Below are 121,896 nucleotides of genomic sequence, written 5' to 3'. Positions count from 1 at the left end.
TCTGTAGATTGACACTTTCAAATTCGTTATATCTTTTGAATGGTATATGAATAAAAAGTATTTTGCTGGTATTGAAACAGTCTGTAATAAAACATCATTTAATGGGATAAGGATTAATATATGTGTATGGATAACATGGTTTGATTACTGTCGGCACTTCTATTTACTTTGAAAACGTAAAAAAGTTGTTGTAGTAACATAACTACTGAAGATGGACATATGGTATCGCGGACTTTCTTGTAGATATTGATCCATTCTATAATACTGTAGAACATTTTTTTGTTCTATCTTCAATAGATTCCGCAGCGCACGCGATGACAGAAGTTTTATTGAGGATTTTTTTACACCTTGGGTTACATTATTGCATTTTTGGTAAGGATCTCTAATTTTTTTGAAAATGCAATATAGCCTATGTTGCTCAGTAAAGATGCAGCTTTCTAATGGTGAAAGAATTTTTGAAATCGGTCCAGTAGTTTTTGCGTGAAAACCATACATACATACATACTTACATACATACTTACAAACTTTTCCTCTTTATAATATTAGTATAGATATACATGTTAAAAAGTGTTAATTAGGTTGTCTTGTGCCTGGTACAATATCAACAATTCACTGCATCCGAAGGAAGTTCTTAAATTTGAACACCCAGTCTCATATTAATTATTTATAGAACTTCCAAGATCGATTCTGAGTTTTTGCTGTCAGCAACTCAGAATCGATTTAATATTGTTATGATCATATACATGATTTTAAATTGTCTATTTTAAAGCTCTATCTTTGTTAAGATTAATCATATAATATTGGCGTCATGTTATTGTGCGTCATTAAGTAATTATTGCATTTCTCGAACGCACTGTAATTTAGTTTAGAATTTTTATACGCATACTTACTTTTTTTATCTTCTCCTCTACTCAAGTTTATCTTCTCCAGATTACGTTTGTATAGCTTTACAAAAAGATAACAATAAAAAATCAGAAATAAAAGTTAAAATTACTTTAACGAAATAACAAAACAGTATTATACTTCAATGTACTAATAGCTAAGTATTATAAAAAACGAAACCAAAAAGTTCTTGTTTATTGCAAATTGCTTATCCAATAATCATACGAAAATTATACAGTGCCGTGTAAAGTTCTATAATTCCGAAAAAGAAATCAATAAACCATTGACAAATTGCAGGTCTCGGAATACGCTTGCGGTCCGTATAAAGCATGTATAATATTGATAGTTATTGCTGTACAAAAGTAAAACTGTTCATCTTCCTTATGTCCAGCCTTATTGCAAGTGGCAGTATAAATCAGTAAACGTGACAATTTCAGCATGCTTTATAGTTTTTTACGATCGTTAAAAGATATCGATAAGATGACCTTTAAAAATGATTTCATCGATGGATTAATGACGAACGATTAATGAGAGTGGTTGAAGAAGATTTTTTCCTATTCCGAGTAATTGTTCAATAAGTTAGATAATTGTACTTTTTAATTAACGACCTCTATTTGCGACAGTACTTTTAAGTATCGCGAAATAAGAGTGCAACGGTGATGTAGAACTATTTTTAGATTGGCCTATTACTCGCAGCTCAGTCTTAAACTTTTTATGTGTTTTCAGTGACTAATTTTCAGTAATTTACCTCAAATTGAGACTAGTCTAGAGTAATGCATAAACATTGGGTTTTTTATATGTGGCGCCGTTATGCATAACATGTAAACATTTCAATCCACGTCAGTCAGCCGATAAAGCATGTGAAATGCTATCAATCCATTAATTCGCCTTGCGCACCGGACAATCGCCTTTGCAACACTATTTTTACACTAATCTTGGACGCATGCCATAACCGTGCCCTCGTACCAGTACACTCGAATTAACTTCAGCCGGGAATCGTAACATTTAAAACAAAATAACTTTCAAAAAGCAGTTAAATCTTTATCCAAGAAGTACTTTTTGGTATTATCAATGAAGCATCCGCGCTTGTACGTTGAAAATTATTGGAGATGAAAATAGACGTCGCGGTGCGAACGCGTAATATACTTCAGTTTTACGTATGATGGCGCCGTGAGCGTCTCACGCTCCGGCCATGGTGAGCCACAGATGGACGTTTGCTCTTATTTCAATCGGAATTCTTACTCTAGTGTCAGTTAGCGCGTTCCGGGTGCGACTCGCCCATGAAAGCAAACCAGATTCCAAAAAACAGTGTGATTCATGTGATGTGAATGATGTTAACCTTGGTCAAAAGCAAAGTAAACTCAGTAGTAAGCGCATGTTTGAAGATTTAAAAAAACTAGTTAAAGAAAAACTTAAACCAGAATTAGATAGCAAATTAAGAGATGGCAAAGAAAGTGATGAGGATGACGATGATTTGAGTACTTTAAAGAAAAATATACTTAGTGATAGTAAAAGTAAGTTGAGTACAAAAATCAAAACGCGAATTATCGACGACGACGAGGAAAATGATGGGGAAGATGATAGAAAATCCGATGAATTTAGTTCTGATAATATCAAGAAAAAAACAATACAGGCTGATAGTTTGAAAGTAGGTCCTAAGCAGATTAAAAATCTCGTAAGCGAGAAACGTTCCAATGATAAAGACGATGACGACGATGATGACGACAAAGACGATAGTGATGATGATGTAAGTGTTATGGATGAAAGCGATGATGAAATTGAAGATGATAAAGAAATCGATGTAGTTAATGAAAAAGATTCAAAACAAGAAACGAAAATCATAAAACCTGTGTCAAAACTAAAAGCTACTCCAATCATGAAGCCTGTAGAAAATGAACCAGTAGTAGTAAAACAACCAAAAATTCAAATAGCTGAGAAAGTTGTAGAAAATTCAAAGCTGGAAAAGAAGAAAGATATGAAAGAAGAAAAAGAAAGTTCGAAAAAAACAGCATCTAAGGAAGTAGTTAAAGAACCAAAGACAATAATAATAAACAAAGAGAAATCACCCAAAACAGAATCGGATAAGAAAGGTTCGGATGTAAAATCAGAGGATGGTCTAGAAAAAATAAAAGTAAAATCACACATAGAAGCTGGAAAACTCCAAAGTCATATAATTTCTAAAGAACCTCTTCCACAATCAAAAATAGTTGACGATGTTAAAGTTGAAAAAGTTCTTAAAAAAGAGTCTAAAACCGGCTCGAGACAAATCCTTAAAGAAGATGTTGCAAAGGAAAAAAATGAAAAAAAGGATAGTCAAATAAAGCCGTTTACTGATGCATTGCAGAGAAAAATTTTACTTCAAAGCGAATTCGAGGATTTTTATGCATTTTTTCCAACGTTTGCACCAAATTTTTCACGCGTACATAATCCGGAGTGTCGGCGACATGGACAAATATTGCTGAGGCAGTTACGTGGGACTAAACTTTGGGCATTAAATAGTAAGTACCATGCCAATATTCGCTAAAAATTATTTGTTTACATAACGAAGTTTACATGTAACATATAACCTTGATAACAACACTTTTTGGTCAGAAATCCTAATATAACAATATTTGAATAACGAATAAAAATACATAAATATTCAGTTTCGATCAATACATAACGATGTAATCACGATTCCTTCCCTCTGAACAGTTTAAGTCTGGCACTGGTTCAGAGATTTCAGCTACACACGAGTAAAAAATAAATATGTAATTCTAAAAGTGATCAATGTTTATCATGAAGGAAGTCGTACCATTATTTAACAAATGAATCACTATGAAATTCAACAAAAATAGACACATTATTCTTTTATTTAAACTAGATAAATTAAATAATATAAATGTATCATAAATGATGCATTTCTAGAAAAAAATAATAATAACAAATACAATTATCACTTACAAAGCTATACAAATATACTTTCTTTAAAGTTCAGATTCATTTTTACTGTGATATTATTTGTGTTATCACGATCGTCCGTCACGACAATCCGTCTGGATAAAAATAGTTTCTAATAAAAATGCGCCTACAACTATGCATCAAAAAGTAAACAAACGAAGTGCTATACCTTGTTATTAAATGTAGATGCACCACAATATCTAGGGTAATCTAACATTAAAATATTTCTATTGCATCAATGTTAGTTTCAGTTCTATATTCATCGTCACATTCATTGTAACATGCATACATCCATACTAATATTATAAATGCGAAAGTAACTCTGTCTGTCTGTCTGTTACTCAATCACGCCTAAACTACTGAAGCCGCGGGCGGAAAGCTAGTGTTTAATAATTGACATATCTGCAATTCTTGGTATCTAGTCATGCTCTACAAGTATATTATTATAGCTATAAAGTTATAAATAAATAATAATGGTATTATTAGTGATCGCAAGAACTTCCGAAACACTGAGTGATAATGACCATAAAACTGCGTCCTTGGCGTGTTGTTCGCTTACAATAGTTCCTCAAGGGGCTCGTGTTGAATTTTTTACAGTGCTCGATGCAACAGCGAAAATCCCCTCGGGGATACTCCAAGGTAATGGAATCCAGCTTGGCGACTTTGACCAGTGTTTGGAAAGCCGGGCTCGAGTGCAGTTGGAAACTGGGAGCGTCGTCAAAGTCCAGGGAAAATATTGCTTGGCAGTAATGGATGTTAAGGCTGAGCATCCAACTTTAGAGGTCCCTGTGGACCTTTTGCAAGGCAGGAATCTTATTAAGAGCAGGGTCGATGATGTGAGTTTATGTTTCTTTAGGTGCTTGAAGGGATTTTAAGTAAATTGATACACTTCAAATGAATTGTTTACAGTAGATATAAAAAGTATAAATCACATTGAAGGTAGTTTAATTTATTACAGCTACAATAATTCATTGTAATGGTAGGCTTTAACTAATCTATACATATAATAAATCTGTAGAAGGGTCAATTCTGTACATTGAAAATATTGAAAAAATAAATAGCAGGGCGTGTTACTGGATCGATACCAAACCAAATATGTGATTAAAAAAATTTTTGTCTGTCTGTCTGTCTGTCTGTCTGTATGTGAAGACATCACGTGAAAACTAACGGTTCGATTTCGATGAAACTTGGTATAATTATACCTTATTATCCTGGGCGTAAAATAGGATACTTTTTATCCTGAAAAAATACGAAGAAAAAAAATAATCTTAATTTTTCAGTTTTATCCATAGACGTTGTTCTGTAGAACAGCGAACACACGTTGGGTATTATTATAGGCCTAGCCGTATTTGAGTCCAATAGATATTTATAAGATGTTATTGTCAGAGTTACTCAAAATGGAGAAATGAACCATCCACGCGAAGACCGACATCCGCGCGGACGGAATCGCGGGCGGAAGCTAGTATTTAATATACTAGTATTCAATATAATTGACTTACGAAAGAAACTTAAATAAAGAAAATACAACTGTCCCTTAAATAGCCTCATCATTATGAAGAAATTGTAAATAAAAGCATAGTGATAATGCCGCTCAATATATTGTTCAGCCAGGTCACTTCGTTCCAAGATTCTCAACGTTGAGCTGGGGCTTGTGTGTTCCATCACCGTGTAATGCTGATGATGTAGAAATCATCTTAAAGGACGCTATTAAGCATTACAATAAATTGGGGATTTCTATACGCGTTCAAGTTGATGATAATGACTGTCATGTTCAGAAGAAAGGGGATTGGTGGGAGGAATGGCTGGAAATCCCTACGCTATTGACATTGTGAGTATGTTTCTGTTTCTTAATCGGTCTGGAGTATGCACCTATTATCGTTTTAAGGTTATGTAGATAATGATATTATAAAATACTAAAATAGGAAAAGCTGCTATGCCTAATTAAGCCTACCAAAGAATCAATTAGTAAACAGTTATTTTTTTATAAAAGTATATATTATACGGTAGATAATATTCCTATTTATTATCTCCATGTAAACGTTCTTAATAAATTCTCAAATTTATTGTACATCATTTGTATTCTTAAGTCGAAATAATTGTCGCACAAATATAGAAATATTTATCTTTAAAATATTCAGTATCTTTAACCGAAGGGCATATCTCAAATAAACACCAACGATAAATTTGAACATTTGCCAAACGATTGACTCCATAAAAATATCTTTAAATCGGGTACTGATATAAAATTTTATGGTATAAGGATGTTATTTAACTTGAAGATTCTACTTTCAATAAACTTCTGCAATACATTACTCTATTTTTATATGCTCTTTACGTGTAATTAATTACGTACAATTGGACTTGGTAAATACATAAAACTGCAATTTTATGTAAGACGTTTGGATCTATTTTTAAGCTTGTTGCTTTTATATATGCAAAAGTTTGAATGTATGAATGTTTGTTATTCCCGAAACACTGACACAAAATTTCGGGTCATTTGTAATAGGATGGCGGTTCTACAGGGGTCTTAGTACGCAATGACAAAAAGAAAAATGATGATCAGAACGCGAACGCTGATACCGGATACCTTAAGATACTGTAATATTTTATATCAGAGAATCTTAACATAAAATATTATAGTATTTTCATCGTGTGTGATGCGCTGATGCGCTTTATGCAATGATTGATCGATCTTCGATGATTTGACACGTAGATAAATAATAGTTTGGCTTTGTTAGTCATTAGGTTACTACTACTGTATTATAACTACCTATACACAAAATTTCAGGAGAATCAGTAGAGCGGTTTCGGAGGAGTATAGTTACAAACATTGTGACAAAAATTTATAATTATTATTATGACGAAAATTTATTATTAAGCGAGTAAACCGCGGATTTAAACCAGCACTATATTGCAATAGAAAATGTTGAAGAAAAATATTTTTTTGATAACTGGATTTAGTAGTATCTGTCTGTTCAACAAATAGATTTGTGATAACAAATGCAAAGAGGGAGTGATGGTTTTATGAATCTAGATTTCAGTGTCGTAAATTAAAAAATAAATATTATTAAAATAAAACAAATCTATTTTCAGAGCTTTTTATGCTGTGATTCTACTGATCGTTTTGTATGCAACGATTCAAGATCTATTAGGTGATAGAAATGGAAAAGACGAAAGCAGTGGTGAAGATGATGATAAAGTGCAAGATACCGAAGTTACTAATAAATCAGGTAAATACCTTTTTGACTAGCAATTTTAGGTTTTAGTTTAATGTAGAGCACATTCTATCTCTTATATCTCTCTTATAGTAGTAAATGCATTATAATAAAAATATATTAAATATCCGTAGGTATCCGGAATTGAATTGCTTTATTGAAATTTACGATTACAAAATATTTTTATTAGCAATACAAGTAAAATATGAATGTTGGGTTAACTCAAATACTTCTTCTACTTAGGTTAGACTTGCACGCTAAACATGTAAATCGATTTGTTCGTCAGAATTTTAAAGCTTCACGCGTCCTACGTACATTATTTGCTCGTAACTAAATCAGTATGTTATAGTAGGACGCGTGAGAGATAACCATACAATACCAAAATGATAAAATTATCCTATTTAACACTAGCTGTGCCCCGCGGTTTTACACATTAATTTAAAATTAGTATAGATTAAAAAAACTTGCTGTTAAAGAATTAAGATTTTAATAGACTTGAGCGACCTTAACCCACTTGCGTTCACATCGATTGTGATTCAAATATACGAATGTAGATGCTCCGGTAATTAGCATGAATTACGCATACATGTGTTGTAAGTAACCTCAGGTCATTTTGTATTGTCTTTGGCTGAATTTTACAATGATCGTGGTGATCGGAGATTTCAATGATTTTTTTGGAAATATTTAATCTCTTATGTCGTAAGCTGTTATTGCTGTGAACATTTATTTTAACCCTTGAGCGGTCGATTTTTTATTTAAGTTTTTCGAGAAAATTTGTTTTTTTTTATTCCGTCGAAAAATAGATCTGATAACAATTAAAACATTACCCGCATTGTATTTATTATGCTCTTGTTGGTATTAAGTTTTGATAAAAATAAAAATTAAACATAAAATAACCCGACAAAAGAATGCGAAATCTAAAAAGAAAATATATTTTCAATTGTATTATTGTAGAGAAACATTGCTTTGGTTTTCTAAATAAAAGGCTGAAAAATCTATTATAATTTATAATGAATAGGTACTCTGTTTAATTTTTATGATCAAGACTCTACGGCTCATATTAAAAAATAACAATCTCTCAATTGAGAATTTTTTTAGCATCTTATTCCAACAAAACGATGAAGTGTATTTTAGAATAATAAAATGTAACGTAAATTATTTTCATATGTATAACATTCACTGCAATGATTAACATTTTCGTTGTAATTATCCCGTACAAAATGTCATTATCGCTGTATTTATTGCTCGGTAAAGTGCAGCCGTAGCAGTAATGTGTTTTATTGATTAAAATTTAATTTTTCATATAATTTTCAATAGCCTTAATGCACTGACTGTAGTGGGGCGATTTAATTACTTATCTTTCCCAAGTGAATATGGATAGTGTAATAAATAACCCTTTTAAATTATAATTGAGGTATCAGCTTAGCATTGACTTTGCTGTTGAGTTATATAATAAATTTATGCTCTTTTATACACCATTTTCTCTTATTTACAGTGTGATAATAAATCATTATTAATCTTATAAAATAACTCGTAGGTATGAATTATGAACGGGGATTACAAATTCTTTAATTTTTGTTTGTAAACACTTGTTCCGGGTCCACCCTGGACCCTGGTTGACCAATAAAAACAAAAATGAAATATAGTCTATGTGACTCGAGAAAATTTTTGCTTTTACTGATGAAATAATATTTAAATCGATGTAGTCTCTAGTAGTACAGTATTATAATACTACTCGATCTAAACTAATATTTATATAAGATAGCATTTTTTGTATATCTTTTGTTTATTTGTCTCAGAATGTATACGACGGATTTTACGTGGATTTTCACCAATACCTATACTATTTTAAATCGGGTGATCCCGAGCGAAGCAACTAGTATAACACATTTGCAAAAATACCAAAAAATAAATCATATAAACCATACATTTCTTGCACTAGATGGATTCATAAACGCGTTCTCACTAACGCGCACAATGAAGAAACTGGTGGCACCCGCGGGCTCCGACGAGATCCCAAGCATACATGGTCTGAGAGCCATTTCTACTATCGCCCTTATAGCGGCACATAAGTTCCTGCCAGTTGCTCATATGCCGTATACGAATCGAGTTAAAATGACTGAGGTAGGTATTCAAAAACTTTCTTTACATTATATATGTAGATGGTTTAATTTTAATTTCTTGAATTAGTTCTTAATTAGGATTCATCTGTTTTATCTTTGTAATTATTACTTTACTTGCAATAGTTGCCTTTCTGTTGCATATTATGTTGTTATGAGATGCGGTAAAATTGTTCATTATATCGTTCGATACATTATGGCATGAAATGAAATGAATTTATTGAAATGGCGAAAAAAATAACGCCTGCGTATACATAGCAGCATAAACGTACTTGGAACAATTTGCCCGCTATTTTTTATTGAATGATAACAAAACTTCCCCAATCAACAAAATCCAACGTTCTCAATCACGCAGAGTGACGGATGAGTTCTGGACATATGTTCATTATACTTGGCGACTCTCCAAGTGAGCCAGTTGAGTGATTTGGCATATCTAGACGGCTGTGACGTGGAGACAATCCGAACTTGTATGTGCACGTTGGTTAAATGTTGGTTTATAATTTGGTTAATTGGTCAGTAAAAATACGCACACATACAGGTTTATAAATGGGTTAAGTTAACAGAAAAACATACACATGTACCAAAAGTTTAGGGTTCCGTATCTACAGGAAAAACGGGACCCTGTTATTTAGATACTTATGATTAAGATACAGCTAAACTATCAACGCCTTCTGAATTTAATAGACATTCTATTGTTTAAACAATCAGTCATAATAAATCAAGCATTTGCTAATTTTTATAGAGTGCACTTAAGATGTGCTATATTTTTGACGAATAGTGTTAGTAAATATGTAATTTTTCTAATTAACCTCAATTGCTTCAATTAAGGTTTTGTATTGCCAAATTTAATAATTATTGTGGCCTTCTTGAATCTTCTTCTCATTTAAAATATTTTTTCGCCATTTTTCTTCCATCCAATTGAACTAAAATAAATTTTACCTGAAAAAGTCTGAATTCTTTCTTATTACAAAGACACATTCCAGAAACTTAATTACGTTTTCTTTATATTGTTTCGACTCCGACATTTATGTAGGCGAATGTAAACTAAGCAATGTAAATGGTCTTTTAACAAAGTAAATAAACGTGCGCCTACCAGAATTAAATTGGCAAAAGGGAAGATCAAAGACGCTATCTATAACTTTAGTAGGCGCTTCATATTCAATATTGAGATTATTGAGTATCTCTTAGCAATTGTAATAATTTAAGTTCAAACTACATAATTTGTTTGGTAACTGTGTTAATGAAAATTAGTTATGATAGGAAGTTGTCTTGTTTCTATGCCCTTTAATATTGCTTGAAAAAGTAATGTATTTTTTTTTCAACATTCAAACTCTTCTTTTAATTCGTCGGATTTTTTTATCCATTTCTTTATACTTAATAATAAAATTACTTGGCTAAATTTCACTAAAAACATACATACATAATATCCTATCAATGCATATATTTTTTTTATTTTAAAACATTCCAGTGTTATATAAAATATAATACTTCCATTACTTTTTGCCCTTACTACTATTTGTATAAAGGTTCATATGTAATTCAGTAAATTGACCTTTTTAAGCTATTGCATAGCTTCTATCGCGGGTCTTGAACGCGGGGACCGAATCGAGAAATTCCGTAACGAAAAAACCTCACGCTCCCTACTCCGACGGGCTCGGAGGTGTGGCTTGAAGGCATGCTATGCAATAGCTTTACCGCGGCAGTCCCCGAGTGCCACACGTCTTTTTTATGTTATTTTTGTACATATAGATGGTATCTTCCCCACTCTGGTCTTGGTACCGAGTGGGCTGGGTGTTCACGGACTGCTTTCTCCTCTTGAGCGGGACTCTTACTGCGTATCGAACTTCTACCAAAACTAGCGCTTTTAATAAATTGGCGTCGAGGTATTTGAGGTAAGATTATATTATAGTGTAGTATAATCTGTTTCCCTTTTATAAAATAATAGCTTTCTGCCTGCGGTTTTGCTCGTCTATTTCTATCATATCAAGGTTTGGCTTCTTAAAAATTTCCTTGTCTTTTTCAATTATTTATTCTGTCTTGAAATATTATATTCCAAATTTCTTTTGTTTTCTAGATACGAAAGAGTAACTAGTCTATTTTCAAATTTCATCAAAATCGGTTCAGTAGTTTAGAATTAGGTGAACAGGCGTACAGACTAGACAGTGTGATTTCCGCATTTATAATACACATTAGTGGGAATGTGAATGTAAATCTTAAATCTTAATCTTAATGTGGGAATGTAAATCTACTAGTCAATATATTGAACATCTGACTATTGATTCAATTGATTTAAAAGTTGTAAATCTTCTGAAGCTGATGTTAATTAGAAACATAACTTTGTATGGCAATATAATAATTTATTTTTATATAGTGAGAATTAACTGCACACAATAACCATTTGTTATTACACACGTGTTAAATGTTGGTATAAGAGTATTTTTGTAACATATCATGATATATGTCTTTTGTCAATTGGTTTTAGGATGAAAATGATATGAAGGTTTTTCGCCTAACATTGTCTGTATATTTAATATTATTAGTCGTATTATATATTTTCGCCAATTAAGTACATATAACTAAATAAGTTGCTAATTAATAAAGTAATACTGAATTGTTCTATTTCGAAATATGCGTTACAATATAAGTTAGTTAATTGGGAAAATAAACATTTTATCCCAATTAAATCATTGGTATTTTAAGAAAGAAGGTTTTCCATTGCTATTTTTGGACTCAGTTTTGTTTCAGTTTTACAGAGACTTTAATTACTAAGGCTTTTAACATTACAATAAAAACATGTCTAGTCGCAAATATATAAATAGTTTTAATTGTATTTACGTGAAAGAGTAAACTGCATTATGTTTAGTTTTCAATTTCAAAATAGAGTAGGTACTATACTAACATACGTATAATAATTGTTATAAAAAATGTGCGTACACTATAAAAAAAAGAATCCGAAAGATTTAAAAATAATAGATGCATTATTGCTCCAATTCCTATAATTTTGAAATAAACATTCTTTAGAAGTGTAAAGATTAAAATTTTAAGGTCGCGTCATGGCAATACCGTCACGTCATGGAGTAAGGCGACAATTTTGTTGTTTTTGAATCTTGCCAAAGAAGTTTCACTTCTGATACGTGTGCACGTGTTTTTATTTGTTAAATATTTATGTATTGTATTAGATGCTATTAAAATCAATAAATATTTTAGGTTAACTCCAGCGCTTCTTGCTATATTATGGTTTTACGCATACATCTGGGATCACATCTCAATCGGCCCGCGTTGGGGAAGCCTTGTGACGAAGAACGCACAAATATGCCAAGATGGCTGGTGGTGGAATATGTTCTATCTGCAGAATTATTTCGGCTTGGAGAATATGGTGAGTTTGAATTTTTTAATTAAATTATATGTATAGTTTATATGAAATTGATATATTTAAATTTCCTTAGAGAAATTGGTGGTCTAAATAAAAGATACATAATGTGATTTTATTCCAGTGTGATGTTTTAGTTCGCTATGGTCAATTTAACTATTTTTTATGCAAAAAAGTGATAAAACTAAAAATGTATCTAATCTAGAATATATTTGCATATAATTTAGATATACAATTTATTAACTAGTTTTCTTCCATCCTAAAATGAAAGCCATAAATCACACAAATTGGCAAAATTTCCTCTCCTTTCATCCAGAAATTTAATATAAATTAATTACGTTATTAATTTAAAGTTTGTATTAGTTTAAAGGTGATACACCCAAAAGCTTGAAACTTTATTGAAACAATTAAAATACCGCCTACGATTAAAGACATCCCTTTGTGACTGAAATTAAAGATATTGAACTTACAAACTTACCTTAAATTAGCCTACCTAATTACCTATCTAAGTTTACCTAAAATTCATAAGACTATCTACCTTTTAATTATTGCAACTATAGATACAATTAAACTCTTCACTTTTGCAATACTAATTGCCAGTTTCACGTCTTGCCGATAAAGTAATTGAAATTCTATCTATTATAATGTGGGTATGGGCAATACAGGCAGATGTAACAGGAGCGAGACTGGCCATGCCTTGCATACATTTGTGTATCGCTTTCTCGAGATATCTGAAGGCACTAATAGCTCATATCGTATTATTCAAACAAACCATATTCTAATATAAATGTTACCGGTGTTGACTGACCGGTTGGCTTGGTTTGTAGTGCCCCTTCCTTCCAAGTCAGAGGTCGTGGGTTCGATTCCCACCCAGGGCAAATATTTGTGTAATGAACATCGATGTTTGCTCTGTGTCTGGGTATTAATTATCTATGTAAGTATTTATTTAAAATTATATATGTATGTATGTTTATCAGCCATTTGGTTTCCATAACACACACGAAAGCTCAGGGATCAGATAGTGCCGTTTTTGAAAAATGTCATGAAATATTTATTTATTATTTATTTATCTATATTGCACTCATCAGTGCGCCCCACAAACACATCAACTAGCACTGGACATGCAGCTGTCGTTCCTCGGCAGTGTGCTAGTATGGGCGATACAGGCAGATGTGACAGGCGCGAGATTGGCCATGCCTTGCATACATTTGTGTATCGCTTACTCGAGATATCCAAACCCACTGATAGCCTATACCTTAATATTAATATATACGATATTCTCATATTAATGTGATCTATATTGCACTCATTAGTGCGCCCCACAAACACATCAACTAGCGCTGGACATGCAGCTGTCGTTCCTCGGCAGTGTGCTAGTATGGGCGATACAGGCAGATGTGACAGGCGCGAGATTGGCCATGCCTTGCATACATTTGTGTATCGCTTACTCGAGATATCCAAACCCACTGATAGCCTATACCTTAATATTAATATATACGATATTCTCATATTAATGTGATCTATATTGCACTCATTAGTGCGCCCCACAAACACATCAACTAGCGCTGGACATGCAGCTGTCGTTCCTCGGCAGTGTGCTAGTATGGGCGATACAGGCAGATGTGACAGGCGCGAGATTGGCCATGCCTTGCATACATTTGTGTATCGCTTACTCGAGATATCCAAACCCACTGATAGCCTATACCTTAATATTAATATATACGATATTCTCATATTAATGTGATCTATATTGCACTCATCAGTGCGCCCCACAAACACATCAACTAGCGCTGGACATGCAGCTGTCGTTCCTCGGCAGTGTGCTAGTATGGGCGATACAGGCAGATGTGACAGGCGCGAGATTGGCCATGCCTTGCATACATTTGTACGCCGCTTACTCGAGATACACCATGTTCAGGGACCACCGACTGACAATGATCGCTTATCATGGAGTAAGGTAAGTTGAAATAATTTTTATAACCCTTGTTTTCTTTAACCATTCATTTCAATTTTTTTGTTTTCCAAATAAAAACACCTTAACAAAAGAAGATTTTCGTTTCGAAATATTCAACGCAATTCAATTTGGTTTTAAATAAGACGATATTGTATCGGTAGCGAGGTTGCTGCCAGACTGAAGTTGCGGCGGTTATTTTAAAATTGTGGAGAGCTTTTTTGAAACTACCTTCATTTATTTTGCAAATTATTATTGTTTCTAATGATTAATGTAAACAGTCTACATAAAATATAGTTAAAATATGGTTACAGGTAAATTAGCTTGGAGAAATTTTTGCGTTTGTAGTAGTGTATGGTCAGCAAATAAAATAAAACAACATTTTATTTTTAGTTTTTATTTTATACAGGGTTACTTGTAAAACACCAGCAACCTCGCAGGACAAGATAGCTAACATCATAAGTAACAACATTTGTTCTACGACTTTTGGCATAACGCAATAAATTATTTTTAAATGATTTTTTAAACTTTTATTGTACTCTCCTTACATTTGTAAGTCTATGTTCTATTAATTATCGGATGGACGACGCGACGCCCCCTTCCCCCTCTCGTTCGCTTTTTGTTTACGTAATTTTTGGGAGGCGTAGAGTTTATAATATTCAGACGGAAAATTAAATGAATATTTATTTTTGTATGAAAATAAAATCTAACAAATTATCAAAAGTCGAAATGTTGTTACTTATGATGTTAGCTATCTTGTCCTGCGAGGTTGCCGGTGTTTTACAAGTAACCCTGTATATATGTATAAGGGATTTTAAATTAAACTATATGTGTTTCTCCTCTGAAAAAGATGAGACTTTATTTTAATATTTGCACATTTAACATACATATATTTTTTACATTAACAATGTTACTAAAATGAAAAATTTACTAACCTGAAAAAGAAACGACATTTAAAGTTTAATTCTTTAGTTTGAGAAGTCAAAGGCTTGCCTCGACCATGTTTTAACACTGGAGCCATATTGAATTAACAATATAAAGTTACAACACTTACACACAAATTAAACACTAGTTATGGCCCTGCCTTCATACAAAACTGCTGAATACGCCGTTCGCACGGGAATAGAATGTGGATGCGATTTCCCTTAGTTAGCATCCAAGCTTACGTCTTTATAATTATTAAACTGTATAAATTCATTCTTTAACTCCGGTCTGCATCGTGCAGACATGGGTGTAAAAGTCTCATTTTAGCTATTAAATGTAGTTTTTAAGTACATCTGAGTTTTCATTTGGGGCCTCCGGCTGCGGGACATGTAATTCACTTCAACAAATATTATAACAATAATAACAACAATCAACAAATACAAAATTTATCAATTAAACTACGTAACTACATAATAATTATAATTTTTGAATGAAATGTGCTTTATGTTCTAACGGTACCAAACGACTGCACGTGGCACCTGCGGACAGCGTAAACTGGTTTATTCTGGTTTTGTGCGTGTTTCCACTTTCCACTATCAAGTGACGATTTATTTATTTGTTTTGTTTCGTAATTATTATGGTCAAATATTAATTATGAAACAAATTATTATGGACACGATATTTTATTGTTTCACGGTAGTCGCCTTGTCGTTTGCTCAAGGACGTAAAATTGAATGATATATTTTTTTTTATAAAGTCAAAACCATTTTCTTTCAAATAAAAACTTGTTTTTATTGAAAACAAAAGTGTTGCTAGGAATAAGTATAAAATTAAATAGTAATGTTAGGATATCGAAACATTTTTGTATAGGCCAGAACGATATAGTGGAAACGCGCTCTAAGATCTGAGTAATATACACACCACTACATATGCAAAAATTTCTCCAAGCTAATTTACCTGTAAATAGCTATTACCTATAAATGCTTTTTCTTTATATCTCTGATCCTTATCAATATTAAACATTGATGGTCATTTTTAATATCACATATCAATAAATCAATACAAAAGAAACATACAATGAAATACATTAAAAATGTAGTTCAATAAATACTTTTTGACCTCAAACTTTTATTCTACGCGGTAAATGACACTTTATAGTGACCTTATTTACTTTAGTTTGTCACCACAATATGCACGTTTTGCAATGTTGTTTTTAATTCAATATTTTTATTTCCGATATATTTAATTGATTGCATATTTCAATAGTTCAAGTATTTATTTAAGTGATAATTGACAACGTAGAATTGCTTTGTTTTCTACCAAATCGTTTCTAAAATCTATTGTGAAACCATACATTTTTAATCAAAGCTGTATTTTTGTTTTTCTAAAATAATCCAGAAACTAATGTTTGGAATTTCTAATAGCCAGGGCCGCACTTGGAAATTAAATGCATTGAAATGAATCCTTGGTTGTATTTTCCATCCACTTTCCATCAGATGACAACTATCATAATGACAATGAAAATTCTATTAATTTTAATACTGAATTTAATTTATAATGCGAAAAGAAATTAAATATACAAATACATATCTTCAAAAAATAGCGTATCGAATAAAGACATGTACAATGTACATATGTACATAAACATGTTTTCGAATATGATAACTCCCAAAACACAGACTAGCAACGTAAATTTTATAAGACGATGCGGTGCCCTTCAGGCGCCTAGCTTTGTTCCACACATTTCGGCCCTGGTAATAACACCTCATAACGTATTCTCACTATATTTCGGTTCTAACTTCCCACACACGAATATCCCGGTCCCGGAAATTGGAGCCCGATTCCAGGCTCTCGTAGAAACCGTTTAATTTTCCAGCGTAAAGCTGAATTGTGCTTGAAAATTAAATGGCGGAAGGAAGGTGGAATTCTTCCATCGAAATAGGTAGATTTCACCAGTAAAATTGAATGACCAGTCGGATTTGAGATGTTACAGTACAAAACGTTGCAAAAGATATTGAATAGCAATACGAAAGTTAGGTAATTGCCCGAATCGTGTATAGGAGCTGGTGATCAATGTATTTTATGCAGGAGGGTGAAAGGGAAGATTAAGCGCGGCTTATAAAATATCTTTTGTGTTAATTCAAATCTAATTTTATTTATATTTTAATACTAATTTTGTAACCTGTCCAGCATTTTGAAACGCATTTAGATTTTAGTCTTAGGTTATGACGTCGTTGGTCTTAATAGATTGTAGCAAATTCACAGGAACAAAAAAAAAAACACAATCGATTCAGAAAAATGTCGTTACAAACAGCTTTAAATGTTCCAGCGTAAAACAGCTGTACCGTACTGGGCTAATGAGCTACACGTCCATTTTACATCGAAGCACTTCGTACTTGATCGGGATCAGCTTGGGATTGGCACTTAGGAACCCGGCATCGAATAATAAGGTAAGACTTTATTTTCGATTCGGTTTTGGATCAGTGTGGTTTTGGTTTTTTGCCCTATAATTAATTCTAAGGATAATTATACCATTAAAAGATTTTTTTATTATTATTAATTTGTATTAAAATATTGAAGTAGTTACATTTATATTATTTCAACACCTATAATCAGAATGATAATAGTTGATCGCCTCCTTTGTAAAATTGTTTGATGCGTGAGCGTTTCACCGAGGGATCCTGGGTTCGATTCCCGTATTTTCCGTGGAGACGAAGAAAAAAAATGTCTCGGTCTGGTAGGACACAGAAGGCTGATCATCAGATTCAAACAGCAAAAAAAATATCTGCGTGTATTTCTCTTTTGATTATAAATGTCACGTTTTATGGCGAAAATTTCCCACACCACAATTTATTCTCCAAAACTGCACATGAAAAACAATATACCATATCGATAATGGACCTTCCTCTTCCGCAAACGCATGCATGAACAATGACACCAAGATTACCATGACAATGCGGAGTGCATTCGAGATGACATCTGTAAGCAAATAGATCGTTCTTGTGAATGTGGGCATAAATATCAAGTGCTATGTTCTCTTGTATATTGTGCTTGTATGTTGATTTTGAATGAGCAAATAGTTGTACACGGTGCGAGGTGTTTCTCGTAATTGCATGTTTAGTCGTAAAATCTAAATACTGTGATGATTTAAATGTTTGATCGTTATTTCATTCTAAAATACATTTGTAAGGGTACAATAACTTTTTATTTAAGAAACTGTAGCGGTTTTTATTGTTCAGTTGTCATGACTTACTTTTTTATCGTTGTAAATGTTTAAAGAAGAGCTTTGCAACTTTTGAGTACTTATAAAATTTTCATTTATTACATGTAATTATAGACCGGTTGTATTTATCTTTTATTCTGACATCTTCAGTCGATTTATGTATGAAAAGTAGAGAATATAACCTTAATTTAATTAACATTCTCGTTTGATATTTTATACACGTGCGTACTGGGTTGTTCTATTCCAAATGAGTCATTCTGCTTTATTTACAATACGCACAAGATTATATTGATGTTTTCTGTTGAGGTTTGGTTTTATTTCTTTAGTAGCTTTGCCCTTGATATCGTTCGAGAGTATATAAGAAACGATTTGCGTGTTTAATCAAATAGACGAAAATCCGTGGCGTCGATAATGATTCAGATGCAATTCGGTTATTATAGACTGTTTTAAAAAAATCTAGTGCTTCTTATTTCATCTTTCATCTTTTTCTACTTGCATCTTATCACCATTCTCAAGTGGGGAATCAGTACTAATAAATTTTTTTATGAGGTGGTTTTGTCGACACGATCTGTCGTTACATTTAGTTTTCCTTTGATTTATTATTATTCGTTTTTACTTGCAATTCATTATCATCTTCCGTGTGGTGATAATATCAGAAAACTTGGTTATGTATTTGGTAGCGCCAGTAGCGCGCTCTTTTGTTCTTAATCTCTTATGAATTCTTTACTCATTACCCTTTGCGGCCCCGGGGTTTTGTGATTAGTACCAGTTTGAAGAGGTCCAGATTTCACCTGAATATTTTATTGAAGTGAAAACTTCTTTAGCGGCGTTGAGCACTTCTTTCTGTAATGGGTATAAAATCATAAACTCGCGTCAGGACACGTGACCTGATCGAAAAAGCGTAACACGGATACCATTCCAAAATATCAAACATGCTCAACGTTAATAATCAAGTTTTCGCTTCTGCCGGCACTCCCGGAGTGCAACCCGTCTTTTTTTTTGTTTTTAAGACTAATAATGTTTATTTGTTCTAATGTTTAGTTTCCTTTATTTGTCTTATTCTTTGCTACCAGTTCATCACTATCCTCGGCTGGGTCACCAGCTCAACCCTCTGGGGTCTCGTCCTGTGGGCGGGGTCCGATACCGGCTCGTTCACGTACCAGTACAACCAGACGTTCGCGGCGCAGTACGCGGCGCTCGTGCCGCTCGCGAGCGCGCTGGGCTTTGCGTGGCTGGTGTACGCGGCGCACAGTGGGTATAGCGGTGAGTTCTTAAGATAATTTGTAAACTAATACCCTAAACATTATTTTAAAAGCTTTTATTTGTATTTTTATATTATTCAGAAGGGATCAAGCGGAATTTCAGATTAATTGCATCATGAACTTTTTTATTATTGAAACGAAGTTCCTTATCGCGTGACACTTTTTGCCTAGTTGTAAGCCGTGTCGCATAGATAGTAAGCCAGTTTTAGTAACTTCGTTCCATCCAGATGTCACTAGACAACTCTTTTTCTCAAGATTTTTATTTTAATTATTGGTCCGGCCCCTTTAAAAAAAATTTGCTTTTTGTTGTTTCCAGAAACCCTGTCCAATGTTCTATGCAGCCGACCGCTTCTATTCATCAGTCGATTATCTTACGCTCTCTATTTAACCCAGTTTATCGTCTTTCTGACCAACGCCGCTACGGTCAAGACTTCAAGGGAATTTAATATTTTAACTGTAGTGAGTATTTTTCCGCCTAAGAAAATTGCACATTTTTAAAAACATTATTTTTATTAATTCAGAAACCAATGGTCGTAATATAAATATGTGATGTTAATTTTCTTCTTTATTTGTTCAAAATTAAATTTCTATTTCAGTTCGAGTTTCAAGAAATCGCTGCCATATTTTTATCGGCGATCATTCTCACTCTCACATTGGTTATTCCAATGCAATCCCTCCCAAATGTTATTTTCAAGGAAAGCAAACACGAAGAAGAAAATACAGAATCAGAAGCCAAATATGAATCAAACGAAGTACACGAAAAATCTCAAGCAAAAGAAGAAAGAATGGAAGAACAACCAAAAAGAAGATCATTAGTTGCTCATAGAGAAGTGCTTGAAGAAATACCTGAAGCCGAAGTAGAATATGAGATACAAAGAGAAAGGAGTCTAGAAGAGATTTTGGAGGAAGATGACAATTTAGAAGAGGAAGATAGGATAGATGATCTAGAGATCATTGAAGAGGAGCAAGGAGAGGAAGATTGGGAAGGAGAAGAGATAGAAGGGAATGGAGAAGAGTTGAGAGGAAACGATCGGGATCTCGATGAGTGGGAGTGGGCGAACGGGAACCGAAGCGGTGCTCAATATTATCGATACAGCAGATAGCTGAAATAAATAAATTTGATTGTAAAAGGTTGTGTATTATTTACCCGTATCTTGAAATATCCTATTTTTAAAAACATAACTGTAGTAAAAGAAAATGTGAGAAATTTTGCTAGTGTTTTAATCTGAAAGAAAAACGTATTTTATGTTTATATTATTTTACGCCAAATATATTAAATTTCCCCAATATTTTTTTTTATTTTTATAAATAAAACACGTAGAAATTAACTATTAAGTTCATCGATTATAATAGACGGTCTCTGAATATTAATTTAAATTTAATAAGCTAAGCTTTGAATATTTATTAACATATTATATATTATTATTTATTACTCTAATATGATGTTTAATGCCCTTCTAAGCTTTTATAGTATAAAAGATTAGATCTTTCGTTGTGGTTACAAAGAATTATGTTTTACTTCAAAGTTATTACTTTATAGGTTCGAAGATTTTTTTAAGTCCTAGATAAAAATATGTATTATTTCTATATTATTAATTTAAAGAGGATTTTTTAGGCTTGATCCTGATTGAATATGGATGAAACCAGGTAAGTTGGCTTAGTTAATTAATAAAAACTGGTATGTAAAATAGAGGCTTTTTTTCTATAAAGATTATTCTTTCTATGTGCATTGGAAATTTCAATACAATCATCGGGAATTTTATGCTTAGTACTATGTGTTTACGCCTCAAAAGTTTGACGTTACATTTCAATTTATGATATCATCATTTTAAAACTTAAAAATCATTAAAGTATATTGACGTTATATCGTCGGAATAATCAACATGTTGATGAAAACATATTTTTCATACGCACACTATCTACGCATTATATTTCAAAGGATTTCCCTCGAAAGCTGTCCTACCGCATTCTTATTATGGTTCTCATAGACAACTCTAGTTGGAAATAGCGTGAAACAATGAAGCGATTCAAGCGAGTATTAGATACTTGATCGGCGACATATTTCATTGATCGAATCCTGCGTTTATTCAGTCAGTGTTTAGCCGCGCGCGCGCACGCAGGCATTATGCTCAAGATAATTCTAGTCCTTTTATTTACGTGTGCGATCGTCGCGGAAAACAATGACACAGATATCGATAAGCAGGTACTAAAACGCCTAGCCACAGTTATAGGTGATACCAAGAATGTTGATCCTAGGGATGTCAGCCGATTATATCGTACCGCGCAAATTTTTGGTATCGATAAGGAATTGGTTGATAAAATATTCAAGAGGGTCAATGAGTCGGATCGAGTAATCCACAAGGATAAGGGTTATAATGTGTATTCGGACGCGGATAAGGGTCCCCTGGGAGAGTCTCCTGATTACGCGTCGTCAGTGGTACTGGCCAGCGATTTGCTGTCTTTAACGAGTGCTGTCAGCAATGTGGCTGATAAACTGTGCAGGGAACAGGGCTATCGGTTCCTGGATGGGTTGCTGTCGAACAAACGATGGGCTTTGAAAAGTAAGTGCTCTTTATTTGTTGAAACAGATGAGTTTTAAAAGTATTTGAATTAACGGATGTAAATGGTGATTAAACATTTTCAATTAAAATTTAAATAGGCCACAGCCGATACATATTTTAATTGACAATTTGTGGGCTTATTATAATATGTAAAACTAATGTGAATAATTTACATAAAATAGGAACAAATCTTATAGGGATTTCAGAAAGGTATTTTTCTTCAAAGTCTATGTGTCAAAGTTTTTTTTATGAACACAATTGGCAAATGTAAAAAATAAAGTTAAATCGAGTAATTCAACACAATTCTTCAAACAATTCAATCAAAATTTTTAAACAAATCAAAGTAAAATAATTGGATATAAAACATAAAAATATATTAAAATGTTGATGGACCGGATTTAATCTAAATATCAATTCAACACGATGAATCTTCATTATTATTTTTGCTGATAGGATGATATTTATATACTTTGATTGTTTTAATATTCTAAATGCCAAAAACATTTGTTTATTGCAAAAACGTAGATAAATTATAAGTAAAAATAAAATTTGATTTGTGAGATCTTAAGAATTACAAATGAACCTCTCAAAAAATGTAACACCCACGGCGATGCTCAAATTATAAATAAAACATCCAAGTATTACTTGTATTTATGGATATTTATTATCTAAATTATCATAAATATTAAGTCATTCCTCATCGAAATTATAATAGACCGGAAGTTGTGACAATGGATAGCCTTTAGGACGATTCTAATTATGACAAGGTTCTGATACAACCTTCTTTTAAGGAAAATTATGAATATCGCTGTTATCTTTTATGCAATATTAAAATAGATGTTACTTTTTACAAAATAGACGTTTATTATAGGTTTTTATGAGCATCAAAATCTCGCACATACTATAGAAGTATAAATATTTAGAGATAGATTTTGCCTTTGTGTATTCAAAAGAGGAGACTATTCATAAAAAAAAAATTATTTGATTTTTGCATTTTTAATTAATACATAGTTGTCGAAACTTATTATAATAAACAATATTATTTAATATTATATTAAAAATCCTTGTCGCGGTATTTATTAAGTAAAAGCCGGTACTTTGTAGTGAAAATACTTCCACTCTGACAAAAATAATTAACTGGAGCTGCTTACTTCCTTTTAAATATCGTTCTTCGGAATTTATACGAATTTATTCAATATCCGTAGTTTGCTTTATTAAAACTTAAAAAATATTATAGTAAATCTTAAATATACTTATATAAGACTTATTTATTCTGTTAGCTATGCTATATTTTCGTATCTTCCATTATAAAAGTGCATGTGATTACGAGAAGCTATTATTTATAGTTATTTTAGTCTTTGAATATGCTCAAAAAATTGAGAATTTAGATCAAATTAATTACGAAATGATAATATTTTTAATAGATAACGTTAAACCTATTTGAAGATGTCTTCATATCAAACTTTAAATCGACTCTATCTAACGGTGTAAGATGCTTTCTTTATTAATATCATCTAGTATTAATAAAAATTTAAACCATCTGGTTTAAATGTCTTATATATCGATGAAATGTTTTTGACAAAATAAAAATTACCATTAATTTAAATATATTGTAATATTACTGATCTATCTACTGATATCTGACTGATCATTTTCCAATATTTAACCGCTCTCGTGCAAAATAAATACCTACAATAAATGTGTTTGTTTTATACAAATACAGAATAAACTAAGTAAATAGTAAATGTTTGAAATATCTATTTTTCCTGGCCACTATTTTGATTTTAGCGATTTTATGAAAAAAAAAATAGCTTGTTGATATTTTATATGGATTTGACATTTTATTGGAACTAAAAAATGTTCAGTTTAAAATAAAATTTCAGAATTTAACCACATATAGATTCCTTATTACGATTTTCGCTTTCTTCACTGTTGTTGTGTCAGCTAGACTATACCTACTAAGAAAAAATATCTACCTATTATCCTTTTGGTTTCAATTTCAATTCTTTATACATAGCGTAATAAATAATTGTTTGACTAGTCCTGATTATTATAAGTTATTGTGACTTGAAACATTTTTATGCTGTGAAAAGCGAATCGTGGCGTAATGCCAATACAAACTGTTTTGACGTCGGACGTATGCATAAAAAGTATTCTTGCAAAAGGGAACGTGACAGAAAGATAAACTAAGCCGAGAAGCCTTCAAGTGATGCTAATAATTATGTTGTGTATGTTATAAATTACAAATAAACAAAATTAGTCATCGACAATGTGATAAATGCATGGAATTGTTTTAATATTTTGTATAATATGGTATTGATTGCTAAGTTTATGGTTAATATAATATTATAATGTAACTAGCGGTCCGCCCCGGCTTCGCCCGTCGTACCTACATGTTAAAACTATCCTATCTCTCAAGTTGGATCGAACTGCACATGGTGTGCGAATTTTATTATAATCGGTTAAGTGGTTTAGGAGTCCATTGAGGACAAACATTGTGACACGAGATTTATAATATATATTATTAAGATAGTTGTAGTGGTATACTGGAACCAGATGATTCGTCAAATATTATTCTTATTTCCATAAATAAACACTTGTCATATACAGTTAAATAATGAACAATGTTCTTATTTAACTCAATGTGAATTTGCCTTGAGAATTGTAACTAAAGGTAAATAAACCAACGTTGAAACATAAACCTAGAGTGTATCAGTATTGCTATAACTGTCCAGATTTAAATGATTAGTAAAGTATATTAATTTTCTAGTTTTTATATAGAAAAGTCTGATTATTATGGAGTAATTTTCTGTTAATAACAAATCTGAAGTTTAAAATATTGTAGTACCTTAATAATATTTTCGTATAGAGATTCTATTTGTGCACGTCAAATAAACAGAAGTAGAGTAAATATTTGCACAATCAGTAAATTATTCAAATTTGTATTGCTGAGCAAATCAGCAGTAAAAAGACATAGTTATCTCATAATAAACAGATGCGTGCGAATAGCAAAAGGTATAAGTGTGGAAAAAGGTTAAAAACCTAAGACCGGTTACACACCTGCGAATAACATTTTTATTTTAACTCTCTAGATCTTTCTAGATGTACCTTTCATATTTTTCTTAGCAGTTTTATTCGAGAGTTCTTTGACATTAGACTGTTACAATATTAATTTTATTATTAATTAAATTTTCAAAAATAATAACGTTATAAGCAATAGTTAAAAACGTGAATTATGTGTAAACTGCAAAACTAAAAACAACTTCGTCGTCTTATGACTTATCTTGTAGGTATTTAAATTATTATAGATTAAAATAAAATGTTTGAATGATGAAGTATAATTTAAATACTTACTATATAAATAAACAAAACTCTATTTCTACTTTTTCGTTGATTTTTTTATTGTTACATTAAGATAATCAAATAATTTTAGGTTGAAAATATAAGTAAGAAATAAGTCGTTTATATTTTAGCATTGCGCAGACAGTCCGGTTCAAACAGTTGACTTGGTTCATGTCTTGTTGACCTATCCTAAACGGAAGTCTTTTTTCGTAAAACCTTTTTATAGTTATTTTTGAATCGAATCTATAAACAAATTCTTTGTATTTTTAAGCTTTAAATTTACAATTATTCGAATCGAACAGAAAACGAAAAAATCATATGAATCACATCAAATAAGTTTAAGTCTTCGCGATTTCTTTGATAAAGTGCTTGACGTATTTAACTTGTGAATTCATAGTAACAAGTGCTACCTATATATTAATCATACAGTTATTTACACATCTCATGATTCGACGGTAAGACCCCATCTTAAGTTTTTTTTATTTACCATGACTCAGAACACGATATCATGGGTTATAAATGTTCTCGTATAGAAATAGTCTTAAATTCAAATTTATGAAACTAAGAAGTCATTTATAAAACAGAATAGATTTCTTTTAACCACAAATGTAACGACATTCAGGTTTTTAAAAATAAGAGAACGCCGGGAGATACTGACACAAAATTTTGGGTCATTTGTAATCTACGTTATAATTAATATCGATCAAGGAGAATAACAAAAAGAATTCAAATCTATTGAATTTCTACAAATTCTATACAACTACTTCATTTTTAGTACCTACCGAATCTTGGAAAGTTCACTTTCGTAACCGAAGATATCTAAAATCGATTTAGGCACTATATATGGTCTGAATCCAGTTTTGTTGCAAACAGTTCAATGACTTACAGAATCCAGTCACTATTACGATTGCGGTTGCATTCACTGACTCCAAACTTACGTAGAAATTACGAGAATTTTGCAGTTTCCATCAGGATAGAGTCGAGTTTCCACTTTCAAAACTGTATGAGTCATTCGCGTTAAGGTAGAATTCGGTTATCGTAACTATTCTGGAAATATGAACTGTTTTGCTTGTAAATGAAAATGTACTGTTAAATGTAATGTGAATGTTCAAGCGTAGAGTGAACAGGTACCTTCTAGGGAAGCGCGTTCCATCTTAGACCACATCTCAGCTTAACATCAGGCGAGATTGTGGTCAAGCGCTTCCCTATTACCAATAAAAAAAAATGAAAATGTTTTTGGTAGATGGGAAGAATGACACGCTAGATTTGTATAAGGTAATCACATAGAGCCATCTCAATGATAACAGTAACTATTATGTATGTAATTCCATAATAATATGTGCCTGGAAAGAATATTGATACAAAACCTGATTAATGACTGCTAAACACATTGAATTTAATTAGGTATAAATTATAATATGACCTGTTGAAAATTATTTTATCTAACGGAAAACGGAAACGGGGTTTTAGAATTGGTGGTAAATTAGTAACAAAATCCTGTTTCATCTGGAAAGTCCGAGCGAGTGTACGATTTGGACCTTTACCTTTCATCATACTGTTTTAATTTTTATTAGCACCTACATCATTGTTGACAGTTGACAGTTGAATCTATACTAATATTATAAAGCGGAAGAGTTTGTCTGTTTGAACGCGCTAATCTCAGGAACTACTGGTCCGATTTGAACAATTATTTCGATGTTAGATAGCCCATCTATCGACGAAGGCTATAGTCTATATATCATCACCCTAGGACTGAGAGGAGCAGAGCAATACGGGTAAAACCGCAGGGCACAGCTAGTATAAAAATAAAGTGACACATATTGTAAAACTTCCAAAGCATATAATCAAGTTTGTTAACACGAATAAATGTTATGTTAATAACGGATATAATAAGTATTGTGTTAGTCATTTGAATACATTTTTGAAATATTATGTTTTTCCGCTTGACAACAGCAAATGCTCGGCTACACCACTCCTTTATTACATAAAATTATAAGGTTTATTGATTACTATTATAAACGATTACAATATTAGATAAACATACCTGATTTTGATGCTGGTGGGCTCCAGATGTTTATATGAATCTCCAATTGAATGTAATTTTGAGGTAAAGATATGACCGTTTATTCTATTACTTTTCGAATGGATACAAAATTTTATAATTAAAACGATATTGCCCAAGACGAAACAGGTAAATATGTGTTTGATAGAAAACAAGTTTTTGGTTTTGAACAAGACCATAAAGAACATCTTCAGACGAGGTTCTTTTGTTAAAAAAAAAAACTTAAGAGTATACATACTATAATATTATGTTCTCATAAAAAAATATACACAACGTCCTGTTAAATTATAAATGCCAAAGTCTGTCTCTCTGTTTCACAGTTAAATACACTAGGTAAAGTAAAATTTATATACCCCGACAAACATTAAAGCTGCTTTTATTTCAAAAATTAAGTTAAGTTTGTTTTAATCGTATTAAAGTTTTTGTGCGTGATTTTGGGTGTATCTAAGTGAAATCCAGGAGCATAGCTATTGCATAATAAGGTCCTATCACTATATCGAAGAACATAGAGCTAAAATTCTAAACAGTTTAAACGAACCAAACTGCATAAAAAGTACAATTCAACATGTTTGTTTTTCCCATTTAAAGACTTAATTAATACCCAATGCAAATACATGTTGCCATAAATAGTTATATTACATAGAGTTTATTGTAATTCCTTGTTTATCTGCAAAATTATTAGTTTTATTATGATATTTTAGTTTCTTACATTGTTGTGGTGACTGTATTTAAGTCTACATAAATACTACTAATCAAATTGGTTATAAGTCTATGCAAAACCTTTGTAAACTAAATTATATATAACTGCAAACATTTCACTACTTCAGATAAGACAATACATTAAAAAATAACAGTAACTTCTACATCCGTATTTTTGAAAGCATTTAAGTAATGGGGGTAGTACACTCTCATCAATAAATGATAAATGAACTTGGAAATAATTACCGTACTTGTTTTTCTACGATCGTTTATTGTAAACTTTTATAAGTACTGGTGTATAAATTATTACACAGTAGGCCTTCTTATACGTATTTAATGTTGCGTTCACGTAATGCAGTAATAATATCATTATTTATGTATAATATATAGATTTGTCGAGTATTTGTTTCATCGAATTACGTGCACTGTGCAGGGAGAGTCATAGATAGAGTCGATCAAATTTAGGACTTCGGTTGTAGATACTATTTAATTTAATATATTTATCGATAGGATTATTGAAAGCACTAGGTAGTAGCTGTCTATATTCTGAGCTCGTACACTGTTATTATGATGAAACTGTAGTACATACTATGTGCAACCGGTTTCTATAACTAAGGTTTGTATCGTTGTTTGTCTCTTGATATTGAACTAACGTCTTATAAATATAAAAGTTTAAAGAACCGAACGGTGTCGTAATAAAAATGTATAGTAATGTAAGATAAAGTACTTAAAGGTGGTAGACACTGTTTTACAGCCAGATAGAAAAAATAAAATAAGAGCAGTATTTTCTTGTGTTAAATTATAAAAGAGTGTTGTGCAGAGACTAAAGAAAATAGATTTTATAAATAATAGAAACCTATATTATAATTGCAAATAATTATAAACCTAAGTTTTTAGTCATTAAAAAAACAACGATCTATAATCTTGCAAAGATAATAAATCTATAATTTTTAAAGATTAATTATCCATAGTAGTTTATTGCATATGAACTTCAACCTTTACTTTTTAAAGAGGAAAGATTCATTTGAATTTTCTACCTACTACCAATCTTTTAACAACGTTGTATTAAATTAAAGGTTCAGAACTGAGTTTGAGTTTGAAGTCAAAGATAACATAAATAGAGCAGGAAAAGTTTCAATATGACGATTTCTTGAATAAACTTTACGCGCCAATCGATAACTATTGAATTGATTTGCAATGCACGAATAAAGCATCGTCTATGCATCTTAAGCAGGGTGTTAATATTTATAAGCTTTTGTTTGTGATAGAATTTGTCTGCACATCAATAATACTATGTCTGGGGTATTTGATGCATGTTATATATTTTACTAGCTTACCGCCCGCGGCTTCGCCCGCTTTGTCTAAAACCTTAAAAATTATTTACCAAAACCTTCTTCTTGAAACACTCTATCTATTAAAAAAACACATCAAAATCCGTTGCGTAGTTTTAAAGATTTAAGCATACAAAGGGACATAGGGACAGAGGAAGCGACTTTGTTTTATACTATGTAGTGATGTTATGTGATTTCTTCCGAATTTGCGGATATCAATTGATTCTAATGGCCTTGTATTGTTCAATCTTATAAGTATAATAATTGTAAATGTTTCGTAATAAAACTGAAGGTTTTTAAGTTGTGTCATAAGTTTAATAATCCTCCTTAAGTCGAAATCCTCACTGCTGAGGGTCGTGATCATTTTGGAGTTGTGATTTCCTAGCTATTTTACGCCATTTGCCTCGATCTTCTGCGATGTGGATAGCTTCAGGTACGCTAGTTTCTACGGTCGTTTTAATTTGGTCTGACCAGCGCATTGGGCTGCGGCCTCGGGGCCTTTTTCCTTCTACCCTGCCAGTTAGAAGGACTTTCTCCAGGTTGTCTCCCCTCTTTCTTGCAATATGACCGAAGAATTCCAAAATTCTTCTCAAGCATGTGGAGGACAGTATTTTGGTAATGTCTTTTGGTAAAGTTTAATAATATAAGCAGCTAAATGTAGGTTAAATTACTTGCTTTAATTCATAAAAGTCACGTTATCGATCGATTAAATATCAATGTTATATTTTTTTATAGAAAGCTAAAAGATGTCATATTAAAGTAATGTACCTATAAATGATATTATAGTGGAAGATATAGAATATATACCAAAATATATTCAAGCATACAGGGACTAAGGATTAAACTAAGTAGTTAGGTACATAAAAAAAGTACTAACACGAAAATATTAAAATAATTATTTACAGTTTAATAAAGGGATTGAATCCGCAAATCGTCCATCAGTATGTATTACATAATCCCGTAATACTTGTGACGTCATCACAAAATATGATGACGAGTAAGCTGACACTTTTTAACAAAGAAGTGCTATTTGCATACATTGAGATTTTAGCATGTTGTTATTAATCAATTAAATATCCACGAGCGTCACAAATAGCTGTTGTAGGGTTTTTTGATGATAATATCTATTATTTAGGATATTATATCTATCATTTTCCTTATTTTTGGTTGCGCATAGGATATTTTAATTACCAGAAAGATTATATTTTTTATTTTTGTGCGTAAAAAGAACCATTTTAACAAAAACCAGAACGTCATAAATTATTTAAATTTTAACTGGTGAAACGTTATTTGTAAATAGTATTTGTTTTTTTTTTAATTATTATATACTAGTTATAAATCAGTTTTTAATCTTTAATTTAAAATTTAATTGAAAATGTATATATTTTTATGTATTTGTCTTATAATGGCAAAATCTATCAGTAATAAGGGTAGATAACTTGTGTTAATAGGAGGAACCTATATTTTATAAATTAATCGCAATTGAGATTCATCCAAACAAACCAACTCTTCAGCTATATAATATTAGTATAATAGATTGATCTATAAAACAATTATTCAAACATCAGTGTGGACCGTGGTCACGATATGCAAAAAAAAAATCGGACACAAATTCATTAGCTATAAATATATGAATAACAATTAAATATTAACATAAAAATGACGCGCTAGAGTTAATTCACCTCAAAATTTTTAAAAACCAGTTTTGTAACATTTTAAATTATCCTTTTATGGGCGTGTATGAATAAATAATTTATATTCGATAGTTGAATTTATAACGGACTTAAAGCGTGATTTATGACTGGAAAAATTGAACGAAAGTTAAGTAGGGAAAAAATCGCGTCTTAAAACAATAACATAACAGTTTGACATTATTAAGTATTTTCCATAAATAAATAAAATACATGTACACTGTTATATTAGGTACAACAACTACATTATTAGAAAAACTACTGCAGTCTTTATTATAGGGGTTAGTTTAAAAGTTTAAAAACAAGAAATATATAGTATTAAATTTTCTAAATCATGAATTCAAAGGTCATTTCAAACATTTTCTATAAAGTCCTATCCTTAAGAGCTAGATTACTAGAATACTAGAAGTCCGAATTGCAATGCCTGAAGCTCTGAGAGACCTGTGTTTTTCCCGTGCAGTTAAAAACTTGACACTCACTACTCTTATGTACGTTGTTCAAGTAAAAAATAAATTAATTTGAAAAAAAAATTGGGGGCTTTTTATACCATGAGAATTTCCATTAGGTATTGATATTTTTAAATGAATGATGTGTACAATGTTTGAGATGCCGTTGATAATTGTAAATTGCTATATTTATGAGGTTCGCACATTTTTTGTCTTTTTATAATACCAAATCTCGTATTTTTCCATAGATGCGTAATTGTTCTAACGCCAAAACAAATGAAGGTTGTTTAAAAAAAAACACAATTTAGTATAATTGAGCCCACAGACTTGTTGACTTGAGATTAAATATAGTGCGTAGAGAATAATTGGTATTCTCTGTATCTACATATATATAATTATCATAGATATCTATAGTTATTATATATTCTTACATCAACATAAAATAACAAAAAATCTTCCCATATTAACGATCTTCGAACTCGTTTAATTTAAATGAAACTTCTATTTATACAGGATTGTAATAAGCAGAGCAAAATTTAGGCTATTTTTGAAATAGTCGGTACCGGTCACCGGTTCCTCATAAAATATTAATCTATACTTTTTTTTTTTTTATTCAAGATTAGGCAAGCATTTGACCATCGCTTCGCCTGATGGAAAGCGATAAGCATGGTCTAGGATGGAGCATGCTGACCTAATAGATGCCTAATCACTTTTCTTTTGAATAAGTCCAGATTATAATTATCAGGAAACACGCAGGCCGGAAGATTGTTTTATTCCCTACTGGTACGCACGAGAAAGGAAGAAGCGTAACGTGGAATGTCGATGACATAAGGGTAGAGACCAGCACCGCGTCGACTCGACCGGTGGTAAAAAGGAGAAGCAGGTATCAGGTTGTGCAGTTCTTCAGCACATTCACCATGATAGATCCTGTAGAAGACTGCCAAACTAGCCACTTTTCGACGATGTTCCAAGCTGTGTAATTTCGAGGTGGTGAGGGCCTCATTCCCGATAAGCCTTATCGCTCGTTTTTCAATCGAGTCCAAGGCGCTAAGTTGGTATTTTGCTGCACTGCACTGTTGGTACTTAACTTAGATCATTAAGTTAATCTATACTAATATTATAAAGCTGAAGAGTTGGTTTGTTTGTTTGAACGCGCTAATCTCAGGAACAACTGGTCCAATTTGAAAAATTCTTTCGGTGTTAGATAGCCCATTTATCGACGAAGGCTATAATATATATCATCACGCTAAGACCAACAGGAGCGGAGCAATGCGGGTGAAACTGCGTGGCAAAGCTAGTTAGAAATAAAGTGGCGAAGTCACGGGCATCAATTGATTTAAAACAAGTTTAAACTATTAATATTTTCAAATTGTATAAAATTTTCCAGAATTTCTTTTATTTTTATGCTACTAAAGGCAGAAAATTTCACAATAAATTAAAATGGACCAGTAATTATATTAAGCCAGAATTCGTGTTTTTATACAAGTCTCGTACGACTTTGTACACAGAAAGCTGATGTAGCTATAAATTTGAATAGGTCATTGTCCACTTAACAATTAGGTACAGGAAATCAGCTTACTAATTGAAATGAATTTAGGGTGTTTACATACTAGAAGCTTTACTCAAATTACCTATGTAATATGTGTGGTTCGATATTTGTTTGTATTGACAAGAATCGAAATAATATATTACTTATAATACTCAAATACATAAGAACAATGAAAAAATATAGATTGGGATTTAAAGACCATGTTTAAGACATTCTTCTTCATTAGGTGGGGAAAATGACTTGAATAGATTTTAGGCTTAGTCCTCACAATAACTCAGCCAGATTTTTTTATCACTTCTCTCGTGTATCCCAAGTCTTATATATAATAGTACACAACACAACACACACAATATAATAATAGTACATCAAAACCAATAGTTTATTCCAACTACTAAAGTTTCCAAACGTCCATACTTGCGCGTAATTTACGTAGCGTACATTCTAGAACGTTTAGTCGGGAACAATGACGACAGTGTACGCGTTTTGCATATCAACACGGCTGCACATACAAAATGCTAAGATTCGTATTTGATAGTGGACCGTTTAGTAGTCACGACTTACGATACGGTAACGATATTCTGCTGTGAATGAGAGATTTCGGTATTCGATAATTTTACGTTGTTAAAAAATCGTGAGCAATTTTTATAGATTCCTTATTACATAGGAAAAAATTATGTTTTCATAACTAAATCGTTTGGCAAATTTCAAGAAATTCCTTTAAATAGACAGATAGAAGAAGCTTTTACTGTCGCTAAAACAAAACTCAATACGAATTAATTCATTGAATAAGTTAAAAATAACAAGAACAAGAAAAAATTAAAGCATTCGTAAATTAAATATCATCGTATTGATAATGCAGAACTATTTTCCATGTTACTTATAATATAATAATTTAATAGTAACAATTAGTTGGCAAGGTTTTAAATGTTGTCAGTAATATAGATACATTTATCTGACAGTTTACCTTACAAGGTAATTAATTACAATGACTCAAAATTTTACTAATATGACACTACTATTTATTATTTGTATAACAATTAATGGTTATTTAAAATGAAATATATATACATTTCACAATATTTTTTTTTAGAAGATGACTGTATAGTTTTACACAGTAGGATTGTATACGTAGTATATTATTATTAGTCTGTGGTATTACAATATTATGGTTTTATCATGACTATTTTTATATTTTACTACTTAAATTTGAATATTTACTTATAGATTGTTTTTTTTTTAATTTAAGCTAAATAGCTAATTTATCTCTATATACAGGTTTTAGGCTTATTTTTTAATACGAACTGGTAGGTATTTGGTTATCAACGGTCAAATTAAAATTCAATATAATATTATAATAACAAATTCACTTAAAACCCTGGAATTCATCAAATTCTATTCTCTATATTATGATTGATTGTAAAGCAGATAAAAATGTTGAAAATATTATTAGATTGTTTCCTATCTAGACAAAAGACTTTTTCATTATAACAACTAAAGGGAACAATATAATATGTGTTTGATTGAAATCTAGATTCTAGAATGAGAATAAAATAATAAGAACATACAATCTTAAGGGCCCTTAGTAGGTGAAAACGGCAAAATAGACTGTTATCTAAGAGCTATAATTGAAAATATTGAAGTTTTTTCGCACTGAAATTTCTAATATGTGTTACAGAACGTATGTGTGATGGGATGAATGTTTCCAAAACACGATTGCAAAAATTTTGCTCGATAAAAAAAATCCTGAAGTTACCTCTAAAATATCATATAAATGCTCACAACCTTCTCGATTTCGTGACTGTTTTAGATTTAGAAAATACTTAATATTTTCATTCACTTTTTGATAAAAATGTGAATGGCGCTTACGATTTTCAGTTTCGAGCACGTTGATTCCATACTAAACGCGGACCCCCTCACCCCTCACCTCAGGCGCGAATAGCTACGAAATCTGAATTTTCGCTGACCGCCTAAGCCCTAACCCCTCTTAAGAAGTACTTAATAATTTATTGCCGAATGAAGAAAAAATATTAACCAAAACTCCTAAACTAATTGAAATCGTATATTGTAATATCGTTCAATCGCCTAGTTATCCGATAATACAATTCTGCAAAATTAGTATCTACATTCAACTAATTAATAATATGACAGCGAAGCGACAAATGTGATTATGGCAAGATACATGACTAATATCGTATAACAATTATGTAATTTTGGCCAGTCCCATATATCTATGACGTGACAATGGTCGTCACAGCATGCATTTGGGTCTACGTTTAAGCCTTTTTGAAATAATTCAGAAATGGTTTGTTAATTTTTATTATAGATGAAGTTGTTGGCTAAAAGACAGACGCATTTTACATATGAAATTAAATTTTGTGGTACTATGATAAGAGTCAGAGAAACCTATACGTCTGCCCTTTAGCCAAGGAGACATACGACTCATTAGTGCTACCAATTTGAATTTAAAACGTAATCTTGGGTTGGGATAAAATTTTACATAGCCTAGAGTCGGATATCAGTCATATAGAGTATGTTCAAAAATATCATAATCTCAAAGTATATTCATTAGTATCACAATTTCGAAGTGCAAGATGTACCTAGTACCTACTTAACTTAATTCCAGTCGAGATTGTGTTCTATTCTTGTCGCGACTAGCAATTGTAACATTCTTTGAATAAATCTGACATTTGCGTAATATGGCTGTGACCTTGTAATTCACATGGTGTTCCAAAACTTCCAGTTTAGTATTCGCGGTCGTTCAAGGTCATACAGGTGTAGACTACTAATCGATTGTGCCATCTTCTTGCAGTTACTTAACAGTGAACTTATTATGTATCACTTCTTCACTAATATACATAAAGCTATTGAGTGGGATTGAATACGTTCTTCTTTTTATAGGTACATTACTAGCGGTCCGCCCCGGCTTCGCCCGTGGTACATATGAAAAATAGATGTTGGCCGATTCTCAGACTTACCCGATATGCACAGAAAATTTCATGAGAATCGGTCCACCCGTTTCGGAGGAGTATGCAGACTAACATTGTGACACGAGAATTTTATATATAAGAAGATTATAATACATTATTCCTGAGTGATAGGCTACATTTTTTTTGTTGTCGTCTCAGTTCCAATTGGAAAGAGTTAGGATGAACGGCTCATAAGTCATAAACTATAAAAAAATATATACTAGATACTTTATATTGTTGTACAGTTAGGTAGTTTGAATGTTACAATGTATGTACAATAAATAAACCATATTTTAATTATTCTGATTCGCATTAATGTGCTTGAATCATTTCGAATCTGATATCGAGTCTAAATTTGTTTCTGTTTATGAAAAATGTTTGTCGTCTTGACAAAGTCCGTTCCTAAAGTAAATTGATTTCCGAGAAGATTGTAAGAAATAATAATTAAATACTACGGCGACAGCTTTTTCAACATTGCCAACTTAATACAGCTCCCTTTAATTTTAATTCCAGGCCAAGCGTGGCTAATCGTCTCAAATAAAGAGAACCAACTAAATTACATTTTCTTAAGACCTAATTTATCTAACTTAAATGTTCTAAAAGGATAGCAGTTTAAAAAAGATTAGCAATTGGATACTAGAGATTAAATAAACAATATTATAATATGTGTGTAAATAAAAGACCTTGAAGATAATATAACAAGTATACAATATGTAATGAAAAATAATGCCGCTAATATAATATCGATTAAAGAGATATATTCAGTTTCATACGGCATATTGCATGTAATAAACGTAACTACAATTACTACCTACATAGTACATACTTATCACATGGAAATTCTGCCCGTTCCTGGAATAATCTGTAGCCCTGTGCTGTAGGTTGTAGCTTTGATCTTATAAGTTAATAATAAAAGTTACTAGTAATTGGTCTGCGGCTTTATTCGCGTTGTCTATTACTATTATATCACTCGCTTGTCTTTTGGAAGGATGTTAGAAATATATTTTTAGAATTCACGAAAAATTTATATAGAAAATCAAGTGTAAATCATCATTTATGGTTTCGAATGTGGATATAAAATATTTGTCTCTTTAAGCCAAACCTAAAAAAATAAAAAAAGACGTGTGGCACTCGGGGACTACCACGGTAAAGCTATTGCATAGCATGCCTTCGAGCCACACCTCCGTGTCCGTCGGAGTGGGGAGCGTGAGGTTTTTTCGTTACGGAATTTCTGGATTCGGTCCCCGCGCTCAAGGCCCGCGATAGAAGCTATGCAATAGCTTAACAAAAGCAGATAACCCATAACTTTACCGAAACCTGAAAATGCTATACAAATACAACAGGCATTAAACAATTCCTTTGTATTTTAATGCTAGCAGTAATTTAGTTATGAGACAATGAATTATGAACCCTGAATGTAAATGTTGTTTAAATAGGTAATATCGTAAACAATTGGTTTTCCGTGATTACATTACGTACCTGACTAGTGCAGGTGGTAATAGGGAATTTTCCTAAAGCTCTATTTGTTACTAACTGACCACTCAGATTTACGTGAGTTTAAGAAATAATAATATGATGAAATAGTGTTGCTTTCAAATTTGCTTTTGGAAAATTGCAAGGCGGTATAATAAGCCCTTTTTAAGTCGTTTATTTTCTATGCATTGATACATATTATAATACGCTTATAATAAAAATTATGTACCTAAGTATTTCATTCAAAGGACGGAACACAACAAAAACATTATACTGAAACTGTAATTCAGTAAAAAAAGTACCTTATGTTAAATTTATTTTAAATAACTCAGTCAAAAAGTCTCTTTAAATAAATTGTGTTTGAAAGAATGGAAATGCAGTCTGTAATTACATTATGGTTACATTAGACTAAGGTTGAAATAACAGGAAAATGTATTCAAAATAAAATGTCACGGTTCCGCTGAAATTTCTACTTTAAATTCTCGACGTGTCTTCAAAGACAAAGTAACTGTGTGTTGAGTAATAACTAATTAATGTAACTGTTGTTATTCTTGTGTATAATTTATTTTAAACTGTAGCAACTGCTTTTGTTTATTTGGCGAAGCAAGATACTATGAATTTATTAAAGTGTCATGACTGTTCTTGGTACAATATAATAAAGTAGAAAGAAGTATTACGAATGCTTTACAATTAACATTTTCATTATTTTCACAAATAAACAAACAATAATTTTGGGTTATTTATTTTTAAGTACCTATATCTCCAATTATTATTATTTAAGTTATCTTAACTCTGAGATAAAATCGGTCTTGTTATTATGTTTTCTCTATTAATATTTTGTAATTATTTCCTCGCTAATTTTAATCAGTATCAGCCAAAGAAGATAAACAGCTAGTAAGTGATACAATCAACTTCCAATGCACCTAGGCTCCTAAATGAAAAGGAGAAAAGTTTTAAATCCAGTAAAGTAAGAAAATAGGTAATTGAAACAAGTAAAAAAATCGCATAGATATACTTACCGAGCCAATTCAATTTAAAGTTTAAGTATAAGACGTCTAAAATATACCTAATTTTTATTTTTTACAATAAAGACTCTTATCATATCAAAGAAAAATTAAACTATTTGGTGTGATCTCCTCTATTTCTAAAACATGCATATTTTTGAAGTGAAAACTTCTTCAGCGGCGTTGAGCACTTTTTCTGTAATGGGTATAAAAGCGTAAGACGGACACCATTCCAAAATATCAAACATGCTCAACGTTAATAATCAAGTTTTCACTTCTGCCGGCACTCCCGGCGTGCAACCCGTTTTTTTTTTGAAGTGAAAACTTCTTTAGCGGCGTTGGGTATAAAATCTTAAACTCGCGTCAGGACACGTGGCCTGATCGAAAAAGCGTAAGACGGATTTTTTTTAGCCCTTATATTCCATGCGTAAGACGGATACCATTCCAAAATATCAAACATGCTGAACGCTAATATCAAGTTTTCACTTCTGCTGGCACTCCCGGAGTGCAACCCGTCTTTTTTTTATCAATGAACAGTAATGACTGTTTACTTTTCGAATTAAATCAACATAAACGCAAGTAAGGAAGTAACAAACAAGGTGAATATGTGGAAATCACATATAATGTCCGCAATCGGACACGAGAAATGAATTTATATGGGCGATAATGATATCATTTAAACGACCATTGTTTACAATACACAACCACGGATAAAAAGAGCGTGTGTGCCGAGCACACGTGTCACAAGTGAAACTTCTTTGGCAAGATTCAAATATATTCCAAAATCGTCGCCTTACTCCATGACGCGACGGTATTGACATAACGGGACTTGAACAACTTCAACGCGAATAAAGAAGTTTCACTTCAATAATGGTTTTGGTACAGCGCCATCTAGTTACAAATGAAGGAGACTGCAAAGTTTAAATTTACGTACTGTTACTTTTGTCACACCCCGGACACTCCATACAAAATGATCGTTTTGACAGTCACACTGTAGAGACTGCAAATGTGTGTGTTAACGCTTTATGGTTGGCACATTTGTGACTAGCGTAAAAAATTAATTCGCGTTTTTCTGATGAAATACATCTGTAAACAGCACAATATCTAACCATTTTCTACGAAAAACGATAATCACAAATCCAAAATAATAAAATTACTTTAAGTCAATTTGATTAATGTTGTCAATCTTCGTTGCGTATCGTCCTTGCAGAAAAATATGGCCCATTTTATGTCTGATCGCGCGGGGGTGAGGTAAGTTTAATTTTGGCGGGAGGCGGAGAGTGTCCGTTCTGTAGCGTTTAGCTACTATTATGTATTCTGTGCTTTTGTTTCCAAGCTTTTATATTGTCAATTTATATGTTTAATGTTTATCGATATTTGTAATGTTCACTTTGTCCATAAAACTTATTTACAAATAATTATATCAAATTACTAGATTTCCGCCCGCGGCTTCGCCCGAGTTTTCAAAGGAAAACCCGCATAGTTCCCGTTCCCGAGGGATTTCCGGGATAAAACCTATCCTATATGTTAATCCAAGTTACCCTCTATATGTGTGCTAAATTTCATTAATCGGTTCAGTAGAATTTGCGTGAAAGAGTAAGAAACACACACACATCCACACAAACTTTCGCATTTATAATATTTGTAGGATAAATTTACAATAAACCTAACTATAATAGGTGCATTGGTAGCTTCACAGTCACAGTTTTGTTTAAGGTGATTGCAACGATCTGTTCCCAGCCAATATCCCGCTAGATGGCGCTGAATTCTACATTTCTAGTTTATTTGAGTTTTTGCGTAATTGGAATAGTCATCAAACCTAGGAATAGTCATGGCGGTTACTGAATATTATATTTTATTGAAATATGTTATATCATTGCCTTAAAATCCACCCAATTCGGTAAAATTATGCGTTTTAACATCTGTCATTGCATACAGGGTCGTTTACACACACAGACGTATACAAAAATGATAAAGATTTAACTCTAGATGGCGTGAATGTAAAGCGCGTCACACACGGTGAAGATACTACCTATAATATTTTATCTAATCTAGTAATATTTTATATTACAGTATCTTAAGGTATCCGGTATCAGCGTTCTGACCATCATTTTTCTTTTTTCGCTGTAGAACCGCCATCCTGTTACAAATGACCCACAAAGGAGAATGACCACGGGTGGTATCGGTAAAATTTTAGTTGTGCCACGTATTCGTTATATTGTTAATTCCTATTTGTATTTATAATGATCATATGTATCAATATTAAGTCTTAATTAAACCGGATAAATTGAAATAATAGTAAAAGTAAAAGTTTTTCTTTTGAAACATGTATGAACTTTCGCATTAGTAGGAAGTAGGATTGTTATAAAAATAAAAGTTATATTTGTTGGCGTAAACTATTTTATTGTAATTTTGGGAAATAAATAATGTCAAAATTGATTACCTACAATAAAACGCAGTTTTATTTTATTACCTACATTACACTATTGTTTTTTTTTTATCAAAACATGTATTTGAAGTAGCAAATATGATATTATGCTGATCCAAGCATTTTCACTCAAAACTAATATCACTAATGATTTGTAAAAGTAAATTATTTCAAAATACATTTCATAACCAACAAGTAAGAATAATTATTCATACAACAACAAATCAAAAACACTATTTACTATGGAAAAAAAACCAGGAAGGTGAAAAACATATTTACGATTTCGATGCACTCGACTTTTAGTAAAATAATAGGTAAAAATATTATTATGGTTTTGATCACAGACATATCTGTGGTTTTGATATTAGCTACTAGTATCAGAAAGCTGCGTGTTCAATGCACGTCGGGGTCCCACAACTGTGGAGGAAGGAAGGTAGAATACCTCCATCGAATAAGTGAAGTTTCTCGACATACTCGATTTGCCGGCCGGCCTCAATGAAGATTGTCCGAAAGTTGTATATGTGCTCTGTAACGAAAAAATTTCGCTAGCGCGATTCAGAGTGAGGTGTCGTACAATATACCTAATGAAGTTTTTCATCTTTTTATTTTACTGCAAATACAAAATAAAAATTAAACAATGGTAATGTAAATTCTAAACAAACTACTACCAAAATACAATTAGAACAAAAATCATTTGACTTGTTTATTTCACCCAGAGGCCAGAGGCGGCTCGTGACAAAATTGTATAGGTGTTCACTTGAAATAAAACAACGAAAATACAATAGCGTTCGGGATGATTTATTACAAAAAAATGAGCACCACATTTTATAAATGTCTATAACACTAAAAATTACAAAGTACAGGCTATTTCAAAACGAATTCAATGACTAGGTATCAATAATTAGTAAATCACCGAATTTGCATTCGCGAGCGTAGGTATCCATAGTGTTTGTCACTGACGGTCACTGACCTCTATAACTTATAGTTATAGAGGTCAGTGGTGTTTGTTGTGTAAACATGTATGTATTTGAGTAGTTAGTAGCATATTATATTCTGAATTTCTGATCCATGCCTATTCACTCAAAACTAATAACACTAATGATTTGTAACAGTAAATTATTTCAATAGGTAGGTATTTGAACATTTCCCAACAAGACGTAAGAATAATTATTCGTAGGTATACAAGATACAATAACAAATCTAATACACTATTTATTATTTTATTATTTACTAGCGGTCCGCCCCGGCTTCGCCCGTGGTACATGTTTACGTTTTCTCTCCATAAGAAGTAATAGCTAGAGAGCTAGCGCAAAGCTACCTGTATGTATTTGACCAGACCTGGATTTTTGTGTGTTGATTCCCCTATACCTACTATACATGAGATGAGGAGTCACTAAGCCCAGAGTGGTGGACGGGGCGCGCGCTTAGGTAAGACAGGTGGAAATTTTTGGCGAACTTTGAAACCATTTGACCACGTCTGCCATTTTGATATTTGAAAATAGATTATTATTTCTATCGGAAAATAACAATGGCAGACCATTATCACGCGGATAACATTCTGGCAGACACTTATGAAAGTGCTGAAAAAAATACAATTTTGAAAGTATTTGACCAGATCTGCCATTCATATATTTTATTTATTAGGGTCTTAAAAACTTATTTTCGAAACGGCAGACATTTTCATTGCGTACAGACTTCAGCAGACAACTACAGACTTCAGCAGTCAACAAGACTATTAGCTTCTACATGGTCAGATGTATATATGTATTACGTTCCCTGACCTTACATCAATGATTTACTTTATTAATGTTTTTATGGTCATTTACATTTAATTTTGAAAACTATGGAATAAAATTTATAAATTTGATGATACAAAACTAAATATACATTTGTAAAGAATCTCAAATATAAAGTTGTGTTGCAAATAACAAATCATCATTTAAATATTTAGTTTATTTCTTTATTTAAGAAACAATTAACAATTACAAAACAACATAAAAAAACACGCATGCATTTATTGAAATGTTCATTCATCATCACTATCGTATGGCGTTGTGTGACTCGTCTTCATAATCCATTGAATCGGATTCTGTAAAAGTAAAACGTAAATTATATAATAAAAGAAATGAGTCATTATAAACTTACCTAGTAAGGCAATGCCTTTGATGTCGCACGATGCCGCCGCGCCGCCAGTGTAGGTACTTCTGCTGCTACATGAAAATATGCTAGGGTTGCAACAAATGGGAAATAAAACAATTGTGATTATTACTATTATGATGTAATCATTTATTCATATTATGTACATTCAAAACAATTGCTATTATTAAATCTGATGTAATTATTTTTTCATAAATATATAATTATTATTAATTACATAATATATTGCACTGTGAAATATTTACGTATCACTTTATTTTTGATGTTCTTAATTGTCTTTTATAAAATTTAAGTGACGCATTCGCATTGGGATCAACAATCCGATAAGAAAAGAATGGAGACAACATATACATAGCTTTGATTTCAATTCTACAGATACAAAATATACAATCTATCTAAAATGATACAACGGATGTTTCCTGCGTTTTCTCGTCAAAATACCGAAACAACGTAATTATTGTATAGTAGTTGGGCGTGAAAGTAAAAAAACAAATGAAAAGTGTTTTCCATATGATTATTTATTAAATTTACGCGATTAAGAATAATTTCAACGATACAATTTAGTAACCGAGAATTCAGAGGATTAAAGAAAATACCTGCCTGATCATTTTATCAAACTCTAAAAGAATTATGGTTATTTCGCATCACTCGGTTTATTAGTTTGGTAATAATTATTAAAGGTAGTTACAACCCTAGCCATTGAGTCGAACGGTAGGCAACACAATATCGACTTTGTGCGGGTACATATGGTACATTTCTTCTTGCTGTGAAGCGTAATTATTATTATTAAGATTTTTTAGGCTATTTTGAATCAGCTGTTCTAATTTAATTCTAGAAATTTATTAAAACGTGATTTTTTTAAAAGTATATTATGAGTTTATAAATACCTCAACCAATAGTTATTGTGTCCTATCCTCATTTCTTTATATCTTGGTAGTTAACTAAAGTGTTAAATTTACATAACCTCAACAACAACATTTACACTGCCACTGCACTAAAACTAAACTAACTAGCTCTCTAGCTATAAGAACCATCCTCGTACTTCAAGGGATATAATAAAAAAAGAATTATCGAAATCGGTTCAGCCGTTCTCGAGTTATGCGCTTACCAACACATTTTGCGATTCATTTTTATATATAAGACTAGCGGTCCGCCCCGGCTTCGCCCGTGGTACATGTTTACGTTTTCTCTACATAAGAACCATCCTCGTACTTCAAGGAATATAATAAAAAAAGAATTATCGAAATCGGTTCAGCCGTTCTCGAGTTATGCGCTTACCAACACATTTTGCGATTCATTTATATATATATACTAGCGGTCCGCCCCGGCTTCGCCCGTGGTACATAATATTTACGTTTTCTCTACATAAAAACCATCCTCGTACTTCAAGGAATATAATAAAAAAAGAATGATCGAAATCGGTTCAGCCGTTCTCGAGTTATGCGCTTACCAACACATTTTGCGATTCATTTTTATATATAAGAAGATAAGATTATGTGAAAATAACCAGGAAGGTGAAAAACATATTTACGAAAACATAGTAACATAATATGGCTGTCGCTACAATAATTATATTTCAATTTTATCTTTTTATACCTAGTAGAACTGGCCGACGAATAAAAAAAATCGTATTAGAATAAATACAATAAATTACGGAACAAAAAAAGGATTGTAACTGAATTAGGTATGTTTGTTTCTGGGCGCACCGTTTTCGACGACGCGACGCGCGACGTAAGCGTATAGGTATAGGTACCTACTTTGCTAAAACAAACTAATAAAATTGTGTGTCTGTCTGAAAATTCGGAAAAGCATATTTTGCAAGTTTGTAATTACTTTGATAGTTTACCGATTTATAATAATTGTAATTGTAATTGTATAATATATAATTTGCAATGTGGTGAAATTTCATAAAAATCACGGGCCAATTTTTTGTTTTGAATCCCACCGAAAATATAATTGCGTTATTAGAATAATTAATTACTATAGGTACCTACCCACGATCAATTATTACAATATAGTCTCAAATGCATACTAGAGAAATATTGCAATTTGATTCAATTAAAATGCATAGCATACAAAAATAAATTCACAACACAAGAAATTCCGCGCGCAAATCATAGCGCGTGTCAATGAAATCAAGAATGTTTTATATCAAGCCGACGCGGACGACGACGCGACGCCGAACAAAAGTACCTACGACGGACGACCACGCTTCGAGTTGCCAAACAACATGAGTAATAAATTGTTTACAAAAAAAACAAGTTTTCCATTTTTCTGTATGAGTAGACAGAACTTCAAAACGCCACCTGCTACGGTTTATATTATGAACGATTGTTATAAAAATAAAAGTTATATTTGTTGGTGTAAACTATTTTATTGATCAATAATTTTGGAATTTAAAATTGTCAACATTGATTACAATAAAACGCAGTTTTATTTTATTACACTATTGTTTTTTTTATCAAAACATGTATTTGAAGTACCATATAATATTATGCTGATCCAAGCATTTTCACTCAAAACTTATATCACTAATGATTTGTAAAAGTAAATTATTTCAATATACATTTCATAACCAACATGTAAGAATAATTATTATTATTCCTACCTACAACAACAAACCTAAAACACTATTTACTATGGGAAAATAACCAGGAAGGTGAAAAACATATTATTATTTACGATTTCGACGCACTCGACTTTTAGTAAAATATAGTAGGTAAACATAATATTATGGTTTTGATTTTTGCTACTAGTATAAGAAAACTGCGTGTTCAAACTACTTGTTTGTCTGTCTGAAAATTCGGAAGTACTTTGGTAGTTTACCGATTTATAATAATATTGTATATATCGTTGTTTAAAAAATATTCAAACACAATAAAATATGATATATGTACTGATTTATCACTGGTTTCAGTGATGAACTGATGAGTCAATTATAGCCACTATACTTTCGTCATACGTGTGTATGATTGATGTGATTTGCAACGTGGTGATATTTCAGAAAAATCACGGGTCAAATTGTCCCACCGAAAATATAACTGCGTTATAAGAATAACTATACCTACGATAAATTATACATAATACAATATAGTCTCAAATGCATACTAGTGAAATATTTTATTTGAATCAATAAAATAAAAAAATAAATAAAAAAAAATAATAATACAAAAATAAATTCACAACACAAGAAAATCCGCGCGCAAATCATAGCGCGTGACAATGAAATCAAGAACTTTCGAGCCGACGCGGACGACGAAGGAGCCTAACAAAAGTACCTACAATCATAGGCGGCTCGTGACAAAATTGTATGGCCGTGTTCACTTGAAATAAAACAACGAAAATAGGTACCTACAATAGCGTTAGCAGTACAAAAAAAATTAGCACCACATTATAAATGTCTATTTATACACTAAAAATTATAGAGTATTTCAAAACGAATTCAATTATTATTTAGCAATAATTAGAAAATCCCCGAATTTGCATTCGTGATCGTATTCATAGTGTTTGTCTACACTAATATTATAAAGAGGAAAACTTTGTTTGTTTGTTTGATTGTAATGAATAGGCTCATAAACTACTGGACATTTTACCAATGTTTGCAAGTTTGTGATTACTTTGATAGTTTACCGATTTATAATAATTGTATACTTATATCATTGTTTAAAAATATTCAAACACAATATGATATAGGTACTGATTTATCACTGGTTTCAGTGATGAACTGATGAGTCAATGTTAGCCACAATACTAATCACTTTCGTCATACATGTGTATGAACTATGATTGATGTGATTTGCAATGTGGTGAAATTTCATAAAAATCACGGGCCAATTTTTTGTTTTGAATCCCACCGAAAATACATATATTACTAATTGCGTTATTAGAATAATTAATTACTATACCCACGATCAATTATTACAATTTACAATATAGTCTCAAATGCATACTAGAGAAACATTGCAATTTGAATCAATTAAAATGCATAGCATACAAAAATAAATTCACAACACAAGAAATTCCGCGCGCAAATCATAGCGCGTGTCAATGAAATCAAGAATGTAATTTTATATCAAGCCGACGAGCGACGACGCCGAACTAAAGTACCTACAGTACCATTTACCTTCAGTGTACAATACAGTTTACAGACCTACGACGGACGAACAATAATGAGTAATAAATAAAAAAAAACATAGTTTCTAAGGTCATTAGTTTTATTTTATTTTATTGTTATTTTCTTTGAACGATTGGAAATGAAATTACTCAATTTTTACACAGAACTTTGATTTATTAGAATTATGCTCATTATGCATAAGATAACGAACGCGAATGCACGACATCTAGCGCGTCAATGTCTAAACATCGCCTTTCGTTTAGACATTGACGCGCTAGATCTGTAATAAGTATATAGTCTATGCGCTAGATGTCGTGCTTTATGTCGTGTTTCGCTTGGCAAAAGTCACGCACACTACTGTAGAAGTGTCAAATTTTTCCGGTATTTTACTGTTGTTTTTCTAAGTAAATATTGTAAATTATTGATTAAAAAGGTCGAACGCGCACACATTTCATTATAGAGAAGTGATAAAATGATTAGTTTTAAAGAAATAGTGTCTGTGTTAAGTGTTTAGAGGTAATCAAAAATGTATGGAGGGACGGTCGGAACATCAACCTTAAATATATTGTTAAATTAAGTTTCGTGTATTTCCAAAATTATTAAAAAGACGTGTGGCACTCGGGGACTGCCGCGGTAAAGCTATTGCATAGCATGCCTTCAAGCCACACCTCCGAGCCCGTCGGAGTGGGGAGCGGGAGGTTTTTTCGTTGCGGAATTTCTCGATTCGGTCCCCGCGCTCAAGGCCCGCGATAGAAGCTATGCAATAGCTTAAAAAAAATTATTTTACATGCTAACAGATAGGTAAATAAAATCTTAAGGAAAGCTTGTGTTTCTTGTGGGAAATTAATTTTTGATTGCTTGAAAGGGGCCAAACAATTAAGATGACAATGGTTCTCATGTGAAGTAAAAAAGTGAAGCATCCGCTTGAAGGTCGAAAAATAAAGTAAAAAGCTACATCGACATAGATCTAAATTTTGGTCATACATACGTATTTATTGTATTATAAATTATTATAGTATTAATTTTGAGTTGATATCAAATTAACACGATACATTTATTCTACTCGGTTAAGATGTTAAAATAGAGCTTGCATTAACAAATACTTTTATTTAATAACATGGCATCTTTTTCATTTGAAAAAATACCAAAAAAAGAAAAAATGCAATATTTCGTCTCTATTATATAAGTTTAGATTACTGAAGCATTAGTGTACTATAACTTTTACTTATATTAAGTTCTATTGGAAAGCAATTCAGATAAAGAATGCATTTTTATCCTCTTAAAAGTATTAGGTATATTTCTAAATATTTGAAGATAACATTTTCTTTTTATGAATCCAATACAAGGGTCATTGAACTACAAACAAATAAATTTTGTCCGAAGAAGAGCCCTCAAAGATTATCGTGCTTAACTTTTTAATTTCCACGAATGCTTTTTTAAATCTTTAAGCAAATGGAATAATATAATATTGATTTATTACTGTATTGAATGTTAAATAAATATAATTTCTTTAATTGATTCGACTCAAACAACGTTTCTTCGTAAGGAATTCGTTTAACTATTAAGTTTGTACTAAAACCTTTTTTTTATTTTTTTTCCAGTGTTCGACGCCTCAGCCAAGTCTCCACAAGGCCTGCTATTCGGCTCATCCTACCATCTCGGCAACTTTGACGAATGTATGGACATCGACGAGCCGGGAGAGGGTCTCACTGTGGAGGGACAGTACTGCCTGGCTACTATCAAGTGGAGGGAGGGGGAGGAGAGTAAAAAGGTAACATACATATATACTGGCGGTGGTAACATACATACATAAACATATATTGGCGGAAGAGCACAGAAGGGCAACAGGCGGTCTTATAGCTAAATCAGCGTTGTAATATAATATGTATTAGGTTGTGAGTAAAATAAAATAAATGTGGAAACTAAGAAAGCAGTCACGAAAAAAATATTAAGACATGTATTCATAGAGTTAAATTATGTGTTATAATTGTGAGAAAAGACGCTAAACTAAAGGTATTTTAGTAAATAAGTTTAGTTAGAATTGAGAACCTACAATTATTTTTGGAAATGTCAGTTATAATTAAATGTTATTAAGCTACCTATACATTAATGTTGCCTTTTTATAACGCCGATTACCGAAATTGCATTTTAATTAAATCAATAAAGTCTTGTTCGAATCGAACACTATTATTAGAATCGCTATAAATGGGTGTCTCGGAATTATGAGTTAGCTATAAGATAATTGTTATTTTGCATGAAAAGTATTTCTATTGAATTAGACGTACCCTAAATTACAATTAAAAAATACCCTAAAAACAATGTTTTATATTTTCTTTGAAGCTCTTTTCAATTGACAATACATAGATAACATACATGCATCCATTCCCTCAAAATGATGAAAATATCTTGCGAAAAGCGAGTAAACATTGAATTTCCACCATTTCGAGTACCAGGCTTGCATAAACAGAGAGGTAGTTGGAACGTATCAAACTCCAGCTATGGACGTTAGCAAATGATGCCTATAATTTTCCTGTATGCACGCTCTAGTGACACCGAGGTCCACAATACTGGGTCACGCACTCGGCCCACAAAGCCTTTGTAATGTTCACGGATAATGATGAGTGCTGTACTGAAGTTTTTAATTGGATGCTTACTATTTTAGTAATTGCTGCGTGTTCAAGTTGATGGGTATAGGTGGTTGAATGAGGCAAAAGTTTTGTAGTGGTAAAAGTTTACTAATAATTTTATGGATGGGAATATTTCTAAGGCAGGATGGAAGGATGTTTGTTTTTTTTTCATGCAAAAACGTCTGATCGGATCTGTTATAGACTTGATATGCAAATAGTCTACATTTTACCTGGGTACATCAAACATTGTGTAAATGCATTATATGAAAATAATTTGCTGCTAAGAAAAACACATCGATTCAAGGACTGTTATCTATCTAGCTTATACGACTATGTAACATAATATTGCGGAATATAATATAGGTACTTAATATGCTGCAATACAATATACTTAATATATATTAATTGATGCTGGAATATAATATACTTTATACTTTATATGCGTGATCCATGCGTTATGATAAATTGACAAATAATAAATGTATTTCTTCAGATTCGTACAGGCCGTGGAGAGAGTTTAAGATGGGCAGTCTGCGTACCAAGCTCCTGCGATGCGAGATCTGTGGCGCGATTCGTTGGCGATGTTTTGTCGCATTCTGTGGGCAACACCACTAAAGTGGAGGTTACTGAAAAGGACTGCTACACGCGCCGACCGCTCAGCGTCAACAAACTTGATATTAGCTTCTTGTAAGTAATTGATAAAAAAAAATCACCAGCTTCGGGTACAAAATGCATGTTAAATAATATGTCAACATAAAATTGAATGGCTTCTATTTCAATCTACGAAACACAATGAGTTTGAAGTAGTTCAATTGAATAAAGGTATGATTCGGATAAAAATTTTCGACAATAGATACTGTATACGCATCTCGCAAGTTAGATTTAAATGTAACGGTGTTTCAAATATTGCGGCGACATATTATTACACCTTCGTCTTGAAGCACTCTATCTATTAAATAACATGCATTAATTCGTTGCATAATTTTAAAGATCTAATCATTCGTATGAACAGACAGCTGAAAACGACTTTTTATACTATGTAGCGATTTTATCAGCCTTATAAAGCTTTTATACGCTGAAAGTTCTCAACTAAAAAGTTACAAAACTTCGCTTTTTCAGCGAAGAAAATATTTCAGCGTTTACTTTTGCCCTAAATACTCTTTCTGTCCCGTTTTCCTTAGTTATTTGGTAAAATGGAACTAGTTTAAACCGTAATTTAAAGTACTAGCTGGTTAAAAATGTAGGTATCTAAAAATATTTTCACGTTGTTAGCATAAATACGGTAGATACAGAAAACTATGGCGCTGTAATTACTTCCTCTACTATGAAACTCATCAATAACTCTCGAAGTATTGAGATAGATCGTATATGGAAGAACACTTTTCCACTCACATTATTAGTTTATTAAGGTAGTGACGTTTATATGAATAAATGTTTCATGTTATTTATTGATGATTTTGATTCTTCCGTGTAAAAATTTTTTGCAAAAAATATTTACAAAGAAAATTACAATTTTTTGGTAATCGAGATAAACAGCGACAAATCGTAAATTCAAATGTATACAAAATTTTTAAGTGGGTGTGTAAAAATGTGTTTTCCATTTTTAACACTAAACTTTTTTTAACAATATTACACAAAGTGGTTTGAGTTAATAAAGCCAGTGTTATTTTATATTAATTTATAATGTTTAATTATAATCCTTCGTTTCAGAGTGCTCATGCTATTCTTCGCTCTAATCCTCACTATATCTACCTCCTACGAGATCTATGCGATCCGCAACAACAAGAAGGAAACTAACATGCACAACCTCATAATCTCCTTCTCCCTCGTCAACAACATCAAGAAGATCCTCTCCACGAAGCAGAACAACGGTCTGGGCCTGGAATGCATCGCTGGGATCAAGGCTTTGGCCATGGTGTTCATAATTGCAGGCCATGCTTGTTTGTTTATCGGCAGTGGACCTGTTATGGACGCGAAGGCTTGGGATCGGGTGAGTGTGATGGTCATAATTGATTAGAAGATTATAATTATCATGATATAAATAAACACACATAGGTACCTTCACACAGTATAAATAATATATTGCGCAAAAATATCTGTCACAAAGAGTAAAGTCTTCCCACCCTGGCAAAATTGACTAGCGCTGAATTTCAGTCAGAAACTCTGTTTCTACTCCATGTTTTTTCTTATTTTAGAAAATTGCGTGTAACACTTTTTTAATAAATATTTGGATGCCAATTAAAATCGTTTCTCACATAAGTATATCATTTGAATTGCCACTGACTTCTTTCGAGTATTGTTTCATATCTGCATGGAAATCTAACGTTATTATATTATGGAGAAATTATTCATTATCATTATAATATCATATTCGTCTGGAATGAAGTCATAGAAACCATTTTTTTTATGTAAGCGTTTTACTCAATAGAAATATTTAAGAATGGTTCACGGTCATAAATATTAATTTTAATAGGTCCAGAAATAGTTTTAATCTTAGTAGACTATCTGAAAATGGGACTATAAATATTGCGTATTTTTAAAACTAACACAGAATCTATGAATAGAAATGAATATTTTCAGCAAAGTGAAATTTTATTGTTATTTTCTCGTACTTTATTGTTTCCTACAAATTATTATTAGAATATACGCGGAGTAACTGATTGAAGTTTATTTGATTTAGAATTTTGTTTATATGAAATTCAAAGCTACTTTTACAGTACTCGGCAATTGAGATAAACATCAATACCTCCCGTATTGAAAACAGAAAATTATTTACCTCCGTAAATCTTTATTAAAACTAAGTAGGTTCTCAATTTAGGGGTAAATTAAATTTTCTCAGTTTCAATTGCTTATAAAAGCTTTTGTGGGTTTTCAAATATTAGTCCTGGGTAAGATGGATGGACAAACAGGACTATTGGAATTAATTTTGCAGACGAGTTGAGTTTCAATAAATTTATTTGATTAGTTTAGAATTTTGTTGCTGCTCTGGTTGCTTTGAATTTTTGGCTTGTTAATTTCAAAGGATAGTTTGGAAACGAGTGGTCGATATATCCTAAATATATTATGATATTATTTAATATATGATTTATTTATCATTTTGTTACTATCCTACTACTATTATAAAGGCGAAAGTTTGTATGGATGTTTGTTACTCTTTCACGCAAATAATACTGAACCGATTACAATGAAATTTAGCACACATATAGAGGGCAGCGTGGATTAACACATAGGATAGGTTTTATCCCGGAAATCCCACGGGAACGGGAACTATGCGAGTTTTCCTTTGAAAACGCGGGCGAAGCCGTTGGCGGAAAGCTAGTCAGTAAATAAATGTACTGTGAAATATATAATTTCAATTTTAACTATTTCCTGATTAATCATTCCCACTGTTAGATAAAAATAAATATTAAAATAAAAAAATGTTGATACAACTTGATAAAAAAAGATCGAATGAGGAAGAGTTACGTCATACTGTAAAAAATACATCGTTTTAACTTGTCAATTATCACATTTTATGAATTAAAATATGCAATATGAAACAAATTATTAATGTCCTTATTGTACTTATGCTAGATCGAACGCTAAACGATTTTGGGTTTTGTGTAAAGATGAATAGCATTTTGGAAAAGGTTGCTGGTGCTTTTCACAGCTTTCTTGTTGCACACTAGAAGACTAGTAGAGTCGATAGAGCCTTCCATCTATGCCAATTATTCAACGAAATATAAGTCATGTTTAAAGCATTATTGTGAATCAATAGCGATATTGTTGTTCTTATTTATCCCTCCCTATTTTCCTTTATAATGTGTCATATATTTTTGTTTTCAGCTAATCCAAGATCCAGTGAACGCGTTTATGCTGAACAACACACTGCTGGTTGATACCTTCTTATTTCTAAGTGCGTTCCTCTTTAGTCGCCTGATGTTGATTGAACTGGACAAGAGGAGAGGGAGGTTGAATGTGATACCCATATTAGTATTTCGGTACATCAGGTATGAAAAAATTAATACTAAGTTTGAGAATGTCTTAATTGGACAGTTCACACGATTTTGTTTTCTCATTAACTCAACATGATGATGATAAAAACGTGTTTAATGTTAACTCCCATTTTCGAAAATCTTAATTGTAATATTTTTTTATTTAATAGCGGAATAATTTAAAAGAGTAGGAAAAATTCGTAATTCAGGCGGGCGGAGATAATGAGTTTTTTCAATTATTTAAATATTTCTTATATTTTATGGAAATAGAAATGCTATGACTAATTTACATTCTTTGTTAATTACTAACAGGTCAGACTTATAATTTGTATACGAACTTGATAAATCCCTTATTACAGTTATAAAGAACCTATATTTACAGTTAGAAAGAACCTATATTCTAGTTTAAATTTTCAGAGTAACACCGGCATACTTCGTAGTAATATTTTTCTATATGACGTGGTTGCCTAAAATTGGAGAAGGGCCCTTGTGGGAGAACAGGATTCAGTTGGAACAAGAGAGGTGTATGGACAGCTGGTGGACAAATATATTGTATATTAATAATTATCTCAAGACTGATAGAATGGTGAGTTCTCTTAGATATAAGATTTTTCAGAGCGAAGATAAATAATTGTCTTTTTGTTAAAAAATAGGTTATGCTGTATGTAAAGGTTTCTGTTAAATTATTTTTGGTATAGATTTTCGGATAGTAGTCATAATCTGTTCCTTTACTTATGTTAAAAAAAACACTATAAGCCAAATTTTTACTGTTTTATATTCCCCTCCGAATTCAACGTCATCTGCGATTTCTTAATTGTCTTAACTTTATAATCTTTTGTTACAGTGCATGTTCCAGTCCTGGTATCTATCTGTAGATACGCAGTTGTTCTTCGTGGCTCCCTTGTTTATTTATAGTCTGTGGCACTGGCGGAGATTTGGCCCCATCCTTATGGCCATTGCTACAATTGCGTCTCTTGTTATTCCTTCAGTAATCACTTATAGAGACCATTTGGATCCGACTTTCTTGTTCTATGCTAAGTAAGTCATGCCTCGTTTTGTTTATTATGTAATTTAATTTGATGTTCTTCAATTTTTATTATGATTTGTTTGTGTTTTAGGGAGTTTACTGATTTTGCGACCAATTTCTACTTCATTGAGGCTTATATAAAAACTCATATGAAGATGACGCCGTATTTCATGGGTTTGCTGACTGGTTATATTTTACATCGCATACAGGTACAAAAGTAAGTAAAATTTAATTTGTTATAGCCCTATTTAATATTATAACTAACGAGGTAACGAGCTTTTCCAGCACAAGATTCTTAAATTTAATAATCAAAGTCCTTGCAGAGGTTTTAATTTCTTTAACGTTTTTCATATATTATAAGTAGTAGTATTATAAGTAGTCTAATTAAGCTTATAATTTCCAGCTACGAATTCTCGAACCTTCTAAAAACATTTGGATGGACCACGAGCATCATATTAGGTACCGTCACCACCTTCTCCGTGAGCTTATTCTACCAGGACTGGTACCAATATAGCACGATTGAGGCTGCGGCGTATATCTCTTTGCATAAGTTTGCTTGGAGCATAGCAAATGGTTGGCTGATTATTGCCTGCGCTACGGGTAATGGAGGTAAGATCCTTGTTTAATTTAATAGAATTAAATGCCTTTAATTCAAATATTATTGACGAAATGAAACTATTTTTTAATTTTCAAAGAGCCTCTAAAATAGTTTAAGCAAATAGTTATATTAGGAGTAGTTATAGTGAATAAGTTATTTCACAGTCATCTTTATAATAATTATGTACCTTTCTTGACTACTTTTGCATATTTAGTGTTTGCAGATGAAATATTGATTTAGCATCACTTGTGACTTGTAAGTTTGAATATAATATTTGTTTAGCGTCTATGTTTTATAGCACTAGAGCTAATAAATATAATGAAAATTGTGCGTTTTTTACACCATTTCCATCCTGCATGGGCAGATGGATATAAATAAAAATTAGTTTTTCTGACTGTTATAGCACATTTTTATTTCCATTCATGTCCATTTCTATTATTCATTATTCATCAAAATAATCAAGTTCTTTCAGTTTTCAGTTTTTATATTATTCAAAGTTACGATATATTTTCTTTGAATATGCTTTTAAATTTTTCTGTTTCAGGTATACTGGGTAAATTCTTAGCCTGGCGGTTTTTAGTGCCCATAGCGAAGTTAACTTTCTGTGCCTATTTGGTGAATGGAATAATTGAACTGTACTATGTGGGACAATTAAGACATCCATTGCATATAACATTCTTTACTATAGTAAGTATATTTTTTATTGATTGGAGCTTCAGAACATTTTTTCCTTTTATAAAATTTAAAGGATAAATGAAGTTGTGTAAACTGGTTTGTTAAATCTCATGGGATGATTTTTTGTTGTCGAAGATTGAATATCACATAACATGTGATCAAATATTTTGGAATTTAAAAAGATATTTTCAGCGCAGACCCAGAACCTTACAGTGCTGATTGACTCTTTGCTTACTTTATAGGACTTAAATTTAGCCACAGACTTATTTCTAGGACATATTAACTTATTAAATTTAGTAATATAAAATTAATTAAATTATTTGTTCTTTCAGGCGGCCAATGCAATTTCGCATTTGGTTCTCACATTCTTCCTTGCGCTCATACTGTGCGTTACCTTCGAGTCACCACTGCACGGCATCGAGAAAATACTCCTCAGAATGTTTGGTATGTCTTTTATTGAAATAAATTAATGACAAGTCAACTTTCCTCTTTTATTAATTTTTATTTAATTTTGTTATCCAAGATGTTATTGTTTTTCGTCATTTTTGAATAGTTTAGCCAATTACCGGTACTAAATGTTGATTATTTGAAAAGTATGTCCCAATCTGTGATTTGGCTATGATAGAGTCAGTCTAAGAGTTGGAACGACAGATGAATTATTGTATCATTTAAGTTCCATGTCTTTGCAGTTTCATAAACAGTTTCAGTTAAATAGTTTCAACAAACTTTAAAAGTATTTATTTATTATTTATTTATTATTTATTTAATTCTTTATTATTTGTTTTAAAAAGTATTTGTTTTAAAAATAATCTCTTTTTTCAGCTCGACCAGTTCTAAGTGACAATGCAAACGCTCGGAAGTCGGATTCAGATGAATTCTCACGAAACACTAGTCAAAGTAGGCTGGATTCATAACGGATTTAATTGTGATTTTGCCACAAAATAACTCTTTTTTACCAAAACTATTTGTCTATTTTTCTACCGATTCTAGTTATGTAGATCTATCGATGAATAGAATTTTTACGACGTAGCGCACTGTTTACTAAAGTATGTTACTATATTATAGATTACTTATAATATAATATAGATTGAAATCTATAAAGTGTAGACCTATCGCGCAAAAATATTTTTGCAGTCTTATTCGATTGAAAGCCTAATGGAATTTATACGTTCTCTTAATGATTTAAATTTACAGAATCTGAATATGTTAGTAAAAAAATCAAATTTTGATGGTGTCGGGAATCAATTTGATTGAAAATACGGGCTACTAAGCACTCTCTCTTTTAGGGGCAGTATTATAGTTTAAATTAGAAATAATGCTCGTCATAAACGCGACTGTGTCGGCATTATAACGAGCTTCAGATAACTTCGCTAAAGAAATTGTAAATAACGTTAGCATAAATTTTTGTACAAATATACCTAAGATACCTTTAAGATTTATACGTGCAGTTGAAATTGTTTTTATAAAAATGATATCATTTCAAGTTAATTAAATATTACGCGATAATCTGTTTTAAGTTTATGCATTTAGTCTGTTTAGGTCATTTTAGGTTCGGTAAATTTCTTGTCACGATTCATAAAAACTTAATAAAAAATCTAAATGTTAAAACACCATAAACTCGAATGACACAAATGACCTTTGTAATATAGGAAAGGGATCGTACATATCTGTATTTTTTATGAAATTTATTACATTTTTATAAGATTTTTCCGGGAAAATACAGTGACATTGTCGAATCCAATAGAAAAACATGTCCGGTATATAAATGTACTAGTTTATTTATGTGATATTCAATGTATGTTACCATATTAAGTGATTTATTGTATTACATTTTTGTATTGCTCAACTTTGAAACTTATGTAAATATAGTGTAAGGCTCTTTTTATTTTTGTAATAAAACTATTTTAATAAAATTGTTTTTTATTTATTCCTCTCAAGATATAAACTTATTATATACTGAACCACTTCATTTGAACCAAAATAATGCCTGGAATGACTTATAGTGTATTCTGTGCGTAGGTAAGTGAAACGCTAAGAAAGAATAAAGATGACTCCTTCCTCAGCCCTGGGTTTGTCTCTCGAACTAATAGAAAATGTCATGGTCTAGCAGGAATAGAAGGCTATTCACAAAATTGGCTTTAAATAAAAAAAAATGTAATTATGATACTAAACCTATTTTATTCGATAGTAAAACTGCATTTAAGTATTGTTTGTTTACGTTAAAAAGGAATCCGATAATGTCCTTTAATTGGTCAACAAAAAGCGATACGGCAGGCAATTAACAGATTACAAGATCGGATTGAGCTTCCTTAGGTCCTAATTATTATCTTAACGACCCATCTCTGCGGTCAGTTTCTTTTACATTCGAGAGGATGTAGTCATTACAGTATAAATTGGGTAGGTTATTCGGAGTACATTGTTAGGAATTGTATATAATTATTTTATGAAATCTAATTAAAAAAAAAAAGACTTAAATAAACTCATGAAATTTGTCATCCAACCTTGATAAGAGTACAAAGTTAGAATTAACCCCGTCCATTTAATGTGGGTCGAAATTGAGAGTAAAAGAGAAGGTACATACAAACATACAGATGAAGCTAAAAAAGCGCATAATAAGTTGACTAAACGCGGTTAATTTATACTATCAGTATTTATTTATTTATTTATTTATTTTGGTCTACCAACGTTTGTTTACATTACATATAACATATCAAAATTCATATACACAATTATGAGGTCAATGTAAAAAAACATTTACAGGTAAACACAACATGCGAAAACTAAGTTTAAAAGTATACAATATAAGCGATAAACAAAAAAAAAAAAAAAAACAATGATATATAATGTACTTAATCTATCCTATTCCTTAAAAAGTGAATTGTATTTTATAGACATAGCACCTATTCTTGAGAAATTTCGATTTGCATGTAAGTTCTAAAATCACGACAAATTGTGGAATCGTTTAGAAATTGAAGTCTTTTAACGGTTGTCAATGAAATTATTTTTTAAATTAAAAGAAGATACCAGTTTCAAGCGCTGTCGTTAACTCCAAAACAGACAAAATCCTCACACGACATAATTGCGTTAATTTTAAGCATATCGCAGTTCAAGTTTCAAATCCTATATTTGCATTGTTCCAGTCAGTTAGAGAAGTTGGACAGTTTTCAATTACACTTGAAGTTACGTGGGCAAAGTGCAACTAACTATTTGCTAACTATAATCTTTGTTGTGCACGTTTGTTGTTTTGCTATTAATACTGTGAATTGAATAAGCGGTTACAATGGGTATTGTCTATAAAGATTTGCTTTGGTTTTAAATGGGGAAATTTAGATGCTTTTAATGTTATAGGACTGAATAATTTTTTTTAACTTTTATGAATAGACTATATCGCCACATGCTCATAGGCTATATTACAAAGATAACGCTGTAGTAATTAAGTTACGAAAAAATTGTCAGAAATAGTAAATATGAACATAATTCATTTTCTTCCCGCAATAGTTATCTCCAGCAATCATAATGTATGGCAACAGTTCAAAATTTGGATGTGATAAATCATTCTGATTATTCATTTTCTGAAAAATAAGAATGTTATCAGAGTACCAATATGTCAGTCATATATTTGCCCGTATTTCACAAAACATTACCCAATCCCGAGCGAGTAATCCACATATGTTTTTCGCAAAGACGTTTTGTACACAATGTAACGTCATGGTGAGGCCTCCATTCCCATGTCAAGGCACCATATAACATATCAAATCCGACAAAGTCCACGAATTAAGTTAATCCAACTAGCAGCCTATATAAACACGTATTACTTCGCTTACATTTGTTCTTGTCATATACGAGGTTAGGGAAAATATCTTGAAACAAAGGGTCAAGCCATAACTACGCTAGCGTAAACAGACGTAATGTAAACAAGAGGGGATGAATAATATATCCCTCTTAATATCGCTACGCTGTACGATCTTTTGTATGAAAGTGTGTTGTTTCAGGCCAGATTGCTGAAAATAAATGCATGGGATTAGGATATTCTTTTTTGAAAGTTTTTTTGCAGGTTTAAGATAAAATTCTGCAGTTAATATTTTTACTTCAAGCACAGGGCAATATACTTCAAGCTTTAGTACATCTTAAAATAATATAATTCACGTTATAATTACAATAGTAAACGTTCTTCTAAATAACATGAGTTCATCTCTAGCTAACGTAAAGTCACCTAACTATAATTTATTATGTTAAGTATAATAAGGCTAAGCAAATAAGTCAATAGATAATATTAAGTACTTGAAAACTTAAAAGTTTTCACCTTTTCTACCTTTCACTATTTTCATCGTGGCCGTGTAGCATTCACAGTTTTTCTGATATAGCAGAGATGGCGCTGAATTCAAAGCATAAAAATATTTGCTGCATTTATAGAAAATTAAATTTGGAGGAAAAGTATTTTTAAATGTTTCTCCTGTATATAACTAAACTATAATCTTCTTTAGATAATTGCAATTGAATAAAGCAACAATTTCTACTAATAATTCAGCAAAATAAGATGACTTTTTACGCAAGAACTTAAGATAAAACAAAATATTGGTCATGTATAAAGAATCTATGTTCAAATACAAAACCAAACTACAAAATAAGATATCAAAGATTTAAGAATGCAGTTTGCATTAGTTTCTATTCATGCAATGTCCAAAGTGATGTCAGTTGGTGCTGTTAAAAGTTTTGATAGAAATAGCAATTCTGAAAAAGTTGGGACTACATGTTCGCAGCTTTCCTGTTAAAACTTACGGTTTCGAGTGCATTTAACATTTATTTGGGAAAACAAGTACAATCCTTTTAAATGTTTGCATTCAAATATTGGAAATTGTGCTTTTAAATTATTGAATTTATTTAAATAAATAATTTACGAATTAAACAGGTAATCGATTCTGTTTAAGAAAATAAATTTTTATTTTGGGAAAATTATCAGTGGTTAATCCTGCCAGACATTAAAAATATTTAGTAGGTACCTACGGTGATTTTGTACAGGAATACTATAATATAATAGGAGCAAATTTGTATAAAATATAAGCAGAAGAACTTCGTTGAAAACTTTTCAAGGTACCTCATGTCACTCCTACTTAATCTCAGAACGAGCATGGCGCATGTATTGAAAATCTTGAATTGAATCTATCAAGTCTTCAAATAATCCTCGCCCAAGTCATTTCACCGGAAAACTTGGGATAAAACCAACGACGCGATGAAGTATGCCTTTTTACCCTTTTAGCTCAGCCCGTACCACCTGTGTTGCTTAAATTATGTAAATATTTTTAATTCAGCCTCTCGTTGCGCTGTCGGTTATGTAAGCTGACGTCTTTATAAAGATTATTTCGTGGAAAGGATCATATTTTGTAAAAAAAATATGAAGAAAAGGCACCTATGGTTTTGTATTGGCTAAAAGGATAAACCTTTTTTGAAGTTGATATACTGGCTGGTAAGGAATTATCCTGTTGATAGCAACAGCTTAATGCGTTTTTCTTTTTATATTTATATCTGTATTGAGATACTATTTACTATTTTTTTATTTTAACTAATCAATTCCAAGATTCAATTTAATAAAAAAGTTCAGCATATATAGCTGGTTCTTAGTAGAAATAAAGAGATCTAAATAAATATTCAAATAATTGATTTAAAAGCCGCCTTTCTATGTTTGTAGCACAAAACAACGAACGCAAGTATTTATCTTCCAGCTAGGCTTGTAAAACATCCCTATCCCGGTAAATGTAAACACATTTTGATCGCATCTAATAGCAGAAGACTTTCCCTTCCCATCCAGCTCGCTACTGAAAATATTACATTCCCCTCGCATACCAGCGTCGGCCGTGGGAATAAAATGACGCTATGTGTGTTTATAATAAAGTTTACGAAACGCTCAACGGGTATGCCGCAATATTAAGAGAAAATGTCGAATGCCTGCAGTGGAATGGCATTCGTGTCGGTGGAACGCAATATCGAGATGCAAAAAACGCAAATGACAACAGTCGTGTAGTTTCGCGGTAAATTTTTAAGCTGAAAGTTGCTATTAAAACGCCGTCGGTTGCAAATATTACAGCTATGAATGTGGGCTGGACTGTTCGTGTTCTGGTCAGGTCAGGGGTTTTTCATTTTGTTTCTGTAAATTATTGCTTGTGGATAGAGATTTTTCTACTCCGTGTTTTGATATGGATCATATTCATGTAAAATATGAATTGAGGTTACTAAAAATATGAATAGAAAACTGGCAAAACTCTTCGTAAGTAGCGTCGTACCCATGTCGTATCCCATTCATTACATTACAGTATATCACCGTATGTGAAGTATGGTCATATTCGACACCTAAATATATTATGCAAATTGCTGCTACAGTGTAAGGCAACACATTTCGAAGAATCTAGAGCTATTAGACTGATGAAAGTTCAGAAAATATGAAACTACATAAAATTGAAAGCGGACATTTATTTCAATCCATAATTCAATACAGCCAGCGCAAAGTTGGGACACAGCAGCACTTCAGACACTCAAACTTCCAAGTGTCGCGTAGAGTGACACTTTTATTCAGTTGAATGAAATATTGCGGGCATATGGCCATGATAGTTCACTTAAAACTTGAGCCACTTTCTCGTGTTTTTGTGACACCACTCTCATTGCCATTAATCAATTTTCGCCGGTCTAATGGTAATGTATCGAGTCACGAATAACTTGAGGAAAGTTTGCTCAAAGTTCTGTGTTGATGCTGAGTATGTTTTGAGTTTTGGGCGGCAGTTTATTTGGTAAATTACTGGCAAGTTTTGATTTTAATTTTACGTTGATATCATTTTATTGTAAGCATAATGGCTATGTGTAATATTTTCCCTTATTTCCATCGGTACTATTCTAGGAAATGTTGGAATGGTGATTTGTTTCGTGTTGTGGTACAAGCTTTGTATTCCTGTTCAGTAAACTTTAAAATCAATATGAAATATCTAAATTGGATTGCAGAGATATGATATAATTATATTAAAAAAGACGTTTTACAATAATTACGTAAATTAGGTACCTAACATTTTATTCTTATTCATTGAACATTCAACTGATTAAAGACAACTTAAGCTACGTTACTCAAATTTGAAGATCAACCTTCACCCGCCAATGTAACTCAACATGTTCTACACAATAATCAATAACAATGTGGGTTTCAATAAACGTTTTGCATGTTACATTAGCTCCTGCGCGGTTCGCGGCTTAGCTCTAAACCTCGGAAGCCTCCGTCACGTAGCGGTGCCGCCTGCGAAATTGTCGAAGCTTCCTTAAGCCAGCTTATACCGTAGGTTGAAGGGTGTAGTGATGTCTGCTATACTATGGTCTGGTCTGCGTTTTAGGAATATAATTGAATGTAACTCGCTTTTGGTGTCGTTGCTATATCTGTGTTGAATTTAAGAAATGTAATTGGAAGTAATTCTGGTTTTATTTCAAAATAAACAGAGGAATAAATTATCTGTTTCACTATTGTTTTAATTATGCGTAGAAACTTTTGCGTCGAGACGAGATTTTTACTAGCTGCCTCGATAGTTGTTTTTTTTTTATATTGTGGAGATAAAAAGTAAAAACCATGGGTTATATAATCCATCTGACGACGCGGTTGGCGCAGTGGTAAAGTAACTGCCTACTGAGCCGACGGTCCCGGGTTCGATCCCCGGTCAGGGCAAATATTTGTGTGATGAACTCAATTATTTGTTCTGGGTCTGGGTGTTATTATCTATATATGTTAGCGCGTTTAATTTAAAGATAAAATTATATTTTAAAAGTAAATCAATTGATGAACTTAATTAATTATTTTAATAATAATCAAATGGATAAAAGTATTAATAATCATTTAATTATCAAATAATAATAATATTACATGTCATATTCAAAATAACGATCAAAACAACACAAATAACACCTGCGCTGACTCACACAGTCACGCCACTCGAATAATCGTCCTATAAATAACGGTCGTCTGCAGTTGCGAGTCATTCTTGTACCGACTTTGGTCGAGTCAAGATGTCTAAAAGTATTATATCAGTATTTAATTACGTAATACAACCACGCTTTAACATCAGAAGCAGAGGATGAACCAGCCCTTACTCGGAATCCTGACAGGCTGGCACAAATTCTTCCATCATACTACGTGACAGTATGCAACTGTCACTGTCACCATCATGACAGTATACGACTGTGGACTTCAACCTTCGAAAAAATTGAATTGAATTGACTTCAAGTAAACAAGGATGAAGGAACTCGCACAATGTGTGTTTTCTTGTGCGTTGTGTGAAGTAGTTAAATGTTTGTGGTATGGAATATTGTAACGGTAATGTAGTTCATCAATATTATGTGATGTGCAATCCGGGCGGTTGTCCAGGATATTTGAGCCTTTAATAATTGTGGTAAGCAAACGACGTGCTTATGTCACAAATAATAAGTTTTTGATCCCATGGAATTTGGATCCAATGTGGTGCCTTTGATGGCGCCCAGTGTAAGCTATTGTGGTGGTAAATTATTATTTTTCTGTATTTTGACGATTGAAAAACGCTTCTAAGCGAAGTCCAGTTGAATATCAATATTTGAGTTTGAGTTCATCGTGTGGATGTGATGGTGTTCTATAGGGTCAGTTTGGCCGAGCGGTTATGTTTGTGTTATAGTACATTATGTTTTGACATCACGAGATAAATTACCGTACTCATTTTAAATGAACGTACGAGGACGTTTTGTGTTATTGTTTTACTATGGCGAAGCCGGATATAACTTGTGTTTTAACTTTTAATTATGTTCCAGGACTTATGGTTATCACTTGAGAGTTGAGATACAGATGAGATACAGAAGCCGCTGTTCGCAGCTGGAAAAACTCGTTGAGCTATCGAATCTTATGTAAATCACAATAATACTCGACAATGATTGCTATGAAGCAAAAAGTACCTACAAGCAATTGCTAGACTACTATTGTATCCTATGTACGTGAAAGAATAGTACAAAAGTCAAATTTAGATGACCGTGTTAGCGGTAATGGAAACTAATTATGATAATCGACTGCCACTTGTCTGTACAGGTCTTTTGTGACTTAGTCTGACAACTGGGCAGAGAATAATACAATCTAATTCCACTTGTCTGTACGGGTCCTCTGTGACTTAGTCTGACAACTGGGCAGATAATAATACAATCGAATGCCACTTGTCTGTACGGGTCTTCTGTGACTTAGTCTTACAACTGGGCAAATAATATAATCAGATGCCACTTGTCTGTTCGGGTCTTCTGTGACTTAGGCTGGCAACTGGGCAGATAATAACACAATCGAATGCCACTTGTCTGTACGGGTCTTCTGTGACTTAGTCTTACAACTGGGCGGGAAATAATAATAACCTCATTGTCACTTTGTCAGTATGGATCCAGACAGTGGTTTAGCCTGACAACTGGACAAAGAAACAAATAATTTGAATATAATGTACTACTTAAAATAAGTCGGAATGTCACCAGCTGAAGTGAATTATATCATTGATATTTTGAGTTTTGAATTACCGCTCAGAGCACGAGCTTTTTTCAGAATGGCCGTGTTAGCGCGTTTAATTTAAAGATAAAATTATATTTTAAAAGTAAATCAATTGATGAACTTAATTAATTATTTTAATAATAATCAAATGGATAAAAGTATTAATAATCATTTAATTATCAAATAATAATAATATTACATGTCATATTCAAAATAACGATCAAAACAACACAAATAACACCTGCGCTGACTCACACAGTCACGCCACTCGAATAATCGTCCTATAAATAACGGTCGTCTGCAGTTGCGAGTCATTCTTGTACCGACTTTGGTCGAGTCAAGATGTCTAAAAGTATTATATCAGTATTTAATTACGTAATACAACCACGCTTTAACATATATGTATTTATTAAATATTATATTTATCGTCGCCTAGTACCCACAACACAAGCCTTAATTGAGCTTACTGGGGACTAGGTCGATTTGTGTAATAATGTCTTTATTTATTTATTTTATTATTATATAATGAGGATAATAAACTTTATAACATTACCTTTCTTTAGCTTACTTTTTAGCTGATAAATAGATAAGATACCAATAAATAAGTTGTCTTATACATAATCATTTATTTGCTAAATATATTAAAAAGGGTGTTTTTTCACAAGGCGAAGTCGCATTTGCACTTGTTGTTGACGCAAACGCCTCCGGGAAGGAAGAGTGCTTTACACTGTGCATTACATGGTTTTGTGGAACATGCTTCGCGGCCAAAGCGTGATTTTGCTTCATCCAAACCAGAATCTGGAACAAAATATGACAAATTAAATAATCATCATCATCAACCCATATACGTTCCCACTGCAGGGACACGGGCCTGCCGTAAGGGATCAGACTGTAATTTTATTTTAATGAGAACAATGTCGATAATAGTTTGACAAAGAAAAAATCATTGGCCATCTGCGCCGGCCCTGATCCACCACGCTGGCCAAGTGCGATGTCTAAATATGTCGTCAAACTTTTGATTCTTCGATATGTCGGTTTCTTCACGATGGTTTCCTTCACCGTTCAAGCAGTGGTGATGTTATAAGCATGCGCAGATTAATTGAAAAATGTACTTATTTCCTGCACGCTGTGATGATGAATTTTTGAAACTTTTTTAGGCGCGTTGATAGTAAAATTTCAAGGTCGCGTCATGGCAATACTGTCACGTCATGGAGTAAGGTGATGCTTTTGGTATCTATGAATCTTGTCAAGCTTCACTTCTAACACGTATGCTCGACACACACCTTATTTTTATAATGTGTCGGTGTATTTCATTTAAAATTAAGAAACATCAACAAATTAGGGGGAATAAAATATTGTTTCATCTTTTGCTTTGTTTTAGAATAACAAGCCTTTTAAAACGTCAACTTACTTGAAATGTGCCTTGCATTAGTTAATGCAAAGAGTCCGAGAATAACAATAAAAAATAGCGAAAAAACCTTCATATTTGTAAAAATAAAATACAATAAAACACGATACAATAAAATGAATACAAATATATGAATTGTTAATATTATGCCCGGACCTTTATATACACTTGAGAAATATAAACACAAGTGCGGAGGCGTGTGTGTTTGTTCATGTTTTTATTTTTTTGTGTTTCGTATATTTACTTCAAAGCACTTTTGTGTATTCGTAAGATGCTTATATTATTTTTAAATTGAAGATCTAAGTAATAATCGGCAATATGTTAATTCTATTTGCAATATACTTAGATATTTAAACATAGTACTAACTATGATTATTTTTCATAAGATTGTAAACAGATTGATTAATTTAAATGAATAGCGATAAATTAATATAATATTTCTATAGGTAGTAGAGATCTGAAGACTGAAACCTATGAGACTGTAATAAAAGTAATTGAATATCCTGAATTCCATTAATTATTTTTACGTAGTTAAAATAAAGTAAAAAATAAATACTTGGTAAATATTTTTTTTAAATGATATGCGTTTTGAGTTTCATATTTAAAATATTATTGAGTAAAAACTAAATAAAAATTTATAATACTGCTCGTATTCTTTTGGTTGTGTGTTGATAAATACAACTAGAGCTTACCTAGGGCTTGTAAACACCTAGGAAGTAAATCATATAAATTTGAAATCGTAAACGAAAATACCTGTTTAAAACTAGTCATTTTGAATTATATCAAACATTAATGTTAGGTCTTTATAGACATGGTCAGGTATAAAATATACGTTAAAATATCATATAGTGCCTAAATATTTTTTTAGAGACTTGCAATACTTATCTTTTAAAGAGGTCGTGAGGTGATTTTATCGTTCAGAAATATATCTTTAGCGATATGTTATATTTTGTAAATAATCGTCGGCTTATTGATTGAACTTATTTGGATATTTATTAATATAATCTGTTACAAGGTAAATTTTAGTTCCCGCAATGATAATGTCGTGTATATTATCACTACATAGTACAAAGTGACTTTTTCTGTCCCTATATCCCGATTTATAATCTAAGCAATGGATTTTGACGCGATTTTTTTTATAGATAGAGTAATTATTAGAGAATTAGAGAAAGGTTCTTGTATATTATAATTTATTAGACATTATACAAAACGTTCGAAGCCGCGGGCTTAGAACTAGTAATATTATATTATAGGATGTTATCTTAAAATATCGGGAAGTGGTAAAGAAAAAATGCAAGAATAAAAATAGAATGGATAACGATTAAAACTTTTAAATCCTAGAAGAATAAAAAAAATATAATTTTCGTATTACCTTATAATTTTAAGCATACATAATGTATCTGAGTTGGGTAAAATTTTGGCTACCTAATATACTTACGTAAAACAATATTTTGAAGCCCTTAAATATACACGCAAATTGCCTGTGTCCTTAAAATAATGCATTATGCGAGTTCTTCACGAAGGATAATAAATTTCCTTCCCACCTGCTGGCAAGTTGAGACAAAAGTTGTTAAATTTTTAACACAAATTTTCCTGTTATTCTTGTCATAAACATGACTTCATTTTCTAGTGAGTTTCCAAGTACACTTTGTTTCTATTTTACATGAATGTGACCTAAATTTTTTGTTAGTTCTAACTTCTATCTCTATGTACGAGATATAGTTTTTATTTTATTTAATGCTCGCCAGATTTAATTTTTTGAATGTATTTCCGTCCAGTAGATTCAATATTTCACTTGAAAAAAATAGACTTATCAACTGCATGTAAAGAAATGTAATGTCTTCATTTGCTGTATTTTTGTGGTAGAGACCAAGTTGATCACTATAAACATATCAATAGTGATGTAAATACAAGAAAAATATGTGTCTTAAAAATTCACATACAAAATTAAAACACAGAAAAAACATACCGAAGAGAAGAAAAAGCAGAACCAATATACAACTATACATTTATTTGAGGTAACGTTCAGGATTAGCCAAGTTCTGTTTGCCTTAACTCCCTCAGTCTGCAGTCTAGACAGTATGTTAGAATATCCCGGTTCCCCCGAGAACTGTACTGTTTGACTATGTAGGAAATTACATTTTACACAAGGTATGGACTTTTCTTTGAACTAGCTGTTAGAGCGTAAACCAAAAGGTCATGCCCGCGAATCTAGGAAAACGATGTTTGTCTTGTAGGAAATTCGTGGTATTGATTTGATGGATCTTTTGACAGGGAATAGTTGGATTTGTTTTATAAATAAAATGCGATAAAAAAAGTCTTACTGAATGAAACTTCGTTGTTTGTTTCGATAATGCGTAATTATTTACGTAGTAATGATTTCGTAATCTGTGGTAATGATGGCATAGTATACGCGCATAGTTAATTCGCTGTTTTTTATCTTTTTTTGTATCCAATTAGACGGAAATATTTGTGCAGCTTGTAGTGTTTTATAATTTGACTTTAGGCATTCGATTTCTACCCAACCATTTCACTAACTATAAACAAAAAGACGAAATGAAAAGCGGAAAATATTGCAGCATTCCCAAAACCCAATAGAACAAAAACAGAACAATATTAAACTTGAGGATTGCGCTGACAAAATGTTTTGAAACAAGGAATCCTAGTTTGTTTGGCCAGGATTATATTCTCCGTCTGCCACGACGCTCGTGCTCTAAAATGCAATGCATAAAGCTCTATATTAAAATATTAAAATATTTAGTAATTGTGAACGGTCGTGGGCGCGATGCCAACGCCTTTTAACTCTAGTCACCAATTTAAAACTGCCATAGATTATTTTGTAGATATGTTTAGTTTTACGGTTTTCATTTTAGAGTGTCTTCATAATATTATATTGTATATTGACCGCCTCCTTGGTATAGTGGTTAACGCGTGAGTGAGTACGTTTCTATGCAGAAACGAGGGGTCCTGGGTTCGATTAACGGTGGCGACGAAGAAAAAAAAAATGTCTCGGACTGGCAGGACACAGAAGGCTGATCACCTACTTATCCCTAAAGAAAATGATCAGTGAAACAGATGTATGTATGTATGTATGCATAATGCATCTGCCCCTTACCTCACTAGGGGATACGGGACTTCATTTTTATATTGAGTATATCCTGCGATGAAAAAATAAGTGAGTTAGGTTGGTTAAAACGACGAAATTAGGTTAAAAAGAGGAAATGAAAACGGCTTCTACGTAAAAAGCCTTTTGCTTTGGATGACATCTTTTTTCGGATAAAGATACGTTACGCTATATTTTTTGTTTTGTTTTAGCACAGTTTTAGTTCATGTATTTCACATAAAATGAATTATATATTTATGTTAAATAGTAACTATAATAGTCAAGATTACATACGATGTAAAAATTAACACTATAACATCGTCAAGAGACAAAATGTGTACCAACAAAAATGTTCAATCATCTTAATTTCTGGCCTAAAACCTCTGTTTAAATATGACACTGAAAACACAGTGAAAGATGTCTAAAATTGAAGCGCTCACCTCTATAATAAACAATGTAACATCATATGTAAAATTAAACCTTTTACTCTTTGCTAGGTCGTACGTTTTTAATTCCGACGTAATATAATGTGGGTTCACATTAATTTCGCTAAGTGCTACGCTGATACGACTTCTAGTTCTAATTTCAGCTACGTCATTGCTAATTTATTATGGTTTCATACTCTTATATGTGAAATTTAAATTAATTAACCCTCTCGGTTGCTTGCTTTAATGGACTTTTATGTAGTAAGAATCAGAATAGTTCTGTGGTAATGTTTTAGTTCATATAGTATTAGTTGTTTCTTTTGTGACTTCAAAGATGAGTATATGAATACGTTGTTAATTGTAATTTGTGTTACTTTTAAGTTTTTGTGTTAAAAAGCGTAGCGCGTAGTAGAGTAGTAGTAGCGTCTAGTAAGTATTTAGTAAACTGAGGTATCTTTCAAGAATCTTCTAATACATCTCGGTTCTAGTTTGGGACATGCACATTTAACAAATATTGTTTTTGACGTGACAACGTCTTATAATTCGATAGCGTCGGCTGCACGCACGAAAAAACATGACTCATGCGGCGTTACCTAGCTCTGAGGCGTTCCATGTAAGGCTTGAAGTGCAAGCGAGAGCGCGGAACGAGTGACAAAGAAGCGCAATCGGACGTTGTCACGTTCAACTATCGTCAGTAAACCGACTTTACAGACAACCAATTTTTTTTTGTAATATAAACACACTTTCAGGATTTGAGGACAAAATTACAAAAACACAAGGTGGTGGGTGGAGGTGTCAATACTGAGTTGATACAAGTGTCCCTTGGGGTTTAGGAGGTTTTATTTCAAGAAAAACTATGTGCAATAAAAACAATCTTTGCGTTCATAGTTTTCAAAATAAAGAAAAACCCCGTTTTTTCCTTTTTCGATAAAGTTATTTTTTCACAGATAACTTGACTTCTATCATTCTTACGACAATGCAGCTTTAAAAATAAGAAAATGCTTCTTAACACATAGTAGGTACTAAGTGTTAATATGCCTGCTATTATAAAAATAAATCGTGCAGTTCAAAAAACCAGACTTCAAAAAATAAACGTTTAGATGAATTCAACTAAAATACTAAATCATTATTCCACGAAATATTTTGTAACTGCATAATAAAAGGTTTATTTTAGCGCGAAACCAGAAAATACATATAATAAAGGACAGCTCTGTCCAACAAGGATTAATATTGTCTAGACGCAGACATTCCACAGACAGGTTGGGTCAGATGCAAAGGTTATGTTTTGAAATATAACTAACTATTTAATAGCAGTGTGAATTAATAACTGGATTAAATTAAGGGTAACGATAACAAACAAAAAAATACAAACGGAAAAAAAATATATACCTCTGAATAGTTATAACGTAAAATATTTTAATAATGGAAAAATCTCCGATGATCTGATAGTTTTAAGAGCCATTTAGAATTGATATTGATCAGTGATATGGAATGTCGATTATCGCACAAGTCTTCATATTATAATTTTACTATATTTTTTAAATAAAATAAGATTATAATATGAAGATAAGATAATCTTACTATATTTAAGCAAATATAGTAAGATTTTATATTTTCTAATAAAATAATACTGAAAAGAGCTCTCTCTTAGCTTCATTTTCCAACTTAGAGTTTAAGTGAATTAACATCTCTCAGGATTTACTTGTCAAATCTTTATGGAACTCGAACCATTGTTGAATAATAATCCAAATTCTAACTGGCAAAGCCATATTTAAGTTCTTCCATTTGAAAAGGTCCTCGAATACAAAGAAATAAACAGCAGGTTCAGGGTAATTTTGAAGTTAATAGCGGTAATTTAAAGAACATATTAAGGGTGCACTCACACACATCAGTCACCGTCAAGTCACCGATGACTGATCGGTGACGGTTTGTGTACGTATCCACAAACACCAGTCACCGTCATGTTGTCCGTCAGTCACGTCGCCGGTTTGACTGAATCATTGAACACATACATCAGGTTAGTCAGTGATTAGACGTGTGTCACGCTAGAGAACATGTAGCAATTATTGACGGTAGCACGACGCTGACTGAACTGAGACGTGACGGCACCGGGTGAGTGGGGATAAAAGTATGATACATGTATGGAAAGATTATTTGACGTGCCTGACCGGTGACGTCACTGATAGATTTCGTGCCGGCGACTGTCGTGTGGGAACAGAGTCATACTAGAACTATTGATACATATTTTTTTTTAATCCTGTCCGGTGACGTGCCGTGACGGTGACTGATGTGTGTGAGTGCACCCTTAAAATGAATGCCACATGTCGTATTTGACATCTGTATACAATTTTTAATCATAGCCAGCGACCGCGTAATAAACATCAATAATTAAAATCATTTACACTGGAAATCGCCGATGTGATTACAGCGGGAAAGTTTATTTGGTCACAAACAAAAGTATCATACAATGGGTGAAAATCGGATTTAATTCGTATTGTGGCGCAAACAAATTACGCGACACTAATGCAGGCAATTTCGCTTCTGAATATTGTATGTCGTTTAAAAATTTACTTTACGCCCCAAGTTTCATGGTTGTTTTATGTTTACACGTGTTTTATGGGCTTTGGGGATTGTTCCGGGTTATAATGATGTATTTAGGCACTTGATAAAGGGAAATGGGACAGGAAAAAATATAATGAAAAAGTGTTATACTCAGTAATCCATAATTTTCTATTCTATTATGTATAAATTATACTTCGAACAAGATGTGGTAAATGTGGTCGTTAACACGTAAAAAACTACAAAAAAAATATTATCAAACTGAACAAGGCTTGTTTTAAAAATCAAAAATAAATTTAACATTAGTTATACTTCTTCGATATTATAGACCGTATAGTTTCAAAGATAATCTAGACAGCCAACGCAAATTAACCGTAAACCTTAAGTTTCTAATTCATAGTCCAATTCTGTCCAACACGACAAAATTATGAACTCATATAAAAATGATTTACGGCAATTTGGATAAGGATAAAAATTGCCTCTCAAGAGATACGAAAAATATGTTGGTCAAATACCAAAAGACCGATTTAGTACTTAAAAGAAATAACGGCATTAGGGGTTTTTACACCGATATCAATGTAGTCTATTCATACAGTGTGATCAGTGAAGTGACCCTTTTTTGTCCCCTTTCAGAGACATCCAATTTAGTAATGGGCTAGTGAAACTTGAACATGCTTTTATTTTTGATGCAATGTGTTCATATCTATTATAGATTGTGATGTTTTGTAGGTGTGCATGTGTTTTAATTAAATTAAGGTTAGGAGTAAGATTTTTTTTTTAATTTCTTAATAGCATGTTTTTTGGAAAGCAAATAAATAAACATTGAGATTTAGAAGAAGTTTTTCTTTCTAAATATTTACTAAGTAATTAAACGTTCTAAACGTTTTACTGCTCTCATCTTAAGTTCAGCGCAAAATTTTCGCCCACAATTTAGATAAGTATAAAAATTAGTTTTCAATAGAAATTACATATTATTTAATGATTATTTTTATTGATAGGATAGTATTCTGTACAAGCAGGCTTTTCCTTCATATATCCACGAAAATAATGTTGCCTGTTATACAGGGTGTACCAAAAAGTAGTGATGAACGGAAGCTGAGAGGTAGAGGACCTAGAGGGCTATCCGAATCACCCCCATGTATGTTATGCGATTTTTCGTATTTTCGGAGTTCAATTTTTCACCTATCGCCGAGTACGATGATATTTTCACTCATGCTGACGTCAATGATTGCGGAAGATGCTTGATTTTTTTTGTGTGCTAAGCTGAAAGATAGGCCAATTCAGTATGGTAACATTTACTATCGTTAGATCTTTGAATGGAATAAAAAAAAGAATGAAATGGCAAGAAAGATAAAATTACCCAGTATGTTCACCACTTCAAGGGCCCGTAAAAAAATAAAATCACATAAAAAAAGTTTTCCGTTTGACTTTTAAAAACTTGCTCTATCTATCAGATAGCTACCCTGAAAATTTCATTTTATTATTCAGAAGGCTTCAATCGAATAATTTAAATCTAAATGTGGTAAGTGCAAAAATTGAATTAACATGATGATCATTAAAACCAATAAATAGGTGTTTAATTACCAGAAATTTTTAAAATAACCCCGCTGTTGCTCAATGCAAGTGCGACATCACCGTAAAAAGTTGTCTTTTAAATGTCTGAATGCCCTTTTATCATTTTTAATGGTTTCTTCTGTTACTATGAATTTCCGGGTTATTTCGTCTAAATTGTGGCATTCTCTCAAGTAGCCGAAGTCTTTTTAATATTCCCATTGAAACAAATCAATGGGGTTTAGGTCGAGGGACCGTGGAGGCCAGGCTTTAAGGCAGGCTTCACCGGCGCATGCGCAGGCTGCAACGACCAATCCATCTTTCAGGGTATCTTGGCCCTTTAGCCTGGCCTGCACGGTCCCCGGACATAAACCCTATTGATTATTTTCCGTGGGGATACTACAAAGACGAGAGACTGCCACAATTTGGACGAAATAACCCGGAAATTCATAGTAGCAGAAGAAACCATTAAAATGATAAAAGGGCATTCAGACATTTAAAAGACTACTTTTTACGGTGATGTCGCACTTGCATTGAGCAACAGCGGGGTTATTTTAAAAATTTCTGGTAATTAAACACCTATTTATTGGTTTTAATGATCATCATGTTAATTCAATTTTTGCACTTACCACATTTAGATTCAAATTTTTCGATTGAAGCCTTCTGAATAATAAAATGAAATTTTCAGGGTAGCTATCTGATAGATAGAGCCAGTTTTTAAAAGTCAAACGGAAAACTTTTTTTATGTGATTTTATTTTTTTACGGGCCCTTGAAGTGGTGAACATACTGGGTAATTTTATCTTTCTTGCCATTTCATTCTTTTTTTTATTCCATTCAAAGATCTAACGATAGTAAATGTTACCATAATGAATTGGCCTATCTTTCAGCTTAGCACACAAAAAAAATCAAGCATCTTCCGCAATCATTGACGTCAGCATGAGTGAAAATATCATCGTACTCGGCGATAGGTGAAAAATTGAAAAAATCGTCATAACTCCGAAAATACGAAAAATCGCATTACATACATGGGGGTGATTCGGATAGCCCTCTAGGTCCTCTACCTCTCAGCTTCCGTTCATCACTACTTTTTGGTACACCCTGTAGTTAACGACAAGACAAAACGTACACGTTCCCAGAAACAACCGTACAAGTAAATATGAGCCGTACGAAATTAATCTATCATGATAAATTACTTCAGAAATCGCTCGCATCATAGCGAAATTTGCGCTTACATAACAATTTGGGCTAATTTAGATAGTCATTAACGAGTTCCCATTTCCAGCTAATTATTGATGTGCTCAAAGTTTGTGCTGAAATTTAATTTTGAGTTCCGTATCGGAGGCTGATTGGCGATCGTAATTGACGGCCGTTGTTACTGTTTTTGGGATTCGTTTGCGAGAGATTTTATCTATTGTGTCCGATTGTGTTTTTATTTCTGGAATTTAATTTGTGGAACTAGGGGGAATTTTTCATTTGTAAACGTTCCTTAGTATCATTTTAGGTATAATAATACAACAATATATACCGATTTGAAATAAACCTATTACTAGGAAATAATCATTTATCCCTATCCTAGTAAATAGGTTTACTAACAATATACCTTGAGCAATTCCTAATATTAGATATAATTAGTGTTAAGTGAACATATCGTCTTTCTGTGTAATGCCAATAAAATGCAAAAAAAATGTTTGACATGGAATACTGAAGTAATTCAACAATAGAAATTTACAAAATTGGCGTAATAAGATAAAAATACATTATACCTCTTTTTGGACAGTCGGTTAAAAGCCCTAGATAATAAACAGAAACTAGTTATAACTTACCATTCGTATTCAAGTTTGCAGAACTATTAATTAAACATAGGTCGAGTTATTTGTTGCGATACCTGCATACTTTGTGAACTTATAATTTACAAAATTTTGACGACGCGGTTGGCGCAGTGGTAAAGTAACTGCCTACTGAGCCGACGGTCCCGGGTTCGATCCCCGGTCAGGGCAAATATTTGTGTGATGAACTCAATTATTTGTTCTTGGGTCTGGGTGTTATTATCTATATATGTATTTATAATATTATATTTATCGTCGCCTAGTACCCACAACACAAGCCTTAATTGAGCTTACTGTGGGACTAGGTCGATTTGTGTAATAATGTCCTATAATATTTATTTATTTATTTATTATTATTTATTTAATTTACAATCTATATTATTATTTACAGGTTTCTACTGAAGTATTGAAATTAATATTATATTATTGTTTTGTTTTTCTGTAAGTAACTAGGAAAATAAAATACTTAAAATTTTAAATTATAAATAATAATAAATTCTTTATTTGACAACAAAAAAATATACATGTACATGCAATTATGGGATAACTTACATATGTATAAGTAAAACATAAACCGTAGCTGTAGCTACAAATAAAATAAGATAGAGCACTGGGCAAGCAAAAGGGTACTAAGTTGTTGTTCACTTCGCAAGTAGCGATGGTTGTTGTAAAATATTGCATATTTTGATATATTATATATATCTGAAATTAGTCCTACTTTTCCAAGTTTGACTGTAATTTACTAAATCTTTTTTAACAAACTTAAACGTAACGTAAATGTAATTTTTTATTGCAATGCCCTTCTTCCTTACATTCAAATCATTAAACAACACAAAACAAAAACATCACGTTACATCACTTTATGTGCTTAAGAAATAAAAATTCAAATTGAACATTGAAATAAACTGAAAGGTTCAAAGGATAATCGATGAAGCGGTATAACTTTTTAACTGCCACTAGCCGAGTCGTTTCCCGCCGTTTACAACTCCTGCCTCGTAAACGGGTTTGATTCCTGATCCGGACAGGAACGTAAAAATTCGATAAACATTACCATTAAATGTCTCCTTTGTTTGGGGGTTTAATCTCAATAAGGGTTTGTATTTACATTTTCAGTTATGTTTGAGTTTACTGTAATATATTAAACTAGCCTACCGCCCTCGGCTTCGCCCGCTTTGTCTAAAACCTAATAAATTATATACAAAAATCTTCCTCTTGAATCACTCTATCTATTAAAAAAACCGCATCAAAATCCGTTGCGTAGTTTTAAAGATTTAAGCATACAAAGGGACATAGGGACAGAGAAAGCGACTTTGTTTTATACTATGTAGTGATAATGTTGTCAATGTTAATGTTTATCATACCATCATAATTGCAAATCATAGATGACGATCTTAGATTAGCCGATTAAATTTTTAAAGCTTATTTAATAATTGAGGTCTGTATCAGTCATATCATACTTACATACTTATATTTAAAGCAAATGATACAAACAACACACACACACACACACATACAACCTTATAATACATCATTTCTGCAGCACAGAAGCAGTACCCATACATATTCCTATCTTAGTGCTTCAGAAGAAATACGATCAACCGCCACAACGTATATCATCATTAAGCGCGTTCTAATCAAAATACGGCCCATATTTTAATCTATCTGTGACAAATGGCAAACCACCCAGGCGGGTAATGAAGCTTAGCATTGGCAGAAGTTAGAGCACATTGTTACAGGCTAATGTCACTTACATTTAGTTCGCAGTTTATACTGTAAGTTTCATACGTTGGACCGGCCAACTTCGGGCGGGGGTGCGCATGACGTCATATGGTAACTGGTTTGAACTGGTTTGAATGAAGCGTTTGAAATAGTGGGTTAAATTAAAGAAGTGGATGAGGTATTGTTTTACAATTGTAATTATGTAATGAAGGAAACAGAGATTCTACTTGTTCAACAAGTGACCTAAATTCTAAGACCACATTATTTCGTACAAGCACAAACATATACATATTGAAAATATTTTTTAAGATTCTTGTAATTTTAAAATTATGCATATGATTTAACGTTACTCCTGGCGTATATATTTATAGCCTATACCTATAGCACTCAGGACTCACGTGCACGTTCAACGGTGAAATATTTTTTGTAGTTGGTCCAGTCGTTTCTGAGATAAACGCGTTCAAACAAACTTCAGCTGTATATTGTTAGTATTACTTAGAAATATTACACTTATCCTCATAACTTATAACGTGTGGTGTCCACACGCCTCGTGTTTAGCAAACTTGTCGCTATCGACCAATGGTGACGCTACACAAACTTCCAACCCTGTTATTGAGACAAATTCCAAACTTCCAAATTATTGACACAATCTACGGAACAACTTGTATGGAACAAGGTGTTACGTTTGCTATATAAGCCCCGTAATCAGTTTCAAGGTTCTATGTGTAAACAATAATTCATTTTGTAAACATTTCTGGATGTTACACAAGTGGAAACAAAACAAGATTTGTTTATTTATAAAACGGTACTTTATTGATTTGTTATAAATACCATAAAAGATCTTTAATATCAAAATAATTTTATTTTATTTATTTATTAAAAGAGTATAACTGAATCCCTAATTCTCCAGTAGACCAAGACTCAATAATTTTAAACCAAAACCTTTGACCTTTATTGAATTACCATCGTATATTAGTAAGTTTTATACCTACTAAAATATTCTTCTAACAATCAACTGTCTCAAACATAATAATGATAATATACATAATATGCTTTTTTCCTTTCGATAAATTGACGTGAAGCGTCGATCTGACTATGGCATCGTATACAAAGAAGGTGGTGTGAATGTCCGCTATTGTCATGGAACAAGCATTACAGCTTATGAAAGCGCGTGTTGCCATGTGTAAAGGTATAAACGTATCACAAACAATAATTATTATGAATTGTGTAGCTATTTTTCCAAATAAATAGCGTTCAAACTTCACTGAATATAAAATATCTTTTTTTACTTTGAGTGGTTAATGTTATTTTGTTTAATTAGAGAGTAAATAGTTAGTTAATAAATTACAAAGATGCGTTTTTAGATTTGCAAAATAATCAAATCAATGGTATATTTTAATACCTAGTATAGAAATATCTCTTCAAAAACCATTTAGAATCTAAATAAAGATCTTCAAGTCTATTTCATCTTAATCTTAATACTATTATAAAGGCGAAAGTTTGTTGGATGTATGGATGTATGGATGTATGGATGTATGGATGTATGGATGTATGGATGTTTGTTACTCTTTCATGTAAAAACTACTGAACCGATTACAATGAAATTTAGCACACATATAGAGGGTAACTTGGATTAACACATAGGATAGGTTTTATCCCGGAAATCCCACGGGAACGGGAACTATGCGGGTTTTCCTTTGAAAACGCGGGCGAAGCCGCGGGCGGAAATCTAGTCTTCTATATCGTGATATATTACTCAAAAATGAATAACCCATTAAAACACAAATTAAAGGATTGTTTATAAAGACTATAAAGCATAGTTGTCATCGTGTTGTGTCAGGAAGCTATAATAAATATAATTTAGTGCGGGTTCATTAGGCCCGGATATAAATCATAGGTAATATTGTCCCGTAAAGGGTTTAATCAGAATTAACAATTTTGTTATTGTTTTGTTTACGGTTTTGAATATTGCTTGAAACCCTAATATTACGTGTGTATGAGACATTACAATTAATGTATAGAGATGTTTTTTAAACTGTGGAAGTTATTTGACTGTCCAGTGTCCAGTCTTAGGCCTTAATGCTTCTGGAATATGTAACAATACCGCAAAATGCAATACCGCCTTTTCCTTTAGTGGAGATCTTTTCAGACTATCTTTTTACATAGGAAATCTGTTACTTGAGTAGTTCAAGTCAGAGGATGGCAAGTTATGAATGATAATAAATTCATTTCAGTGTGCACTCTAATATTAAAACTCTAAAGTACATGTATTAAGGCAAAATGTATACTTTATGCTAAGAAAGTGCTTTCTGACCTTATTAAAATAAAATATGAAAATACAAGAGCTTCTTGAATATGGCTTGTTATACATAAAATAAAATTTAAAACAGTTTCCCTGCAAACCTAATTCTTCAACAAAATAGTTCAACATTATATAAATTACTAGCTTTTCGTCCGCGGCTTCGCCCGCTTCGTCTAAAACCTAATAATCACTACATAGTATAAAACAAAGTCACTTTCTCTGTCCCTATGTCCCTTTGTCCCTATGTATGCTTAAATCTTAAAACTTCGCAACGGATTTTGATGCGGTTTTTTTTTAAATAGATAGAGCGTTTCTCCAGAAAGGTTTTAGTATATAATTTATTATGTTTTAGACAAAGCGGGCGAAGCCGCGGGCGGAAAGATAGTAAATTATATACTAAAACCTTTCTGGAGAAACACTCTATTTAAAAAAAAACCGCATCTAAATCCGTTGCGATGTTTTAAAGATTTAGGGCCATACATAGGGATAATAGGGACGGAAATAGCGACTTAGTGTTATACTATCTAGTGAAGAATATTACTGCATAAAATTAAATGGAATAGGTATATGATAAATTAGCCTGTGGCGTACCTGAAACGCATTTGAATTAATTCCCTCGAATAAATTAACCGTAAGGTAACGGCTTTGTGCGGTTTGTTGAATGGAGTACCTATTTCTTTAGAATTCCAAATTTAGATGTTAAATTGTGTGGCTTTAGTCCATTTTGTCGTGGTCAGTTGTCATGGTCAAGTCAGACCACCTGACTTTATAGATTTGTGATAAAAATTATAGATATTATATAAAGAAGAGAGTGAAAATGTCAATGTTTATTATAAAGATTGGATTGGTTGTACGCTTTTTGGATTAATATGATATGTAATTAACTTTATTCATATTATCATTAAAGACTTAATTAGTTCCACTTTTTCCTAACAATAATAATAACTAACTTTCTAAGATACATCAAGAAAATACATCATACTATTTATTTAGTTCTGCATTTTCCTGAAATACTTTCTCTCATTAAAAATGAAGCTTAATTATTACGTATTAAGTTACTTGAATAATATGCTTTATTTTTTCCGTTTCGCTAACCACAATAATTATTTAACACCGGATTCCAAACCACTCTATCATGTCCGCATTTTGCCCGGCTTCGCTTGCATAATACAACGAATTTCAATATATAAATATTTATAAGCGAATCGTTTGTTATTGGCTGCCTTTTGTGTAGTTTGTAAACCCGGCAAATATTTTGTACAACCTTTTCTCGTCTTTTGAGGTTAGAAATAAAAGAAATTTTAATACTAATGGATGGGGAATTTTATTGTTAAGGATCTTTGTTGGGATTGGAAGAGAGCTAATCTATTGTTTGTGTAACAGAAGGAATTAATTATAAAGTATTAGGTCAAAAATCCGGAAATAGAAATGGAACTGGAATTAAAGTGTTTGTTTATCTTATAATATAAAAATGAATCGCAAAATGTGTTGGTAAGCGCATAACTCGAGAACGGGTGGACCGATTACGATAATTCTTTTTTTATTATATTCCTTGAAGTACCAGGATGGTTCTTATGTAGAGAAAACATAAATATGTACCACGGGCGAAGCCGGGGCGGACCACTAGTATTAAATATAAATTTAAAAATTCCACTCTAATAAGGTGGTAGAAGTGTATTTAAAATAATATTAAAGTAGTGTATTCATTCTTGTAAAATAATATTTTTATTTTAGCTTAAGAGAAGAAGACTTGTGGCCATTTAGAATTTACGTTAGTATGTTCTGATTTTCAATAAACAGAGCTAGTTTGTACTCAAACTCAGTTTATCTAATTGGAAACCAAATAAACACACATATTACGAAAATAAAAGTCAAGTTCACACATTTAACTATTGGACTACTTCTAGAAGCACTTTCAATTTTTAACCATAATATTAAAACAACTGCAGCTGAACATGACTCCTATCATACGTGCATTCGCTCGAGCGTCAGATATTAACTGAGTCCAATGAACATAACTAATAATTATAACAGCAGCTTGGTAGAAGAAGAGTAGAGGAAGCTCGGCAGAGGAAAATGGCAGTACACGTGCTTATTGGCTTTTCTTTCTCAGCCTAGCCACGTCCACACTGACCGAGAGCTGCTCCGCGCGGAAAGTGCATCGCGAGGCCGCTCGCTCTGTGTGAAGTCGTCTAAGAACTATCACGTCAGACAGGATTAATATTTTTAATTGGAAGCTATAAAATGTATACGGACTCCAATCACATCAAAATTGTTAATTCTGCATTTGGTTAAAAAGCCAGACTGATATGACATAATATTATTAAAACAACTGCATCTGCACATGACTCCCGTACGTGCATTCGGTGGAGCGTTCAGGCCCAGATATTGAATGATGTGGACTGCGACCTGACCTACATTACTTCCGAAATCTGGCACTGCGTGAATCCAAGTGTTAATGCCGTATTTCTTACTTAAATTCACATTGGAGATAAACGGATAAGTATAAAATTGCATTTTATGTGTATTAAACGAATATTTAAAAGAAGAAAGTTTTTTATTTTGCACCATTTTTGAAAATTCCTTTATTAGAAGAAAGTTACTAGGAGAACATCCCAGTGATATAGATAAATAATATTTACTTTTATGCCAAATAAACGATAGAGCTGGAGCAAGTGGTTTATTATGTACGTATTTTTATTGATAGGTTATCTTGTTATCATGTTATACATTTTCTTTATTTAGAAACTAGATGGCGGTGCGTACACGAAACATATTAATGATTTAGAGTAGTTTAGAGTTATATTATGAGATATTTTTAGAGTATTTTTTATAGCGGAGTAAGCAAGGGAGCCAAGTGAAAAGAAACAGCCCTTTTCAAAACCAACAAAGAACTTTACTATAAGAAAAGTATTTAGGAAAACCGGAGTAGAGTATTTTAGTAAAGTTCTCTAGGGTTCAATGTTTTTAAATTTTCTAAATAACCAATTCGATCGTATCGTATAAAATAATTGAACAAAATATAATGCACAAGGCTCAAATAAATATACTGTGAATACCACACGTCTGGTAAGTTTTGCATGTGACTTATATCTTTAATAAGTAACTGCTTGACCCCGGTTGAACCGTTAATAAACTTAGATTAAAAACTAATGGAATAAAGTAGTATTTCACTGTTGAATTAGTTTTAAACATTGTTGATATTGTTTTTGGCGAATTATCTATTAAAATATCGGTGAAGTGCGAGTCAGACTTTGACAGCGAATTCAGAAAAAGGTTCCTAAACGTTATGTACGTACGTACGAAACACTAAAAAGTATAAGTATTACATAAAATTTTTCTTCTTAATAATATTGTAATTATAGATGCAATTCAAGAACTAATATAAAAACATAGTATTATATTGAATAATATAACTAAATTATTACAAAACATCTAAATTATTCATATTTACCTATCCAAAGAAATACAAAAGCGTTTCCCTAAAACATTGCTGGTTTAATTATTTAACCGATGCATTAGTACATTAGAATACTAATTTGCAGATATGGCCTGCATCACACATGCGCGACATCGGTCGATGGTCCATAGGTCAGAGGTTACTTTGATGTCTTATAGCAGTAATATTTCCAGTGTGGAATAGTAATGGCACTAGATGACCTGTAACATAGCGTTGTAAGACAAGAGCAGGAGAACAACCATGATTTCTTTTAGAAGTATAATTTCCAGTATGGAAAAGTGATAGCGTTAAATGATCTTTATAGCGCTGTCCTTTTTTCACATTGGAAGTAATACTGCTTAAAGCCATAAACAAGGTCATCGTAGGTTAGGGGGTTAACATGATGGTTTAGCAGTGTTATATCTAATGTGGAAAGGGATGGCGATAGACCGATATAGCGGTGTCCTGTTTCCACAATGGAAGCAATACTGCTTTTAGACATAATGGTACTTAGGTCAGGGGGTTTCCACTTTCCATGTTGAATTATAGCAGTATTATTTCCAGTGCGAGAAAGTGATGGCGCTATACCTAGCCTATCTATCGCTGCGTTTTTCAAAACTGGAAATTTTACTGCCTTATAACATCGCGGTACCTGGGTTACCATGCTAGCAGTGTTAATTCCACATTGAAAATAATACTGCTTTAATAACTGGTACGTACGTCAGGTGCTCGAAAATCTAAATATCTGACCAATTTGAAGTTTGGGAATCTGATTGCTCGGCATTTTACTTAACAAGCTACACTGCTACAGTCTACACGTGTATCGGAATTTGATCTTTTTATTATTCAGCGAAAAGGCTAAAGGGGATGTAATGTGAGACGATAACTTTTAATTGCTTTTTCGTTTCCCGTACACAGGGCAGGACGGTTTAAAAATTTTCAAGGATCTGCCAGTTTTGGGTATTATGCCAGAGGGGAAGTTTTTTGTTATGAAGATGTTATTTTTAGCCTTGTTATAGAAATATTGGAACGTTTATTTATACAATTTTTTTTTGTTGTGTTAAGAATATAATATGGTGTTGTGGATTCGGTAGTAAAATTACAAGACTAGAAAAAGAACAATATTTTCAAGAATTCCTTTTAAAACTTTAGCGAGTAAAGCCCATATTTCTTCCAATGGGGAAATATTTCAAACAGTCACCTGTGGCCATCGAACAAACTACATTTCAGTTGTAACTCTTGAAGCGCTTCCCACTGAATGATAAATCTATTAGATAAAGATGAAATTAGATGCATATTGATTACCGAAACCTACGTAGATAACCTTTCACTTGTCAACCTCCAACATCGTTAAGTGCTCACGTATTCAACCACGAATTTGCTATGGATATTAAACCTATAATTACGATATAGATTATCAAGTTCATATTGTCAGTCTTCTTAGAATAGATCTTGAAACAATATTATATTATAGTTAATTCTACTACCTTGTATTAGCCGCTATGGTTTCACTGACGAAAAATATGTTCAATGTTAACAGATACTTTGTCCAGATGTTTTCAAAAGCACTTCTGCCATTTGTTACCTGCTAAAGAGTTTTCATTTAATATTTTCTATGTTTTTTTTCATACATAATCGTTTTTACAATTACATAATTTCGATAATTTACACGTTAATTCTGATTCATGCCTCAGTTTAAAAATAACAATATACTTACTAACATAAAAAATTGTTTACAATTTGAGGAGGATAAATTTTCTTCCAACCTCTGTTGGAATGTAACAGAGTATTATAATTTTACACCACCTGCAAGCCAGAGAATTGATTCTAAAAATTAATAATGACCAGTTAAACGTTTTTCAGTGCTTTTAATAAAATTTATTAGAACTCCCGTTGTAAAAAATACACTTTTCCCGCGCGTTGCAGCTTTTATAAAATTTAATAAAGACCCATAATTTTGTACTGTAAATGGAGATTTTTATAGAGTTTTACGGTGATTGTTACGAAGAAAAATCGATTTTAGAAGCTTTCGTTTAACTGTTTCAGCATTATTTTCGTGTAAACAATTTGGTGGAATGGTCTTTATTACGCTTAAGTACCTACTGTTTTCTCTCTACTTTATCAAGTACCTACTTGTTCTGCCCTACGGTTTGAAACAACAACTGCAACTTGCAACTTACAAAAAACGTAAACATTATAATATTATTTAAATGTTTCGTGATTCGTGTACAATAAAATCGTTGATATCAAAATGCAATGTCCAAGGCCGAAGCTATCTTCATGCCAAAAGTTTATCAAATTCACTCAACCGCCTCACATAACATCTGATAATTCATCCATGTGATTATATTAATATAAGTAACATCTCTAATCTCATCTTTTTAACACCAGACATCATAGGAAATCGCATCCTATACAGTTCATATTAACTAAAACTGATAAAAGCTTCCCGACATGAGTGAAATGAATTTTTCAACAAAGCCAGCCATTGTCTGGCAGTCTGTCACACACAGATCGTTTCCCCCCTCACAATGCTTTTACTAACTGGCAAAAAAATTCAATAGACATCGGCTATTTTGTTTTTGGCTTCAATACTCGGGAATCAATTTGTTAACTTGCTCGATTATTTATTTATTTGTACAAGGTACCTTACAGCTAATCATACATTAAATAGAACATATTTTTACAATTATATACCCCAATTACAAGGTACACCAATAACAATAAGATACAAATATTATAATTTGTTAACCTACCTGTATTAGATAATTTGATATGATTTTAACGACTTGTTGTACTTATAAACTCAGTTTGTTCACAATATAAAGTCAATACAAAATCCTTTATTTTATATAACAACTGTATTGCATTTTGTATGAAATTTGCATATACTTGCAAATGTATGTATTCATACAAAAGTATGTACGACACACTTTTGAGCTTTTCTTTTATAGAAATCTAGCTGTGTCGTGTAAAGTGGATAGCTCTACAATTCATCATATTTATTAATCGTTTATTTTATCGAGACGGTTAGTTGAACGCGTCTTGAGTCAATCTAAAAGAATAGTATTTGTATTATAAAACACCGCTTAAATATCATATTCTCCAATATAGCGAAAACACGACTTCTCGATTGCACCGCTTGTAACTAACATCCTAACCTTATAATTAAGCTGCCACTTAACTAATGAAGCGTTTATGATATCAGATACATGTTAATATTGTGTAGATATTAGAGTAACTAGCACAGTTTCCAAAATACGATGAATAATTTAGGAACTAAGAGCAGTCGTGACAATCCATACAAAGTAGCTAATTGCTTATTACAAGAGAAACATAGCCTTGATAATATCTTCTTCTTATATATAAAATTCTCGTGTCACAATGTTAGTCTGCATACTCCTCCAAAACGGGTGGACCGATTCTCATGAAATTTTCTGTGCATATCGGGTAAGTCTGAGAATCGGCCAACATCTATTTTTCATATGTACCACAGGCGAAGCCGGGGCGGACCGCTAGTCAATTTATAATAATTGCAAGGTTGTCATTTAACTTTAAATAAAACTGTATCATAATAATATTGCAAGTTGAATTGTACTTGTTAGTACCCTCTACATAATAAAAAAATCTATTTTTTTCAGTGACACAATTTTGTTAGATGTGACACCAATTCGCGTCCAAAGGTCCATATAGCAATGTTTGGTAACTTTTGTTTACAAAAGATATAGTCGGATGAATTAAATTTGTAGCTAAATTTTAATGTCACTATTATAGTTTCAATAGATGTAATTGTAGAAAGGTATTACGTAGTATTACTACGAAAACTCAATAAAAAATATTATTCCATTAATTCATCTTTAATTAGGCCAAATTATATCCCGATAAATGACAAACGTAGTTACGCAATAATGCAGTAATTAGGAAATGATACTTAATAAGTGTATTTTTTCTGTATGGATGGATCTGGGAAAGCGAAGAACCGAATTCTTTATATCTTATATATAAAAATGAATCGCAAAATGTGTTGGTAAGCGCATAACTCGAGAACGGCTGAACCGATTTCGATCATTCTTTTTTTATTATATTCCTTGAAGTACGAGGATGGTTTTTATGTAGAGAAAACGTAAATATTATGTACCACGGGCGAAGCCGGGGCGGACCGCTAGTTGTAAATATTTTCAATATGTTCCATCAGTTAGCAAACAGATTGAAAGAGAACCGTTTTTATTTTATTGTCATTCTTAATAAGCCAGTTGTCAGTTGGAAATTCTCTTCGTTACGTCGAAATGCAGAGATTTTATTTATTTTTATCTACCGTAAAAATGTTTATAGATTAAAATTAATACAAATGATATTCTCGTAATTTCTGCAAGCTAGTTGGAAAAGGATGTTAGTATTGTTTTTTGTGCATACATCATAAAATTTAGTAAGATTATTTATAAATCAAAATAAATTGTTTCGACTAAATTTTGTTATGTTATAGAAAAGCTTTTTAAATAAAAATTTACATCATTTTATATTAACACAAAGTACCAACAGATAACTATATTCTTTAACAATAATTAAAAAAAGGCTTTCCATCTAGTCCCAGTTTTTAAACATTTTAATATAAACCTAGAGTTAAATCTTGTGTTAAAGAAACATTATTAAATTACTTGAGTAAATAAATACACACTATAATACCTATAAAGTGCTCCGTTCTCCATAATAATTTCTTAGAACTGGGTAACAATCTCACACCTTTATCTATATAATATTAAGGGTCACTAACATCTCTACCATCGCGTCATTACAGTACAAATACCTCACGTGCAACTACTATAAGTATTATAAATGTATGTAATTCTTTAATGTATTTCATCTTTCGGATGTTTTTTACTCTTTCATGAAAAAACTGCTTGACGGATTTGGATGAATTTTACAGTATTCTAAGTTGCTATAGCTGTGCCCCGCGGCTTATCCGCATTGCACCGCTCCTATTGTGGTCTTGGCGTGACATCATCAATATTATCATATTATAGCGAGCCTTACTCGATAAATGGACTATCTAACAGTGAAACAATTTTTCAAATCGGACCCGTGGTTCCTGAGAACTACGTGTTTAAGCAAACAAGCATGCTCTTCCGCTTTATAATACTGTAGATACATCAGAATAACCCATGAGATATAGAAATAATTGATTTTGCGGGTTCACAGCTACTTTATAATAAGTACAACCATTGTACCCCAGACACTTGACAGTCTATAAAAGCACACTGGAATTCTTTTATCAAATATTATTTATGTTAATATAGCATATCGTATCTAAACAGCAAACCGAAGTCACGTAGCAAGCCCACCTGGCCGCCTCCGGTCTGAAACAAGTCATGAATATAACATGTCTCCCACACTAGCTTTGTCTTCCATGTAGCTGTAGCGTGTTGCATTAATTGCTCGTTTGTATTTATTTATTAGTGTATTTTTAGATGTTTGATGCGAGACGGTGACGTAAATCTCTATATAGGAACGCTATATTGCAATTTTGATAATGTGTGTGTATTTTTGGTTGTGTAAATGATGTGTGTGTGTCTTGATGTGTTGCGGCCACAATTGCAGCGTTATGAAGCAAAGTTTATTGTTTGGTATTACAGATGATGGTTAATTGTGAGTACCTAATTGCTCTTTGATTTTAATTAATCTAAAACTATTCGAGTGTAATTGTGTAAAATAATAACTTTCCCATTATCTTCGGACATTTTGGTCCTTTATTTATGTAGAACGCAAGAATGTCGTTAATATAAACTATTTTACTCTTATAATTACATTTTTATATAAAGACGCGGACGGCAAATAGTTCTTGAAAAATAATCCGAAGTCATGAAAGTAATAGCTTAGGAGTGAATAATAGTTGACATTTGAGTATTTCTCCAGAGAGACGGTACCGTGCCGTAGTCACACTGCTCTGAATGTATTGTCTTTTCTGTAATGGCTTATAAAATTCGACTTATTAGTGTTCCCGTTTCCATTTCTAGCCTAAATTGCAGTGTTTTAAATTTCTTTCTACTTTTCATTGAATGTGGAATAAAATTCTAGATTTTGTTGATGGAATAGAAATTGTTTATTGTTTCTAGGTTCGTAATAATAGGAAGAATAATTTTATCACTTCCATTTACGTAACGGTGGTTAGTCTTTGAATATTAGATACTAGCGACCCGCCCGCGGCTTCGCCCGCTTTGTCAAAATCAAATGAATTATATACTAAAACCTTCCTAGAGAATCACTCTATCTATTAAAAAAACCGCATCAAAATCTGATGCGTAGTTTTAAAGATTTAAGCATACAAAGGGATATAGAGACCGAATATAAAGCGACTTTGTTTTATAGTATTCATTAATTTTGAAGAAATAAATTTAGAATCTCCAACGTAACGAAAAGAAATTAACTATTGATCCATCACTAACTTTTAATCAGCATTTCCTCGTCTATAAAACTTTTGAGTTTGAAAAGGATGAACGTACACAAAACAATATTCCAAATCAAACTAAAAGCGGATATAAAATCGCAAAGTTAACGTAATTCAAAGCAAATTGCGTCAGTGATGCGGAATATTTTAATTAATACGCAGCTTCAAATATTTATTATCTTATCCTATTTATAATTTCGATTATGGGAATAAGTTTATGGCATCCACTTAAATTTGTTTCCTTATTTCATCTGTTGTAGTACGTAGTTAGTGAAGTCCCATGTCCCCTAGTGGGGTAAGGGGCAGAAGAATACATCTGTTTCACTGATCGGTTTTCTTTAGAAACACTTGTTTCTAGGGCACAGAAGGCTGATCACTTACTTAAGTGATCAGCCTTCTGTGCCCTGCTAGACCGAGACATTTTTTTTCTTCGCCTCCACCGGGAATCGAACCCAGGACCCCTCGGTTCTACGCTCACGCGTCAACGGCCACTGTACCAAGGAGGCGGTCTAGTAAGTCCAAGTCTAGTAAGTTTCCAAGACAACATGTGTATTGGAAAAGACAAATCATTAAATCTTACTATTACTATCACCAAACAAACTTTTTGCATTTTATAAATTTACATAGAATAGCATTCTTTAAATGTTATTTATATGAAGTGAAGATTGCAAGTATTTTTGTCTCTATTGTCAGTTTTGTGACTTCATATTCAAAATTATATTTAAGTTGGTAAAAGTTACTTAATTGGTGAATGCATTAATTAACAAAGAAAACCAACCTTTCTTTAATAAAAAATTGGGTAAGCCTAATGTGTTTATTTTTCAGGTACATTTTTCGCAGTCCTTTTAAAATTTCAGGCTACGGTTGAAAGAATTTTTGTATTTTTTGTTGCAATATCACGGATCGAGGAGCTTAGGCGTAATTTTAATTTTAAACTTTTCTGAGAGCTGGATTTCGTTAAAAATTATGTACTGGACTCCAAGTTCCTGCTTAATTAGGAACGAATATATAAAGGGGAGTTAATTTTATATAAGTGCAAGTAAAAAGTAGAAGAAGAGTTTATCCGTTCAAAATTAGACCTTACACTCATGTCAATACAATATGTTTTAAATTGTTCTTGTATGAACTTTATGAAAAGTGATGCGTATAAAAAGTTTAATCTACCAAATACAGAATCCATTTCATTACCCACTACCAAGAGTGACATAGGCGACCTACAGACATTTCATAATTTAGAAACATTATGTACGTAACAGCATGATATATTTATGTGTACATTTGAATTATGATATATATATATAACCTTAAAACACAGCCAGTTCTTATTGTATAATGTAATTCTGGCCAAAAATGAATTTACGTAAACGTCACCTTGTGAATTAAAGGGCAGTTATAGGTCATTTCACATAATATTCTGTTTCACTGCTGTTTTCCTTACCTCAAATATTAATAAGTTGACGATCAGCTTCTTTTCCTTGCTATATAGAACAATACAGTTAGTATATTTCCAACGAAAAATGAACCCAAAACATGTTAGTGCTACAACACGTCATCCAAAATCCTAAGCAGGCGGTCAGTCCACAACAATTGAAACAATAAACTGAATACAAAAGTCTCAAAACGAAATAATATGAAAACAATCCAACCTTTATTTAAACCTTTTATAGTTCTGCACTACCTGAAAGCATCTAATATAACTGTTGGAATCGATTCTGTCGCACACACGCTCTACTTCAAACTATCTATTTAAAAGGTAGAGGTCACACTGTATTCATCTTTTCGCTACACAATAAGGCTCGGTACACATTGAAAATAGAAGCTTTAGAGGCTTTGCGATGTAAGTGACTATGCAGTTAGGGCGGGCTGATCTCACGTAGAATGGAGTGTTTCGAATTTTCCTTAGTGTTATTGTGGTCAAGATTGTATGGACTTAATGTTATAGTTTAGATTGTATGGAATCTGTGAAGACGAACTTTGAGATTTTATTTTTGAAGTTCATTTTTTATCGATTTGGGTTTTAAATGTAAACTTTAACATTTCTCTATTTTTTAATATTTAAGTTTATTTAATTCATTTCAAATTTCAGATGTATGCTATTTTTAGGGAGTTTGGTGATAAACGTTTGTTACTATTGTTTTATTAAAATCGTTAATATATTGTTATCGAACATAATATACCTAAATCTTGATAAGCCCACATTATACATAGGGCATGCTAATGAATAAATTTACATGAAAGCGTATGAATATGAAGTTTATGCGTTTTAATCATTCATTTTTACCCAAATCATAATAATCAAACTACGTGTATACAGACGTAGTAGCAAAAAATTATTATTAAAACTAATTTGCTATCACAACCGTGGTCAATATTTCGCAGCGAACATTGTAACCCGGCTATCGCAGGTAATAAAGTAACAATAAGAGCTGGCACATATCGCGCAAGCTAGATTTAGTCGGTAAGATTATGCTCGTATGAGGGAAATTCTATTTTCATATGCTAGTAATATCCATGTGCTAGTAAGTACCTTAAGCTTGGAATAATGTATGAAAGGGTTTGAGATAAACTTTATATAGAATCATGTTGGTAGCTTGGTGAAGTTTCATGAACTTAACTAAGATACTAACTTAACTAACATATTTTATACTGGAAAATTAATATTATGGCATGAAATACAGTAGATGTAATACAGAAAAAAATGACATAATTAAAGATACAATTAAAATTAATCGACCGTATCAAAATCAAGCTTCAAAGGAGAGGACGGTAAATTATTTCCTAGAATCGACTCTACCTACTATATATGAAAACTATACTTTATGTCTACTTAATTCTCAGAAAAGTCGGTAGCTAGGTATAGCGGTAATTACCAGTCATGCATATATTCGACTCGTGGGATGTATTATATCTTAATAATAATATTATGTAATTTAACTTGAGCAAATCATTATGTATTGTACCCACATAATCTTCGCTTTTTGCCACTAACATTGATTCTTCAGTCGAAATTTTTAAGCAAAAGATTGCACAAAGGCTATGTTAACTATGGTCTGTTTTAAAAAAAAATCTTTCCCTAGCAGACAGCAAAATTCCTGAGTGTATACCACTCAAAAAATTGGCCATAATTATATAAATTAAACTCGGCTATTTTAGCGTCGTATCTTTGCGTGTTTGTATATAAACCGACTTATTTATGTTAGATTTTTAACTACTTTATCCGGATGGAATATATGTATATTCCATCCGGATAAAGTAGTTAAAAATCTATGTATGTACATCAATCAAGGATGGAGGTCAATACAATCATTTCACGACATTATTTTATGCATAGCTTTTATCTCAGACTGAGCGCGGCTACCGAATGTAAAAATTCCGTAACGAAAAAAATCTAACACCCCCCACTCCAACCGGACAGCGATGCGATGCTATCATGATGCTAAGCAATAGCTTTAAGCGCGTCACACACGGTGAAGATACTATAATTACATACAAATGACCTGAAGTTTTGTGGGTCATTTGTTACAGGATGGCGGTTCTACAGGGGTCTTAGTACGCAATGACAAAAAGAAAAATGATGGTCAGAACGCTGATACCGGATACCTTAAGATACTGTAATATAAAATATTACAGTATCTTAAGATAAAATATTATAGTATCTTCACCGTGTGTGACGCGCTTTACCGCGGCAGTCCTCGAGTGCCACACGTATTTTTTTTTATTTTTAACAATATTTATTATTCTTCCCGAAACACGCGGCTAGTACCTGAAATAAGAAATTAGCTCAAAACTACAAGCAACTAGTAAGCTGAAGCCTTACTCTCATTATCCGTTAAGTGCGCGATCACAGAAGAGGTTTAAATTTCACGCCTTATCGAGGTGAGAATGTTATATAAAATTGCTGCGCGACAAAATTGCCAGTTCGCGTAAATTTTTACTACATTCGACTTGTGAAACGGTACTTAATAAAAATTCTACGATGCCGTCGGATAATTCGCGTTTTTCTTGTATTATATCGTGGTTTTATCTCGCACGTCTTGTTGGTAGAAGTGTACTTGAATTTTTGATTTTATAACTATTAAGGTTAGGTGGCTTGGGTGTTTTTATAGATAATAAGGGCGCTCAATTTTCCTGCAGTATTTGGCTCAATGGGGAATAGACTGTTGATTTTTTATTGAAAAGAGTTGGTACCTTGTAGCAATGATTCCATATTTTTTTACAAATATGCTATGAATATACAGCTTTGGAAACTGCCGATTTTTTCAGCTATTATGAAACCTTTTACAAAAAGATTTCAAAGAATTAGATTAAAACATTTTCTAGTTTCATGTTTTTCATGTTGTTATATTTACAATTCCAATGGAGTAGTGTAACAATCGTTCTTGGAAATAATGTAAATATTTTTACTTTATTGGAACTGTACATTTTAATGGAAAATATCATTGAGATTTTTAGTTTATTCTGAGATAATGTAAACTTTTCTACTTTATCAGGTAAACTTAGATACTAGATTGTATAATCTTAATTCATGAGAAAAAAATTGGTTGTCTGTAAAGTCGGATTACTGACGATAGTTGAACGTGACAACGTCCGATTGTGCTTCTTTGTCGCTCGTTCGGCGCTCTCGTTTGCACTTCAAGCCTTACATGGAACGCCTCAGAGCGAGGTAACGCCACATGAGTCATGTTTTTTCGTGCGTGCAGGCGGCTCTATCGAATTATAAGACGTTGTCACGTCAAAAAATACTACTTTTATATTAATGCGTTAGTATGTGTTTTGTTTAAGCATTGAACGTGTTTGATCTCTTACATTAAAATTTTAAACTATATGAGCAAAATTATTCCTCAGTTTTTGTATGATTGTCCTATGTTTTGCAGCAATAAAGCACATTTGATATATTTTATTTGGTATTCAATATTTTTATAGGATAACAAAAACCATAGTTCTGTTAATAAATTATACAAATTTACTTCTAGGTTTTGTATAAAGGGCTACAGTCACCTAAATTAAAAAATAAACTGTTATTTGGTCGAGACGTTAACTTAATAAACTTCCAAAAATTCTGCTTAAGCTTCATGAACCTTAAAATTTTCATTTTAAATTCCTAAACAAGCTTAAAACTCTGTCTGCCATGAAATTTGGGGAGACCTCTGTAGCAAAATTAATTATAATAATAATTTGAGTGAACTTTGTAACTTGATGTCGTAATTTTTAGCTCAGAAGATAGCTAGGCTATATGACGGATATTGATATTAATGAAAATGTATCTACTTGCTCCAGGACTTACTCCTATTATTACAAGCATAAAAAAATCTAGGTAAGTTCTCTTTGTAGGTGCAGTATACACAGGAAGATTTTTTTCATTATAATTTGTTTTTTTCATTATTTTGATTATTTATTAAAGATCTAAATAGGTGTCACCCTCACAACAAAAAGCATTTTAAAGTTTTTAAACTTCTACATTATTTACACTGTACATCGCGTAAGTACTATATTCATAAAGTACAAAGAATAAGAACATAGGTATCAACTTTCCATACAATATAGGACACTCTTCATAGATTACTTAAAAAATTAGAGCAAACAGGTTCTCAAGGTCCACAATGTAATTAACGGCGCATCAATATAGCGCGCCATTATAAAAATTAATTCAGAGGCACGGCTACGACGTAACCTCACATTAACGTGGCAAGAGTTCGTATTAACTTCATGGCATGATCTACATGGAGTGTAAATGTTGATTTTAATCTATACTAATATTATAAAGCTGAAGAGTTTGTTTGTTTGAACGCGCTAATCTCAGGAACTATTAGTCTGATTTAAAAAATTATTTCGGTGTTAGATAGCCCGTTTACTGAGGAAGGCTTATAGGCTATATGTCATCACGCTAAGACCAACAGGAGCAAAGCAACGCAAAGCAACGCAGGTAAAACCGCGAGGCACAGCTAGTCAGTTATAACTTGTTTGTTTTAAGTGGTTGATTGAGGATAGAAGACTTAGATGAAAATCCATGGAAAATTGTCGCGTAAGAACCACTAGACAGTTCATGGGCATCATCATTATATGTACATATTATGTAAAATTAAAATGTAATATTGATAGGGTTTTAAAAGAGCAACAACGGAGTTTCTTGCCGGTTCTTCTACGTAGAAACTGCTTGTTTCTTTCAAAAAAATTCAAGAATGAATAGGCGGGTTCATACAGAACAAGCAGCCTCGCGAACTGTGTAGACCCACCTAATATTAAATTGTGTGTTCGTTTGAAGTATGATATTAAGATCGATTCTTGAAATATAGAACGTAAATTATTATTTGTAAAAGCAACTTGTATGATTCACAGGCAATCCAATTATAATATTATAAGTCAGAATATTATGTAAGTTACAAAGTCGATTGTAAGAATATGGAATTACATCTAGCCTCATATAGAAATCGTATATGGAAAGTAAGTTCCAATTTCTATCAATAAACTAAAACTTTTAACCGAACTGGTGGTCTGTGGCCTTAGTCCAAATGCAGAAAACTTTATCAATATTTACTTATCTCAGTAAATTGGACATAAATCGTGACAGCCAGAATTAAGCGGAGTTGCCAAAGTGAAATATAAGAATGGTTTTAGTTAGGAATTGGATATATTGTGTGGATTCAATGTTCAACTGCTGCAAGAAAATTAAGGGACTGCTAATGAAATTTTAAGACAATTTGTTCGTTTTTTACGTTTGTATAATTCAATTTAAAATATAATCGCTTCCATGGAATATTTATTGTACCAGCTTAAGAGAAAAATATTTGTTCTGTGTTTGGTCGTTAAAATATGTTATCCAAATTGCATGTAAGCACCTATGATTGACTCTATAAATATAGGTAGGTATTTAATTATTAATTAGGGAACATAGGACAACAGGAAAGGACATTTCCTTATTTGACAAGAGCAATCTGACTAACCTAGGATTAAGAGAATTTACCAACCTATTATTAAATATTGCTATTTTTCCAGTTAAAAAAAACAGGTAAGAATGATCATAAAAGCTCAAAGGAAATGTTTTGGGCAAGTCCGCTGTACAGATTGCGGCTAAAGCTGTCTCCTTTGAGGTTGGCTTGGCTTAACATGGGATCTGTTAAATATGGGATGGGTAAAACGTTTATGTGATTTTTTTTCTTGTGGGATTTTGGATTAATTTGCATTACAATTTGGTGATTAAGGGTGATTGATGGATGGGTGAAGAGATTAAGGGGTGTGAAAATTTGATGTGATTAATTAATTAATTATTCTTCTAACCTTTCTATGGCAGTGTATAAATGAATCAGTGATAATCAGTCAATATCTGTGATTATTATAGGCGACTGAATGAAAATTATATTATTAAAAAGTGATTTCAATAATTCTTTATAATAGGACACATCGACAAAGAATAACATAAGTTGCCAACTAATAACAAAATCATTGGTTGCGTTTTCATAAAGCTTGTTAGTTTATGCGTGTGTCTTGTATCAAAACAACAACCAAATTACCACTCCAATGTCTAATCTGACTTCCCACAAATCGGATTTCTTCACAACAAACAAAATCGCAATGTATCTAAATTCTTTCCAATAACCGCCCAAAAATAATACGTCCAATTTAGCTGTCGGATAGAAATAAAACCACAATGCAATTGTTACACAGCGTCGGTCACAAATCAATCGTTTTTCCATTTCAGAGATCCAGTTGAAAGGTAAACTAAGCGATTCGTTTTGCGCTTTCTGTTGGAGCAGATGCTAACTTGTTTTCTTTGTAGATTACTAATTTTATAACTATATAATTATATATGCTGTTTTGGATGATATTATAAAGGATGGAGATATGTTTATTATTTATATATGTACATTGAATGGGATAGGTATTGGTGGCTCAATCATTAACTAGGTATTTACTTGGCTAGCTGACATAAAATACCTGTGTTCACGAAGTGGGAATGACGCAGGCTTATAATAAATTGGATTCGATTAAAAATGTGTTTCAAAGTTCACTTTAAGATTGGAATGTATAATTGTATGATATATGTTAAATTTATTTTTAGGTTGATCAAAACATCGAGCCTGTATTTCTTGAAGTCACGGGCGTATTATAAAGACGTAAAAACACATCAAAATACGCCAAGCCACGTAGTTACTAGTAGTACTAGTATAGTCCTGTAAATTCGTTACAGAACATGTTTTCTAGCCCAACAATATAGTATTTACTATTCCCACTATCCGCCAAGTATTACATGAGTATATTGTTAGGGACCAAAGCTTAAACAATGGCCGAAAGATATGGCACAGACCAGAGGATAGCACATAAAATTGATAAATACCTAAACCGTATTTAATTTGAGCCACGCTGCGGTTATGTGTTTTATAATATTACTGCCATATCAGTAATTTCTCGAGCCGGGTGTCCTTAATGGTTTCACGTGGTGTCGCCAGATCGGACCCGTTCGCTCCATTGAATATTATACTAATACATAATGGCGTATTAAAAATAACATCGTTTACGTGATTATCGGTCATATTGAAGCTAGCCGGCTGTAACATGCTCTATGTTAAAAAAAAAAAGTTTCTTTTGCCACGCTAATAATCATTAGGTAGCATAAGAAATATTTAAGGAATTGGTTGGATGAGGTTTTTATGTCTGTTTAATTTCGATTTATGAAATTATTTTCAAGACTCGTATTATTTTCTCTCCATTTGTTTATAACGCACACCACTAACCATATTGCTTCATGTTCAGATTCATATTCAATAGAGTTGTGTGACACTTTTCTCGCCACAATACCTACTAATTAAAAATAACTTTGAGTAGTGATATTTAATATTGTAAACAAAACTTGCCATACCATACCAATCAAAGAAACAAAGACAACCACTTTTAGAAATATCCAAAACAACGTACATCGACCCATCTCTCATAATTTAATCCCGGAACCCGGAACTCATCTACAAAGGGTCAGCTCACAACTTTTGCAGGCAAAGTCGGTGACGTAAGTTTTATTTTATCAACAGTAGCAAAGTTAGAACTAGTTACTTGAGTCAATACCAAGTTTTATGGCCGCGTCCTCTCATTAAAATTCGCACTCAGTACCAATATTATTTTTATACGCCAGCTGGTTTAATAGACGGCTTATGCTTTGAATTGATAAAATTATTTTAAGAAGGGCACTATTGGCTTCCGAAAATATATGTTTTTTAGAGAATTAAGTAGTAACTCTAGGCTTAAAATGTGCGTCACGTCTTTTGTACTTAATCTCTATAATAGTTATTTCTTATCAAGTCACAAAGTACCTAATATTCATTACAAAATATGAGATCACCAAAATTATGCAAAGTAGTAACTAATAAGACATCCCTAAAATAATCCCTATTTAAATAGCTTCAAAACTTCATATGAAATCACACACAAACAAATCTGGTATCAAACAAATTCTAACAAACACTACGAATGTAGACCGGTTATCAGAATCGACGTAATAACTGTAGAATTTCGCAGAAAGCTTGTCCAATCATTTTATGCTATTTCTCCAGAGGCGAGCGTTCAAGCAATCGCGCTCATTGCTGTTTCACAATTTTATTAGATGTCCATAGAAATCAATGTGGGAAACACTTTTGATGTAACTTTAGTGCTAATATTGTGTATCATCGTTCCCTTTGGGATGAGAACTTTATTTTTCGCCTGAACGGGCAGTCCAATCAATGGATATCGGCGCAACGAAAATATTGCCAAAACTTTATATCACGAACTTAGGCTGTACGACGAACGTCCGGAACGAGCCCTCTTCTAAATGGTATTCGGCGGAGTTTCTGAATGCTTTTTATAGTATTATATATTTACTATCGTGGAATGTTTTGCTTTTAATATATAGCTGTTTGGATATCAAATGATAAACAAATATTCATTTTCTCATATTTAAGTTAGGAATGCTTGCTTGTCTAGTGCGTTTGAACAGAATAAGTGAGATATAGAGAGATAACATGATATTATGCTGAGTAACGCACAAATACTATGTTTATATTACTAGGGAAAAGTTTTTGCATATGTTTTAACTCCTGAAAATAATGAAGCTTATGCCACCATCAATAATTTACTAATAATCTTCAGTTCACGATTACTTGTAGTTAATGTTGATCAAGTAGTCCATCATCACAAACAGTTTATAACTATGTAAGTATTAAAATATTACCGCGTACAATAACCTCCAATACATACATACATACACATTCATAACAAAAATTTATACAGAACTAGCTAACCACCCGCAGCTTCGCTCGCTTTGTCTAATACCTAATAAATTATATAGAAAAACCTTCCTCTTGAATCACTCTATCTATTAAAAAAAATTGGTTGTCTGTAAAGTCGGTTAACTGACGATAGTTGAACGTGACAACGTCTGATTGTGCTTCTTTGTCGCTCGTTCCGCGCTCTCGCTCGCACTTCAAGCCTTACATGGAACGCCTCAGAGCGAGGTAACGCCGCATGAGTCATGTTTTTTCGTGCGTGCACGCGGCTCTATCGAATTATAAGACGTTACGTCAAAAAAATTGGTTGTCTGTAAAATCGGTTTACTGACGATAGTTAAACGTGACAACGTCCGATTGCGCTTCTTTGTCACTCGTTCCGCGCTCTCGCTTGCACTTCAAGCCTTACATGGAACGCCTCAGAGCGGGGTAACGCCGCATGAGTCATGTTTTTTCGTGCGTGCAGCCGGCGCTATCGAATTATAAGACGTTGTCACGTCAAAACCGCATCAAAATCCGTTGCGTAGTTTCAAAGATTTAAGCATACAAAGGGACATAGGGACACAGGGACAAAGAAACCGACTTTGTTTTATACTATGTAGTGATATAAAACCCCTGATACAATTGCTCAGCACGTGCCATACTCGTGATAAATATTACAGCTCGTTAGGCTGCCAATTAAAAACTGCAGCCTAATCAATAGCATTGCCTTCATTTGATATAAAATGTTTTAATCACTGTACGGATTGCACCTGCAATAACTGTGAAGTGATTTTTATACGTAAAAGTAAGAGCTTAATTAATAACAGGCTCTATTGATTACAAATAGTAATTTAAATATAATATCGATTTAAGATTCAAAAAAGTATACGTAAATTACGTCCTTATTAGGACATGCTCGAAATTAAACATTCTAACTCAGATACGTTGTATATGTGTGTATATTAACCCCTGAACTAAGTAATTGTTCTGGAGATAATTTCAAAAGGTAAATTAATTAATTTAAGCAATTATCCAATTAAATAGAGCTTAGTACAAAACAAGTCGTAGGTAGTACCTCGATTAATTTAATAATTAAATTCACTAATCGTCTCTTCGGAAATCTACACTGGATCTAATTGAAATTATAGTAATTTCACAATTAACACATAAAATTAATACGTCATTTTGTAAGGTTCCAGCTTCAATTGAAAAGGCGTGGTTCAAGACAAGCGGTAGCGATGGAATAATTAATAAATTATATTGATCTTTCAATTTTCTTGCTCATCTTTATTGCTCCTTTTGTAAGAGAAAACTAGCGAGGGCATAAAATATGTTCTACATAGTGAAAAAGGTTGACGACTTGTGATAATAATATTCTCTGACATAATCCATACTAATAATATAAATGCGAAAGTAACTCTGTCTGTCTGTCACTCAATCACGCCTAAACTACTGAACCAATTTGCATGAAATTTGGTATGGAGATATTTTGATACCCGAGAAAGGACATAGGCTACCTTTTATTGCGAAATATGTACCACGGGCGAAGCCGGGGCGGACCACTAGTATAGCATAAAGCATCATAGGATTGTATTTCCGTGGTGAGCTGTTGTTGATAGAGCTGATAATGGCGTTAAAATTTTACTTCACCGTAATATTATATTGATTATACTTTCCACACTAAAGCTTCCACGTTAGAGTTCAAAGGCCACGTTTATAAAATAGCTTAACAGTGTTCAAACAAGTTTTCGCAAAATAATACACCGAACGCACCTTTTGTTGGAACTAAACTCAGCAACCTTTTGTACATTGTATTTAAGGCTTAGCACCGTTCTGCAGCCTATAAATTCCCAGATTATATTCATTAAATTTGTTCCTTTATGAAAACCTGCACTGGTTTATTATAATCCCGGATTAAGATCTGATCTAATTAACCTGTAGGAAAGGTAACAAAAATGAACTCGAGACGAAATTGTTTTCGAAGAATTGTTCCGTGAATTTTGAAGTTCGAGGTTGGATTTAAATTAGGTTCTTTATTAATTAATGGCATTCTCTTTATATTTACAATGTTCTGGTGATATAAGGACTTTATCTTATAGTTTATTGATTTATTTTTAAAGTTATAAGAATGAAATTGGGCAGAATTTAGTAAGAAATAACTGGTTTTTTATTTGATATATTTATGAGCAATATCATTAATTGAATATTGATTACTGTTAATACATTTTCATGTACCTAATTTATTATTAATTATTTACTTAGCCGCCAAGAGAGATTTCTAAGTAGAACGTTTATACATAGTTCATTAGAATACTTTTACATATAATTAGAATATTTTCTTGTAAAATTTAGATGGCATATAAACGGTAGACAAAATTCTTTGAAATTTATGCAATAACACAATTTTCTTGACAGATTTTTTGATGAAAAAGATATAATTTATAAAGTTGTTTTTCTTATACACTCATAGTATGAAAATTTATGATGTTAATGTAAAATAGCCAACATATTATTTAATACAAAGCAGTTTTATAAAATGTTATTTACATGTTTACAAAATTCATGTATTCATACTTTGCTTTCGACTTATAAATTGCAAAACTGAAAGTTGATTATTACGTTTCTTACTTCGTTACTTCGCCCTTACGTTACTTCGCCCGTGGTACATGTTTACGTTTTCTCTACATAAAAACCATCCTCGTACTTCAAGGAATATAATAAAAAAAGAATTATCGAAATCGGTTCAGCCGTTCTCGAGTTATGCGCTTACCAACACATTTTGCGATTCATTTTTATATATAAGAAGATTATTGAGAAATGTATAATGGCGTGCTTACAATATAATTAACTTTTCAATGAAGGTTTCAGGTTTCACAGCGGTAAAGAGTTATAATTAAATAAAATATTCCATAAACGTGGAAAAATACTCGATACAGAATATTTGTGTGATTCAATTTTCCGTTAAGCATTTGTTTCCTAATTAACAAGCTTAAAATAACATGATATTATAAACGTATTTGAAAATTTATTTTGAGAGACTAATGTAGATATTATTAAACCGTGTTCTGCAAACAATGGTCAGCTTGAATATTGTACTTACCTGAGCCTAATTTTAACACCATAGCGGCTTATAAAATAAGTCTCTGGCCGGTCACATACAACTTTAACTAGATAAATATATAAAGCAAGTAGAAAAATGTGGCTGTAAAATAACAATAGGTACCTGTCCTGTATATGGGACTTTAATTTAACACAAGCTGTTTGACCTGGCTCCGTCCGGGATTAGGTTATGTGTAAAGTTTAAACATCCTTACAGTTTAATTAGTTATTTACTGGGTGCAGCAAGCAAAGATAAATGTAACGAAAAAGAAAATGAAAATCCGTTCAGCTGTCCTTGAGTAGAAGGTGAAACCGACTTTCTTATACACAGATTATCACTGGTAAATTAAACTTGAGCGTAGTTCACAATTTCCGCATCAAAAGTGAGTCGGTCACATGGAGGTTGCCTATTTTCAATTGAAAGAGGCTTTTATCGATGTCTGACAAACTAGGTCAACATTTTCAGCCTAACTTGTGACCCGATGCTGCGGTTAGCGTCTGAAAGGATTGCGTAAAAGTAACTAAATGTGGTACCGCTGTAAAAATACTGGACTCTCGAGAGATTTCTTTGTATTTGCTTCTATTTGGACAGGTTTTTGGTCGCTTTTTAGGTACAATATTTTAATATAAAGGCCAGGTTGGAGTGGTTGGGATTTGATGGACGTTAATGATTCTGTTGAAGGTTTGAACATTATTTTATTCTGTACTAGCTTTTCGCTCGAGGCTTCGCCCGCGTGGTCAAAGGAAGAGCCGCATGGTTCCTGGTCCCATGGAATTTGGTTAAACTTTTTCAATGTTTCAAACTTCATCTTCTTACCAAATTTCATCTTGATCGGTTCAGAGGTCAACAAACCATCAAGGCAGATTTAATTTCGCATTTATAATATTAAAGTAGGGATATAACGTAATTCATCGCCTCGTCAATGTACTTGTAGCGTTTCAGTGATCAAGGTATTGGAAGAGAGCATCTTAACATTATGAAAAGCACAGCCTTGGAATTTAATCTTAACAGATTAAATTCCAAGTGCAGAACGAACTAATCAGCCACCGAAGATCGTATCGTAAAACGAAAATTCTGACGTGCATATCAAATTCGCGGGGGACAAAGATATCTTTGTCGTAAAAGTCAACATCGATTGCATTCCGTCTCGAGGGGTTAGGATCTGTTAACCGAACGTTGTGAGTAAAGCGAGATAACTCTGAATAAAAGTTTTCAAATGAACTCAAAATGGAATGCACCTTTGGAAATTTCGCTGGATCGAATGTTCCGGAACATTGTTACTTTTTTTTCGACTCGTTGGTTTTTAAATAACGTGACGTCTATTTATGAGCTGAAATGTATGTTTGGATGAGGTGGTATATAAATGGATTGCTTGGTTGTCAAAATACAAGCTTCTCGTTCTATCGACTCTCACATGCGTTCCAATTAGGCGGGTCCCCACAGACCGAGTAGCCTCGCAAAGGAATGGCTGCGTGAAGTAGCTTGACGGCACACGTCATTTTCCTCAGCCGAGCCATGTCCACACTGACTAAGCTGCTTTGCGCAAGAATTGCTTGGCGAATCTCCTCGCTCTATTGAAACCCGCCTATTCAGTTTTAAAAACAATTTTTATGCTTTTCTTTTTTATACTTCATGTCATTATTATTATACAATCATTATCATCAAAGAATGTTTATTCAATGGTGAGCTTTGCTTTCCTAATAACTTGCATTCAGAAGTATTGAGCTAAATGAGCATATCAGGAGTGAGAACTGAAAATTTATTTGAAAATATTATATACTATAGATTCATTGGCAATATGAAATGAAAAAGATATTTTATGTAGTATGTGCTTCAGTCGATTCAACACACTTCGCCAGCTATTATTGAATGAAGCCGACCGGGATGACAAATATTGACGAGGAAAAGAAAATACGATAGTCTAGGAAGACTATATAGGAATATAATATTATAAAGTACTAGATTTCCGCCCGCGGCTTCGCCCGCGTTTGCAAAGGAAAACCCGCATAGTTCCCGTTCCCGTGGGATTTCCGGGATAAAAACTATCCTATGTGTTAATCCAAGTTACCCTCTATATGCGTGCTAAATTTCATTGTAATCGGTTTAGTAGTTTTTACGTGAAAGAATAACAAACATCCATACATCCATACATCCATACATCCTTACAAACTTTCGCCTTTATAATATAATATATTAGATATTAGATTTATTTATGAGTATTGAGTGCTCAGTTTTAATGATACAACTTGCATGGTAATTAAATTTTTAATTAAGATCATTGTAAGGTAATAATTAATAAGGTAAATAAACAGGTTACGTATATATTAACTCGACCGAGTTTTTAATGTACATTACTTTAAATATTACCTTAATTATTTATCAAATTGATAACATTAATGTAATGTAAAAGTAACTTAACATTATAATAGTTCATAATTTCCACATTTAACATAACATAGAAAACGATCTTTTATTTTCATTCGTATAAAGACGAATTTGGTATAGATTTGACAGAATTTATATTCGGTTATCATGACATTACTTAACTTTGATGTATGTTTGGAAAAGATTTTTTGAGTTAACGTGCTCGTATATCCAATTTTTCATATCATTACATGAACAGATAGGGACTACCTACATACTTTCATTGTGATTTTGAATATTATTTAAGTTTATTCTAATAAATAGGACTAATAGGTTGTCGTTTTATAAGCCTACTAATTCTGGTTACTCCTTTCTAGTTACTCTCTAGAGTCCCAACGTAGAAACCTTTTTCGGACCCATCCATACAAAGTGCTTACGAAGATGTAAATTTTCTTTATAGTTCTAAAAGCTATTTACATTCTTACGAAATACTACGGATCGAATTAGTAAGTACTGAACATAATAGATCCAAAAGGGTACATACATTTTGAACTTTTAAAGTTTAAGGTGTCAAATCGATAACTAAATAATTTTTATAATTTTCATTTCTTCGTATCCCATTGTGTGTGTAGTACACAGAGCTCTTATAAGCCTTGGACACAAAGGCATTATGTACTGTTGACACTAATGTGCATACACACCTTTACAACAGGCTTCCAATGATCTTGTTGACAGTGTAAAGTCTATTTACATCAGTCTAAGCGTAACGGTGCATTTACATCAATCGAACATAGAGCTAAAGCTAGAGCAAGAGCATTCTTTCGTCATCTTTTACAGTAAACGATTGTATTCAGTGTTGTCCACTATTAGAACATTGCATAGACTATTTTCGAACGCACTAAGAACAACGAAAGAATGCTCTACGCCTGTTTACACTAAAAGAATTTGACATAGTGGGATTAGAATAAGTGTAGTATTCTAATACGTGGTATTAACGATTGAACGTACAATTCCTATACGATTTCCGTATAAATCTATGCAAGTCCCGGAGCATTGGTGATTCCCCCTCCAGCTGATAAGTCGGGAACGTGCCTCGGAATAAATCGCGCGTCGTGATCGGCATACCGGGGACAAAAATACTATTTGAATATCACTATTTGGTGCTCACAGTTCGCTCACGTTGGAAACATGTGCTGTTCTGAGATTTTTATGAAATACACAACATTTTGGAGAGATTTCTTGAGGAATAATGTATTACAATACTTATAATCTCAATGATAAAATACCCTTTAATACTTTGTTAGTGAGCGGTATTGTTAAGAAACAGAGGCATTTAAATGTACGTTTTATGTCACAGTTATAAGATGTACATTGTACAATAGAACGTTAATAACTAGATTTTATTCTGCACTGTGCATATTTCTTAATATAATATCATCATTGACATTTGTAATGACTGATGCATCTAATTTGGATGAATTACATCTATTCTGATGGATAAAATACATCTATTTGATTCCATTTTCCAACATGTACAGTGTTTCTATTGCCGCCGCGTTTTAGTTAGATACAAAGGAGCGCCATTAGCAATAATTAGAATGGACAACCAATAAAACCTATTTAAAACCACACACTTATTTAATCAATCCCTAATACAACGCATTTAAAGATAAAAACTGGCAATGTCCGGTTAGAAAGAAGAGAATTTATTCATAGTTCCCTTGCGAGGTGGAAATTAAGTGTCAAGCCAGAGCAGGATCATTACTGTAGAAGGATAGAGGAAATCGGAACATCAACAATGGACACTTTGAAATGGTCGTTTATTATCTTCGTTTGTTTCAAACGGTTCTAACGTGAAATAAATGATTTGATCTAGGTACTAATAATACAATGGCTTTTGAATTTGGATTTTTCGATCGGATTTCAACGGAGCGGTTACCATTATTGCAATTCATTTAAGGATTTGAGTGAGATTTTTGGTGCTTTGGTACCGTATCTGTTGTATGTCTGTGTCTCAATTTGTTAGAAGAATTAATTTTTATAAGAATTTACGTAATAAAAAGTTGATAAGCAGATATCAGTTAGTTAATAACGTTCGTAGGTAATTACGTGTGTAAAAAGATGAGCATAAAAATTTCATTTATTGTTTAATATTTTTTTATGTTAATTAAAGTATGAATTAATATAGGTATTATAAAATGAAATGTCAAAGCCAATTTATAAATAAAATAATAATACCTAATTATAAAAGGTAATTATATTTATAAATAACAAGCTTGTGACCTGAAAAATACGCTATTATGAAAAAGGAATAAAATATTATTAACATTAAAATTCAAAAGGTTACTTACTGGTAATGCTGTTATAATAAGTCGCTGGAGGCTTTTAACTACGTTACAATACATTAGAGATGGAATGTCTAGTTCATTTTTATAAATTGAATCCTATTTTTATTTAGTCTCTCTTCATAATACACGGGTACACCAGAAGGAAGATACCCGGTCCTTTGGAAGGCTTACGTGGGGACACAGGTCCAACACGCAGAGGCCCTTTAGAGAATTATTTTAATGTGTTGTGGGACACCAGCTGCAGCCTGCCCATGACTGCACTATAGAGATACAGCCCTGGGCAGTCCGCGGCCAATGTAGGACTATTGCAGAAAAATGGAAATGAACAAAACTGGGTTATGTAAGGGGGTGTTAGATGGACTGGTATATTGGTTCTATGGGGACTATGGACGTCTGCCTTTTCAATATTAAAAATTGAAAATAATGGCAGACGGTGACTCGCCAGTTCGTTATATTTTTTTTCGTGCTCATTTATAAAATAATAATAATAATGTTAGCACGCTAATGAAAGATACATATTGTATTTTCAATGAACGAACTATTTGGTTCCTTAATAAATAACTGAGACCAACGCAACTTCGTCTGCTCTTAAAATGGGATATTTTTCACATTTTTGCAAAATATTTCATTGGTGCTATGCTTTTAACGTGATAGTTATGTAGCCTTTCTCGATACACGAACTATTCAATACGAAATATTAATCTATGTATTTATTTCTAATTTCTAATAATCAATGTATTTGGTTGTTGATCATGGCTCATCATACAATGGACATTTTCAACACAGAGAAGGTACTTTCGTCGTCCTTTTGAAACATGTTTTTATTCTACAATCGTAACAGTATAGGTAACAATGGTTTATTATGTTACATAATATATCTATATTATTGTTAATTACACATCAACTAACGTATCCACTATCGTTTGGGGAACTAAGCGTATTCCCTCAGCACAATAAGTTAAGCGTTGTTAGCTTGATTGACAATTAATGTTGTAAATTAATTTCGGATATTTATACATATTTTATAGGTACGTTTAATTTTCACGTGATTTTACGCGAGTATGATACATTCAGAAATCAAAGACTTTTTAACCAATTAAAAAAGCGATTTATTCATTGTATTATAAAACCAGACGTTTTTTTTTGCCAATATAATAATTGTTTTCGATGTTTTTAATTTAGTTTGTATTATTATTGCAAATAGAAAATCAGAAAGCCCAGCTTTAATAATATAATTCTTTTCGATGTTTTAAATTTAGTTTGTATTATTGCAAATAGAAAAATCAGAAAGGCCCTTTGCTTGAATGAAATGAAATCAGAAGCTCACGCTCTACTGAAAAAGGGATGATTTAATTAATCTTAACAAACATTAAAAATCAAAAATTCATTAAAGCCTAACCCAGAATTGCTGACTTCGACAGATGTCCGATTTAAATTAATACAAGATTTCCTTTTCGTAACTTTTAATATCGCGAATTTTAATAAGACTCCATTTTGTTCTATTTCTTCCATCTGTATTTAGATTTATCGCTTGAAATTCCCTTTTTATTTCTATTTTGTTTTTATGAAATTATTGAAACGACAAAGGAATAATTAGGTTATTTGTTTCTTTGTTAAGGAATTCAGACTCTATTATATTTTAAATGCGTTTTAGCTGTATTATACAAATATTTTTCTTTGACTACTTTATACCATCGTAACTGTAATATTATGTTTGGGGTCCTTCGTAAAGCATATTGGAAATTAATCGATTAGTATTTAAAGAAAAAGCAGAATTGAATTTGAAAGTCATATTGCAGCTGGGTTCCTTCGATGAAATGTTAATGATGTATAGATCTATATATATCTAATATGTATGCAACAAGAAATCACAATAAAATGAATAATCGCCCTAAGTGCGTTCAGTGCATTAAAACATCAATCAAGAAGACGATACAAGAACCACTATAGTAAACGAAATCATGTTGTTACGGAAATAATACAGTTTTGAGTTTGAGTTAATACACTTTCCCAAATTCTGCATAATCCAATCCACAGTTAACAAGATAGCAATTGTACATGAGAGTGTAAGATAAATTCCTTCAAAACTTAACCGCAGAGCGTGTCAGCAAGCCGGAAGTTTGAAGATACGAGCATGTTTGATTTATCCCCGTAACTCTGTTTACTGTTACACAGTCAGTACGGAATGTGGGAGTATGATTGGTTATTGTTGCGAGTTAGAAATGTATACTAGTTTTACCTAGTGGAAATTTATTTATTTATTTCATTAAGGATCACCAACATGACATACACTGATACATAGATAAAAGCATTCAAGTAGACATAGTGCTGTCACAATTATTATAGGCAACCACCACTAACAAATATAACATTAAATCAAAGACACACAGTCTGCAGCTAGCTGCAGATTAGGTAAAAAGTATACATATACATAATACATAAATCCAATTTTGACGGCAAAATAATCAATTAATGTTAAAATAAAACTACATTTGATCAACTGGGTTTTGGCAAAGGCAAATTTACCTACTTATGTAAATGCTCAATGACGTTTGAACTGATCTAGACCTAGTGATGAAGGTTTATTAAGACGTAACACAATATTTTTAATTAAATGAATTCCAGTGTCCAGTTCCAGTGGGGTAAGGGGCTGAAGCATTATGCATACCTTTTTTTCATTCCATTTTTTTAATTCTATCCAATTTAATGCAATAACAAAAATTAGACTTACATTAGAGCACATTCAACTATAATTTTGACGAATAATTGCAGCTTTTAAATGCCCACAAGGCATATTAAGGCAATAATTCAAATATTAATCCATACATTTGTATTTTCAATTATAACATTGCATATTGAGTTAAATAGTTAGAAAACTATTCTTTTTGTAGTGGAAAAAATCCACAAAACTCGATTGGATATTATGGTGCGACGTAAGGGGTGAAAAAGTCCTATATCAAAGGGCAAGGTCACACTGGCCCGCTGAGCAAATTGCGTTTCAGCCTTCGAATACAAGCGTTCAATTTTCCGTTATATTGTCGTAGAATGTGGTAGACTTTATTAAATTATGCCGTGAAAAATACTTTTACTAAGGTGCTTTTGCGGGGTCAAGCAAGATTAAAATTTCCTTGGCGATCTTAACAATTCGTTGTTTTCCTTGATGATTAATATAGATCTACGACGTGATAGGACCATTAAATATTTAATTAAAAAAAAGTTTGTAAAAGGGACAACGATTTTAAGATTAACGATTGCCACAAAAACAGAAATACAGTTTTATGTCTGCTTGAATCTCAAATAGATAAATAACTTTTTTTATCAATACATCATTATTAATTAAATTACATATTGATTTTTTTGGTTTTATGGTATTCAAATGCTTTATAAATATAAATTTATTAAGAATAGAAAAAATTCGATCACGAGATCACCTCAATAGATGGCGCGCGGTGTGTCCCTTAGACACATAATACTGAAAGAATAGAATAAATTCGATTGCTCTGGCAGGTCACGACTTCACGAGTGGCTGAATCGGTCAGCCATCCGCCCCGGAATGGCGCGAGGTTCGAGTCCCGCCTCGTGATCGAATTTTTTCTATTCTTTATAAATTTATATTTAAACTACATATAGGTATATTAAAATTAAACTACATAATATACATATTGTACATTTACTATAGACATAGGAACGTATCGACGGAACGCGGAGATCGGGAATAATCAAGAAAATAGTTAAGGATGGAAAGAGGAGAGGAGATAGTATAAGTTTTGTTTTACAGGAGTCGGCTCCTAGTTATCTGAATCAAACCACCATAAAGTGCCTCAGTATTATATTGATACAATATTATAATATCAGGAAATCACTTGTAACGATATCACTTGTAAAATCTTTGGAACAACACAATTTCTTTCATCCGTGTAAATATAATAAATAAATAATTATATAATAATAAATAATTAAAGGCTCATAATGTTCCTATTAGATAATTTAAATAATATTATATAATAATAAATAATTAAAGGCTCATAATGTTCCTATTAGATAATTTAAATAAAATAAATGCCATCTGAATATCTGCTTTTTATTGCAATTGAAATTCTAAAACTCTATCGGCGTTTTGACAGACGTAAAATATTGTAAAAATTCAAGCGTTTGAAATATTGAGTATGAGCTCCCGGGCTTTATAAAATATAGCCATCAGAGTTTTAATATGAAACAGTTTTATCGAATTTCATTGACGTTTCTATGTCTGTTTGTATAATAACTATTTTAAACAAAAAAGAAAAAATAGTGAAAGAATGTGGAGTGATAGAGAATATAATAAATCAAAATGAACTACTGTAATGAAAATGTATCCACGTTTGACTTAAAACTAAAAAATTCCAGGAAAATTATCTAAAAACCTTTTTCACTAATTGGTAGGTAACAGAAAAAATTATAGCATCTTATGCCTTATTTTCTTAAGCTTCAATAATAGCTATCAATATCAATAATATCAATAACAAGAAAACACAGAAAACGTTATTTCTATTTCTATTTCAATTACTTGTAAGTAGAAATTATATAAATATCATGTGTGGTTACTTACTTCGTTCTTTATTTATTGTTATAAGCTTGGAATATTTAACTTCTTTATTGCATTTGTTGGGCTTCAAATCCAGGCGTTAGCATTTATTTTATAAATAAATGTTTATTTAGATGCGTGTTAATAATATAATTATGAGTTTATTTCTGTTATAAATAAGTAATCCTTGAGTCTTCAGTTTATGCTCAATACTTTACAATTAATATAATGTTTTTTTTAAACCTTTTATTACTATTTAAACAGTAATATGGCCAGTTGGCAATTGATATCGTGGTGTAGTAGAACTGAGTTGTGAGCTTTGTAGCTGCTAAAGATACCTGTTTGATATAAAATCTTGATATTATCTTCTGATCCTGTTTTACATTTGTATATGAGTTAATAGAGCAGGATTATTAATTGCGAAAGGGGTAGACTACAGGCCCGTGTTGAAAAAATTATGGGTCATTTGACCCACCAGGTGACCTATCTAGAACGATATAAGAGCATAAAATAATAAGATTCAGCACTATGACGTCACTTGTAAGCTGTCCACCTGAGTGCAGATGAGAATTCGAAGGTTCAGGTAGAGATTTTCTCCCCTTGTCTCCATGATTTTTGTACGGCGTTGCGGAATAATTGATTAGAAGTAGTATAGAAATAGTATGACACAGATGCCGTACAAAATCAAATGACCAAATTTACCCCGACAACTGTCGAAAAATAAAAATAAATTCCGACTTTGTGGACCACCATTTTTGTACGGCATCTGTGTCATACTATTTCTATACTGCTTTTAAGCCATTATTCCGCAACGCCGTACAAAAATCATGGAGACAAGGGTAGAAAATCTCTACCTGAACTTTCGAATTCTCATCTGCAATCAGGTGGACAGCTTACGAGTGACGTCATAGTGCTGAATCTTATTATTTTATGCTCTTATATCATTCTAGATAGGTCAGGTGGTGGGTCAAATGACCCATAATTTTTTCAACATGGGCCTGTAGTCTAGGGGATCATTCATCCGAATCTACACGGCCACGGGTACCTCAAATACCTATCATAATAGCGGCACAGGAAACACAAAACTTTTATAAAACACAAACAAATTATCCGACAATCACACGAGTAATTTAAAACACAATCGAGCTGAAATGAAAGCAATAAATAAAACAGTATCCTACAGGAACGGTGAAAATAAATATTTTGTTCGCTCTCAATGCGTATACAGCGGGACAAAGGGTTGATTCACTTTTACACTTCAAAGCGTCTGGTTACTTTAATTCACTTATTTCTATTAAATTTAAAAGGTTTGCGTTGTATTGTACAATTTGAGGCCTTGTTTATACAGGATTTGGATAATAAAATGAAAATATTTAATTGGGGTACATCTGCAATGAAAATAAATTGATTACTCGTCCCTTAATTAATTTTCTGACTAGAATAACACATCAATTGGTACATTATATTATCTTTTTAGGTTTTCATCTCAGCATAACGAAAGTTTTAAACAATTTGCGACAAAACAGATTGTATAAAGTGACCACACAAGGATTTCCATTCAATAGTAAGAGAAAATAAGTCTCTCTTAACGCTATTAACAATGACGGTCCGCCCACAAATGTACGCTTCGTTACAATAAATTCAGAATGTCCCTGACAACGCATTCGGTTTTATCCCGTCTCGGCAATTGCATGCAGATAACCTGTATTCAGGTGTGAGGTGACAAGCCATTTATATTCAAAGACAATGTGCTTCGAGATCAATGGACCTGTATATCTTTGGAATTGCTTCTTCTATGGTTACTGTATCGATTTAAAAGCGGGTTTAGAAGTAGTGTTGACGATAGATGCGACTGCGACGCTACTACAATCGTGCTGCATTTATTAAAAGCTAAAAGTATTTTGATATTTTTAGAGCAGTGGTGGCTCAGGTGTGAGACCTCGGACTTCGAATCGATAAGTCCGGGGATCAAGACCAGGTGAGCACGCAGGAATAAATTGATTTTTCAATTTATTTGTGCATGTTGTATCATCGCCACTGCTCGAACGGCGAAGGAAAGCATCGTGTACCCTCAAAGAAGGCCCGTGTCCCAGCAGTGGGAACGTATATGGGCTGATGATGATGATTTAGATATTTGAGACGATGTAATGTACATGTAAGCAACATAATTATAAAAGTATTCAATAAGGTTATACGGACCGTAACTTACTGTCTTATTATTTGTCTATTCTATAGCTATATTCTTCGACATACAAAGAAAAATATAAGTAGAGATACAAAGTAATGGATAAAGTTTCATTGTATCGTTTTACATATTATTATAATAGTCAATATGAGCCCAAACAACTGTTACTTGAATACAAACGAATTTAATTAATATTTAATACGAGCGGAACACGCCCGTCAAAGTATTACATACTTTTATCCATTGTTAAGTTAATAAGTGGTTCAGTTCAATGTATTGGGCAAAATATTTTTTCAGGAATGTTTAAATATTTTAAAACGTCACTATTTCTTCAAAGGGAATAAATAAGTCATGATAGAATAAATTTGCGTAGAGCCTAGTCGACGAGAATCATTTAGAAATCGCTATTGAAATAATTCAGTAAGAGGAAACGCAGTTGGCCTAAGCAAGCTCTATTACTACATAAACAAGAAAAAACTACACAAATATTAAGAGAAAAGCGATATTATAAACTTCCAAAGATAAAACAATAGGCACTTTAAAACTAAGTAAGTAATGGACGCGAAGTGCCTGCCAGTATTCAATAGCATTCATTTATTTGTAGTTTATTTTGTTCATTAGGCGTGGGCGTATTGGCATCTTTGCAAAAGTTACTCACATTTTAATGAGATTGTAGCTGGGGACTATTATTTCTTTAACATAGTTTGCTAATTAACGGGCCTCTTCGATAGTATTGAGTATACATATAAACTATAAAGATGGCTGTTTTTGCTATTTATACGTTACGTTAAACGTTGATTTTTCGTTTATTTCACAAAAAGATTAAATCGCGTTTAAAATCCGTTAAAAAGTCTTTAATTTCTAAATGTATAATACTCGCATAAAATCAAACACTAGAAAATACTAAAATAGATGTTCTTAATCATATTCTAATGAAATACTAACAAATTTTCAATCACTAAGGCCCTTCTCTCATGGAGCTACTCAAAAAGAACTAGTCACAAACTCAAATTACTAACGAGTTGCCTGAGTGTCACAGCCCATACATGTTCTATGGAGATTCGCACACGACGCGACTAGTTACTAACTGGTGAGTAACGCGTTAGCAACAAATCACGCGCGACGCGTCGTGTCGGTCTCCACGCTACTGGTTTCCCGAGTTTCTTTGTTTTTTATGATAAAAATGAACGAGCAAACATTGACAAGTGACTGAAACCTTATAACTTGAGTAGCGTTGTATGCGAGATACAATTTGTAACTGGTTTGAAATCGTAATTACTGATTAGTTCAGTCATTTTTGAGTAGCTCCATGAGCGAAGGGCCTAAGTATTATTTGACATACATAGGAGTTAGGACACAAAAAATTGAGTAGGTACAAAGCCCTACAGAGCAAGCAGCCTCGCGGAGCAATTGCTGCATGAACTACACAGGCCTGCGTACATATGTTTTTAAAATATAATTAGGAGATCCGCCTAATGATTGAAAAACTCGTTAAGTTAAAAAAAATACAAAGAGACGTCTAAGAGCTATCTTGAGCAGCTAGACATAGAGCATAATAATTATGAGTTCAGAATAATCTTGAAAGTGTCGCCATTCTTGTAAAGATTTCTGTCTTTAAACTTTTACAATTATTATAATAGTATGGATAATTGAGTTATAAATACAGAAGCGCTATCCATTCTATATCTAGTTTACCACAAGACGCTAATTACAAACTTGAGTTAAAACTTTGGTACAAGAAATCTTAACGCTGGCTGTTATTTCTAGACAAGGTCTCGCTTTGAACTGAAAAGTCAATAACCTCTGAAAATAATTACTGTCCTGTTAAATGATTTTAAATTTTAAGAATTGTGTGACTTAATTATACTGTTTATCTATACCATATGTTTGTTTGTTTGAACACGCTAAACTCAGGAACTACTGGTCCGATTTGAAAAATTCTTTCGGTGTTATATCCCATTTATAGAGGAAGTTTATAGGCTATATATTATCACCCTAAAACTAGCAGGAGCGGAGAAATGCGGGTGAAACCGCGGGGCACAGCTAGTTTAAAATAATTTATTACCATTTCACTACAGCTTGAAACTGAGTAAAATGTGTAACTTCGGTTGTTAACCCCTGTTGATATTCGTTGTTGTTATTTTTTTGTATGATAATTTCATGCATACTACATAAGCATGTATTGTTTCTTTTCAGAACCAGCAAAGGACTCCAACTTCTTAACCTGCAGTTGATCAAGCGAAATACTATAGTCTATAAGTATAAACAGATCTATTGATTAAAAAGTATAGAGAGACATTTACAAAACATTGCTTTGATATATCCTGAATAGGCCCTGTTTTAATGAACAGATAGATGATGTAATTCTTTTCAAAAGCCGAGACGAAAAGAAAAACAAAGTGGCAAGTTACAAGAACTACGCAAAGTTTTTAGTTTTTACTGTAAAAGTATTCCTTTATTCGACACTCGCTTTTTATTATCTATGTCGTTGTAAAAAGTTAAGGTGGAAATGGTGAAGTTCAAAATTTAGTTTCGTCTTAAAAAGTTACTCGTAAAGATACTATGGTCTTACATTAAATGAGACGCCTTATGAAAGTATGCTTTCAAATTTTGTACACTTTTATTTACATTTTGTCCGGTTTATTCTGTAGATTTATGATTTACGGTGCTATTTCAGAGTTAGAATAGCTAGCAGTAGTATAAAATCCCTGAACATATTTTGTTTATGGTTAGGATTGTTCGTATTAATTGTAGAAACGAGGAGGTGGGGTTTTATTTTAGATGTTTTGGTTTATTTTAATCGTAATATTAGGGATGAAACATGATTTTAATTAATATCAACATAAACGAAGAAAATCTATTTTCTAAGTGGGTGTTATTAGCGATACAATAGTTTTGCAAATGTTTAAATAAACAACAAATATCCCAAATATTTTACATTTCTTGGTAAAAATGTTTGACAGAATGAGTAAATACAGAGTGATTCATAAGATCTCAACAAATGTGGTTATTTGATAGATTCTTATCAACAAACACCGTGTAATTGCATGAATAATACCCACAATAAACCAAATTGAAATAACAAAACAGAGAAAAGAAAATGTACAACAAATACAATTAACTCCTTCAAATCTGCCGCAGAAGGGTGAACTCAGCATTGCCTTTGAATGTTTTGAGTCAAAGCGGCTCTAATTTTCAGTATAACCCGTTTGTTAGGGCACAATTTTGTATTATTTTCTCTTCTGATTACCTCTATTCTTTGGTTTTTATAGGGATTTTCCTCTTTCTACGTCTTTTATTGTTATAATCAAGCCGTGGAAAAACAATGAATCTACGCATAGGATTTTTTTTATCGTTGAACAAAAAGCTGCAACTACATTAAAAAAAAAAGATACTAACAATTCCTAGACGAATAGGTATTATACCAGCATTGCAACTATTATTTTGCTACTCATACCTTACTCATACTGTTCCTTTTTTCTTTTTTTTTTATTATCACATGCTTCTTTGTACAGACATATAACGTTCATTATGTTGTCAATAATTATGGCAAATGATGTAGTACAAGCTTACTTACCATATAAAAGCGTTTATTCTCTGATTTTAGTAAAAACTAAACATAGATAAAAAAATATTTGTGATTTAGCAATGTACTGACTGTCTTGTTTGACATACTTTACTTTTTTCGGGATTAAGACGATATACAAAAAAAAAATCCACTGCTTGGCGGGCGGAGTCTAATAGCTCGCTATCGCGAACGCGGGTGTGCGCGAAGTCATTCTTGCAAACTCGCCGCGCTGCCGCTGGCCGACTCGGGACAAACATGTATGGAGTCGTCATGCAGTTATAATATTGTTATACATTTATTTAATTGTTGATTTATTGGTTTTATTTTCTTGCTTATAAACAAATAATCTTCTTTTTAACAACTACTTAGACATTATTAATAATTATTATTATTTCGTAATGTTTACTTTATTACAAAATAATACAGGTTATAAATAATCTTTAAAATAACAAAAAATATTGTTACTCTGAAAAAATGAAATGGTACTCAATAACGCGGACTACTGAATGGATTTAGATAGAATTTGATGCTGACGTATATATTACGTCATGCCCAGAAATGAAAGGTAATATTTCTGAAAGAAGTTATAAACCCTAATTCTTCTCAGTCAAAGTCAAGAGTGGAAGATATCACTAATACAGTAAAACTGATGCGAAACTTTGGATGTAAATTTGTATATTTTTTTGTTAGTTGTTACTTAATCACGTCAAGACTACATTACCAATTTTGATAAAATATAGCTAATTGCCTGGATTAACACATAGGATACTTTTTATCCGAACTGAACACTTCTGTGGGATAAGACAGGATTCACGATATAATCTAATTCCACGCGGGCAAAGCCGCGGTCGGAATGATATTTTTTTAAATAAAAAAATTGTTTAAAAAAAACACAAAATATATTGACGCATGTATTTATTTTTTGCACTCTATTATAATTGTAATTATTCATTACAAATAATCAAAATAAAATAGCCAGAACAAAGTTAGCCCCGGTAGGGTAGGTAGGCAGGTACAGCAATGTGAGACGAACACTGGCTTATTTATACCAATAATAATGTATTATAAACATTAAATTAAGTTTACTTTCTAACAACAAAAATACATAATATTAGCTAATGTTAAAGCGAATCAACCAATCATCCCACAAAAATAAAATGTGCACACAAATATTCATCAAAATCGGTTCATGTCATTAGGAGGAGTGACTGCAGCGCCACCTTCCGGGCCCAATTGTGTTTCCAGGAACTCAATTTAATATACTTACACAAAATTTTTCGAAATGAAAACTCACATTACTATGTAAATATGAATATAAACCTGTTTTATTACTAAGCAATTTCCCGCACAGGTGTAGTAAGTATAAATGAAATAAATATCAACATCAAATTCTTTATACAACATACTTATCTACCACCTTCTAAGAAATGTAATTCTTGAAATTATTTCGTATTTTTTTTAAATATAATACTACTCCAATGAGCTCCTGTTCCATATTATGTCCGCCATACTTCCACTAAGTTCACCATGATTTTTTATTTCTTTGCACTTTGTTGCTTTTTGCTAAAAATGGAATCATGCGATAAAACCAGTAGAGCTTTGATAACATACATTTTTGACTGAATAAAGGTACTTACGAAGGAGTGGATTCACATTGTGAACAATCAGTGGGTTTATTTTCCTTCTGGATTCCGGATTTCTGAACAGATTATTTATGCTATAAATGAAAAAATCTTACACATTCGTTATGTACTTAAAACAGGGGTACATATCAAACATCGTCTATAATACAATTATCATCAAATTTAAAATAAAACCAACTTACTTCATTAATTTGTTCCAATTGTAAGCATTCTTTTTCCTCCAACCTTTATGTTTCTTCTTCTTATTTTCTTTATTGTCCCCATTTGTCTTATCGTGTTGTCACCCTTTTTTACGATTGCGCGAGCGACACAAGTTCCCCGTGTGACGGCCGTAGCGGGAATGACTCGTGCAGCGATCGGGGTAGGAAGGTACAGGGCGGCTCTCGCTATATTGGCTGGTCGCGCGCTAATTTCAAGTATTTCTTGTTTATTTCAAAACCATCGCATATTTCAAAATTCTAAATCGGTAGACGTATAGGTTGTATATTTTATAGTTAATATCCAAAAAGTCGTAACTTTACGTTTGTTATTTTGAAGATGCCAGAGATTAAAAAAAAATAACAATGAGAACTTTGTATTTTTTTTCTATCGAGAAAATATCATGGAATCATGTTTCTAAAACGGTAGACGTATTGTGTTACTATTGAACTTTCTTGTCAAGAATTTTCATCACGACAACTTTAATAATATAAAAATTACGAAGGTTTAAAAAGGGCCGTAAATGTTAGAAAAATTAATTCATCACCTTAAAACAACGTGGTAAAGAATCATGCATCGTACTTGCGTTTGGGTCCAAAGGTCAGTTCTAATTAGTCCAGCATCAGATCCAAGATGACCGCAACCATCCACACACAATCTGTCTGCTACCATCTATGTTACATGTCATTTTGAATGCGGTTTCTCAATCGATATCTAATCTGTGTATTTGGGACGGTAATTGGTTAGATCATTCTCATGTCACTTGCAGTTCTCCAATTTCTTTAGTACTTGGTAAT

At 32.3% G+C, this 121,896-nt stretch overlaps 2 protein-coding genes and 1 long non-coding RNA gene across 3 annotated transcripts; 2 read left to right on the top strand and 1 right to left on the bottom strand.

Annotated features, from left to right (window-relative positions):
* The first annotated feature begins 1,946 nt into the window (after positions 1-1,946).
* On the top strand, positions 1,947-20,999 carry LOC149902534 (O-acyltransferase like protein-like). The gene is made up of 12 exons (XM_090110272.1): positions 1,947-3,380; positions 4,420-4,658; positions 5,430-5,650; positions 6,916-7,052; positions 8,980-9,161; positions 10,907-11,049; positions 12,365-12,533; positions 14,291-14,484; positions 17,732-17,852; positions 19,699-19,888; positions 20,204-20,346; positions 20,484-20,999. Exons 1-12 carry the CDS (start codon positions 2,075-2,077, stop codon positions 20,988-20,990), a joined length of 3,552 nt encoding a protein of 1,183 aa, XP_089966398.1. The 5' UTR covers positions 1,947-2,074; the 3' UTR covers positions 20,991-20,999.
* Positions 21,000-21,968: 969 nt separating this feature from the next.
* LOC149902533 (nose resistant to fluoxetine protein 6-like) lies at positions 21,969-58,518 on the top strand. The gene is made up of 12 exons (XM_090110504.1): positions 21,969-22,448; positions 49,312-49,481; positions 50,831-51,024; positions 52,048-52,327; positions 54,163-54,326; positions 54,729-54,897; positions 55,156-55,349; positions 55,430-55,555; positions 55,742-55,947; positions 56,481-56,623; positions 56,944-57,055; positions 57,434-58,518. Exons 1-12 carry the CDS (start codon positions 22,013-22,015, stop codon positions 57,523-57,525), a joined length of 2,286 nt encoding a protein of 761 aa, XP_089966630.1. The 5' UTR covers positions 21,969-22,012; the 3' UTR covers positions 57,526-58,518.
* Positions 58,519-120,507: 61,989 nt separating this feature from the next.
* On the bottom strand, positions 120,508-121,636 carry LOC149902532 (uncharacterized). Its single transcript, XR_016457561.1, has 3 exons — positions 121,084-121,636; positions 120,896-120,957; positions 120,508-120,821 (listed from the first exon to the last, which is right to left on the bottom strand). It is a non-coding gene; the product is annotated as an uncharacterized LOC149902532 (long non-coding RNA).
* Positions 121,637-121,896: the final 260 nt, after the last annotated feature.

The sequence above is a fragment of the Colias eurytheme genome, chromosome 15, assembly GCF_061535395.1.
Source record: "Colias eurytheme isolate Ceu_HAF_F1 chromosome 15, ilColEury1 Martin Lab GWU primary, whole genome shotgun sequence".
In the NCBI taxonomy this organism is placed as follows: Eukaryota; Metazoa; Arthropoda; class Insecta; order Lepidoptera; family Pieridae; genus Colias; species Colias eurytheme.
The sequence above is the reverse complement of the archived record's forward strand: the minus strand, read 5'-3'. Positions and strand labels throughout refer to the sequence as shown.

Bases quoted from the DNA above. Each gene is read 5' to 3' on its own strand.
- LOC149902534 (XM_090110272.1), top strand. From the start codon at position 2,075: ATGGTGAGCCACAGATGGACGTTTGCTCTTATTTCAATCGGAATTCTT. The intron at 7,053-8,979 runs GTAAATACCTTT...TTCTTGCACTAG, and splicing joins CGAAGTTACTAATAAATCAG to ATGGATTCATAAACGCGTTC. The intron at 11,050-12,364 runs GTAAGATTATAT...TAAATATTTTAG, and splicing joins TTGGCGTCGAGGTATTTGAG to GTTAACTCCAGCGCTTCTTG.
- LOC149902533 (XM_090110504.1), top strand. From the start codon at position 22,013: ATGCTCAAGATAATTCTAGTCCTTTTATTTACGTGTGCGATCGTCGCG. The intron at 55,350-55,429 runs GTAAGTCATGCC...TTTGTGTTTTAG, and splicing joins ACTTTCTTGTTCTATGCTAA to GGAGTTTACTGATTTTGCGA. The intron at 55,556-55,741 runs GTAAGTAAAATT...TATAATTTCCAG, and splicing joins CATCGCATACAGGTACAAAA to CTACGAATTCTCGAACCTTC.